Consider the following 119,024-nt stretch of genomic DNA (forward strand, 5'->3'; position numbering starts at 1 on the left):
AAATATTGTCTGCCTCAATATTAAAAAATTAAGAGAATTATTAAATACATCCCCGACATTCATCCTTTTTTTTCTTTTAATAAAAAATATATAAAATTATCAAAATTTCGTCTGATACGGAAAAAAGGAAAAAAATTACCGGGCGTTGATGGCGGCCATGTCCGATTCCACCGTTCTTCACAGATCGCATGAAAAAAAAAAGACAAATTACAACAGAAATTTGAAGCCCAAGGCCTGCAAAATTGCAGATCTAGAAACGCGGATCTCAACTTTGGTACAATCAGAAGGTACAAATCAACCAAAAGAGAATAACAGAAAAAGAAAACGAAGGAAAATTTTTTTCACGGCCAGCATCACCATTTCCTTGATGGATCAAATTTTGGAAGAAATTCAACTGTGAACAAGGAAACCCTCAGATCTCCGGGGGAAGCACTCTCGCCTCCAACTCCCGAGAAGAGGCTCCAACTTGTGAAAATGACGGCTCCCAATATATATATTTATATATATAAAGAAAAAAGATAAGAAAAAATAAATTATAAAATAACAAGAAGAACTCGATTCTATTTTTACTCTTATATCAAAAAAATGGAAACAACTATTTTTATTTTCGTTGTTGCTTCAATAATAAGCATTTTTGTTTTCAAATCAGATAATTTTTTTTATTTCGATTGCGGGAATAAAATAAAAACGTCATTTTGAATAAACTCACAAATTTTTTTTTATATATATATTTCTATTGAAAATACATTTTTTCAACCATTATTTTATCTTAATGGAATTGGAATTAGGGGTTTCTATGGCGTTTAATAGTTGTTTAAAGTAGAGTAGATATTCTCATACGACTTTCCATAGTTTCATTAGCATAAAATTTATATATATTAAAAAAAATTATTTGATTAGAGGGGTGATTGAAAACTTAATTTTGAAAATCTAATTCTAAGTCATTTAACAAAAATACATTCATTTTTTATATTATAAAAATAACTATTTCTTTTAAAATTTACATTTAAATACCTAAAATAATTAAAAACAGTAAGTTACACTTCAAACAAAAAAAATAAAAGATATTAAATTCATAAATATAAAAATTATTTCTTCCCCTCAACCAATTAATTCTTAAAAATAAGAAATCAAGTGTAACAACGTGATCATCATAATCAGGCTTCTTATTCAAAGTATAAAATAGATAACTTCTTATTCAAAGCGCTATTCTTCTTATTCAAACCAGAAAATAGATAATCTCATACAGCAATAGTCCATATGGGCATCATCCATCATCATCATCATCATCATCATCATCATCAAGGAGTGGATGGGGGGCAGCGCCGATGGTCTCCGTTGCCAACGCCGATGTGAGTGCAAGAGGAAGAAGCAGATGGTGGGACAGCCCCCCGTGCCGTTACAGCCGCCACCTTGGAGCTGCTATAAACCCTAGAACCTCCCACCAGAGCCGGGGTGATCAGAATCAGCCAAAGAGAGAATGAGATGGAGATCCATGTCATCACTTTCTTCAACACATTCATGGTGCAAAGTTGGTGCTGAACATAAGGGATAGACCGGTGTCTATATAGACCAAAGAGGCACCTTTTCTTGCATGCAATTTTCGGCAGCAATCTGCCGATGGGGTCAAAAGATTCTATTTGCCTAACAATTCTCAAGTCTCAGATTTTATTATTGGCTATCTTTATCAAATTTTAAGATCACCATTTTATTTCTAGGCCATAATTTCTAAGCTCACCATATTTTTTTTCTACAAGATGAGTATGAGAATAGACCAAACCCTCTGCTCCACCCGCTACAAAATAAATATCTTATTAACTTAAAGAAGAGTGACACTGTTTTTAGAAAATATTTCTAATATAAAAATTATTGAGAGAAAATTTATAAAAGTGCTATTGACAGTGATTTTACGAAGTTTTTCAATCTTTTTAATACTTGTAAAATAAAAAATTTTGAAGTGTTAAAAAGATTTAAAATGTTTATTAGAATCACTACATACCAATTTGATCAAATTTAGAAAAAATAATTTAATTTTTTTTTTTAACAAAATAACTTCTTTTTATTATTTTTATACTTAATTACTTTTTCATGGGAGGCAAGCGATCATTATGTTTTAAATTTGCTGCCTACAACATTTAAGACACATGGATTATACTTGTTAGAAATAATTAGTCGTTAAAAGTAAGTTTGTGTTGTAAAATAAATGTGAAAATTAAAAGAAAAAATAAACAAATATAAAGAGAGGGTAGCTTAATTATTAGGTATCACTCTATTAATTCATTAACCTTTATTCATATGCTAAGGGGATAATACCAACATGGTAATAATATAAATATGATAATAATATTATAATCTATACACAAACTAATATAAATATTCATAACAATTTGGACATTACTAATTTAGAGGAGATGATCAGACCAACCAAAACCTTTATGTTTATAGAAGCTTTGTTCTACACACATGCTTGTTTGAATGCTATGATTGGACCGAAAGAAAAAGAGTGTCTTGCTTGACTCAAAGACTTGAAACTATTTGAACATTAGTAATTTAGAGGAGATGATCACACGAACTCAAGACCAACCAAAACCTTTATTTCTATAGAAGCTTTGTTCTACACACATGCTTGTCTGAATGCTATGATTGGACCGAAAGAAAAGGAGTGTCTTGCTTGTCTCAAGGGCTTGAAACTATTTGAACATTAGTAATTTACAGGAGATGATCACACGAACCCTAGACCAACCAAAACCTTTATGTCTATTGAAGCTTTGTCCTACACACGTGCTTGTCTAAATGCCATGATTGGACCGAAAGAAAAGGAGTGTTTTGCTTGACTCAAAGACTTGAAACTATTTGAACATTAGTAATTTACAGGAGATGATCACACGAACCCAAGACCAACCAAAACCTTTGTGTCTATAGAAGTTTTGTTCTACACACGTGCCTGTCTAAATGCCATGATTGGACCGAAAGAAAAGGAGTGTCTTGCTTGACTCAAAGACTTGAAATTATTTGAATATTAGTAATTTACAAGAGATGATCACACGAATCCAAGACCAACCAAAACCTTTCTGTCTATAGAAGCTTTGTTCTACACACATGCCTGTCTAAATGCTATTATGATTGGACCGAAAGAAAAGGAGTGTCTTGCTTGACTCAAGGACTTGAAATTATTTGAACAATACTTTTCTTAGGGCTCCAAAAAAGGTTGCAATGAATCCAAAGAAAAGAGCATATTATGTCCATGCGTGTCTAAAGATCTTTGCTGTTTCACAAATTAAAGGTTTTATTATTTCTAGGAGATTACTAATTTATTAAATAGTTACTTATTTAAATAAAATGATTTATTTATTGAGATTTTTCGGTGTTAAAATGGAGATTGGAATGGAGAGGTAGATGCTCATGTGTAATGACTTTTTTTGTTGTGTAATGAGTGGTGCAAATGGAGCGAATCTTGGGATTTTTATATATTTGGCGAACTTTTTTTGTCGAATAATTTCTAAAACTAATTATTTAACATTAACGGTCAAAGTTGTTTTCATATTTTTGAGTGCTGTATCAGTATGAAAGCTACCATAATCGACAATAAAGGCAAAGGCCCAAAAGTGAGTGTGTAGGTAGTTTGACTTTTGAGTGACACTTCACTATGATGTTTTCTTGCTTTCTTTCATTTTGGAATTAAAAAAAAAATTATTAACAATTTTATGTGAAAAATGTTTATAAAAAACAAATTTATTATTAATTTATTAAATAATTATATGATTTTTGAAGTTGTTTTTTTAAGAAAATCAATTTCTCACTTTTTTTTAATAGAAAACCTTCTATTCAAGATACTATTTCCCACTTTTTACATTTTTATTTTTATTTTTTGAAAATTCTTACTTTTTTTATATTCTCACTTTTAGATTTTAGTTTTTTTTTTATAACAAAATCGTCTCTTTAAAATATGATTTCTCACCATTTATAATTTTTTATTTTATTTTTTTAACAAAATCGTCTCTTTAAAAAATAATTTCTTATTTTTTTTAAGACACATTTCTCCCTTTATTTTATCAAGAAAATCATTAATCCTTCAAAAAACGATTTTAATCGGACGATTTTTTTGGTATAATTTTTTTTAGATTTGAAATTATTTTTTGTTTTACAATTATTTTTTAAACTACCATACTCTTATAAAAAATCCTTGCTTCTATCCTTCTTTATCCTTGTTTCTAGATGCTAAGAGTATTACTAGAATGCGGATGTAAATTGTTAAGTAATATTGTAATTTTTTATATATATAAACTTGATTTTAATTATTTTATAATTTTTTTTTTTATTTCTTGGTTATCTTGAATATATTTTATTTTATATTTATTAAATGATTATATTAATAGTTAAAATCATATTTACTTTCTCACAGATAAAATAAAATATCATTTAAATTATATCAAATATTTTATGAATCTTAATTTCATTCTTTGCTTTAAAAAAAACAATATCTAAAATGATAATTTAATAATATACTGTCATATCAAAATTAAAATTAAGTTTTATGATAAATTAATAAATTATTTATTTATATTTATTCTTATTAATTCAAATATAATTTCTTTTATTTTAATTTGATATCTTTTATTTTAATTTGATAAGAGTATAAGAGTTAGAAATCACGTCTTAATAGGATTATTATTTTAATTTTTTTAAAAGTTTAGGATATATATATATATTAATACCAAATTTAAAGGTTCTAATATTGAAAAAAATAATGTTCTATGCCAACAATTATCTACAATCTATTACAATAATTTCAAAACAAAACAATAATCATTTTGTTTCCAAACTTTAAAAAATTCCATCAATGAAGTTTCAACACGGCAACCGTTTCATATTGATTGAGAAAAACATCATGGAACCGTTTCATATTGATTGAGTTAAATATTGATTGAGAAAAACATCATCGAAAATTTAAATCTTAATGTAAATTTTAAAATAAAACTTTCCATCAATCTATTCTTTTTCATGTTTTCATGTTTTTTTTATTTGAATACAAACTTTTTTTCTCAAATATCTTAATTGGCAATCAAGAAAATAAAAGAAAATTAGAGTAAAAATTTTAGAAAATTGGAGTAAAAATTCTTATTCTATTTCCATTTCTTTTTTATTTTAATAAAAAGAAATAATAAATAAAATTATCTTTTCCATGCAATATATTTAAAAACAATCCATTTCACTTTTAATTTTCCTCCCATATCCCATGTTGTGACTTGTGAGGTGAATCCAAGCGTGTCACTTACCATCAATTATAGATTGTGGGGCGTCTTTTAAAATTAATTTTCAAGGTTTGGCAAAAGCTTAAATGAGCGTTGAGATAGGGAAGGTTGAAATATAGCAACTTGTAGCCAACCCTCAACCCTAAAAGCTACACTCTTTTATTATTATTAATTATATTTATAAAAGGATAAATCTTATGATAATTATACACCAACCAAATAATATTCATATTTTCATTACAATTTATCTAAGTATATAATTTTCAAATTTCTTAATTTTAATTAAAAAATAATATTTTAAAACCAAGAATATACAAATATATCTCAAAATCTCTCTAAATTTTAATTTTAATTAAAAATATATATATTTATAAGGAAAAAAAATCATCCAAATATTCCATCTTTTCAGACTTACAAAAAAATCACACTTTTATGCTGAAGAGTTGAAAAAGCAAGAAAATTTTCAAAATCAAATTTGAAAGTATGAGAATCAAGCTCAAAACATCTTCCTTAAATATTAAGCATTCATATATTGAATTTGACATTTCCAATCTAAGTTGAATCCAGATTTAAATATACTGAAGACTGAATACCCCAAGTTGGATCAGAACTACAGTTCCTATTTCTCAGTTGGATTTGAATTAACTGCATATACCTCTCAACCTTAAACCATAACCAATTGCTCCATCAATCTAAATTCAATTTGCCTAAACCCATATATTATACTCAATTCTGCCTGCTCTAAAACTAGATTTCTTAATGAACTAAACCTATTTCATCCCGTCAACTTCAACATGAGTTTTAATTTGATTTCAAGGTGTTGATGCTAGAAACTTACCCAACCTATTTCAGTTTGTCTCTGGAACAGCTTTGTCGTTTCAGGCTGATGATATTGCATACCCTAAATCTATTGTTGTAAGTACAGTTTGTTGGGGGCCAACAATGGCATTCTTAAACCTAGGGATGAGTCACACAAATGAAGGTTTGTTATGTTTGACCAACCCTAACACCAATTGGTTTCTAGATAAAATGGTCAAAATCCGATCCAAGAGAATTCAAACCCGAAAAAAAAATCCCAAACTTAAAATTATATACTTCCCAAGAATGAAATTATAGCTCATGTGCATGTCAAACCCTTTCTTGGTCTGCACGTTCGAGTCTCATTTATGTTGAGGCAACATGTTGTCTTTATTCCATTGCCATGCCCCATGTCGTTGTGCACATGGGTTGCATCACACCTTGGCTCCTTGCCCATGGTTGCGTGCTTTGGCAAGGGTCACTACCACCCCTTGCTCGTGTCTGAAGCCCACGCCCAGACCTTCCTATTGTTGCGATGACACCATGCCATGTCTTATCCTCTCTTGGTGCAGCAACAAGTAATGACATTGCACACATGACTCCTCATCCACGCACAAGGCATTGCGCCTTTATATATGCATAGCATCCCACATCATGTCTTGAGTCAATTTTGTTGTTGTTGCATCGTCATACTTCATCCAAGCAACAAACCATGACAGGACTCTTCAAGCTGCCTTGCACAAGGCTTGCCTCATGTCTTGCTCGTGTCGAAGGCTTTGCACTGAGGCCCCTTGGTGTGGTCATGCCTATGCCACCTTGAGTCACCTACTTCCCCCTCCTTCCTTAAAGAGCATTTCAGGCTGTTTTAGAGGTTTCTGAAGAGCTGTTTTAGATGTTTCTGGAGGAGTATCACGTATGCAGGAGGAGGAATAATGAATTTATTAAATAATTAAAAAAAAATCTAGAACTCCTAACCCTCATGTTGCTTGTGTGCGCGGCCCATGCATGCGCACTGCTGTGCGCTGCCTGTGCAAGCAGCTGCTATGTGCGCGCCCTATGCGCACGACTTGTGTGTGGCACCTCACACTTGCCCAAGTGCTATGACACTTCGCCTTTTTGATGCCTCAAACCCTCCATCACCTTGTCTCTTTCCTTATGGCTTCCCCCATAGGCCATAGGTGCAATGTGTTTACCCATGAGGCCTTTAGTAACTTTAGTGTCCGGGTAAGGGTGTGGGTGCTGACAAACCACCTCCACCTAAAGGAGTTGAAGCTCTCGCTGACTTAAGTTACCTTCATATCCTTGGACAACCTCTCATGTTCCCGATTTCCTTCTGATCTGGAACTTCCATTCTAAGCAATGCCTTCCATCTGCTTGGATGTAGCCTTGTGGGTCTCTTGTGCTCCTTGCGCTATGTCAACTTGTTGGTCATTGGGCCTCACATTAGTGGATTTTTGCACCTCTTTCAGAACAACATCAAGAATTCCCTTAAGACAATCTGACTTGCTTTCCATTAATGTGGCAGCATAGGTCCTTAAACCTTTTTTCAATCCCTTCTCCACTTGAATAGTAAGGAGCCTACTCTTTCTGGATGACTTAGCCCTCTTTGGCACCTTACTTAATCATTGCACAAAGCAATGTTGAGTTTCATCCATGGAAAATCAACCCATTCAAGTGTGACAACACCATCACTTTTGCCTTCACAAAGAATCCATTACCCATAATTAAGTCAAAGTCATCTAAAGGGGTATTGAGTAGATTAACCGCATTTTTCCATCTGCCCATCTAAATAGCCATATCTTTAGCTAGGCCTTGTGTTTCTTGTGCTTTGCTCTTCATAGCCTTCAACTTGCTGCTATCCTTGCACAATTTTAGATCTAACCTTATTGCTTCTCTAGGCGAAACAAAATTGTGGGTTACCCCACTATCTACTAAGGTCACCACTTTTTGACCACCCATCTCGATCTCTATATGCATCAATCTCTTATAGGTTTGCTCTGGCCGAATTGCATTCAGCAATTGAAGATGGTTCATTCATAGAGTGACTTTCAACTCACTGTTATCACTTTCCTCTCCTACCACCAAGGCATTTAGCTTTTCCCTTTTGGGACAATCTTTGGCCTAGTATGGACTATTGCAAATGAAACAACCCATTACCTTTGGTTGTTTGCACTATGGTGGACTTCTCTGCCACCTGGGTTGGAACTGTCTTAACCTTATTTCCTTTCTTGCCTCCATTCTTCTTAGAGGCTTTGGATTCCCCTTGTTTGCCTTGTCTATGCTGCTGCTGCTACAACCCCTTCCTTTTCTAACTCATAGAAGACGAAGCATCCAATTGATAATCGACTAGGCAATCTATTGTCGCAATGGCTACAGGCAGATCCTATACTCCTTAGCGCCTCAACTCCATTTGGGCCCATCCTTGCAGCCCGACCATGAAGTCGAACACCTAATCGACTTTTGGCATGTGCTTGATGTGGAGTAAAAAATTTCTTAAATATCAGTGTTTCGCATGCAACATATTTAAAATCAATATATTTTACTTTTAACTTTCCTCCAGTATCTCATGCCAAGGATCTAAACCATAGTTGGGATTGAAATTTTGTTAAATGAATGAATGAACGCAAACTTTATAGGCTCCCTTATTGCTTCCACTCTAAATTTAAATTAACAGTCCTAAATGATGGCTTTAATTCATGTAAAACATATAACATCTCAAATTGAAATTAAGAGTTTGTTTAATCATGTGATTTAAAAATGGTTTTTTATTTTTAAAAACAAAAAATTGTTTTTAAAAATTCCTAACATCATTTTATTGTTATTCTCTTTTGGAAATAGTTTTTAAAAACAAAGTGAAATAAAAAACACTTTTAAGAGAATAGGTAAAAGTTGTTTTCACTATTTTAAAAAATAAAAACATAGAAAATTTTAAAAAATAAATAAAATTGAACATTATATGATTCATTTTCTTTTTCCACGATCTAATCCAAATATCGAAAATTTTTAAATATGATTTTTCCTTAAATCACATGTATTTTTCTGAACTTCTTTTAATTTTTTTTTAATTTTTCATTAAACAAATAAATTTCAAATCAAACTGCATTTAATATATAAAATTTATTGATTTTAAAAAATAAATTTAAACTAGAAAATCAATTTAATTAATATTAAAAAGTCATGGAATTCAAGAACATTAGTAAGTAATAGATCAAAATTTATTTCAAATGTTGAGTTAGTTTCTTTTTCATATATATATTATTCCAAATTAGGTAATACTTAATATATTAGATTTATTAACGAGTCTAGTAATTTTTAAAAATAATTTAAAATCCAAATAATAAACTAATTAATACTAAAAATTTATTGATAAAAATTGATTTAAAACGACTTTATTGTTATTTTTTTATATAGAATTATTATTATTTTTACTAGGGAAATGAACTCTAATTTATACAATACTTAATTCATTTGATTAATTAATGAGTCTAATAATTTTTTAAAATAACTTAAAACTCAAATAATGAATCATTCAATACCAAAAATTCATAGGTAAAAGTTGGACTAAAATGACTATTATTTCTCTTTGATGTAGAATCATTATTTTTTAAGTTTCTAATAAGACTTAATGTGTTAGATTTAATAACAACTTTAATTATTTTTAAATATAATTTGAAACTCAAATAAAATATTCATTAATACAAGAAATCTATGAATAAAAATTTGTTCATAATGACTCTAATATTTTTTTTTTTGCACATAATTATATTTTTATAAACTTTTTTACTATAAAAATGAACTTCAAATTAAGCAATACTTTGCATTAAATTTAGTAATGAGTTTAACAATTTTTAAAAATAATTTGGAACTCAAAAAATAGATCTAATCATTAAAATGTATATAATATGAGTCATAACTTTATTGTTTCTCTTTATTGTTTCTCCTATATGTACAAATATATTTTTAAATAAACTTAATTCACTATTCATTTTAAATAAAATATTATTAAAATTATTATTATTATTATTTTTAAAAATAAGATGTTAATATCCTTATATTTCTAACATATTCTAAAATAGTGTATATATATATATATATATATATATAATTTATCATTTTATTATAATATTATTATTCATATTTTACTAAAAATTATCTATTTATAATTATAAAACTATTTTCATTTTTAATAAGACTTGCATTAAATTTAATTTATATAATAAAAATTAAATTTGTAATATTTTAACAAAGCCCAAAAAAAAATTGTTTTTATAAACAACTTGTTCAAATAAGTTTTTTGTTTTTTATTTTTAAAAATAACTTGTCAAACTTTTTTATTTTTATAAAATATTAAAAAACAGTTTTTTGTTTTGTTTTTTTAATTTAAAAATAATTTTTAAAAACAATTATTAGAAAACATCAACAAACGACTACTAACTTTCTCTACTTCTTCATCCAAAATCGAAACTAGTAACTTATATACGATTGGAGCAAATAGCAATGCACTGTAAACAGGAAAAATTGGGCAGAGCACATGACAAACAAGTAGAGGTGGTTGAGGCATGCACACAAGGTATGGGATTGCTACATCTTTTATATATATATATATATATAGCCTTTGTTTACTGGTAATCTTTTCACATATTTCATCATTTGAAAGGATTCAGACCCCTTCCATACCAGATTACCAGGCGTAGGAAGGAAAAGACAAAGAAAAAGATAAATCTATATGTCAATATTTTTATTTTATTTTTAAAAATTAATAAAAATAATTTTTACTTATTATAAAGAGAATATGAAACGTGTTTTTATGCCACGCGTTGAAATCACTGGCGTGACGGCTTGTAATTTGTCTTTTATTTATTTTTTCATACGATTTGTCAACGCCGAGTGGAAGGAGAAGAAGTACCAAAAAAATATTAAAAGGAGTGATAAAAGGAGCAGATCAGTCCAGAGCAAAACAATAGATAATCTCATAAACTAAACATAGTTTCATTATAAACATATTAAAAGTAGCATATCAAGGGCATGACAGCATCATGTCGTCGTTATTGTCGCCGTTGTCGTCGTCCCCGCCGTTGTCATCGTCGTCGTCGATGAGTGGAAGGGGGACAGCGCTGACGGCTGCCTCCATTGCCAACGCCGATGTGAGTGCAAGAGGAAGGAGCAGATGGTGGGACAGGCCCCCGAGCCGTTATTGGAGCTGCTATAAACCGTAGAACCTCCCACAAGAGCCGCCTCCTTGGAGCCAGAACCTCCCACCAGAGCCGGGGGGCAGCGCCGATGATCTCCGTTGCCAACGCCGATGTGAGTGCAAGAGGAAGGAGCAGATGGTGGGACAGGGCCCCTTGCCGTTACAGCCGGGGTGATCAGAATCAGCCAAAGAGAGAATGAAATGGAGATCCACGTCATCACTTTCTTCAACACATTCATGGTGGAAAAATGGAGCTTAACATTGGGGTTTATAAAGACCAAAGAGGGGTACATCTCCTGCATGCAATTTTCGGCAGCTACTGCCCATGGGTCAAAGGATTCTTTTTCCTACCAATTCTCAAGTATCAACCTCACAAAATGCACTTACCATTGATTTTAAAAAGTGTTTTTAACGATTCTAATACTTGAAATTTTCTATTTTTTAAATATTAAAAACGTTAGAAACACTTTTCAAAATTATTATCAAACATACTCTTAGAACCCATTTTGTAGTAATTCTAAAAAGAGTTTCTAACATTTCTAATACTTAAAATTTTTTATCATTCAAATATTAGAAATGCAAAAAATATTTTTTAAAGTCACTTCCAAATGCATTCTTAATTGAGGTACTTAATTTAAAAGTGTTTTTAAAAAAATTATCTATTAAGTATTTCTTTAAAAAATTTTAAGGTTATATTTGATTTTGAAAATTTAAAAGAAAAATATGAAGGAAAGAAAAAATATAAGAAAAAAAAATAAAAAAAAAATAAAAAATAGATTTAAAGTTAATAAATTATTTATATATATATTTTAAATTTATTTAATTTATTTTCCTAGATTATATAAAAATTAAATAATTTTAAATTGTATTAATATTAATTCTATTTGATTTTCTTTTGAATTTTTAATGGTAAAACTAAACATGACATAACTATTTTTTTCTTAACATTGTTTTCCATTGGTACTTTTCGAAACAAACATAAATCGAAAAAGTGTTTTCTATGCCATATAGAGTATAAAAAAGGTGAAAATTTAAAGTTAATAAGATATTTATTTTGTACCATAACATTAACGGTGGAGGAGAGGGTTTGGTCTGTTCTCGTATTTATGCTTGTAGAAAAAGATATGGTGAGGTTAAAAATTTGAAATGGGATTATGGTTTAGAAAAAAAAAATGACAATCCTAAAATTTGATAAAGAGAGAAAGACAAGTGAGGAGGGAAGGGTTTAAAAAAATTATTAAAAAAAAAAAACAAATAGGAAGAAACCCTAAAAGCCAGACTCTTATTATTAATTATTATTTTAATTATAATTATATTTATAGAAGGATAAATTTCAAGTTTTCAACCAACCCATCTCTCTTAGCTCCGCTGCAGAGAGGTCGTGGCGCACGTTTTACCTTAAGAGTTCTCTTTTAAAAGGTAAAACGACGTAGTTTGAATTTTCCGGCTGTTTTTCCCAAGTGTTTTCTTCTAATTTTTGTATCTATTTTCCCTCTGTCAATCCCACATTCCCAAGAAAAAGATCAAACAATAATCCTCTAATCCTCATTAATTGGGAAGGAAAAAAAAAAAAATCAACCATTGATTTCATAAAGAAAAATCAATACGGTTTAAAGGGTAAAATTAATGTTCCAGCTTTCCACTTCTCTTAGCTGCCACTCTCCCAGCAACCAAACAGAAATCCCAAAAACCCATAACACAAATTGTGAGAAAAAAAGAAGAAGAAGAAAACATTGGCCAAGAAACAATAGCAAGAACGTCATCGATAATTAGGGTACAAATCAGACCAAATCCAGGACGAAACAAACCGTAAAAGTTTAGAAAAATTCTGGGGAAATTTAAGGAACGGGAAAGGGGCAAGCAACCCAGAAAATGAAAGGAATGAACTAAACACAGTAGAAAAAACGAAAAGGATCTCAAAACATAACAAAAGAGGAAAAACAAAATCCTATCAAGAAAATTTTGAATATTATTTTTTAGGTAACCAAATGCAGAACCCAAGAGAGAGAGAGAGCGCTTACGTAGGGTTCCGGGTATTTCAGAGGGTGACGTGGGAGCCGTTGTCGGCGCTAGTGGAAACTAGAGCGGAGAGAACGAAGGTTAGCTCTTATTTTCTTTTTCTTGATCAATTTTTCATTTTTTCTGATATAAAAACAAGGAAAAAAATTACTGGGCGGAGATGGTGGCCATACCCGATTCCACCGTCCTTCACAAATCGTACGAAAAAAAAGAAGACAAATTACAACAGAAGTTCGAAGCCCAAGGCCTGCAAAATTGCAGATCTAGAAACGCCGATCTCAACTTTGGTACAATCAGAAGGTACAAATTAATCAACCAAAAGAGAACACAAAGAAAAGAAAACGTAGGAAAATTGTGTATACCTTTATACAACTAATACAAGTTAAGAGAGGGGAAGGGTGGACGCCGCCTACAATTCACGGCCAGCATCACCATTTCCTTGATGGATCTGCCTTTCCTGCAAAAACTTTTGGAAGACATTCAACTGTGAACAATGAAACCCTCAGGTATCCGGAGGAAGCACTCTCGCCTCCAAATCCACTGCCGAGATTCCGAGAAGAGGCTCTAGCGTGTGAATGTCCATACATAGACATGGACGTGTTTTTATGCCTCGCGTTTCTGTGGCGCGTTGAAATCACTGGCGTAATTGATCAGACCATCAGACAACCAAAAAAATTTGAAGGCAGCCCACAATACTTCCAAGTCTTGAACAAGCAGAAAATAGACAATCTCATAAAACGATCATAGTTTCATTATCATGAAACTCTTACATACATGGGAGTTCAAAGCAAAAATAATAATAATAATAATCGCATAAAGCAAACCATAGTTTCATTATATATATTACAAGTAGCAGATCAAGTGCATGGCAGCAGCATCGTCGTCGTTGTCGTCGTCATCCTTATTCAGAGCAGAAAATAATCCATAGTTTCATTATATATATATATATATATATTGAAAGTAGCCGCAGATCAAGTGCATGGCAGCATCGTCTTCTTCGTCACGTCGTTGTGTTGTCGTCGCCCTTCTTATTCACAGCAGAAAATGGATGATCTCATAAAGCGATAATCCGTAGTTTCATCCATCATCATCGATGAGTGGATGGGGGGCAGGGCCGATTGCCGCTTCCTTTGCCAACGCCGATGTGGGTGCAAGGAGAAGAATCAGATGGTGGAACAGGCCCCCGTGCCATTACAACCGCCCCTTTGGAGCTGCTCAGAACCCTAGAACCTTCCACCGGAGCCAGGGTGATCAGAATCAGCCAGAGATAGAGTGGGATGGAGATCCACTTCATCACTTTCTTTAACGCATTCATGATGGATGCTAAACATACAGAGTACCAGTGGTATATAGAGGTCGAACATTGCAGCACCAGCCCCGTGCTGTTGAAAATATTCTATTTCAGTAGTTCCTATCAATCCCTATCGCCGTATGACTCCGACATTCGGGAACCATGGACCGCAAAGTATACACCTGGATATCCAAGTTGTCCCCGCACGTGAACATCCAAGATCGGAGGTAAGCAATCATTATGTTTGAAATATTTTGCCTATTATTATTATAAAGGTGAATAAGGCCTGTACAAGTCTGTTACAAGTCTTATAAAGTTGAATAAAAATAAATAATAATAATAATAATAATAATCAAATATTAAATTAATAAAAAGTAAATTAAGATAATAGTTGTAACTTAAAAAAAAAAAACTATATAAATATTAAATAAATATGAAAAAATATTTATTTATTATTTTTTAAATTTTCTTTACAGTAATTTTATAATTTCTTGAAGCTTTCCACTCTAATTATATTAACGGTAAGCCCTTCACAGCAATTTTCAGCCCAGCAGCCCTTAACCATAATTTTCGGGATAATATTTCTTCCCGCTGTCTTTGAATTGACCGTTTCTTTGATGACTGTCTTGGATGTTTGTGATTGTCTGTGACTTGAATATTTGACTGTTCACTTTTTCATTTTTATTTGCTCATTCAAGTTTAGGGCATTTCTAGCTTCATCCACACGCAACCATGTGAATTGTAAGCTAATACCGTATTTTTCATATATCTAGATTTGATTTTATTTCATCAAAATTCTAAAAAAAATAATTTTCATTTATTTTATGATTGTGCTTAAATATATTTTATTTTATAATAATTAAAATTATTAAATGGTTATATTTATTTATTTTATTTATTTTTATTAATTTAAATCTAATTTCTTTTATTTTAATTTGATAAGAGTTACAAAATTGATTTGAATAAGATTATTATTTTAATTTTTTAAAAGTTTAAGAAATCCCATTTAGTTTTTTTATTTTTTAAAATTTTAAGAGAAAATCTAATTAAATATATTTTTAAAAAATAAATTTTAATTTCTTTCTCAAATATCTTGGTTGGCAATCAAGAAAATAAAAGAAAATTGGAGTAAAATTTTTTTAAAAACTTGCACAAGAACCCTTATTCTATTTCCATTTATTTTCTATTTTCATAAAAGGAAATAATAAATAAAATTATATTTTCCATGCAATATATTTAAAAACAATCTATTTTACTTTAATTTTCGTCTGATGCAAAATTGAAGTGAAAAGGAGTCAAACCAACTAAAGAAATCAAACTTTGTAGACTGATCGTTGCTTCATAAAAGGCTCAATATTAAAGCACGTGATATGGTTCAGACATGCAGACAAGATAAGTGAGAGCATTCAATTTTTGTTCTCTTATTCTTTTTGAGTGATAGAGACTTCCAGGTGGTTGAGATTCGAGAAAGGCCAGGTTGAAATACCGCAACTTGTAGCCAACCCTAAACGCTAAAAGTTAGACTCTTATTATTAATTACTATTTTTTTATTATATTTATAAAAGGGTAAATTTTATGATTTATCATATATTATAATTTAAATTATGATAATTATAGACCAATCAAATATTATTTATATTTTAATTAAAAATAAATTAAAATTTATCTAAGTATATAATTAAAAAATAATATTTTAAAATCAAGAATATACACATATATCTCAAAATTTCTCTAAATTTTAATTTTAATTAAAAATATATATTTATAAGAAAAAAAATCATCTAAATATTTCATCTTTTAAGACATACAAAAAATCACACTTTCATATTAAGAGTTTAAAAGGCAATAAAAATTTTAAAATCAAAATTAAAAATCTAGGAATCAAGTTCAAAACATCTTTCTTAAGGATTAAGCATTCATATATTTACCAAACATTCCTCCGTGTCCTAAGGGTTTGGTAATAAAAGGTTTAAGCATTCATATACTTACCTAACATTCCTCGGTTTGGGTCCTAAGGAGTTGGGCATGGAAGGTTGATGATTTATAAAAAGAAAAAAAAAATCAATTAAAAGAATGTCACCAAATGTGAAGGTCCAAACCCAAGCTCAAAAATCCAAGTCTAACCTATGTGCGGGCCAAAACTCTGGCCTAGACTATGACATGTGTCACACATCAAAATCCAAATAGCCAGCGTCAAAACCTAAATTAAGTTTATTTTCTAAAGAAATTATATCATATTACTTAAATTTATCAAGTTTAATTTGGTCATTATGTTATTTTTAAGAGAAATTCATGTATAATATCACATATTATTTTTAAAAGAGCTTCATATAAAAGGTGATAAAATACTGTTCATTGTAGAAATCTTATTTCAGCTTATATAAAAAGTTATTTCATATTTAAAGAAACTTTTATAATTTAATAATTAAAGCCAAATTTATTCAAATTCCTTATGTAATCATCTCAAATGCTACCGAAAACTAAGATGATTACTTTTTCTAGAACATCCCAAAGCCCTTAATAGTCCAAATCAAATGATACCAATTGATCCACGATTTTTTTTATTAGATTTTCTTTAAGGATATGCACGAGATGGAGAAAAGGAAGCTTAGTGGAGACTTCTTCACTTGGGTATCTAAAACTTTATATTTTGCTTATTTGGTTTTTTTATTGGGTTGTTGAAGGGTGTTTTTGGTATTTTCACCATTATTAACACAAATGGCGAGGAATCTTTGCACTTTCTTCCCACCTTTCCCCATACTTTGGGTATCTAATACTTTATATTTTGCTTATTTGTTTTTTCTTGGGTTGTTTTCGGTATTTTCACCGTTATTAACACAAATGCCGTGGAATTTTTGCACTTTTGTCGGGTAGAAAATCATTATAAAGGTATAGAATGGATGACCCTTTCTCGGGTCATTTTCACCACAGCCCACACTCTCATTCCCAACTAGGCACAAAATCATTATAAAGGTCTAAAGTAATCCACCTCGACAATTTCAACGTGGGACCGAAAATACCCTTAGTGGCCATCTAGCATCAGCATGCAAAGAAGATAGACAATGACAGATTGCTCCGGCCCCGAGAAATATTGTCTGCCTCAATATTAAAAAATTAAGAGAATTATTAAATACATCCCCGACATTCATCCTTTTTCTTCTTTGAATGTCTGATACGGAAAAAAGGGCAAAAAAAAATACCGGCCGTTGATGGCGGCCATGTCCGATGCCACCGTTCTTCACAAATTTGCTGCCTATAATTGTTAAAAGTAATTAGCCTTTAAAAGTAAGTTTGTGATGTAAAATAAACGGAAAAATTAAAAATAAATAAATAAAGAAATAAAGAAATAAAAAGAGAGCATAGCTTAATTATTAGGTATCATTTTATTAATTCATTAACCTTTGTTTATATACTAAGGGGACGATATCAATATAGGAAGAGTATACATATGATTATAATATTATCACCCATACACAAATAATTATAAAATATTTATAATAATTTGGATATTATTGATTTAAAGGAAATGATCACACGAACCCAAGATTAATCAAAACCTTTATGTCTATAAGAGTTCTGTTTCACATACATATTTATTTGAATGCTGTGATTAGATCAAAAGAAAAAAAATATTTTATTTGACTCACGGATTTGAAACTGTTTAAACATTACTTTTTCTAGGGCTTCGAAAAAGTCGAAGATTTTGGAAAAAAATATTACAAGAAAAAAGAACGTTATGTTTTTGAAGGTTTTATTATTCAAAAGAGATTACTAATTTATTAAATAGTTAGTTATTGAGATTTTACGATAGTGAAATGGAGAGGTAGATGACTCATGAGTAATGACTTTTTGTTGTGAAATGAGTGGTGCAAGTGGAGCAGAATCTTGGGGTTTTTATATGTTTGGCGAACTATTTTTTGTAGAATAATTTCTAAAATAATTATTTAATATTAACGGTCAAAGTTGTTTTCATATTTTTGAGTGCTGTATGAAACTACCATAATCAACGGTACAGCCAAAGGCCCAAAAGTGAGTGCGTAGGAAGATTTGGCTTTTTGAGGGACACTCTCTTTCTTGCTTTGTCCTTTTCTGGATTTGAGTGCGTTGTAAGTTTGCGTAGGTAGATATGACGTTTTGAGTTTTTGGATTTGACTGTGTAGCACGTTTGTTTCTAGAGGCTATTACTAGAATGCGTTTGTGAATTGTTAGGTAATTTTGTAATTTTTTATATATCTAAACTTGATTTTAATTACTTCATAAAAATTAACTTTTTATAATTTTTATTTATTTTGTGGTTATCTTGAACATATTTTATTTTATAATAATTATATTAATAATTAAAATCATATTTACTTTCTCACAAAGAAAATAAAATATCATTTAAATTACATCAAATATTTTATAAATCTTAATTTCATTCGTTACTTTTAAAAGAAATAATATCTAAAATTGTAATTTAATAATATATCACTATATCAAAATTAAAATTATGTTTTATGATAAATTAATAAATTATTTATTCATATTTATTCTTATTAATTTAATATATAATTTCTTTTATTTTAATTTGATAAGAGTTAGAAATCACATCTTAATAAGTTTACTATTTTAATTTTTTTTTAAATTAGGAAATAAAGATTCTAATATTAAAAAAAATAATGTTTTATGCCGACAATTATCTAGAATATATTAGAATAATTTCAAAACAAAACAATAATCATTTACAAATTTTTAAAAATTCCATCAATGAAGTTTCAACACCACCCACCGTTACATATTGATTGAGAAAAACATCATAGAAAATTTAAATATTAATGTAAATTTTAAAAGATAACTTCCCATCAATATATTCTTCTTCATGTTTTTTTTTCCTTTCTTCTCAATACAAAAAAAAAAAAAAATCTCAAATATCTTAATTGGCAATCAAGAAAATAAAAGAAAATTAGAGTAAAAATTTTAGAAAATTGGAGTAAAAATTCTTATTTATTATAAAACAAAGTGAGAGAAAAATAAAACAAGAAAGAAAGAATAGAATGCACAGAAAACTCAATAGAATTTCATTAGGGGTCTTTTTTTTTTTATAGGGAGTTACATAAGATATTTATGGATGATCATCCACAAATTACTATAGTGGTACAAAATCTCATATTTTGTAACACTCCCTCTTGGATTATCATAAAAATATGCCTCATTAAAACCTTATTAGGAAAAACCCTATGAAAAAAACTTTAGTGAATGAAAAAGAGTATAATATTCTTTTGGATTACTACAAATGTCTCGTTAAAAACCTTGCCAGTAAAACCCAATAGAATAAAATCTGGACAAAGGAAAAAAAAAGTGTAGCGTAGTGATATTATTATCAATTAGCTCCCCCTCATGTAGACATGATAATATTTTCTCTAGTAGCACAACATGGAGATCTTTGAGCCCACGTATTCCAATGAGCTTTTTGAGTATTGCAGTTGACAATACCTTTGTATATAGATTTACTAATTGCCACTTGATCTTATTCATCGAATAGAAATTTCATCACTCTTTTGGAGTTAATGAAAGTAAAAGACTTTGGTGATATATGTTTAATTCTATCACCCTTAATGTATCATTCTTTAATATGTGCAATGCATGCAACATTATCTTCAAATAATATCGTTGGGTCACCTTTGATAGAGGAGAATCCACATGATTCTTGAATATGCTGAATCATAGATTTTAGCTATATACATTCACGACTTGCTTCATGAATTGCTAGTATTTCTGAATAATTTGATAAGGTGACTACCATTGTTTGTTTGACAAATCTCCATGAAATAGTAGTACCATTATAATTAAACACATACCCTATTTGTGACTTACCTTTATGTGGATCTGAAAGATATCCTGCATCTGCATATCCAAACAATTGTTGTTTTGATTCCCTTAAGTAAAATAAACCCATATTAGTAGTTTCGCGAAGATAACGCAATATATGTTTGATACTATTTCAATGTCTTCAAGTTGGAGTGAAACTGTATCTTGCTAAGAAATTGACAGAAAAATCAATGTTTGAATGTGTACAATTGGCAAGATACATAAGTGCACCAATAACACTAAGATATTGTACTTTAAGACCAAGTAATTCTTCATTTTTTTTGCAAGGATGAAATGAGTCATTTTTCACATCAAGGATCTGATAACCATTGGAGAACTTAAATGATGCACTTTATCTATATAAAAACGCTTCAAAACTTTTTTAATGTATGTTGATTGATGTACTAAAACTCCATTTGAAAAATGCTTAATCTACAGGCTGAGACAAAATTTTGTTTTTTCAAGATCTTTCATATCAAATTCCATTTTTCAAGTAACTTGTTGTTCTTGTGAACTCTTCAAGAGTTCCAACAAGATTTAAGTTATCAACATACACTACAATAATTGCAAATCCGGTTTCTGATTTCTTAATAAAGATGCATAGGCATATAGGGTTATTCATATACCCTTCTTTTAGCAAGTATTCATTAAGGCAATTGTACCACATGCGTCCAGATTGCTTTAATCCATACAAGGCTCGTTGTAACTTGATTGAGTACATGTTAAGAGGCTTTGTACAATTTGCTTCAGACAATTTAATTTTTTTAGGGATTTTCATGTATATATCATTATCTATGGATCCGTATAAATATGTTGTAATAACATCCATGAGACGCATATCTAGTCTTTATGGGATTGCCAAACTAATTAAGAAACAAAATGTGATTGCGTCCATGACAGGAGAGTATGTTTCATCGTCGTCAATACCAAGTCTCTACAAGAAACCTTAATCGCGCTTTATATCTTATGATCTCATTATTCTCATTGTGTTTTCGTACAAATACTCATTTATACCCAACAAACTTTACATCTTCAGATGTTTGGACTACAGGTCCAAAAACTTTTCATTTTGTTAATGAGTTTAACTTTGCTTGTATAACTTCTTTCCATTTTGGCCAATCATTTATATGTCGACATTCTTCCACATTTCGTGGTTTATGATCTTCATAATTTCTTATGATATCAGAGGCCACTTGGAAAGCGAAAACATTGTTAATAATAATATTATTTCAATCCCATTTTTCTCCCGTGTATACATAACTTACTGAGATCTCACAATTTTTAGGTACCTGTGCCTCATCAAGGGCTTCTCGTTCAATATATGCCTCTTCAAGGGTTTCTTATTCAATATGTGCCTCTTCAGGGTTTTTTTTGTTCAATATGTGACTTTTTAGGGGTTTTCTACATTATTTGTGTCTCTTCTAGGGCTATAAATCTATCAATTTTAAACCGATCAGTCATTTTGATGACCTCTTTTAGAGTGTCAAGTTTTTCTTGGGTTCTCCTATTCCGAGGAGTTATATCATTTGAGCCGATAGGTTTACCACGCTTTAGGTGTATCTTAGATTCATTTGTTGACTGCCTTACAGGGACATCAATCTATGCTAGAGTATTTGCAGCCAGGATATATGACTTTATCACTTTCTTTGTATCAATGAATGCATCTGCTAATTGATTTGCAAGATTTTGCAAATGAATGATCATTTAAACTTCTAGTTCACTTTGATTTGTACGAGGATCAAAATAATTTCACCTCATTTTTCTAGAACTGGCTCTTCTCTTCCCCTAACGGTGAGGAAATTGTCTCATTAAAATGATAATTCGCACAACATGTCATTTTACCTTTTAAGTGTATAGGTAGACTAGTCACCAAATAAAAACTTCTGGTTTTATAATGTACATCCATACGACATTTTACCCCGGGGGACCAAGTTAGGCTTACAAGATTCTTTTGGATCTAGTATCGTATAAAATGTCATTCACATGAAATCAAATACTACTAGTGACATAGTATAAACTTTTTTGGAGCCTTTAATCAAGTTTCTATCACATGATATAATATTAACATTGTTTATCATCAATGTTGTGCAATTAATGAGACAAGAGTTTCATCAAAGTAACAAGTTATAAAACATTATCATAAAGACCTCGTCTTTATAGAATTGAAGAAATATTATCATAGAGAAAGAGTTAAAATCAATGGAAAAATAGTAGTCATTGATGATGACTTAATAAGTTGTATAAAAGCATTGAGAGCATATATAACACAATAAAATATTCAAATTTGTACATAGCTTCAGACTATGAACTATTTTATGTATAACTTCTAGTTACACAATATAATTAAAAGAAATTAAAGAAATTAAAAATTAATATCTTTCATAGCTTCAAGCCATGATTATTTTGTCAGAATAAGAAAATATTTAAATTTGTACATAGCTTCAGGGTATAAACTATTTTTTATATAAATTTATGCATAACTTCAAGTTATGAACTATTCATTTTATAGATTTCGACTATAATATTATTTTGTATAACTTTCAATTATACTGTATAATTAAAAATAAATAATTAGGAATCATATACAGAATTTCTGGTCATGTATTTGTAATTTTGTAATTTTCCCTATAACATTTGGTTATAGGGATTGTTATATTTTTCATAACTTCTAGTTATTAATTTACCTTATAATTTATAATTTATCCCATAACTTCTAGTTATAGGGATTGTACATATTTTTCATAAATTTTGGTTATGAATTTACCCTATAATTTATAATTTATCCCATAACTTCTGGTTATAGGGATTGTACATATTTTCCATAACTTTTGGTTATGAATTTACCTTATAATTTATAATTTATAACATAACTTCTGATTATAGGGATTGTACATATTTTTCATAACTTTTTGTTATGAATTTATCCTATAATTTATAATTTATTCCATAACTTCTGATTATAGGGACTATACATATTTTTGTATTCCAATAAAATAAGGGAAAATAGAGAGTCAAATGGTAATAAAGTAGAAAATCATTATATAAGTTTATCACATACCTTTTTGTGAAAAAGAATAGAGAAAAGTCTTTGTATTTCTCCAAAAAGAACGTTTTTCTATTTCTTTGAATAGAGAAAAATATTTCTATTTATTTTGTAGAGACTATTTGTGCTTATAACGTATTATAAAACAAAGTGAGAGAAAAAGAAAACAAGAAAGAGAAAACAGAATGTACGAGAAAACTCAATAGAATTTCATTAGGAATCTTTCCATTTTATAGGGAGTTACACAAGATATTTATTATGATCATCTACAAGTTACATGGTGGTATAAAATCTTATATTTTATAATATTATTCTATTTTTATTTAATTTTTATTTTAATAAAAGAAAATAATGAATAAAATTTCCATTTATTTTTTATTTTCATAAAAGGGAATAATAAATAAAATTATCTTTTCCATGCAATATATTTAAATGGGAAGGAGTCCAACCAAGAATGAATGCAAACTTGTCCACTTACTTGTTGCTTTATGGATAATATTAAAAACGGATAACTAAGACTTTGATCAGGACCGTCCACTTTATTTAGTTCTCCTCTGATATCCCATGCCAAATTGAAGTGGGAAGGAGTCCGACCAAGAATGAATGCAAACTTTGTCTCGACTTACTTCTTGTTTTATGGGTCAATATTAAAAACGGATAACTAGGACTTTGATCAGGACCGTCCTTTACAAGGAATTTGAAAAGGAAAATTACGGATGGTCTCCACCGAGATATCCAAGTTGGTCCGCATATCAATATCCCAGTCGGTGGAGATATTTAAAAATAAAAAGACAGTTATGAGCTGCGTTTTTTTCTCACTGTTTTAAATAGATAAAACCAGCGTTTCTTCTTACTGGTTTTTTTAAACTCTTCCCTCCGCTTATCTAAATTTAGTTTTCAAAGTCATCATCATCTTTCCATGGATGCTTGGATCAGTTGGATGTAACCTATACCAACCAACCGACGCATTCTAGTAATGGCCTCTAGAAACAAACAAACAAACATACTACATAGTCAAATCCAGAAAAGGAGAAAGCAAGAAAGAGAGAGTGCGACTCAAAACGTCAAATCTTCCTGAGCCATAATCCCATTTCAAATTTTTAGTCTCACCATATTTTTTCTACAAGCATAAATATGAGAACAGACCAAACCCTCTGCCCGACCTGTAATGTTATGATACAAAATAAATATCATATTAACCGAAAATTTTTATGCTTCACGAAGGGCACAGGTCAAACATCAATCCATTCAAGTTATAAACACATGTTTGGTGAACTTTCCGTCGCGAAATGAGTGGTGCAAATGGAGCTTGGCGAACTTTCTTTTGTAGAATAATTTCTAAAATAATTATTTCGGTCAAAGTCGTTTTCATGTTTTTGAGTGCCGTAGGAAACTACCATAAGTGAGTGCGTAGGAAGATTTGACGTTTTGAGTCACACTCTCTCTTCCTTGCTTTCTCCATTTCTGGATTTGACTATGTAGTATGTTTGTTTCTAGAGGCCATTACTCGAATGCGTCGGTTGGTTGGTATTGGTTAAGTGAGTGCGTAGGAAGATTTGACGTTTTGAGTCACACTCTCTCTTCCTCGCTTTCTCCATTTCTGGATTTGACTATGTAGTATGTTTGTTTGTTTGTTTCTAGAGGCCATTACTAGAATGCGTCGGTTGGTTGGTATAGGTTACATCCAAGCATCTAAAAATAATATGGAAAGATGGTGATGACTTTGAAAACTAATTTTAAATAAGGTTTGACAAAAGTCCAAATGAGCTGTATCCAAATAGAAATAGAAATTAACAATAATAAAACTAAGATGCCAAAGTTTGTAAAATAGCAACCTATTAAGATTCATCATAGAAAATTAAAATCTTACTGTAAATATTAAAACAGAAAATAGGCAATCGAGAAAATAAAAATTTTTAGAAAATTGGAGTAAAAATTCTTATTTTATTTCCATTTATTTTTTATTTTAATAAAAGAAAATAATGCATAAAATTTCCATTTATTTTCTATTTTCATAAAAGGAAATAATAAATAAAATTATCTTTTCCATGCAATATATTTAAAAACAATCAATTTTACTTTAATTTTCGAAGTGGAAAGAAGTCAAACCAACTAAAATAAGCTAACTTTGTAGACTTACTTGTTGCCTCACCGCTTTTAATTGAAATTACTCTTCATTATTTCCTATTTCCACAACCATAAGGCTTAATTCATATAAAACATCTAACATCCCAAAATGAACTCTCTTTTGCTTTGTCCAAAATTGCAATAAATTTATGCATAATTGGCGCACAATAAACATGAAAATTAGGTTAATATGAAAGCACATGTTGATTGAGGCATGCACATAAGTTATGCAATTGCCATAAAAATTAATACTAATTTTTTACCAAATTTAAATATTCCAAAATTAAATAATAATAATAATAATAATAATGTTATATGCAAACATATAATATAGTCGTCATCTATAATATATTATACTAATTTCATGGCAATATGTAAATATCTTGTCATATTATCAACTTTTAGAAAAATTCCAGCAATGAAATTTTGCCAATATCAGCCGATTGTTCCAGACATCTAAAATAATGATCATGTTGTTACTTGTGAGGTGAATCCAAGCGTGTCACCTACCATCAATTATAGATTGTGGGGCGTCTTTTAAAATTAATTTTCAAGGTTTGGCAAAAGCTTAAATGAGCGTCGAGATAGGGAAGGTTGAAATATAGCAACTTGTAGCCAACCCTCAACCCTAAAAGCTACACTCTTTTATTATTATTAATTATATTTATAAAAGGATAAATCTTATGATAATTATACACCAATCAAATAATATTCATATTTTCATTACAATTTATCTAAGTATATAATTTTCAAATTTCTTAATTTTAATTAAAAAATAATATTTTAAAACCAAGAATATACAAATATATCTCAAAATCTCTCTAAATTTTAATTTTAATTAAAAATATATATTTATAAGGAAAAAAAATCATCCAAATATTCCATCTTTTCAGACTTACAAAAAAATCACACTTTCATGTTGAAGAGTTGAAAAAGCAAGAAAATTTTCAAAATCAAATTTGAAAGTATGAGAATCAAGTTCAAAACATCTTCCTTAAATATTAAGCATTCATATACTGAATTTGACATTTCCAATCTAAGCTGAATCCAGATTTAAATATACTGAAGACTGAATACCCCAAGTTGGATCAGAACTACAGTTCCTATTTCTCAGTTGGATTTGAATTAACTGCATATACCTCTCAGCCTTAAACCATAACCAATTGCTCCATCAATCTAAATTCAATTTGCCTGAACCCATATATTATACTCAATTCTACCTGCTCTAAAACTAGATTTCTTAATGAACTAAACTTATTTCATCCCGTTAACTTCAACATGAGTTTTAATTTGATTTTAGGGTGTTGATGCTAGAAACTTACCCAACCTATTTCAGTCTGTCTCTGGAACAGCTTTGTCGTTTCAGACTGATGATATTGCATACACTAAATCTATTGTTGTAAGTACAGTTTGTTGGGGGCCAACAATGGCATTCTTAAACCTAGGGATGAGTCACACAAATGAAGGTTTGTTATGTTTGACCAGCCCTAACACCAATTGGTTTCTAGATAAAATGGTCACAATCCGATCCAAGAGAATTTGGACCTGAAAAAAATTCCCAAACTTAAAATTTATATACTTCCCAAAATGAAATTATAGCTCATGTGCATGTTAAACCCTTTCTTGGTCTGCACGTTCGAGTCTCATTTATGTTGAGGCAACATGTTGTCTTTATTCCATGCCCATGCCCCATGTCGTTGTGCACATGGGTTGCATCACACCTTGGCTCCTTGCCCATGGTTGCGTGCTTTGGCAAGGGTCACTACCACCCCTTGCTTGTGTCTGAAGCCCACGCCCCAGACCTTCCTATTGTTGCAATGACACCATGCTATGTCTTATCCTCTCTTGGTGCAACAACAAGTAATGACATTGCACACATGACTCCTCATCCATGCACAAGGCATTGCGCCTTTGTGCATAGCATCCCACATCATGTCTTGAGTTAATTTTGTTGTTGTTGCATCGTCATACTACATCCAAGCAACAAACCATGACATGACTCTTCAAGCTGCCTTGCACAAGGCTTGCCTCATGTGTCTTGCTTATGTCGAAGGCTTTGCACTGAGGCCCCTTGGTGTGGTCATGCCTATGCCACCTTGAGTCACCTACTCCCCCCTCCTTCCTTAAAGAGCATTTCAGGCTGTTTTAAAGGTTTCTGAAGAGCTATTTTAGATGTTTCTGGAGGAGTATCACGTATGCAGGAGGAGGAATAATGAATTTATTAAATAATTAAAAAAAAATCTAGAACTCCTAACCCTCATGTTGCTTGTGTGCGCGGCCCATGCATGCGCACTGCTATGCGCTGCTTGTGTAAGCAGCTGCTGTGTGCAAGCAGCTGCTGTGTGCAAGCAGCTGCTGTGTGCACGCCCTATGCGCACGACTTGTGTGTGGCACCTCACACTTGCCCAAGTGCTATGACACTTCGCCTTTTTGATGCCTCAAACCCTCAATCACCTTGTCTCTTTCCTTAAGGCTTCCCTGATGAGCCAAGAAGATCGCAACGTATTCCTAAGAAAAACCCAAGGTTCATAACATGATAAACATGCAGAGCAAGTAGGATGATCGTGCAAGGAGCTGTTAGAGATTAATTGCTGGCATAGTTCTATTAGAAGACTTGGTCTGATGTCTGTTAGCTATTATTATGCTATTTGAATAAGTATTAGCTATTTATTTGCTAATAATGGTTGAGTCCTTATTTTCAGTAGTTATGGTCGTGAGAGTAGGAGAATGTGGGTTTTTCCTTGTATATTTAAACTATTTCAATATGCAGCAATAAAGGGGAGTTAATTCAAAATCCAAATATTGTGGCTCGTTCTTGCCCTAAGAAGAATTCTGTTTACTGATTACATTAGCTTTGATTGGGACCTATCATTGGTATCAGAGCTCGGTTACACTGATGGCAACTAACAAGGAAAGAATAGAACAATTGGAGGCTGGGCTAGGAGGACTTCAAGACGGAATGAGTCGAATGGAACTTGGTCTGACTGACAAGTTGCATCAAATGGAGGAAACCATCCACAGGCTATCAGAAGCTTTGCTTTCCAACAAAGAAAGATCCAGTAGCAACACCAACGATCGTAATGGTCGTGTCCACAACAATAGAGACAACTCTAAGGGACAAATGGAAGGGGGACAACAAATGTTCTTATCCAAGTTGGCAAAACTTGAATTTCCAAAGTACTCTGGCAACGATCCAACTGAATGGTTCAACAAAGTGGACCAATTCTTTGAATATCAAGGCATCCCAACAGCGCAAAAGGTGTCATTGACGTCATTTCATCTTGAGGGTGAAGCTAATCAGTGGTGGCAGTGGTTACGCCGCTCCTACAGTGAAGAAGGGAAAGAAGTGGCGTGGGCAGATTTTGAAGAGGAACTCTGGGCTCGTTTTGGACCTACAGAGTGTGAAGATTTTGATGAGGCTTTGTCAAGGGTGAAACAAATGAGCTCACTACGAGACTATCAAAGGGAGTTTGAAAAGCTAGGAAATCGGGTGCAAGGATGGACACAAAAGGCGCTGGTTGGAACGTTTATGGGTGGTCTTAAGTCGGAAATTGCCGACGACATTCGGATGTTCAAACCCAAATCATTGAAAGAAGCAATCAACCTGGCACGAATAAGAGACGACCAGCTAACTCGCCAACGAAGATTCACACGACCTTTGCAACCCAATTGGCCGCAGCCTGACTTTTCTACTCAAATGAAATCCAAACCAACACCAACCATGAAACGTCTCACTTGGGAAGAAATGCAGAAAAGGCGAGCACAAGGCCTCTGTTTCAATTGTGATGACAAATTCACTGTGGGTCATAAGTGCCGAGGACCGCAACTCTTGTTGTTGGAAGGGAACTCCAGTCCAAATAAGGAAGATGATATAGATGAGGAGATCGAAGAACCCGCTATCAATGAACAAACTGAACCCGAAATTTCCTTCCATGCTCTAACTGGATGGTCAACCCCCAAAACCATGCGGATTACAACTAAGATTGGGCAGCATGAGGTGGTTGTCCTCATTGATAGTGGTTCCACACACAACTTTATTAGTGAGAAAGTAGTTGACATGTTGCACTTACCTATGGTTCCAACCGATCCATTCACTGTCAAGGTGGCAAACGGAACACCATTGAAGTGCCAAGGGAGGTTTGAGCACGTGCATGTGATACTTCAGGGTATTCCTTTCTCTCTTACTCTCTACTCTTTACCACTAACCGGGTTGGACTTGGTGCTAGGCGTACAATGGTTAGAACAATTGGGAACAATTGTATGCAATTGGAAGAAACTGACAATGGAGTTTCAATGGGAAAATCAAACACATAAGCTACAAGGGACAAATACACAAACCATTCAAGTTGCATCCTTGAAAGCTGTTTCAAAAGAATTACGACAAGGACGTTCTATGTTCGCAATCTGCCTGCAATCAACATCAAATGAAATACAACAAGCTATCCATCTAGACATGCAACAATTGATTAAAGCATTCGAGGACATTTTTCAAGAGCCAAATCAACTACCTCCAGCAAGAGAGATTCACCACAGAATTACTTTGAAAGAAGGAACCGAGCCCGTCAACGTGAAACCCTACAGGTATGCCTATTTTCAAAAAGCTGAATTGAAAAACAAGTTCGTGACATGTTAAAATTGGGGCTTATAAGAGCAAGCACTAGTCCTTTTTCATCTCCTGTTTTATTGGTTAAAAAGAAATATGGAACGTGGCGTTTTTGTACTGACTATAGAGCACTTGATGCTGTAGCCATCAAAGATCGATTTCCAATTCCTACAGTTGATGATATGCTAGATGAGCTCCATGGGGCAACTTACTTTACTAAACTCGATCTCAGAGCTGGCTACCATCAGGTACGGGTACATCCTCCAGATATTCCAAAAACTGCTTTCCGTACTCATAATGGTCATTACGAATATTTGGTCATGCCTTTTGGTCTTTCTAATGCACTATCTACCTTTCAAGCAATTATGAATTCTATATTCCGACCATATCTCCGCAAATTTGTGTTAGTATTTTTTGATGACATTTTGATTTATAGCCCCAATTGGAACATGCATCTTGAACATGTTAAACAAGCTTTTGAAATATTAAGGCAACACCAATTCTTTGTTAAAATCTGCAAGTGTGCATTCGGCCAGCAAGAGTTGGAGTATTTAGGTCATATTGTGACTCCGCAAGGCGTACAAGTAGATCAAGGAAAAATTAAAGCAATGCTAAATTAGCCAAGGCCTACTAATATTTCTGAATTGCGTGGGTTCTTAGGCCTAACAGGTTACTATAGGAAGTTTGTTCGTAACTACGGCATCATTGCTCGGGCTCTTACCAATTTATTGAAGAAAGGAAAATTCGCGTGGACAAAGGATGCTGAAACAGCCTTCCAAGCACTCAAACAGGCTATGACTTCAACCCCTACACTTGCTAGGCCTAATTTTAATGAACCTTTTGTCATTGAATCTGATGCTTCAAGAGATGGGATTGGTGTCGTTCTAACCCAGCAAGGAAAACCAATAGCCTTCATGAGCCGCGCCTTAGGAGTGTCCAAACGATCATGGTCCATCTATGCTCAAGAAATGTTGGCCATTGTTCACGCCATCCAAACTTGGCGACCATATTTGTTAGGACGAAAGTTCTATATGCAAACAGATCAAAGAAGCCTCAAATACTTGCTAGAGCAACGAATAACAACACCGGAGCAGCAAGAATGGGTGGCAAAATTGCTGGGATATGACTATGAAATCACTTATAAACCAGGACGGGAGAACTCAGCAGCAGATGCACTATCAAGAGTGGTAAGTAGTCCTAGTCTTAATGCTTTATTTGTTCCACAAGCTCCTTTATGGGATGAAATCAAAGCAGAGGCTATCAAACATCCATACATGGACAAAATTGGCAAATTGGCAACGGACAGTCCAGGTGCTCCTTACACATGGTGAAATGGGCTAGTGTGCTATAAAAATCGAGTGGTGATACCCCCAAACTCTCAAATAATCAAGCAATTATTGCGAGAATTCCATGATTCTCCAATCAGGGGCCATTCAGGGGTGTTACGGACATACAAAAGGCTTGCACAACAATTCTATTGGCCATCAATGTTTCAAATAGTGCAGGACTATGTCTCTTCTTGTGATATATGCCAACGAGTTAAATCTAAAACTCTTGCGCCAGCGGGACTCTTACAACCATTGCCCATTCCATGTTTAGTATGGGATGACATTACAATGGATTTTATAAAGGGGTTGCCAACTTCCAACGGCAAGAATACAATCCTTGTGGTGGTAGATCGCTTGAGTAAATCAGCACATTTTTTTGCCTTAGCCCATCATTTCACCGCAAAAATGGTAGTTGAAAAATTCGTTAAGGGAGTAGTCAAACTTCACGGCATGCCCAAATCCATCATTAGTGATCGGGATCCAGTGTTTATGAGCCAATTTTGGCAAGAGTTATTCAAGTTATCAGGCACACAATTGAAAATGAGTTCTTCCTACCACCCGCAAACAGATGGGCAGTCCGAAGTCGTCAACCGATGTGTCGAACAATATCTTCGCTGCTATGCCCATCACCACCCACGGAAATGGAGCTTCTTTCTTCCATGGGCAGAATTTTGGTACAACACAACTTACCACGCATCAACAGGAATGACACCATTTCAAGCTTTGTATGGGCGTCTACCCCCAACCATTCCACACTATCTGATGGGCACAACTCCAATTCATGCAGTCGACCAAAATCTCGCCTCCAGAAATGCAATATTACGCCAACTCAAGACCAATTTACATGCTGCTACCAATCGCATGAAACAGGTGGCTGACTCCAAACGGCGAAATATTGAGTATCAAGTAGGCGACATGGTCTTCCTTAAGCTACAACCGTATCGGCAGCAATCGGTATTTTGTAAAGCTTCTCAGAAATTGGCAAGTCGATTCTATGGTCCTTATCAAATAGAACAACGAATTGGCAAGGTAGCATATAAATTAAACCTCCCAGAAGGATCCAAAATTCATCCCATTTTCCATGTTTCACTGCTTAAAAAGAAATTGGGTGAGCCCAACAATACTACGGTTGAATTGCCTCTTACTGATGATGAAGGAGAAATTGTCCTAGAACCTGAAGGAATCTTGGATACACGCTGGGTTAAGAAAGGATCACGTATTTTTGAAGAAAGTCTGGTTAAATGGAAACGACTACCACTAGACGATGCTACGTGGGAGGATACTAAAATGTTGCGAGATCGATTCATTAATGTGAACCTTGAGGACAAGGTTCTAGTGCAAGACAGGGGTATTGATGAGCCAAGAAGATCGCAACGTGTTCCTAAGAAAAACCCAAGGTTCATAACATGATAAACATGCATAGCAAGTAGGATGATCGTGCAAGGAGCTGTTAGAGATTAATTGCTGGCATAGTTCTGTTAGAAGACTTGGTCTGATGTCTGTTAGCTATTATTATGCTATTTGAATAAGTATTAGCTATTTATTTGTTAATAATGGTTGAGTCCTTATTTTCAGTAGTTATGGTCGTGAGAGTAGGAGAAGATGGGTTTTTCCTTGTATATTTAAACTATTTCAGTATACAGCAATAAAGGGGAGTTCATTCAAAATCCAAATATTGTGGCTCGTTCTTGCCCTAAGAAGAATTTTGTTTACTGATTACATTAGCTTTGATTGGGACCTATCATTCCCCCATAGGTGCAATGTGTTTACCCATGAGGCCCTTAGTAACTTTAGTGTCCGGGTAAGGGTGTGGGTGTTGACAAACCACCTCCACCTAAAGGAGTTGAAGCTCTCGCTGACTTAAGTTACCTTCATATCCTTGGACAACCTCTCATGTTCCCGATTTCCTTCTGATCTGGAACTTCCATTCTAAGCAATGCCTTCCATCTGCTTGGATGTAGCCTTGTGGGTCTCTTGTGCTCCTTGCGCTATGTCAACTTGTTGGTCATTGGGCCTCACATTAGTGGATTTTTGCACCTCTTTCAGAACAACATCAAGAATTCCCTTAACACAATCTGACTTGCTTTCCATTAATGTGGCAGCATAGGTCCTTAAACCTTTTTTCAATCCCTTCTCCACTTGAATAGTAAGGAGCCTACTCTTTCTGGATGACTTAGCCCTCTTTGGCACCTTACTTAATCATTGCACAAAGCAATGTTGAGTTTCATCCATGGAAAATCAACCCATTCAAGTGTGATAACACCATCACTTTTGCCTTCACAAAGAATCCATTACCCATAATTAAGTCAAAGTCATCTAAAGGGGTATTGAGTAGATTAACCGCATCTTTCCATCTGCCCATCTAAATAGCCATATCTTTAGCCAGGCCTTGTGTTTCTTGTGCTTTGCTCTTCATAGCCTTCAACTTGCTGCTATCCTTGCACAATTTTAGATCTAACCTTATTGCTTCTCTAGGCGAAACAAAATTGTGGGTTACCCCACTATCCACTAAGGTCACCACTTTTTGACCACCCATCTCGATCTCCATATGCATCAATCTCTTATAGGTTTGCTCTGGCCGAATTGCATTCAGCAATTGAAGATGGTTCATTCATAGAGTGACTTTCAACTCACTGTTGTCACTTCCCTCTCCTACCACCAGGGCATTTAGCTTTTCCCTTTTGGGACAATCTTTGGCCTAGTATGGACTATTGCAAATGAAACAACCCACCACCTTTGGTTGTTTGCACTATGGTGGACTTCTCTGCCACCTGGGCTGGAACCGTCTTAACCTTATTTCCCTTCTTGCCTTCATTCTTCTTAGAGGCTTTGGATTCCCCTTGTTTGCCTTGTCTATGCTGCTGCTGCTACAACCCGTTCCTTTTCTAACTCATAGAAGACGAAGCATCCAATTGATAATCGACTAGGCAATCTATTGTCGCAATGGCTACAGGCAGATCCTATACTCCTTAGCGCCTCAACTCCATTTGGGCCCATCCTTGCAGCCCGACCATGAAGTCGAACACCTAATCGACTTTTGGCATGTGCTTGATGTCGAGTAAAAAATTTCTTAAATATCAGTGTTTCGCATGCAACATATTTAAAATCAATATATTTTACTTTAACTTTCCTCCAATATCTCATGCCAAGGATCTAAACCATAGTTGGGATTGAAACTTTGTTAAATGAATGAATGAACGCAAACTTTATAGGCTCACTTATTGCTTCCACTCTAAATTTAAATTAACAGTCCTAAATGATGGGTTTAATCCATGTAAAACATATAACATCTCAAATTGAAATTAAGAGTTTGTTTAATCATGTGATTTAAAAATGGTTTTTTATTTTTAAAAACAAAAAATTGTTTTTAAAAATTCCTAACATCATTTTATTGTTATTCTCTTTTGGAAATAGTTTTTAAAAACAAAGTGAAATAAAAAACACTTTTAAGAGAATATGTAAAAGTTGTTTTCACTATTTAAAAAAATAAAAACATAGAAAATTTTAAAAAATAAATAAAATTAAACATTATATGATTCATTTTCTTTTTCCTCGATCTAATGCAAATATCGAAAATTTTTAAATATGATTTTTCCTTAAATCACATGTATTTTTCTGAACTTCTTTTAATTTTTTTTAAAATTTTTCATTAAGCAAATAAATTTCAAATCAAACTGTATTTAATATATAAAATTTATTGATTTTAAAAAATAATTTTAAACTAGAAAATCAATTTAATTAATATTAAAAAGTCATGGAATTCAAGAACATTAGTAAGTAATAGATCAAAATTTATTTCAAATGTTGAGCTAGTTTCTTTTTCATATATATATATATATATGTATATTATTCCAAATTAGATAATACTTAATATATTAAATTTATTAATGAGTCTAGTAATTTTTAAAAATAATTTAAAACCCAAATAATAAACTAATTAATACTAAAAGTTTATTGATAAAAATTGGTTTAAAACGACTTTATTATTACTTATTTTATATAGAATTATTATTATTTTTACTAGGAAAATGAACTCTAATTTATACAATACTTAATTCATTTGATTCATTAATGAGTCTAATAATTTTTTAAAATAACTTAAAACTCAAATAATGAATCATTCAATACCAAAAATTCATAGGTAAAAATTGGTTTAAAATGACTATTATTTCTCTTCTATGTAGAATAATTATTTTTTAAGTTTTTGAATAAGACTTAATTAATGTGTTAGATTTATTAACAAGTTTAGTAATTTTTAAATATAATTTGAAACTCAAATAAAATATTCATTACTACAAGAAATATATGAGTAAAATTTGTTCATAATGGCTTTAATATTTCTTTTTCGCACATAATTATATTTTTATAAACTTTTTTGCTACAAAAATGAACTTCAAATTAAACAATACTTTGTATTAAATTTATTAATGAGTTTAACAATTTTTAAAAATAATTTAGAACTCAAAAAATAGATCTAATCGTTAAAAAAAAAATCAAAACTAATATAGTATGAGTCATAAATTTAATGTTTCTCCTATATGTACAAATATATTTTTAAATAAACTTAATTCACTATTCATTTTAAATAAAATATTATTAAAAATTATTATTTATTTTTAACAAAAAAAATTAAGAAGATGTTAATATCCTTATGTTTCTAACATATACTAAAATAGTAATTTTTTAAAATATATATAATTTATTATTTTATTATAATATTATTATTCATATTTTACTAAAAATTATCTATTTATTTTTAATATATTTATAATTACAAAACTATTTTCATTTTTAATAAAACTTGAATCAAATTTAATTTATATTATAAAAATTAAATTTGTTATATTTTTACAAAGCCAAAAAAAAATGTTTTCACAAATAACTTGTTCAAATAAGTTTTTAATTTTTTATTTTTAAAAATGACTTGTCAAACTTTTTTATTTTTATAAAATATTAAAAAACAGTTTTTTGTTTTGTTTTTTTAATTTAAAAATAATTTTTAAAAACAATTATTAGAAAACATCAACAAACGACTACTACTAACTTTCTCTACTTCATCCAAAATCGAAACTAGTAACTTATATACGATTGGAGCAAATAGCAATGCACTGTAAACAGGAAAAAATGGGCAGAGCACGTGATAAAGGGGTGGATATGAGAGCACATGATAAACAAGTAGAGTTGGTTGATTGCTACATCTTTTATATATATATACTTGGCCCTTCTACATCAAGAATTTGAATTCCAATATACCAGATTACCAGGCGTAGGAAAAGACAAAGAAAAAGAAAAATCTATACATCTTGACCATTAAAAGAAGGTGTAAAGTAATCGATCTCGACAATTTCAATACGGGACCCAAAATACCATGAATGACCCATCTAGACAAGATCGATAATGACAGTCTAGATTTGCTCCGGGCCAGTCATTAAATAAATCCACGACCACCGTTCTCCACAAATCGTATGAAAAAATAAATAAAAGACAAATTACAAGCCCCAAAATTGCAGATCTAGAAACGCCGATCTTAACTTTGGTACAATCAGAAGGTGCAAATCAACATAACAGAGAAAAGAAAACGAAGGAAAATTTTGTATACATGTATACATGCTACCTTTCCTGCAGAAATTTTTGGAAGAAATTAACTGTGAACAAGGAAACCTCAGATCTCCGGAGGAAGCACTCTCGTCTCCAACTCCAGCTGCGAGAAAAGGCTCCAACGTGTGGAAATGACTGCACCTTGATCAGACCATCAGACAACCAACAAAAAATTGAAACCAGCCCACAATACTGGAACAAGCAGAAAATAGACAATCTCATAAAACGTGTTTTTATGCCACGCGTCATGACAGCATCATGTCGTCGTTATTGTCGCCGTTGCCGCCACCGCCGTTGTCATCGTCGACGTCGCCGTTGTCGTCGTCGTCGTCGCCGCCGCCGCCGCCGTTGTCATCGTCGACGTCGCCGTTGTCAACGTCGTCGTCTCCGTTGTCATCGTCGTCGCCGCCCTTGTCAACGTCGTCGTCGTCCTTGTCGTCTTTGCTGTCATCCTCCTCTTCGTCGTCGTCGATGAGTGGAAGGGGGACAGCGCTGACGGCTGCCTCCATTGCCAACGCCGATGTGAGTGCAAGAGGAAGGAGCAGATGGTGGGACAGGTCCCCAAGCCGTTACAGCCGCCACCTTGGAGCTGCTATAAACCGTAGAACCTCCCACAAGAGTCGCCTCCTTGGAGCTAGAACCTCCCACCAGAGCCGGGGGACAGCGCCGATGATCTCCGTTGCCAACGCCGATGTGAGTGCAAGAGGAAGGAGCAGATGGTGGGACAGGGCCCCATGCCGTTACAGCCGGGGTGATCAGAATCAGCCAAAGAGAGAATGAAATGGAGATCCACGCCATCACTTTCTTCAACACATTCATGGTGGAAAAATGGAGCTTAACATTGGGGTTTATAAAGACCAAAGAGGGGTACATCTCCTGCATGCAATTTTCGGCAGCTACCGCCAATGGGTCAAAAGATTCTTTTGCCTACCAATTCTCAAGTATCAATCCCACAAACTGTTGACTTTCACGACCTCCTTTCACAAAATATTGCCACCTCAATATTTGGCCGAGATATTTTAAAAATAAAATAAAATAAAAACGCAGTTGCTTGACTGCGAAGAAAGTTTGTTTGTTTGTTTCTAGATTCTATTACTAGAATGCGTCTGTGAAATTGTTAGGTAATATTGTAATTTTTTATATATCTAAACTTGATTTTAATTATTTCATAAAAATTAACTTTTTATAATTTTTATTTATTTTATGGTTATATTGAATATATTTTATTTTATAATAATTATATTTATTAAATAATTATATTAATGGTTAAAATCATATTTACTTTCACAAAGAAAATAAAATAAATATCATTTAAATTACATTAAATATTTTATAAATCTTAATTAATTCAACTATCATTTGAAAAAGCAAGACAATTTTTAAAATCAAATTTGAAAGTCTGAGAACATCTTTCCTTAAAGATTAAGCATTCATACACTCACCAACCGTAAAGGTCCAAGCCTAAAAGCTCAAAAATCCAAGTTCAACCCCATGCCAGAGTCAAAGCTCTGGCCTAGACCTAGGACACGTGCCACACATCAAAGTCCAAATAAAATAATATTCAATCTTTGAGAATTGTTATTTATGTTATATTAGTAATCAATGATATATTTTATAACTTTGAAACATATTTAATTTCTTTTATCTCTTATTCTATAGTATTGTTATATATATATTTTATGGCTTAGAAATTCTCACTATGACATCAAATCAAATTAGGTTTGAATCAAGTTGGATATTTTAACAGATGAATTTGACTTTGATTAACCCTTTCCTTCCATCCATCCAAATTATATATATATTATTTTTATATTTTTTTATAAATAAACTCCTGAAAGAAAAACCGACCTATCAACAAGTTATATATTATATATATTATACTACTTTGTAAGGAAGACGAGTTTAGTTTTTATTTTTTGTAGTCAACTTATTGTTGTTGGGTACAGATGTATCTAAAAGGAGAGAGAACGGACTGGATTCGTCCTGAATTTGACATTTCCAATCTAAGCTGAATCCAAATTTATATACTGAAGACTGAATACCCCAAGTTGGCTCAGAACTACAGTTCCTAATTCTCCGTTGGATTTGAATTAACAGTTATAACCAACCCAATATGCCTCTCAAGGAGAGCCCTAAACCATAACCAATTGCACCAACAATCTAAATTCAATTTGCCTGAACCCATGTATTATACTCAATTCTGCCTGCTCTAAAACTAGATTTCTTGATGAACTAAACCTATTTCATCCCGACAACTTCAACATGAGTTTTAATTTGATTTCAGGGTGTTGATGCTAGAAACTTTACCCAACCTATTTCAGTGTATCTCTGGACAGCTTTGCCGTTTCAGGCTGATGATATTGCAGACCCTAAATCTATTATTGTAAGTACAGTTTGTTGGGGGCAACAATGGCATTCTTTTCACATAAACTCAAGATTGACTTTAGATAACTGATAACAAGTAATGGGTATTGAGACAGTGTTCAAATATCAACAGGTTCAGAAGTTGCATCTTGAACATCACCTTCGTGTAATAGTCTAAACCTCAAAATCTTCTGGAGGCTAGCAATCGGTTTAACTTCCTTGGCTGGAGCTTGATTAGGATCTATTATGAATGTGCCTGAAAAAAGATTTGCTTCAGATGGTCCCGTCTCTTCATGAACCACAGGGGTGGCCTCTGCAAAGAGTATAACATGATAAACTTTTAGTAACAGATCTATTAAATAAATGACATCAAAAGAACTTAAAATTGACAGCACTTGGATGATCAAATATACATTTTCTTGGGTAAGGAACCACACTTACGGCCTTCTGAGAAAACCAAGCATGTACCAATTGTTTCTTCATATTCCCCAATCTGTGAAAAGACAAGCATTAATGGAAAGTGCCTATGCTCAGAAATCGTAAGGTTAATCTTCATAACTTACCATGCAACAAGAAAACTTAGCAAATGAATACATAACTATATATAACTAATTGTAAGTTAATTCCAGCTGGCGTGAAGTCTATGGATTCTATTCAGAGTTTAAAAAACCATAACTTTGGATTCTATTCAAAGTTATCTGTGGATCTCTCAGATTGTTTATTAAATAAATAAATAGAAGATTACAACCTTATGAGAAGTCAAAACTTATTTTTAAGATCAGTAAGAGTTTCTATACCCATTCGGATAATTTTGTTAAAAGAGCTCCATGCAGAAGGTGGTAAAATGTTGCTTTTTGTAGAAACTTTATTTTGGCTTATGTAGGAAGCTATTTCATGTTTAATGGAACTTCTATAGCTTCTAGTTAAAGCCAAACTGATTTATTTTCGTATTTACTCATCTCAAATGCTACTGAAAACAACATTAAGAGGATTAGTTTTCCTAGAACAGCCTAAAGCCCTTAATAGTTCAAAGACTAATGAACATACAACCATTGCTCTGATAGCACTTAGACAGCAACATGTTTAGACCAGAGGCAAACATGAAAAACCTCTAACAAGGAGAAGAAAAATACTGAAATGATATACAGCCATGATACAATGGAGAAAAATAGAATGTTTTTGGTCATAGCAATTCTATGAACCTCAAATTTTTGCAAGCTATTAACTCACCAGCTTCAAGCTGTCGCCTATAACCAATATTGGGTTTGGCGTGTCTAGACCCTGCAATTTTTATTTCAAAAAGAACAAAGTGACATTATAAACAAAGAAAAAATGATCAAATGTATGCATAATGTAAGATAAAAACAAAAATAAAGATAAAAAGAACTAGTCTTTTTTTTTTTGGCATCTTTTCGAAATTTCAGTTGCAAGAGTGCTCACATATTTGAAAAAGCAATATTTTGCAGTTTCCTAACAGTGACCCATGTTGAGGAATTTCTTTTCCTTAAAGACAAACTTCAAAAAAATGTGCTGCCAAACATGTTTTGAATAATTTTTTTTCCACTTTCAGAAAGAGAAAATATTTTCTTTTCCTTGCTATTCGTATAACAACCGAACACCAAAAATTGATAGTCCTTCAAATTTGTTTCAGTTCCTTTCGCTTGTTCCAACCTTCAACCCAATCAACAAAACCAGAAAATCATCACATTCCAAAATTATTGCATATTCACATCTTTCCCAACCCCCCCTCAAAAAAAATCCAGTAATATATCAATAATAGAAACAAAAAGACTTCAAATTCAACCAATAATTCATAAAAATCAAGAACATACAAATCACTTTTTTTTTAAAAGTGAAAATTACAAGTTCAGAAGCATACGGATAGAACATATGGGGCATTTGGTGGGATATCAACTTGGCCTCTAACCTCATCCAGATTCAGCAATACATACTCTTCTTCTTCCTCCTCCACACTCTCGTTGTGCACCAAATTTTCCTCCATCATTATCTATACACACAATTAAACAACTCACAACTCATCAATCACAATAAGTAGCAAATCTCTTCAATCTATTAAAAACTTTAAAAAAAAAAAAAAAACAAAAAAAATAAGGCAACATTTTCTTTCCTGGGCACCCAACAACCCTAATTATAAAACAATTCTACCCCTAAAGCCTCAAATTTTTTCCTATAAATCAATAATTTCAACGAATATCACTATAATATCGGGATTTCAGATGGTTCCGAAACGAAACACCAGATTTTCAGTCAATATTGCCTGTGTGTTGGCATTGCAAAATTTCAGTAGATTTTTCATAGATTGCTGAATCTGGAAAGATTCCTAGAATTATTGGGCAGTGTATCAGGCACAAACATGGAAGATACAGAGAAACTTACCGATTCAAATGATATCAGGGAGGTTTATTTCCGACATACAAAAAAAGGGCTATGGCTACAGTGTGATGTATGATAGATGTGATGGGATACTCATAAAATAAATAAATATATATATATATTTATAACTGAGGAACCTTCCATGGCGAAGCCCTTAGGCCTCTCCATAGAGACCCCAAACCTCGGGATACTCATAAAATAAATATAATTATGTACCAACAAAGAAGAGAGTTATTTTCATTAAATTATATATTTATTTATTTATTAGGAGTCAGGAAATTCCTATTCTCCAATTCCACCATACAAAATTACCTAACTAATTTAAAATTCTGTTACATTAATTTTATGAAAATAAATTACAGAATCTCAATTTAGTTTATGAAATTTTTTATTTTTTTTAAGAATATTAATTCTAAGCTTTACTCGAACGTTTATTAGGATTTTTTTATATATACTAGAATCTCTCTCCCTAAAATTTACTTCCCATGATAATCAAACATCCCGAGTTTCCTTCATTGGCATTTGGGATAAATGGAGCCCTACGGGTGGATTCCCCATTGCTGGATTAAAAGAAATGATAAACAAACACATATACATTCTTCAACTCCTATATCGTATCCGTCATCTATCAATGCTCACCTTTCCTGCTTCCACAACCACTCACAACACGTTTTAGTACAGAACACCACAACTGTAATCCTAAAATGGAAAGCTTGATGACAGGGTTTAATCGTTTTCCTCATATGATTGTGAAATTCAATGGAAATTTTAGCCCTAAATCCCAAATCCAAATTCAAAAAAAATCCCCACTAAACCCTAACTCCAAAACCCAAATTCTAAATCAAATCTGAACCCCAACGGACACAAGAAATAAATTCCCAACAAAAATGAACAAACAGAATGATTGCAAGTTACAATTCAACGAGCATCCGAATTCAAATGACTCAGAATTAGCCAAAAAAAAACCCTTAAAATTTGCATATCTGGATCAAAATTTCAACACCAAACAGTATTAGGGTGAGAAATAGAGGGAAAATTTCTATACCTGTGAATGAGCCTTGAGAGTCTGAGACTCAATGCCAAGTCCTTAGCAGTGAAGGGTCGAGTGTACTGACAGACCGGGTAAACGGTTTGGAAGGATACATATATAATTTAATTTCAGGTTGCTAATACGGCGTCGTTTTATGGACAACGAAATTTTGCCATTTAAGAGTGTTACTAAATAATAAATAAATAAAAAATTAGGAACATATTTTACTTTCAACAAAGAGTTTGACAACTTAAAAATTTGAAATTCGAAATGATTTATTTTACAATTTTATTCTTTTATTTGTTTGACCAATAATCCTTCTACATGTATGATGTATTGAAAAATCTTTTGCATTTTTTATTTTTCAATAAAGTTATATCATATTATTTTGTACACATAAATAATATAACTATGTAAGCACATAAATTTTTTGATAAGGTTTATATTACATATTTTTTTTCATATTTTATCAATAATATATATATATATATATATATATATATATCAATTATAATTAAAATGAGTTAAAAATTTATGTATTTTTAAATTATCTAATTTATGTATTTTTAAATTATCTAATTTAAAATAGAAATTAAATAAATAAATGAAAAATATTTAAAGAAGTGTGTGAAAATAATTTAAATAAGTCATTATTAATAAGATCTAATTTAGGTGTTAATAAGTCTTTATTTTCTTTCATTAAAACCTTTTAAACTCATTTATATATAACTTCTTATTTATCGACCAATTTTACTTTTTTTTTATTATCAAAATATAGGTTTAATTAAAATATTTTTCAAAAAAATCATAAAGTTATTTAAGTAAATTTGATGTTATATTTATAATTTTTAAAGAATGAAGGTTATTAAGTGGTATTTGTTTTTTTATTGAATAGAAAAAATTAAAATATTTGACTTTATTTATTTAGTTAAAAATAACATGTTAATATGGATCAACATAACTAAAATGTAAATTCATTGTAATTATGTTGGTTGATATCAAATAAATTATTTTTAACTTAATAGAAAAAACTAAATATTTTTGTTTTTTTATTCAGCTAAAAAACAAAGACAACAATTTATTTTATTCAATTGGTACAAATATTTTATTCAGAATAATTATTTAATTAAAGGAGATAAAATGATCTAAATTTTATAAATCTAACATCTATGTATTTCAACTTGAAAAATAGCACATAAAATGTCATTCAATATTTTAATCATGTTTTATGTAAAATTGATAAACAAAAAAAAATTATTTTTACAAGGAAAAAGTAAAGGTATTTTTTTGTTGATTTTAAAGAGTTAAATTTACAAATTCAAGATTATTTTATTGGTTTTAATTAAATAACCCTATTTGAAACTTATTTTATGGATATTTGTTTTTTTTTAAATAAAGTAATCCCTTAACCAACAAAATAACTTTCAATTTAAAAAAAAAAAAATGAAATGTATAATTTTTCCCAAAGGAATATGGCTTTCCATGAATCTTCCGATAGGTCTCTTGTGCATGTTGAGGTTTGGTACAAAAATCTTCATTCAATCATTTGATCTCCTTCCTTCTTGTTTCTCAGTTGTATAATAATTATTGGATTTGGGAATTGCAAGAGCATGTACATAGGCAGATGCTTCTTTCATTGAGGGAAAAGGTTCTTTTCCTAGAACTTGAACCCTTGATCTAGTTCAGGATTTAAACCAGCCAGGAAGGCAAAATTCTTGTCTTCTTCAATCAACTTCTGCAGTTGAACAGCAACAGATTCCATTATGAATTGTTGATAGTGGTCCAGTTCTAGTCATAAGCCTTCTAGCATATCATAATACTCTGTCACAGATAACAACCATTGCTTCATAGAATGAATTTAATTCTTTAAGTCATGAACTTGAGCCTTTATCTCCACCTTTGAATATGAATGACATAACTTCCCAAATCTCCTTAGCTGTTGTAAGGAAGAGAAGTGATTTGCTGATTTCTTGTTGCATAGAATGAACCAACCAAGGCATGATCATGGAATTTTCAGCTTCCCATGTCTCAAACTTAGGATCATCATCCTTGGGAACGGGAACTTTCTCTAACAAATCGCCCATCTTCTTTTTGCTTTTGATGAATAACTTGGCAGATTGTGACCATCCAAGACAAGTGTGGCCATTGAGTTTGCAGGTTGTGATTTGGGAATCAGGATTTTCAGTAGGAAAAGTAAGGGTATATAGTGACTGACTGTGGTTTGGGAAGAAGATAAATTGATCATGACTTTGGATAAGGTGATAAAGGACAGCAAGGGCTACAGAAAAGGATGTTTAAATATTAATGCCATAGGTTGTAGGAAAAAATTTCTGGGTAACAAAAACCAGAAATCTGAGAGAGATACTAGGCAGTTGAGGCCAAGTTCTTCAAAGGGAAGATCTAGATAACGCTAATCAAATATAAGAAAAGAAAGTCGTCACAATGAAGGCAGAGTAAGAGGGCGATGAAGGCCACCAGATTCTACCACAGAATAGCAACACGCTCAGAGCATTTTCACTACCTGAAAGAGCTTTTTAAAAGACTGGAGTTTGCAATCAATTCTCATTGACTGAGCTGATTGGAGTTCAATTCAGAAGGACAAAATTTTGAAACTACCCCTACCTCCCTATTTGGTTTTGGACGAAACCATGGACTATAAATTTCTAAAACTTGAGCTGTCCATTATTTTGGGATCAAAAAGTAAATTAAAAGTTCAGCTCTGTTAATCCAACCAGATCTATTTTATTTGCTCACATGACCAAGGATTTTTAACTCCTCATGTCCCAAAGAATGCGAAAACTTGAAATTTGAATTCCTTATCCTAATTCTTCTCAGCAATCAAACAGAATATAATTTACAGAAAACAAACAAGAACAAATCCAAGACATTTCTATTCCTTTCCTGCATTTTCCTAGAAACTAAGAAGTGCACATTGACAAGAAAAGAACAAATAAGAATACAGACAACAATTATAATTTAGAAGACAGCAAACACTAGAGATTCAAGAAAGTCCTTTTCTTTTCCTACATGTCCATAATAACCAAACAAAACATGATTAAAAATACAACATATAACAACAAAGAAAATCTTCCTACATTTTCTCTGCAAGGAAATGAAGTCAGAAATACAACACAACCAATATTTCAGTTTATTTTTCCCCATTTTCCTGCTGATAATATACAGCATAACTAAAATATACCGCATTATAAATGACACTAGGATTCAGAATTAAATTATTTCCCATTTCCTACATTTTCTCAGCGACCAAGCAGCTGATGGCTAAACATGTAAAACAAGTGACTTCCAAATTGAACAGATTTGCTCTTTCTTTTCTCACACGTCCTCAGAAACCAATCACCAATAACATAGATAGACATATTCCATACATATAACACTACAACATTCAAAACGACCAAAAATAGATAATCTCATAAAGCAATAGTCCATAGTATGGCATCATCCATCATTATCACCATGGATGAGTGGATGGGGGGGGGGGGGGGGGGGGGCAGGGCCGATCGTTTCCATTGCCAATGCCGATGTGAGTGCAAGGAGAAGAAGAAGATGATGGAACAGGCCCCCGTGCCATTACTACCGCCTCTTTAGAGCGGCCATAGACCCCAGAACCTCCCACAAGAGCCGCTTCCTTCGAGCAGCTATGAATCCTAGAACCTCCCACCAGAGCCGGGGTGATCATAATCAACCAGAGAGAGAGTGAAATAGCCATCATTTTCTTCAACGCATTCATGGTGAAAAGTGAAAACCAGTGCTCAACAACCTTCTGGAAGAGTGCCCACGTAATATCAATCATGACGAGGCCTTTGTTGAGTCACCGATCCAAATTGGAGTTCTTGGAGTTCTAACCATTGTCTTTTCTCATTTGACATAATTACCCTTTTTTTTTTGTCTTGGAGTTCTAACTATTACTACCGCCTCTTTAGAGCTGCCATAAACCCCAGAACCTCCCACAAGAGCTTTGGGCACAAAGAAGTGGTGTGTAAGTGGGAAAGGGGTTGGAACCTCCCACAAGACCCGCAGGGAGAGAGGAATTGCCTTTTTTTTTTCTTTCTTTCTTTTCCTTTTTTTTCTTACCCTCCCGTGAATGAGCTGTTTTTTGGCGGCCGGATAGGACGAAAAGCAAGGCTGCAATTTTCAGAGGATGACGGGCTAAAACAGGGGGTAGCTTTTCGAAGGGGGATATCCGAGGGCTTGAAAAAAAAAAAAAGATATCTGGGCGGGAAAAAGAGGAGAGAGTGAAGTAGCTGTTTTGGGAGAAGAAGAAAAAAGCAGGAATTTTCAGGGTGAGCTGCAGGAGAGTGAGCTTTCGGGGGGACAGTAGAGAGTAGAGGTTAGCAGAGATTTCGATAGAGGAAATTCTTCATTTTAGAGAGTGAGGGCGGTGGAACCTTGTGCAAGAAAAGTTTTATAGAAAAACAGAAAGTGGAGAGAGAGAGAGTGAGAAGAAGAAGAAGAAGAAATTGAAACCCTAATTTTCAGGGTTTACTAACAGTCACGAGGCTCACAGAAGTCCGAAGAGGCCCCCGAAATTATCAGGGTTTGTTTGGCTTCCTTTTTTTCAGGAAAGAACACCCTAAATTTTGAAGCTTTGTTTGAAATCTGACTTGGGTTTTGTATCCTCGTTCTTCACCTCAAAACTCATTTGTAATTCCAACTTCTTTTCCGTTTCTTAGCAGCCAAACTGGGTTCCTTTAATTTTTATCTTTTTTGTTCCCCTATTCTGTCTGGTTGCTGAGAAAATGGAGGAAAACTTTAGAAAGGAAATGGGGTTTTGCATTTGATTGTTCGAAATTTCGGATCTTGGCGAATATCGGTCATTTTGCACCCGAAAAAGCTAGAATCCTCCACTCAACTGAGTTTATTATGGCTATGTGTGTGTGAGATTTGATGATCTGTTTGCATTTGATGTTTAGTTGTCGATGAAGTTCGATCAATATGATTCTATTGGTGTTGGAAAGTATTAAATTCATACTTCTAGGAAACAAATTTGAAAGCTGCAAATTTTATGGGGGAAATGGTTAAGGAGCAGAAGGATGGCATGAATCAAGTGATTTATTATTTTCGTTATTATTATTATTATTTTATTTATTTGTTTTTAAATAATTCTTCAAAATTTCGATTTTTAAATTTAATTCTTAATTTTTAAATTTTTAATTTTCATATTTATTTATTATTATTATTATTTTATTTATTTTTTTTTAAATTTTATCTTTAAATTTTGTGGCATCTTACTCTTTATATTTCACACTCAAAATTCAAGATTTTATCCTTTAAACTTGTTAAACACAGGAGATTGAGAGTTAAAGTCTCCAACATAAAAAAATAAAATAAAATAAATTGAAAGATAAAGTGTATTTAATTTATAAATTTAATATGGATTTAAATTATTAATCAGATCATGTATTAATAATACATGCAAAAACTTAAATGGGATTGCTAAAGATGTCTCAAATTCTCTCCATTAATGATTATTTTCATAATTTGTTGGAATACAATAACAAACATTTTGTTTTTCTTTTTTAAAACCAAATTATTATAATTTTTTTGCCTTTTAAATTTAGGCTCCTTTATGTTTATTAGGTTTTTAAGTGTGCTTCCAAGTTTTTAATTTTTTTTAAAATTTAAAAATCTTTTAAAATAATTGATGAAATCCAGGAATAATTGCAAGGCGCGAGTACTGGACTTCATGTACCCGCGCGAGTCCAAGCACCAGTGCACTGTGACGAAGCAGGATTCTCAAGTTTCGCCGACGTGGCACCATGGAAGTCTCCACGTGTCCAAAGAGAGATGACAATAGTAAAAATAAAAAAATCACTAGCGTTGAAACCTGAGAGAAAAAAAAAAAACTCGCGAAAATCTCGGGAGATAGCATTTTTCCGCCAAAATTATCACAATCTCTCTCTACGGTACGGCCGCTACAAAGTCTAGAGAGAGAAAGTATGGTGATTCGGAGGAAATGTCGCCATAAAGATAGCTCAAAACCCTAGCTTTCTCTTTTATTCTCTCTATCTCTGTCCCCAAGTGGAAGCTTTGTCACGAAGCTATTTCCTTTTTCAATTTTTTTAATCAATTGTTTCTCTTCGTTTTTTTCCTCCATGTTTTTTCTAATTTTCGGAGTAAAAGTCTGAGATCGCCATCGAAAAGCTTCACAAGTTTCTGCTTTTTTGTTTTTTTGGTAAGATTCCACTGGCAATTGCTTTTCCATATCAGATTGATTGAATCAGTTCCGAATTTTGATCTGAAATCCTACATTTTGTTTATTTTCGTTCTCGATCGATTTCTAGGTTTTGTGGTATGAATGTATGAATTTAATTATCCAGTTTTGGTGATTAATCTGTTTTTTGGTTGCTCAATTTGGTTTCGGTTTGCAGGTGAGATCAGTGTTTGTTGAATTTGACGACTTTTCCAGCGCGATTCGTCCCTTCTGATGTTTTATTTCGATTCGCTGCATCAATTGCCTGTGAATTTTTCATTCATAGCCCCTTTTGTGTACTCAATTTCCTATATTTTTATTCCCTCTGATGCTTTCTTTATATGTTTCTTCAACTGTATGCGTTTTCGCCTGAAAATTTGATTGTGCCAGTGAAATCTGTGGTTCATCCGTGTCTCTAAATTGTTGGGTACCTTAATCGAGGCTTTTTACAGTGAAAACCTCAAAAGGGAAATTTTGGGGAATAAGGGTTTTGTGTATTTTTTTTCTCCCTGTGGAGGTGGAAGAGTAAAGAATTTGTGAAATGGCAAACCGTTATTGGTCTGTTTCTTTTGAGGAATTGCCCTCACATTTGATTCTAGAGATCTTGAGCTCAGGGCGGTTGAGTGCAGTGGATCTTGTTTGTTTAGAGCTGACATCACGGACTTTTGGTGCAAGTCATGGGTTGTACCCACACAAGTTTAGGTCTCTGGTGGATTTTGCGGCGTTTCAGCTATGTGGTTCTCATCCCATTTATGCAGCATTGAGTTTGAATGCGCAGAAAGATCTCTTTGATCGGTGTGGGGAAAATTGGAAGCGGGTTTTGAGATTCTTGCAATCTGTGGAGCAGTCATCATATATAAGCGAGACATCAGCAGGCAATGTACTATTTCTTTTAGTATTTGCAATTGCTTTTCTTCTTGCATATAATGTTAGTGGGGCAGGGTTAAGGCAAACCAATACAAACTTTCGTATCCACAAAACAATCTGGACTTTATTGATATGGTAGTGTTAACATGCATGACATGTTGATTACATCATTGAATTTTAGCAGTCCTTGTTAGCTAGATTACATAAACCTTTTTCAATGAAGTTTTAAGTAAATTCAACCCCAAGCAGCCACAAAGAGCAAAATCTTACCTGCATTTCTATGGTGTTGGATTCTTGTTTCTATTGTATTTTTAGGTTATAAAATGTCTTATCATTACATTTGACTACATCTAGTGTTCTTTTCAGTTTTAATGTAGATGCTGACAAAATGGTCAATTTGTTCATATTTGATTTCTCCTATTATGATACAAAAGGGTAATGAATAATTAAAATTGTCTTTAGTTTGAGTAGTTATTTGATTGCAACCTGGAACATGACCACAAGGGAAAATGAAAAGGAAAAAAATCATTTGATTCTTTTCTTTTACATATTTAATTGCTTGGCAGACTAACCTGACCTGTGGATTGATGCTGATGATTTGTTATTTTTAGTAGTACTGTTTTTCTTTCGAAACTTTTGCTGTTGGCCAGATAAAGAGCTGCAGTTATTTATTAGAAATTTTTTTCTGCAGATGCAGATTACAACTGGACGATATCACACATTGCTGATCAAGGATTCATCAGTGTACTCTTGTGGTTCAAGTTTGTGTGGTGTTCTTGGTCATGGTCCTGAAACAACACAATGTGTGGCATTTAGCAGGATTAATTTCCCACCTTTGGCACATGTGGCCCAAGTCTCAGCCTCCCACAATCATGCAGCCTTTGTCATGCAGTCTGGAGAGGTTTGTAACCCTTCTTAATTCAAATCGTTTATTTTGGAAACGGTTATTAGCCACTTACTTAGCATGCTCTAAGGTGACTTAGTTATGAGGGGACTACATTATGCTTTGCATTTTATTTTGATGTTGTGGGTGCAAATATTTGAGATGCAATAAAGATATTTTTAATCTAAGAGTTTATCTGCTTTTCATACCATATTTATTTCTGCAACCTGTGTCAAACAGTGATGTAGGACAACCCTAGGATGGTTGCGTACAATCAAATAGGTGGACTAGGGTTTAAGGAGAAGAACAAGGGATAAAGTTTATGACAACAAAATAAAATAAAATAGAGAGAAAGAAATAAGAAAAAGAAAAGATAGAAACTTTAGAGTCTCACTTAAGTCTTCTAGAAGTCTCACCTAGAAGAAAAATAATGGAGTCTCACCATGAAATTTGCAAAATGTGCAAAATAACATAATATTATTAATCATTAATTAAATACTATTACAATTAATATTAATTCTAATTTAATTCCAACTAATATTAATCTTACTTAAAGTTTATGTATGTCTTTCCTTTTTCTTACTTGAATATAATTTCAAAGGCTGTCCCCCATCAAACTGTCAATTTGCTGTGTGCATAAGTTGACTTTATTGACATAAATCTAAAAGTATGTTATGGTTGTGCAGGCCATGCCTCACCCACTTGTTGTTAATGTCTCAAGTCTTTGACTATGGTCCATAGCTTCTTGTTGTTAATGTCAAGAGATGCTTTAATTTTGTAGTTTTTTTGGTCTATAATCTCCTAGATCATCTTATTGTAATGAGATTCTCATGCATATTCCCTTTGTTGCATATACCAGGGATGCACATGAATGATGAATCATGATATACAACTTCTAAAAGAAAAAAAATGCATAATACATAATATTGATTTTCATGAAGTGGCATCAATAGTGTGGTGTTGCCAATTTTGTGCAGGTTTTCACCTGTGGAGATAATTCATCCTTTTGCTGTGGGCATGGAGATACGGTTCGTCCCATATTCCGGCCCAGACTTGTTGAAGCACTGAAGGGAGTTCCTTGCAAGCAGGTGGCCTTTTGTTGTTATTGGTTTTTTCTTTTTGCCTTTCTTTCTTTTTATTTAATTTTTTCTTTGTAGGAAATAGAGCTTCATTAATAGATAATAAAGGCACAAGGAAGGGTGAGGTGCCCTTAAAACTGAACTAAAAACCCTCAAAACTACAGCCAGAAAATCTAAAACAACCTTGACAGTAACTCCCTGAGGTGAAGCATCTCCCACAACTATTGGAGGAATGAAAAACTGGTGTATGGGTTCATAAATTACGGAAATTTTATAGTTTATTTTGTGTTGGATATCCATGAGTTAGTTCGTGTGAGTTGAATTGAAGCCTGTGATCCTTGGTTGCAATAAGAAAGAGAAAATTTGTGTATGGGTTCAGAAATGAATGGAAATTTAATATTTATTTTGTGTTTGATATATATGAATTAGTTCATGTGGGTTGAATTAAGTACCATGATCCTTGGTAACAATAAGAAAGGAAATTTATATATTCACTGTGTTCATGGGTTGTGCACCCTTTGTCTTAGGTGCTTTTAGTAACACATATGTTTCTATTTTACTTATTGATAAATAAATAAATCTTGCACTCTCCTTGTTCAATTGCTGACATTGCTTCTCTGGATACTTTTATTGTTGGCTTGTTTATCTTTAATTGTCCTTTACACTTATTTTGGTTTATGCTGATCATATATCTTAGGGTTGAAGTGCCAAACATTTGTGTGTCCTTAGTCCAAAATTGAGATATCAACTTTCCCATGCTGTGTCTTCAAGCATGGGAATTGTCCACATGTTAATGATAGTCATGTCAGATGCTGTGGATATCCAGGATCTTTTATCAATGACATTCTAGGAGCGAACAGATAGTTGACCTACATAAATTGCTTGTGACAAGGATGGTCGAATGATGATTCTGGGTACTGTTATGGTTTCAATCCATAAGTTGGGAGAGATATTCCAGATTTCCTCATTTTGGAAATGAGTGCTAAGATTCATAATTAGTGCAGTTTGTGGTTAAATGTGGATCATGGATTTACCTTCAATGTCATAGTAAGTGATGAGAACTTATTATTCATGTAGTTTGTTAGCATATCTTGGACATAGATGCAAAAGACCTATATTCTACATTGCCCTTTTGCAGCTTGCTATTCACTTTAAAGGTTTATTTTAAGGAACCTTATTAAAATTTATTACCAAATTTGTTGCTGTAAGTTAATGGCCTACGAGACCTTGGATTTTGTGAAGGATTGAAGAATAAGCATTTAAAATGCTGTGTTCTTGTTAATTTTTTCAACAATATGTCCCCGTGTGCATCCTGAAGGCTTAAACTGTAACTTTAAGAAGGGCAAGAACTTTCCTTGATTTATTTAGGATTTGACAAGTCTTTCCTTTCTAAAGCAATTATATGCTTTTAAATTAAGTTTCTGCTGTGGAATTATTTGGCTAATCTTAGATGTTTGTTGAATATGTTATATTTTATAAATTGCATTTATTTTCTCCAACAATATCATTTCATTAATTTAAATTTTTTCTTCTTGTTCAGGTTGCTGCTGGGCTTAGTTTTACTGTGTTTCTCACAATGAAAGGCCATGTCTATACATGTGGAACGAACACACATGGCCAGCTTGGTCATGGTGATACTGTTGACAGACGGACCCCCAAAATTGTTGAACTACTTGAAGGTGTTGGTCCTGTGGTTCAGATTGCTGCAGGTCCAAGTTATGCCATGGCCGTAACTGATGATGGGACTGTCCACTCTTTCGGGTCTGGGTCCAATTTCTGTCTTGGCCATGGTGAGCAGCATAATGAGCTCCGACCACGTGCAATCCAATCATTTAGAAGAAAGACTATTCATGTGGTTCGCATCTCTGCTGGTGATGAGCATGTGGTGGCACTTGATTCCAGTGGATTTGTTAGTCCTAACTTAAAAGAACTTATCCATTTTTATGAATATGCATGACTTTGGCATTCTCAACTCACAACTCAATATTTTCATATGATTCTTGCAGGTATATACCTGGGGCAAAGGTTATTGTGGTGCATTGGGCCATGGTGATGAGATTGATAAGACTACTCCTGAAATCTTAAGCAGCCTTAAGAGCCACCTTGCTGTGCAGGTTTGTTTCATTTCACACAGTTCCATTACAATCCCAATTTTAATTATTTCTGATGAAGATCCTCATATCTATAGATTGAGTAGATAGGCAGATTGTCTTGTCTTAGGTTAAAAATGCATGTCCCAGCCATTTTCTTTTAGTGCCTTTATTCCATAATATTTTTGTCATAGAAAAGTTACTCAAAATTCCTACGATCAAATATTGACTTGTCATACACGCAGTTTTTATTTATATTAGCCCATGAGAAATTCAAATTTCAAATATTGACTTACTCATGCACACACATATGGATAGATATAGTTTGGTTCTGTGTCATTATCATGTTCAGAATTCTTTCTGTAGTTATAGTGATAATAGCCTGCTAGAAGCTGAGAATCCTGAGATATTTTGTTTATTTTTTCACCAGTCTTGTTTACAGGACCAAATTGTGCAATGTTCCTTTGTTGATTGACCACCCAACTTTTTGACAAACATGCATTTATGGTTGAGAAATCATTATTCCATAGAATCATCAAACAAAATAAGAAGTGTGAAAAACAAATGTAAAAACTTGATTTCAGACTGCATTTAGTAAACAGAAAAGCAGATCAAAGAAAATATTCTTTAATTGACCACAACAGTTTTGTTTAGAGCAGAAGAAAGTGGATACTTTGAAAAATATTTTTATTTTCTGTTCCAACGCTTAGAAAAACAGCCTTATTTTTTGCCTGAGGTTGTTTTTGGAAGAGCAGGACTGATGTCTTTTCATATGGGATATCCATAAATTTGCCTTAAAATACCTTGTCCAGCTTTTCCTTGCGCTTCTCTTTATTTGTTTCTTTTCATGTTAGATTGTCTAGCTTCACTTACAATGCTTATGATTTCTTGTAGGTTTGTGCACGGAAGAGGAAAACCTTCGTCTTGGTGGATACCGGTTCTGTATATGGCTTTGGATGGATGGGTTTTGGTAGTCTTGGGTTTCCAGACAGGGGAGCTTCTGATAAAGTCATGAGGCCTTGGATCCTTGATAGCTTAAGAGGCCACTACATTTCTCAAATAAGCACAGGTCTGTACCACACCGTTGCAGTCAATAATAAGGGGCAAATCTTTGGGTTTGGTGACAATGAAAGAGCACAACTTGGGCATGACACCTTGAGAGGATGCCCTGTACCTACTGAAATTTTTGTTCAAGAAGCAACTGATGATGCAGGCCGCGTCTCGGAAAGTAGGTGATTCTCTTGAATCTGCCATATACTTTGGAGAGGTGTTTTATGATTTTTATTGTAAGTGAACATCAGTGGGTATATATATATATTTTTTCGGCAAATGCTACCAGGCTGTGGATGCAGGTAGATCTTTGTTGTATTAGAAAACCAAACTGTGTTCTCGAGGTATTAAGTAGAAAGCTTAATTGCTTAAAAAGTTTCGAGTATTGTTGTATTGTCATCTTCTCTGATGCAGACCAATATTTGTGTTTTGAAAGTTGTTTATTTCTATAATATCTAGGGCCTGTTTGGAAATCCAGCTGAACTAGTTCTTCTACATTGGGGTGCATGATTCTAATTTTATATTGCAGGTTGCATAGAAGAGGACCACTCATTTGAACAACTTCAGGTACCTCGTTTTTACTGAATGTTCAAATTATATATATAATTTTGTATTTAAAAAAGTAAAAAAAAAAAAAAAAACATTAAAATTGTAAAATTTTAAAAACTAATAGGGAAGTCGGGATTCTTGGTGGGGGGTGAGGAATTTTTGGGATTTTTGGTTTTCATCTCGTCTAGTCTACAATGGGGATTCGAGCGGGAATGGTGTTTACATCCCTAAACGAATTGATAAACCGTTTCAAGCGATCCTTAGAAACGTGAGAAACCCCAAGTAGTCCATAAATTTCAGTGGAAAGGAGAGAAGAACCCTGTTCTCAGAAAGCAGACAAGCTTTTTCAAAGACTGAAGCACTGCTTTGTCGTCTTCTCTCTCTGAGTTCAGTCATAGCACAGCACACTGAGTAGTGGTCCCACTGCACTATGATAGGACTTGGAGCTCTGAGTTTTCACTCTTCATCAAGAGAAGAAAATGATGGTTTTCTGAATTTTTTGTTTCAGTGTTTCACTGAGTAGCAAACTAGCAGTATAGGAGAAAAAAAAGAAAAAGAAAAGGAAAGTGTTTCTATAAGTAGCATTTCATATCATGTGTTGTTTGTCCGTTTAAAATGCAGTTTTCTCAGAGTTTTAATCGAAGTCATTTTTATATTCTTCAAAATTGGGTTCTAGAGTTTTCCAAATTGCCAGCTCTCCTATAATTATTTCTTTGGGTTTCTCTGGCATCATGCTGCGTACTCCATGTGGGTGAGCAACCCAAGTTTTCCTTCAAACAGCAGAGGTAAAATACTCATCATCCTGCGTGTTGGGAGGGGGTCTCTGGTCGACTGGCCCTCACCCTCCCACAATTACCAACTTTGAAAAGACACTGGTCAGTTAAAATCATAAATCTAGTTTTGACTCTTTTCTGTTATGTTTGTGAGGAGAAGTACTGATAGTTTTCAATTCTAATCTCTTTAGTATGTTCAGTTACCCGTCCTTCTCCAATTGTTCCAGATTTGCTGAGCTGTTGTCCTACTTTTGCCTAGCCTTTTCTTCCCTATATTAGGTATCTCTTTGGCTTTTGTGGATTTAGGTGATGTGGAGAACAGAATGAAATGACTCCATTTCCATTTAGCATCCTAAAGAAATGAGGGAGCCTAATTGTGATTAGTTTGGAGAGACTCTTGACAATGATTTATATGGGCCTTCATGGTTTTATTTTGTAAAGTAATCAGAATAGTGAAACTGTGATAGGTTATGTAATCACGTTCTATCTACTTTTGCCGGGCCTTTTGCTCCCACTAGAAAGAAAGGGAAGTCTGAAGGGGACCCAGCCTTCTCCCCTTCTGTGCGTGCCTAAGCCTAAATGATGCTTTTTCTCTTTTAGGAACTTTTGCATCCGACATTGGCATAGATTACTTTCATGGAGAATGAGCAGAGAAAACCATTTTCTACATTAGCGTTTTCAAATTTAAAAAATATGTTTGACTTAAAACAGTTTTGAAATTGAAAACTTTTATATTGTCCGTAAATATATAGTATTTTTATGAAAAATAACTAGAAAATTTTCGATTTTCTTATACTTAAAAGTTGTCAAACAGAATTTTATTTCTCAAAATAATTGAGAAGTATTTTAAACAACAATGCCAAAGTTTATATAATTGAGCTGTTTTCAAGGCATACTTGATGATGCCAAAAACAATATCTGATATTCCAAAAGCAAAGTTACTAGGTTTGGCGATTCCGCACCAAGCAGCAGAGATGTTCCGCTTAGAGCATGAATCCTCGAATGAGAAAAGAGCAAAAGAGAATCAATAGGGTCCTACTAGAGATCTTTTTGGCCTTAATGGCCAAAAAGTCTTCTAGGGATATGTGTGTGGGAGTCTTGGTTTGTCCAATCCTTTTTCAGTTGAATCCTCTACGGAGAGCAATTTCGAAAATAGTTTTTAAGAATGGCATTTTACAATTATTGTTTGATGTTTTATATAAAAAATATCACCCGAAAATATTTTTGTTCTGTATTTTATAGTTTTAAAAATAAATTTTATATGTAGTATTTTATTTTTAATTATTTTAAAAACATCATAAACTTGTATTCTTGTTTTTTATGTTTTAAAAAATAAAATATTATTTTCAAAATCGCTATCAAAGGTTCCTAGGTTTTTCTTTGGAAATGGTTTTTAAAAATAATTCTTTAACAACTTTTATTCTAAAAGTTGTTTTAGGACTTAAAATGTTTTTAATTTATTTTTAAAAAATATCCTATACTGTTCTTAAAAAATACTCAGTTTTTACTTGACAACAATGGTTTTTCTTTCCATTATTAACTTGCAATTTGAATTAGACCACATCATGAACTGCCAAAAAATGGGTGCACGGCCCAACAAGTCCTTCATATTTTAATCATCATACTTGCCATTAGCTGTAATAGGATGACTTTGAATCATTACCTTGGGTTCTACACTACCATGGGCTGGCCAGCACCAAAGCACAAAGTCAAGCAAGCACGCTTTGGAAACCAAGGAGACACAACAGCATCAAACCTGTCTATGCTTAATTTGGTGGCTTTTTATTATGATAAACATAAACATATCCTGGAAGGCAAAAGTTCAAGCAAAAGTGCATACATATCATAACAGGCAAAGACCCATTTCCTCTTGGAAATGATTAAGACCTCCCCCATCCCCCCCAAAAAACAAAACCAATAAATAAAGGTCTCAATATTCACACCATTACAACCCTTTAGTTTTCCATATAAATCTCAGCATGTTAGGGAAGCAAGCCCCACAAGACAGTGACTGGACCCCCTAACTCTATGCCATGGATTGTAAATGTTCCCGGAAAATTTTCAGCATGGAAGAAAATGTGACAATACCAGCCAAACAACAATCATCTTCTATCACCCAAACATAATTCACCCGATGGGCAATGGCCTGAATCATCACTGCCACCAGCGAGCTCCCTGGATGGCAGACAATGGCCTCAGCCCTTCTCACCATCCGGGCTGAGTAGCTGCTGGACCTACTGTACTTCCCCGGACGGTACAATGCAGTCTTGGGGGAGGGCGAGGACTCCTCATCCGAAGAAGAGGCTGACAGAGATGAAGTTGAAGATGAATCGAGGGCGAATTCCTCCAACATTCCCTCCAGGTTCCTCTGCTTCAGCCTGGTTTTCACCGTCTTGACTATCTCCTCCGGCGGGCCTCCGCAGTCTATGTAGGACATGAGGTCCCCGGAGGAGAGGGTGGTGATGGCGGCCGCCACAGTTTCATCGCAGCAGGCGAGGGTGAAGGGCGATATCTCGCCTATCAGAGCTCCATTTTCGTCGACGACTGCAACCGAAGTTTGGTCCCTGAGGGAGCGCAGGATTGCAGGGAGCGATGAGGAGGCTGGAGAGTGGTAGTTGATGGCTAATACGTCAGTGTCGATGATCCTGAGCGTGTCGATGGGAAGGGCGGCGATGGGGGATAAAAGGCCGATTGAGCTGAGGAGGTATCGGACCACATCTTCTTGAGTTAGCCAGCAGTATTCACAGCCCTTATGCATGGTGGTCGGACTGGTTTGGGGCTTTTGATACAGTTTCCTCCTTGAACTGTTGCTGATGCTGCTCCGAATCGGAACCACCAAGTTCTGGGCACCTTGGAGAATCAGGTCGATTGCTTCCAATAAGCTGAAAAACCAAGAATCAATCAAGATTTGTCACGAATTAGGGGCACAACCCCATATCCCAAACACCAAAATTGAACAATTTGAGCAAAGCAACAAAATTTTGGCTATTTTTTAAGATCCAAAAGCTGATGCAAGGGTCTAAATTTGAAATGGAAGCAATTAAACAGTGAAAAGAACCCCTCCGGAGGGATGAAATTGAAGAACAGAGACCATTGAAAAGGCCAAATCTTTACCTCGAGTGTGGCTCCACATGCATCACCAGGCCTGGAATGTTAGGCAAGAGGTCAGAGACGGGTGACTTCAATGCAGAAGATGGGGACAACAGGTTGTCATCTTTACAGAGATAGCACACAACATCTACCATGCAAATCTTTCCAACACACCGACACTCGTCCTGGATATTAGCAGAGTGGTCACAGCTCCATACACTGATAAAGCTGTCCTCCGACGTCTTGAGAGCCGACAAGGCCTCGCCGACGGTGGCAGAAATGGAGAGAGACCTCAGAGCAGGCTTCCCCAGGCAGAGGTCAGACACCACATGTGCTAGCAAGCTAAAGGCCATGCAAAAATGACAGAAATCTGAGAATATGCGGTTGGACCGAGAAAGATGGAGGCTTCAGAACTCAGGAGGAGGAGGAGGGTGGCAGTCGTGGTGCTGCTGCTGCTGCCGCCTTGGTGATGGTGATATGTGAATGGGGAGGAGGAGTAGTAATAAGGGTCTTCTTTATAAAGAGGCAACTTTACACGGAGGAGGTACGGTAAAGTGTCTTGGTGGGCAAACGTAGGGTATGGGGGGGCATGACACCAAAAAAGGTGGGGTCATCTCCTTGTTCTTATGCTACAGTTCTATGCCCCTTCGCTTACTGCTGGTGGGTTTCATTTTCCACACAGAAAATTGTTTCATCACCCATTGCTCTTTTTCAATTTTTGCGGTGGTAGGACACTAGGACACACCTAAAATATTCATAGGAATGAGCTATTTGAGAAATGCGATATTTTCATATACTTATGAAGGGACTTATCTAATGTGGGTAAATGTATCTATTAATCATATGAACAAAATTGGATCCCATATGAACAAATTTAAAAGTTCCAAAGTGGGTTCAAAAACTAATAATAACCCATATGGGGTTATAGCCATTAGAGCCAATTGGTATTTACTACTTCTTAAGCGTCTGCAAGGATTTGTCAGGGTGCCACCAAATTGACCAGATGGTTAGTACCAAAAGCCAAAAGTGGGTAAAAAGCCTGACAAAAACCAGAGAACACATCTCTCCACAGGCCTCTTGTTTTAACCTTTTCTTCTTTTTGGTATTAACATTATTGATTTTATTCAATGGTCTTTGTCATTGCCCTTCTGCAACCCCTTGCGACTCCTTCACCTGCAAGTTTCAAAATTTTAATTAAGATTATTCAACTCACCAGATTCTCATTTTCCCAAACATTAAAGATCATTAGTCATTACTACCATTACTGAAGCCTTAAAATATGGATAATCATGTTCATAATTCTTGAACAAGTGTAATTAAGAAGTATAAATAGACTGACCAATCAATGGTCCACAGGAGGATTCTTGTTGATATCATATAACTTTCTTGGCAAATTAATAGTTACACTTACTAAAATAATCATATTATGAGCAATGTGCCTACCGCTGTTGAGTAAATTAATTATAATGCTTCACCTTTCACGGACAGTTTACGAGGGCCTATCTTCTTGCTTTTGCAAGCCACGTGCCATCTGCTTTGGAGCACATGTCCTCCCTCATTTACTCTAATTATATCCAAAAATACAAAATTGTCGTATCACACTACCCATAAAAGAAAATAGTAAAAAGTAAGGCCTTGAATTAATAACCATTAAAAAATAAAATTAATCACAATATGTGTCATATCTTGTATCGATTAGAGGAAAAAGTTTCTAACGTTTTATAAGCATTGACTCATCTTAATTATATAAATATGTTTTAAAGTTATGATAATTTATTTGAATTTAGAACGAACAATATATATAAATGGTTGGAAGTTGATAGTGATTATAATATCTCGCATCGAATAGTAGGTCACAACAAGGACATTGTATTTGCATGAAGGAGTGATTGTGAGATTTATCGTACATCAGATTGACACTATATAAGTATAACATCTTTTTAATCTAAGTAGATACGATTTAAAATCGTGAAGGTCTTTTTAGATTCAAAGCAAATAATATTTATCCAATTTGGTGCCGATCGTTATAATATGTGATATATAATTTTATCTCATTATTTTATATTTTATTTATGTCACATTATTTCATATTTTGATCCTACTTATTTATACTGTGGTAATAAAATTTGATATGATTCACTAATATGGATCGAACTCAAAACATTTTTTTTGTAGATTTAGGTTGAATGTAATTGGGTTTGAATTAAATTCGTATCGTCTTGCATAACTCGTTTAATAAATAGGTAATTTTTAGGTCAACTTATATAATATGAACTTGACCCAATCAACTTATTTAATAATTATGATGATTAGCTTAATTATAATGTTAAAATTAACCTATATTTAACTCATTTCAAATTTGTTTTTAAATAAATAAGTAAATTAAATCATCAACATATTTAATTAAAATATTAATCATATAGACTTATGAAAGAACTTAATCTTATTACTAAATAGGAGGATCTAATTATTAGACAAATTATACAATATATTATCTATTTAATGATTAGATAATACTTGATTTATATTTTTAACACTCTTATAATTGAAGGCTGATTTCGCCTTGTAATTTTCCACACAATTGTGAAGAATACAATAGAATAGAAAAGGTGGTACCTTTACATGTGAAATATCCATGAGACCCTGGTATATGTAAATGCTTGCTTCTCTTTGATGTGCTTTGCCCAAGCATTTCATTCATGATCTCTCTTTGGCACTCACAGACCCATGTGCCCTTATGCTGCAGGCCTGTGGTAAAGGAAAAGAAAAAAATTTCTACTAGAGGAAAGGAGATGATGTGTGCAGATCCACTTCCCAATTTGGTGTACGGTTTTTTTATGGCATTGAAGAATAATAATAACTATGCCTTTTTTTTTTTTTTACTTTTTTTTTTAAATCTTTATCTTTTGTCCAGACTCCAGACTCCAAACAGATGGCGATAATGTTTTTTTTTTTTTTTTTTTTTATTATTATTATTCTCCTGATTGCTTTAGTTACTTTTACTGGTCGGATTGGACCACTACAAGTCTATAATCTTGGAGGAATATCCTTATACCAAGACATGCAGGCGTAAATTTGGTAAGATTTTTTTAAAACAAAAAATTGAATATGGCCATGGTGGTCCACCCACATTTATCAGTACACTATTTAATTAATTATCTAAAATCCAAGCCACGGAATAAGTTGAGGGGGCAAGACATGAGAATTTATTTCATGAGGACCCCTACCATTAAATTTTTTTTTCCACATCTACAAAGCATCTTTAATTTTTCAAAATTGTCGTTACTTTTGTAATTGCTTTTTGTCCCATATTTACTGCACCATTTGTGATGTGTGTCTAAGGCTCGGATATTCAAAGTGCTTTTGACAGTATTTTTATCTGACGTATTTTTTTTAATAAGTGTTTTTGAGATAATCACCAATAAAATATTTTATAAAAAATAAAACACTATAAATATTTTTTCAACACAATAAGTAATTTTTCATATATTTAAAAGTATTTTCTAAATTTTTTCAAATAAATCTTTCAAACATATAAGAACTTGTTTGATAGTGATTATAAAAGACATTTCTAGTCTTTTTAACATTTGAAAATAATTTTTGTTTATAAAAAAAATTTTATATTAGAAAACTTAAAAACACCTCTTAAAATCATTGTTAATTGAATTTTATTTTATTTAAAAAAAATTTAAAATCACTACTAAATAGATTTTAAGTCATTTAAATAATTGGTATTATATGTGTCATCATCCTTTTTATCGATTAGAAAATGATCCATATGTATTAAAAGGATTGTTTTTTTTTTTGGCCTATAGTTAATGATTGATAGTTATGGTAAAAAAAAAAAAAGAGTAAAAATAATAGGATGAATGACAATTTTGTATTAGGGAAAAATAAAATATGTTTTGTGGTCACAGTTGGTGTGCATAGGCTCTGAAATTATTGAGCTGGATGGTGTGAAAATGGGAATGGATGGAGTGATGGGGTCCGCCATGTGGGATGCTTGAGAATGACATTACAGGGAGGAGGGTCCACCCTCCGTAACACGGCTAGGGTACCTATGCCCATGCACATTTGCACCTGTATCTATCATCCCATGTCTAGGACCTTTGAATTTCTCTCTCCTCAGCGTCACAAAAATTTTTATTTCTTTTTTACATTTTATGGTTTTTAATAAAATATTTAATATATATATATATAAATTTGAAATGCAAATTTGAGGAATTTAGTAAAATCATATTTTATGGCATATATAAAATTACGTAGAGGTGATTTAAACTCATAATTTTTCATCCATTAAAGTTTTGATACCAATTGAATTATTAATTTTCTTATAAAATTAATGTATTAAATGAATTACTAATTTTCTCAAAGCTCGATATATTGGACTTGTGAGGTAAATATTTATAGAAGATAATATCTCCTTGAAAGGAAATGAATAATTTAATTTTGTATAATATCATAGTATTTATTTATTATTCATTATATTAATTTAAAAGATAGATTAAATTAAGAGATTGTTGAAAGTGATAATAAAGCGAGCAAAACACCCTTTAGTCTCTTTAGTGTTTGTTCTATTGAGTTGGTTTTTCCTTGTCATGAAAAGCCGGTTTTTAAATTTGTGTTTTAGGCTTTAATGTAAATTAAAGTCTTGTTTGATAACTATTTTTTAAAATTATTATTTTTTTCTAAAAAGAAAAATAAGAAAACATATTTATCAACAAAAAATTATTATTTAATATTTGAATTTGTTTTTTTATTAGAACATGAATGAAAATTAATTTATATTCTCGTCCCTATCAAGCTTAACTTCATCATTTAAACTTTTAAAGATGGCAATGTAGGCAAGATAGCTATTGACCATCTTAAATTAATCCCACGATCAAAATTTTATAGTGAGACAACACATTAAACTAGAAGTGTGCACATGTGTGGTTTGTTTTTTTTTTTTTTAATAAATGTTATGATAAGTAATTTAGACGGATTGATGTCTATCCACATTTCATATTATATATTGCTTCTTGTCACATTTTTGGCTTTGATTTGAGATTTTTTTTCGCTCATTTTAAGTTACCAACCGTATATTTGCACCAATTGACTTAAATAAGGTTGAGTTGATGAGCCGGTAATATATATCATTTATTTATATTTGAGAGTAAGATTTGAACCCATCATACCACGTTAATTAATTGATTAACTTATAATTTAATACTCTAATTAGTAGCGGATAAAAATGTACTATATTAATACTAGCAATAATGGAAGTTTGGTAGCCACTTTCATTATGAAAAATCGATGGCCGACTTGTTTCTTTAAAAATATATAAATTCTTTATCAATTTTTATTTTTTTTTTTCACATTTCTTAGTATATAATAAACATAGGAAATTATTATTTTTAAATAAATTTTTATTTATTTATAATACTTTTTTAAAACCAAAACATAACTTTACAATTTACAATAAAATATGAGAAGAAAATAGAAAGAAAAAGGAGTAAAATAAAAAAAAATTAAAATTAATAAATTATTTTTATACAATTATCCATACTCATTTTTCTTATTTTTTTTATTATATAAACTAAAAATATATAAATCTTTAACCACCTTTAATTATGTTTGATTTTCTTTTACATTTTTCAAAATAAAACCAAACATGGGTAAATAATTTTTCTTAATATATATATATATATATATATATATATATATATATTGTCAGTATTTTTCCGGAACCAAATATAATATAAGTTATTAAGTAAAAATTCCAACAAACAATTATCAAAGATTTTTGACAAATAATAACTGATGTTAAGGAACATGATATATAGATCGAATACAAGTCTTGTAAATTTAAACTTTTAAGAAAATTGTTGGTTCAACATGATATTAAAGTTTTATTTTATGAAAGCCCTCGTATTTCACTATACTCTCAATTTGCATTTCCTTTATTTGTTGGTTAGATTTAAATCCAAATTCCTGAAAAAAGAAAAAACTTCTCCTCCTAATGATGATCAAATCTAATTACGAGAATTAAATTGATTTTTACACCCATTTAATTATTATTAATTTTTTTTAAGAAAACCATTATTTTATTAATTTAGAAATATTTTTAGTTCTGATGATAGATTATTAGTGTCATTGGAAGAAAGTGGTGTCAACCCCAAGCGTTGCTGGCTTTACAGCTCAAACTAATTAGAATGTGTTGGAAAAAAATTATTGTTAACTTGGTATAAGATATTATATATGTATAACCTAAGTTTCTGAGTAAAAATAAAAAAATAAATGAAGGAGATAGAAGGCATGAATATTCCTAGTAGTGCTTTTAATAACATTAAAAATAAAATTTTAAAAATAAATATAAAAATTCATAGGCCATGTTCCAAACACGTCATTGGAGTCGAACATTGGAACGGCGGTATAAAATAGGGTTGATTATCACATGGGCAGATTTGTAATCATGTTGCTAAGGACTTAAGGCTATGTTTGGGAACCATTATCAACAATTTTTATTTATTTATTTATTTTTAATTTCTGAGAGAAAAATATATTTTGTATGTTTGGTTATTTATTGGTTTCAAAACATGATGTTTTTAAAAATATATTTATTTATTTTTAATTATTAATTATACATATATAAAAACGATTAAATGAGACCTTAAAGATAAAAGTTTTTTTTAAAAAAAATTTAAAAATATAAAAAATAAGTTGAGAAGCTTTCAAGTTTTGAAACATACTTTTGTTTTAAAAAAATGATAAAATTATTTTTAAAGACTATTTAAAAAAATAAAATAGACTTTTATTTTAGAAAAATATCACAAAACTGTTTTTAAAAATTATTTTAAAAAACATTCTCAAACAAATCCTAAGATATTATTTAATCGAGATTTTTATCTGTTTGGTTTTGAGAAAATATGAAAATATAATGTTATTTTTTTAAAATATTGGTTTATCATGAAAAATAATTAAAAATTTATTTATTTTAAAATTATTTAATATTGTATGATAATAACTAGGTGAAAGGAGTTTGAATTTTTATTTTCCTTTTTTTTTCTCCATAATTTTTCAAGAAACTGATAAATACCAAATATTTGTATCCCAATCATTAGGACTTGATATTGAGAAATGGATAGGGAATTTAAAAGAAAACATTTAAAAAAAAATTATAAGATATTATTATAAAAAAAATTAAAAATATTTTTAAAATCATCCTTTCAAAAAAGAATTTTACATATCCAAATAATATTTTTAAAAGAACAGGAAGGCACCACTTTTGAGATCATCATGCACATCACCCCCCACATTATTATAGTGATTTAATATTTATTTATTTTTATAAAATATGAGGATCCAAATATCTAAGTTTTATGACTATAAAATGCAAGTAGCTTATCATTGATCACTACAAACCCAACCTAACAAAGATCCTTTGCAACATATTTTCAACTGGGACAGGTCATAAGACAGACACACCCCTAAAGATTCCCTTCAAGAAAATTTCCAAGCACTTTCCATAGTCAAATGCCAGTTCACCATATTTTGTTTTTCTTATTACATTTCAAGTAGAGCTATGGTTATGGTTGGTAATATCATATTTCACCTTCTTCTTTATTTTTATTTTTCTTTATATACTTCCAATGTTTTAGTAAATCATTTATTATTTTTAGATATTTTATTGAAATACAATAAATAAAAAATTAAGTTTTTATTTAAAATTTAAATTATGAGTATATAATTTGACACGATTTATTTCATAACACATTTAATCAATAAGTTGTTTTTGGATCAGTATACGTAATACAAATTTGATTGATTATAGTTTCGACTTATTTAGTCCACATTAGATCGGTTTAAAATTTAATTTTAAATAAATAAATAAATTAAATCATAAACATATCAGATTAAGAGAATAATCATTGCGCGTAGCACATAATCCATCAATATGTGCTGTCACCGCCAAATTTAAGTGACTAAAAAATTCACACATATTTAAATGATTAAACTTTGACATTAAAAAACAAATACAACCTAATATCAATGAGATATTAAGCAAGTGGACATTGGAAGAAACTTTTGGGTCGTCTAGCTAGCCTATGATTCAAAAGCTGAGTTAGGGTTGAAAATGACTAATTGGAACATGCATTTCCAAGGGACAGGAACATCAGCCCACTTGTTTTGACCACAAGACTCAAAGCATCAATCAAGGATCCTAGATGTGAACTTGGAATTAAACTATTGGGAATAGAAGATGGTCTTTTCTAGTGTCCACATGTTTTGCCTACCTTCATGTTGATTTGAATCTTTTGGAGCCTTGTGATCAATCCACTTCCATCTTTGACATAAAATGTAATTCCTTTGTTGCCTTTTGATCTCCATACTTATCTTAAAAAATTAGAGTCTGGCGACTTCAACCCGAACTTGATTCGATGTTTACATTGACATGTATAAAGTTTGAATAAATTATACAATAATATTATACCAATTTAAAAATATTAGAATTAATAGAGATGGAAAGAAAGCACAAAAATTATACATGACTCATGGGATTTCTTTGGCAATGGAAATCTAAAATTTTCAAAAATTGTTTTCATGTCTAGAAATTAAAATACACAAAAAGAAGGAAGCCCAATGTAGAGAGAAAATCCTGATTAGAAGAGGGAAAAAAAGGTGTGGATGAGAGGGAAAGGGGGTGGAGGGACGTGAGAGTGCGGATGGAATGAGCTGTAAACAGTTCCGTACGTTTCACATGGGCAGATAAGGAGAGGAGGGGAGGGTGGCTCAGTCTTATCCTCCGTTTCCCTAAACGACAACGTTTGTTGAAATGCTCACTAGCTTATCTTCTCTCTCCTCTGCCTTTCTCACATGTCCCTTTCAGTGCTTTCACATGATCTACTCTCTTTCTCTCTCTCATCTCATCTACCAGCTTTCTGCGGCTCATTTGTAATCATTCCTTTCATAATAGCATAGTTGGTTGGAGTTCATTTCATTTTCTTTTAGTACAAGGTTTGAATTTTTTTTTTCTACTCCGGACAAAAACCAAGCTTGTTTTGTAATGATTTTTTAAAATCACGTGTTTTTGAAAAAGATTTTTTTTTTTTTTTTTTTTTATAGATTTTCCCATCAACCAAATAAACTCCAAACCAAACCAAGCTGAGCTGCAATTAAACAAGCAAGACTTTATATATATATATATATATATATATATATATATATATATTTTTTTTTTTTTCATTTTCTTTCCTTCATCTTTTCTTCTATATTTTCTTTTTCTTACATTTTTCATCAAAATTTTCTAAAATCAAATATAAAAAAATAATTTTCACATATTTGATTATCCTATAAAAAGTATCAAAAAAATTTAAATACATTTAAAATTAATTAAAAACTTATATATTTTTAAATTATTTAATCTTAATATTAAAAAGTTAAAATAAGTGAGACAAATTTAAAATATCACATAATTAATTTTTTTTTTTTATGTTTTTTGGTTTTCCTTTTACTTTTCCTCCTCTCCGTCTTCTTTTCCTACCATTTTCCCTCAAATGATACATTGTTGAGAAGAAGTCTGCTCAAGAGTCAAGACCCTGCTTCAACATGGTACTTGCCAGCCCTCACCATTGCCCTAAGCCATCTCACAGCAGATTCCCTTGGAACACCATTTTCCTTGGACACAATTTCCTCAAAGCTGGAAAATACATCAGAGGGCATCTTAGTTGAAGAACCAGCAACATAGATGGAAGCCCCCTCACACAGCAAATTCTAGATCCTCTGGCTCTTCTCTCGCATCTTATGCTGCACATAGACCTTTTGTTGTTGCTCCCTTGAGAAGGCCACGTAAAATCCTCCGCCCTTCTCTTCCGAAAGCACCCTGAACCCGCCATTTCGTGAATGAGACAACCAGAAATCTCTGTATAAGAAGTCATCATCCTCATTCCAGCAACCAAAGAAGAAAAGAACTGGACCAGTCGAACAAGATCTACTTTGTACGGCCCTTTCCTCCACAAATCCACGAAAGGGCGCACAACCAGTCCCAGGGCCAATGAGAATGAGAGGAAGTGATGGTGGCGGGGCGGGAAGGGAACCTTTAACAAACCATGCATATGAATAATCACCCCTGTTCGTGAGAGAATGCAGAGTTAAGCACCCCAGAAAGGAACTATTTATTTAGTTGCTGCATTGTGTAAATTTTACGAGTTTTATGTGTTATGATGAATCCATACCTTGTTGAGGATCAAGTCCAGTTAGCCACTTTGAACATAGACCCATTCATTTCCTCTTAAAAAGTGTTGTCCATGGTGTCACGTTCACGGTTAGGTGCACTTGATTGGGGTGAGCTAATGGAGAAGAAGAAATGGAGTAGGAACCAGCTGCAACAGCCACTCGAATGGCATTTGCACTGAAGGGAAATCCTCTAATACCTATAACATGCCATACAGACGATCGGTTAATTAAAAGAAAAGAGCATTACTCACTGGGTGGATGTAGAAGGAAAAAGGAACATGCATTTTCAGATCATTCGTATATTTAATTCAGATGTGGCAAGTTAGTTCATGTGTGAGGGATTTCCTTTTTCAGAACCATAAAAAAAAGGGGGGGTTTACTAAAACACTAATAAATTGCACAAGATTTCTCATTCATTAATAAAATTATTCATGTAGCAGTTAAATATGCAAATAAAGCACCAGCTGCCTGCTAAGAGGGGGAAGAAAGAAAAAGCAAAGTACCAATCATTCACTATCTACATGGGACTGTTGTTCTGGTCCATTAGTTTCCTTCCCCCAAAAGCCATCATTAAATCCCTTTTTTTGGACCTAAAAATATTATGTTGGAATGAGAAAAAAAAGGCTTCATACTTATACAAAGTTTGAACCAGTTCTTTTGTCAGTATGTTTTCATGAAATAATGCAGAGTGTAGCACAGAGACTGTTAAAGAATGGAATTGAAAGATGCTCATTAAATAAAACACAAAGCAGAAATGTATCAGTCATTCAAAAAATTTAACCTCCAGAACAGTTATTCGTTCCTTCTGGTTGTACTGGTATAGATCATCTCTTCCTTTGGGTGAGGCAAAATATTGAAGCCTTTCCTTTTCATGTTCAGCAGTTGCAAAAAAACTCATGACCTGAAAGGATGAAATATATCAGGATAGCTAGTCACTAAAGTGAACTGGCATCTTGCAGTCTGAAGTAGAAGGACAAGTGTAAGAAATCAGATTGCATTATACATTTTGGAAACAAATTTACAATATATTTAATTTCTACCTTCAATTATTTCAACAAATTACTACACGTTGGGAAATTAGCAAGCATCAACTTAAACACAACTGATCTATAAACTAACAGCGCATGCACAGCATACGTAACTTAAGGCAGTTACAATCCACTCCCGTGGTTAAATTTAATAGACTTGTGCCCATAAATAGACAACTGATCTATAAACCAAGAACACATGCAAAGCATGAACAATTTGATGCAGATATAATCCACTGACATTGCTAAATTTAATAGAGTTGTGCCTTCTCTTTTCCAAATACACAATTGATATATAAACTAAGAATGCAGGCAGAGGATACACAACTTGAGGCAGTTATAATCCACTCACATGGTTAAATTTAACATAACTTGTACTTTCTCTTTCTGTCACATATATTCCTGCTGAAACATTGTATATATCATGCTTTCTAAGAGTTCCCTCATGTGCGGCCTCATACTCCACACATGGAGACTCAAATAGATCCATAGACAAACAAACCACGGACGACCTCCTATAAGTTTGCATGTGGGCTCACTACATTGGGGGAAATAATCATGTGGTAAGGTTCAAACTCATACTTCCTCCTAAACAAGGCTCTGATACAGTCAATTTTTTTTTATCAATAAGTATATAATTGTATTGCAAAGAGGCGCTAAAATAGCGACCCACCGAAATACAGTATAAAGGGACTTACCCCCTTACAAAAGGCTCTGATACAGTCATATAGACCCACAGACAAACAAATCACAGACAACCTCCTTTATGTTTGCATGTGGGCTCACTAAATTAGGGGAAATAATCATGTGGTAAGTACAAACTCATATTATCCCCTAAACAAGACTCTAATACCATGTTGGACAATCAATTTCATAAAAGTTTAAACTGTTAGAATTTGGATTTATAATATATACCATGCTTTGTAATAATACTTTTTCTTATAAAACCACTGTTTCTTCAGAATTATTACTAATAAAGACACAAAATAAACAGTTGTTTCTGGCTAAGAAGAAGAACAGCAAATTTTACATTTATTGATTAGCCTATAAATACACAACTGATCTATAAACTAAGAATGCATTCAGAGGATATAGGACTCAAGGAAGTTATAATCCACCCACATGGTTAAATGAACAGAATTGTACTTTCTCTTTCTATCAAATATACACCTATTCTTATTCTTCTTTAGAACAGTTATTTCTTCAGAATTACTATTAATGAATATCAAAATAAACAGTTGTTTCTGGCATAAAAAGAAATCATTTTGTCAAAGACCATATTTCATTATCATCTTGTTGCTGAAAAGAAAGAGGTCGTTACCCAACTCAGGTCCAGTTTGAGTTATGGGAGGTTCAGATAGGAAATGGTATCATTTTTACATAAAGATTGAAGAGCAAGAAAGAGGAAGCAAAATTAAGACACATGGCAAAGCTAGAAGGCTAGTTACAACATTCAACCCATAGAAGAAAAAATAAGTAAATAATACAGAGCTAACCATACAGGATTCCTGCCTCAAAGAAATAGCGCCAGGGAGAAGCGGAAGTAAACATCCATTGTCAATTCTACAAAAGTTTTTAATTTGATGGGGATCTTTGAAGCATTTTTATTAGCATTGGGAAGGTAATTCTCCATCTCTCCAGGATGAACCTGAAATCAAACATTTTTCTTTATTATAAGAATAAAAATAAAAAAATAAAAAAAATGAAATTAAAGTAAATCTCCAACCAATTGGATATAATACTCATTTAAGTTCACTATAAACAATAATCTAAGATTAGAATCTGGATGTATCAATGAAATCGAAACAAGCTCAACAAACCCTTAATCCCAACTGTTTGAGGTTGGAATCCTTTTTGATATGCAAAGGAAAAGTTTACTAGCAGGTGTCAAATAAAAAGAGCCATAACCTAAGTACACAGAATGTATACAAAGAGAGCCAAAGGCAAGAAAGGATAAAACAACACCTCATCCTCTTCCTAAACAATAAACTCAAGATGGAGCTAAAAGTAACAATCCAAAACAACATTAGACCAAAAGTACAAAGAGTTAATGAAGAAATTTTCCAACATCAATTCTGAACTCTCTCCAAATGGACCACATCAGGCAAAGAGGAACAATCCTCCAAAACCTCCTTCACTCCTCCCCACAAACTCCCTGACAAAGAGAACACTTCAGTCCAATCCCTCTCCATATATAGATATAAGAAAATAGAAGATTATAGATGGTAGCGCCTAATGAAAAAGGGCCTTTCCCATGTCCTACGCTTTTAACTTAAACCATGACAAACCAATCTTATTGGTGCTGTTGGAAAATGGCTCAAATTCCCAATTGGTATATGTTCTTTTTTGTAAAAAGCATTATACAAAATATTTTTTGCATTGGTTGTTATTATAATATTACATTTCCATATAGAATAAGAAAATTTACTTAAGAATATATTCATAAATATTCTAGGTCATGAGGGAAAAAGGTTATGAGATAGAGATGGGCTTGTAAAGATTAAATGTGGTAGATAGAAATGTGAGGAAGAATGGGAGATTACTTGGTGTAGAGACTCAAGGTTCAAGGTATAAATACAAAGAGCAAAGAAACACGAGATGTTTCAAGGCTCAATAGTGGTATCTATTTTTCTATCCTCCATAACATTCTTTATAATTTAGCGTAATGATCTTTTTCATTCGTGGATGTAGGCATGGCCGCTCAAACCACGTTAAAACCTAGTGTACTTCTATGTGTGGTTGATTTCATCTTTGTGTTCTTGCACTAACATGTTACATTGAAGCTTCCACATACATAACAAATTGGTATCAAACCTTAGAATGATAGACTTGGAATGGCAACAAAGTTTGAGGTTGAGAAATTTGATGGAAGAAACATTTTCAGTTTATGGCACATTAATGTGCGTGCCTTATTGGTTCAACAGGGATTAGCCAAAGCATTGAACGGTGTAGAAACTCTATCAACAACGAAGTCTAATGAAGGGAAGGATAAACTTATAGAGAAGGCACCAAGTGTTATCTTGTTGTGCTTAGGTCATGAGGTATTTCATGAGGTTGCAGGAGAGGATGTTGTTGCTAAGTTATAGTTGGAGCTAGCAAGTTTGTATCTAACGAAATTTCTTATAGATCACTTGTATTTGAAGAAGTGATTATTCACTCTCCAAATGAAAGAAGGTACATGAATTAAAGACCACCTTAATGGATTGCATAAAACTATTATAGATTTGAGAAATATTGATGTTAAGATTAATGATGAAAACCAAGCCATAATTTTTATGTGTTCCTTACTGAATTCCTATGAGCACTTTGTGGACACTATGATGTATGGTAGAGATATATTCTCCATAGAGGATGTTAGGGTAGCCTTGAACTCATAGCGGTTGAAGAAAAGGGTTGGGAGTAGAGAATAAAGCTTAGGGGAAGGTTTGAGGGAAATAATGGCAAAACAGGTTAATCCAAATTCAAATCAAAGTCCAAGGGAAACATCAAGCACTTCAATTGCAACAAAGAAGGGCATTGTATGAAAAATTGTCCAAAACATAAAGGAAAAGAAAAAGAGAAAGTTTCTAATTCTGGTGATGTAGTTATTGTTATTAACTCAAGTGATAAGTAGATCCTTGATTTAGGGTGTTCCTATCATATCCTAATAGGAATTGGTTTTTTGCTCCCTTAAAATACCAACCCCACCCAAGCTAAATGGAAGCACCACAAGGAACCTCAACCTCCATGACAGGTAGACATCACCACCGGAAAAGAAACATGAAAATATCCAAATTTTATTCACAAGAAGGCTAATAAAATCACAATCCCCAAATTCAAATGCTATAATTCTGCTCTGACAACCGAAAAGGGGATAAAATCTTGTCAAGGAAGCTTTGCCAAAGAAGCACAAAAGAAGGCTATAAATATTAAATATCAGGGCAAGAAGAAAGGAAAGGGAGGCAAGTCTCCACTACTAAATCCCTCTCTGTATCCACCAAACAGATGAATAAAAATTCAGTTATTCATTGAAGAATTTTAGAATCTTCGGTATTATATGGACACTAAGACATAATTGTACCCTGAAGGGTGCTGATCATCGCCCAGACCTCTTTCAACAATAGCCACTGACCTCTTTCAACAATAGCCACTGCTCCAAGATCTAAAAGTCTTTTGTCAAGCTTCTCTGCCACAAACTGCAATCCCTGACAGAAAATCAGTTTCTTTTGAATTAAAACAAAGTGAAGTCCATTTCATTATCATCAAAACATTCCACAGTTACTCACTCTGTATCATTGTATGAAAAAAGCAATATCATTTCACAATTTGTGTGAAACAACCAGAAATTTTAACAGAAAAATGGAGCAATCAATTTAACAAAACAGCTGAACAAGGCATCATTTTTCTGGATTAATAAAGAAAACTGAAAAGGACATGTAATTCTTGTGAGAATTTATGAACTATTTATAGATGCAATAAGTATAAACTTAACAGGCCCAAAAGTTAAAATTAGAAATATACTTCTAAGTTCTATCAAAATGGTATGAAGATTGATCGCTCCATAATGAGGTCTTGAAGTGTCATATTTGATAAATAGTATACCAAATAAAATAATTTTTATTTTTTTATTTTTTGCTCTTAGGACAAGAAACATGAACTATCTTGAAATGAAAAAAGAGGAAATACAATGAAAGGATGAAAGGTCCCTGCCCCTTAGAAGAATGCAAGACCACTAGGGAAATCTATAAACAAAGGGACAAAATGGAAGAAAAGAAAACAAGCACACAAAATAAGAAATATCTTTGATAAAATGCTCATGTTAATCTAAGAAATTCCAATAAATGTTTAAATTTCTTTGATATATATATATATATATATATATATTTTAACCCATAGCAAACAATCGAATTTCCACACTACTTGCATGACCTTGAACTGTGATATCAATTTATATCTTTAATCCTCTATTTAATATCCATCAAAATAAAACTAATGAAATATGATATATAACTTATAGATGTCAACAGTTTTTTTCTAGAATAGAAAGAAATTATTACATTATATTTCTGGTAACCAGAATCACCCAACCCAAACACAGCATAATGAACTCCTTCTAGCCACCACTGATTAAGATTTCTCTGCAAAAGAAACTTCCAAAATGCCTACAACATAAATGGGAAATTAGGACAAGCAAAATATATTACTAAACATCGACATCTGGGCTCCTCCAATTTTTTTATATTCACAACAGAATCTCAAGAAACCTTCATGGAATCTGGTGTATCCCCTTGGCCTGTGGTGGAAACAACGAATATCACATTGTCCTCATGAGGTAAAGAACCCTGAAACAGTAAACAAGAAAGATGCTGAAAAATATTGGATTCAAGCCACTGTAAAAATTGACATGTGAATGTAATAACAGTATGTACAGATTTGCATACTTAGAAAATTATTGGAAGTCACATTGTCCTGTAAAAACAGTTCTACGCGAATCAAAAAAGTAAACATCCATAGCCACTCTTATATTACTCTTAACCTCACCCTTTTGTCAATTATTAGGAAAAGTAATAAACTTTTTATACTTGTTTGAATCCAATATTTGCTTCACAAATCAACATGCCCTATAATTCATAACACTTAGCAAGGAGCTTCAAACACAACAACAAAACCCAGACAAGGTCCATAATACTCCGTATCTTATGGTCATTTCTCAAAGGTCTCCTGATCATTAATCACCCAAGAAAAACCCGATGCCTCTATAATTCTCTTGTTGAAGACAGAGCGCTCTAACTATGGTAACTATCGAAAAGGATTATCTGAGGCAAAATTCCAGATCTTCAGAAACCAAAACCACGTAAAAACAGAAAATCAAGGGGAATTAGCAAGGAAGAAAGATTGGACATACAGCATTGAAGCAGTCGATGGAGAGAAGTGCTACAGGGCAGCCTCTCCGCCGCATCCAATGCATTTCCAGTTTGGGATGCGTATGGTATCAGTAGCTTCTGCTTCTGCTTCTGCTTCCCTTTCGTATCTGCTATCTGCTCACTGTTCACATTGACACACACAGACTGGGATATGGCATTTCTAGGTCTATTGGTGGGTTGGGCTGGAGAATGTGGGCTAAGGCCTCATATATCTGGGGAAAAATGATCCTGTCTAGGATTTTATGAGGCCTTATCCCATTGAAGCCCAGTCTTGAAATCAATTTATACTACAGTCCTCAACTTCATGTGATATATTTGTATAGAAAAATAGAACCATAAGAAATCAGTACCTTTTTTTTATAAGAAATTAAAGATTGTATTAAAAATAAGCTTTTAATTTTTTAAACAATAGTCTTTATATTTTTTCCCTTATTTTAATAATTTAAAAAGAAACTTTGGTTACTAAATAAATAATATACTTCTCATCTAACAAATTACATTTAAAAATGAATTTTTATTTTTATTTGAAGATTAGTATTTCTTTTATTGTCAAGTCCTTAAGAGTGTTCATGGGGATCCAAACTCCCTCCAATGACCAACACGGGGTAAATTCAATATGTCATCAGTGACAAGATTCAAATTCAAGACCATGTGTTATTTACTAAGATCACACTTTTTAATACTTACTTTCATCAATTGGGTCAGTTATTTTTCCTCATATTTCACATATTTATTATTTAATAATATAATCATAAAATTATACCCATTTTGCACTTTAAAGGTTCTTCCTTTTCGATATTTAAAATAAAAGTTTGTACTTTTTCTTGTTGCTTTTCCTTTTCTTCCAAAAGGCTTCGATTTTGGCAACATAATAGGTAAAATTTATGTTTCTCAAGCCAAATCTATTTTTGAATATAATTGGTAGAATCAATTATATCCCATTACTAGTTCAAACGAAAGGATAAAGCATATAGAGCATACACATTCAAGGCAAAATAAATTAATTACCAAAATGAATATTTTGTAAAATTTGATACTCATATAGCTTAGATATTGCTTGGATGTTCAAAAGAAGTTCAATATAGTTTACAACTATTTTCGAAAACTTGTTACCAGACCTAAATATAACAACAGTTTTTTATTTTCTAAAAAAACACAAATTTTAAGAACTGATTTTTAGAATTGTTTTTCAAAAAGGTACCAAATAAGGTCTTAAGTACTAATTTGAATATATTTTTAATTTTTAAAAATAAAGAAATAACAGTAATTTCTGTATTTATATTTATATAAATTCTTATATAAAAATTCTAAATATACCAACATCTTTAAAGTTACTTTTAAAATGTTTAAAATCTCAGTATTATCTCTAATATTTAAATAATTTTTAAAATTATTATGTTTTTAAGGTAACTCACAAAAAAAATTAATATTTTATATGGAAATTAATATTTTTTATTTTAAAATTTAAAAACAAAAAATATATCAGGAGCTAAAAAATTTTACCATGAAGGAAAAATTTACTAGCAAAAGGCTTTTTATTCATATTTAATCTTCGAAACGACGTCGTCTAGACAGTTTTGTCGTTTTCCTCCGTTCGGTGAGAGAGGCACGTGCCGATGTCCTGGCAAAAGAATATTAGTACGAGGTGCCACGTCAACACCAACGCATGCTGAAGGCGGCGAAGGCCATCCCACAGAGTAGTGAAAAAAAAAATCCTAGGGGCACTGCAGACGACGCAGGCTGAGGTCAATTTTCGCCAGTTTTGGATAAGCCTTGGCACTAAACCCAATCCAAACGTTTCCAAGATACTACTACTGCCCCTCCTAGTTTTACTACTTCCGCTGCACAAAGGACATCTACTTTTCCCAAAATAGAATACAATCATGCGTGGAAATAACAACTTTCTATTATTTTTTTATTTAAAATAAAATACATTTTTAATTAACAGCAATGAGGGTGCGACACGTGACTAAATAGATTTGAACTAGGGAGATGTAGCCTCCCCTGAATCACACGCAGGTCCAACCTCTGAATAAACCATGTTCGGGAAACGAACGAAAGAGACTTAAAGTGAAGCTGAGTGACGTCATTGATACACGAGAAACCTTATCCAGTACCATCCATGAATGCTTTGTCTGAAGTAAGATAAAACTGCCAGATACATCCACCGCATCATCATCTTCATCTACCCCTTATAAATATTGCCCCTTCTCTCTTGAGTTCATCTCCTTATTTTCGCTTTACAAACTAATACCCACAATTCATCTAAAGCTTTGAGCGATGTTGGCCATTTTTCACAAGGCGTTTGCACATCCGCCGGAGGAGCTCAACAGTCCGGCGTCTCGGGATGGTTCAAGGAAGCCCAAGCTGCCGGAGGAGACCCTCAGGGAATTTTTATCTGCTCATCCTGCCAACACTTTCTCTATGAGCTTTGGCACTGCCGCAGCGCTAGCTTACGTTTCTCCGGACAGGTCCTACCCAACCCACCAAAGGTATGTATGCTGGCTGCAGAAACTTACATATGTCAAATATTTTTTTTATCTGAGTATTAATTGAGGAATTGGGTTTGGTTTTTTCAGGCTGTTCGGTGGATTTGACGACATATACTGTCTATTCATGGGGAGTTTGAACAACCTGTGCACACTGAATAGGCAATATGGGCTGTCGAAGGGGAGCAATGAAGCCATGCTCGTGATTGAAGCGTATAGGACCCTGAGGGACAGGGGCCCATACCCAGCTGATCAGGTGGTGAAGGATCTTGAAGGAAGCTTTGCCTTTGTCGTCTATGACAGCAAAGCTGGGACTGTATTTACTGCTCTGGTAAACATCATCTCTTTCATTAATTCCCCTTCCCCATCTTAAACTACTTGATGCCATTGATAAGTAATCTGTGTGTTTGTGAAATGGTTGGCACTTGGCAGGGCTCTGATGGAGGAGTGAAGCTGTTCTGGGGGGTTGCAGCTGACGGATCTGTTGTGATCTCCGATGACTTGGGGGTCATAAAAGCAGGCTGTGCCAAATCTTTTGCTCCTTTCCCAACAGGTGAGTCTAAATATAGCTGAATGAATGCTTGAACATATCTTGCAATATTAAAGGAGTAATTAATATTAAAGGCTGATGGGTGTTGATGTTGGGGGGTGGTTTTTGGTTAGGGTGCATGTTCCACAGCGATGGAGGGTTGATGAGCTTCGAGCATCCAATGAACAAGATGAAGGCAATGCCCAGAATAGACAGTGAAGGGGTGATGTGTGGAGCCAACTTCAAGGTTGATGTCTACTCCAGGATCAACTCCATGCCTCGTGTTGGAAGTGAAGTCAATTGGTCTAATTGGGAGGATTACCATTAAACCCGCCTGCTCTTTCCTGCTCATGGTCTGATCTTCATCAACAACATCCATCCCAACCAGCTTCCTAGCTTTCTTTCTTTTTATGATTTGATATCCTGAATGTTCCTCCTTTCCTAGTTGGGATTTCATAGAATAAATGTCGCAAGAGTAATGATATTTCACTACTCTTTGAACTAATGAATCCAAAGTTGGGGGAGAGGGAAGAGAGATCATTATTATCCCAAACACAAGGAAAAGGGATCAGGGGTATGCACTTGATACGATTGAGCCTTGAAAAGACAAATCCTGCTCTCTCTGAACAAACCAAACTTGGTTGTTTTAGCTTTGGAATATGTCAATGTCATTTGAATATTCATCCTAAACATATTAGGATGGGCAATATTTTAGTAGTTTTCGGAATTCCTCCTCGTTTCCTCCATCTAGTTCAATAAAATGAATGTGAATACGATTTGAAGAGGGGATATGTCATTGTTGTTATTACATTTATTTTTATCATGGGGTCATTTCACATATTTCAAGATTTAAAAAAATTAGTGTGATTATCTTATGTTTTTAAAAATTATTTACAATTTAAAAAAATGACCTTTTTTAATTTTTTAAAATAAGTTTTAATTTTTTATTTTATATTTTGTCATATCCTATACATATTTATTATATAAAGTATATATATATATATATATATATATATATATATATTAAAAATTTGATGAATAAAATTATAAGATTAACGTTTGTAGGAGAGGTGTTGTCTTAAGTTTAGGAAAAAGATATATTCAAACCTTATGGCGCTTTTAATTTGTCAATAAATTTTTTTAAACGACATTTTTGGGGTTTAAATCTTGATTTTGATTCTAATATTACTTATTGATTAAATATTTATCTGAATTAAAATTATAAAATCTATTATAAGGATTTTTTTTAAAAAAAAATTAATTGGATGTGAGCAACTAATAAATTGTAAGGTTAATTTGTAGGGAATTAAACTGAATTCCCTGTGAGAAACAAAAAATAGAGAAAACACACGTCAAAGAAAAATAATCACACATACAAGATAATATTTACATGGTTCGGTAATTTGCCTACATTCACGGAGTTGCAAGGATATCATTATTATCAGGGAATAATACAAAGTACAACCCCTGCAACTCCGTGGGAATTTTCACTGAAGGTGGAGTCGATTGCTCTTTCGTGGTGATATGATACAAAAAAGTTTGTGTCATGGAGAGATTGAAGATTAACTTCATGGAATTTGGTCCAAGGTGGAGATTGTTAGGAAGTGTCCCAAATTCCTAATTAGTATAGATTATTTTTTTGTAAAAAATATTATATAGAATATTTGTAGGTTGATATATTATTGCAATATTAGACTTCCTTATAGAATAAGGAAGGTTGTTGGAAATATCTCTATAAATATTCCAGGTCATGAGGGGAAAAAATCATGAGATGGAGATGACCCTGTATAGACTATACGAGGTGGATAGAGATGTGAGGAAGAACAGGAGGTATCCGGTGGAACGAGAGAGGGCTCGTAATAAGGTATGAATACAAGGAGTGGGGAAACATGAGGATGTTTCGGGAACCCAATAGTTGTATTTAGCTCTTTCCTCTATAATATTCTCTATTGTATAGTGGAATCGTTCTTTCTCATCTGTGGATGTAGGCATGGTTGGCCGAATCACTTTAAAACCTCGTGTACCATATGTGTGATTGTTTTATCTTTTTGTGTTCTTAAACTAACATTATTGACATTAAAGCTTTCGTTGGTGCAACAACAGATAAAACAATCACACATATGGTACACGAGGTTTTAATGTAGTTCAGTCAACTATGCCTACGTTCACAGATGAGAGAAAACGATTTCACTATACAATAGAGAATATTATAGAGGACAGAACCAGATACAACTATTGGGTTCCCGAAACATCCCATGTTTCCCCACTTCTTGTATCCATATCTTACTACGAGCCCTCTCCACCAGGTACCTCCCATTCTTCCTCACATCTCTATCCACCTCGTATAGTCTTTACAGGCTCATCTCCATCTCATGACTTTTTCTCCTCATGACCTGGAATATTTATAGAGATATTTCCAACAAACTTCCTTATTCTATAAGGAAGTATAATATTACAATAATATATCAACCTAGAAATACTTTATATAATATTCTTTACAAAAAAGGAATTTATACTAATTAGGAATTTGGGACACTTCCTAACATAATTTTGCTTATTTTTCCTATAGTTTGGATTAAATATACTTAAGGCAAAAATTTCCTTGAAGGGAAGGAGAATGAAATTAATCAATGAGAAGTATAAAGAAGGTTTTTGATAAGATTTTATATTAATGGAGGTGAGATGAATTTAATCCAAATTTCATAAATGAGGTAAATGAAATTAATTATAAAGACGCGTTTGTCTAGCTCCAAATTCGAACCCAAACTAGAATGGGGTTAATGATGTCCTCAACCCAATTATTCAAATCCTATCCATGGATAAAGTCGCCCAAATCCACTCAAGGATAGCGTCGAACCGACTCAATCTGGCGCACTGCAGCTGCTAGCCTGCTCTTCTGTCTTCACCCACGACTGACTACCCACCAAAATTTGGAGTGCTCAGAGGGATGGCAGACAGATTCTTCCCAAACGAAATGCCGGAGACGGCAGTGGAAGCGGAGGAAACAAGCGCTCAAAACAGTGGAGACTCTCTGATAAAGCTCCTCTCTTTTCCATACGAAACTCTCTCCCAACAATTCGAGCGAGCTGCTTTGGATGTCAAAGACGCTGTACACGCCTCTTTCTGAACTTTTTGATCTGGGTCTTGGGTATTTTTGGGGATGGATTGGGACACAATAGAAGTGAATGTATTTTGTGTTGTGGTGGCTGGTGGTCATGTTTCAGGTTGTCAGGGAGACATGGGCGCTTGCTGGAAAACGCGTACAGGACTATGCTTTGTATACTGGGGCTCTTGGGACTGCGTTTTTGCTCTTCAAGGCCTATCAGATTACTAACAACAGGGATGATCTTAATGTTTGTTCCGAGATTGTCAAGGCTTGTGATTCTGCTTCCGCCACCTCTGGGTACCTCTTCTTTTTTCCCCTCTTTTCCCTATGTGTGTGTCTGTGTTTCTGCTCCTTAAATCGGTTGGAATTTTACACTGGATTAGTAGTTTACTCATTCCTTTCTATCTGTTTCTGCGGATTTCTCCTTGCCCCATCCATACTGTATTGGATACTAAGAATTTCCTGGGAGCAAAGGAGCTGGTGTGGAAAGGACGATCCTGGAGGGATATTCCTAAGACACCTACTTGTATTGATCAAACTCTGGCACATTGATTTAAAGGGAGAAGATAGAAAGACTGGCTCAATTGGGGTGGGTTATAGTATTGGGAATTTGTCAAAGTGGATTTTGTTTTGTACCCATTTTTTGGGTTTCATCCAGGTATTCCATCAATGAAAAAGAAAAAATTAGCTCCACCACTTTGGCGTTAAGACCTGCATGATCAATTAAATTGGTTGAAATTCTGCTGTTAATCGTGGAACCAACCTACCTTGCCCACCATGGAAAATATGAATGTATTCAACTACTGTTCGTAATTCATATGGGAGATTGTTTAAAAAAAATGGTTGGGATCATGCACCCACTATCAGGTTCTATCCTGGTTTGCCTGAAAGTGGATATTTAGCAACTTAGCTTAACTTAATTTGCATTTTTAATGTATGGGGTTGCAGGCGTGTGACATTCATATGTGGGCAAGCTGGTGTTTATGCTATTGGTGCTGTTGCGGCTAAGCATGCTGGGGATGAAAGATTGCTTGGTCGCTACTTAACTCAATTTAAAGAGGTACTTTGATTGTATGTTTTTACAACTATGACGATGATTCCAATAATCCTAACCTGCTATAATACTCCAAAATTAAAAAGATAAAATTTAATTTTTATGTTTGTTGGCATTGATTATTTTTATCTGTCCATTAATCAATTCTTTTTCTTTTTGAGCGCAGATTAAGCTTCCTAAGGATTTGCCAAATGAGTTACTATATGGGCGAGGAGGGTTCTTATGGGCATGCTCATTCTTAAATAAGCATATTGGTAAAGACACAATATCTTCTGCTCGCATGGTAAGATCTACCATTCTTTCATTTCATTTTGCCTCAATCCTTCTCGAATAAGAGGGTTAAATGAATTCTTGTTGGGTTGACATTAAATACAGAGAGCTTCTGTGAAGGAAATTATCAAGTCGGGTAGAGAAATGGCAAAAAGGGAAAGATGCCCATTGATGTATGAATGGCACGGGAAGAAGTATTGGGGTGCTGCCCATGGGTTAGCGGGGGTTATGCATGTTTTGATGCACATGGAACTGAAACCAGACGAGGTGGAGGATGTCAAGGGTACCTTGCGTTATATGATCAAGAACCGTTTCCCCAGTGGGAATTATCCTTCAAGTGAAGGAAGTGAATCTGACCGCCTTGTGCATTGGTGTCATGGTGCTCCTGGTGTTGCTCTTACCCTTTTGAAAGCAGCTGAGGTACTCTTTCTCAGGGATACTTCTCCTACAAACTAGTTTAGACAACTTAAGGAAATAAAGGTTAACAGTATTATTTTCATTTGTGCACAAGGATTGACATTCTAATTTGGTATAGTAGAATATCGGACAAAAGATCCACAAGTGATTCTAGAAATTTCCAGTAACTCCTGTTTGGAGCCCAAGAAAGGAACTATTATTTTGGTGTAAGTACTACTAAAGCATTGCACAGTATCATGTGAATAGGAAATTCATAGCCATTAGCCAGCCTATGATCTTGTTGTGTCAAGTGGACACCCAGGAAAGTGTAACTTCTCTGCAACTGTGTTCTAATCTTATTCTGCTCAAAGACCAAGCATGAAATTTGTGGGGTTCTCTGATTCTGTTTCCTGATGCATATGCTATTCTTTAATACCAAAATATGTCAATAATCTACTCTTATTATATAGAAGGATGATTATTCTTAAGGTTTTGCAAGTCTGTCACAACTATCTTAAGAACATTAATGATCAGGTTTTTGGAGACAAGGAGTTTCTGCAAGCAGCTGTGGATGCAGGGGAGGTGGTATGGAACAGAGGCCTGCTTAAGCGAGTTGGGATTTGTCATGGCATCAGTGGGAATACCTATGTGTTTCTTTCACTCTACAGACTGACTGGTAATGTGGAGTTCTTGTACAGGGCCAAAGCATTTGCTTGTTTTTTACTCGACAGGGCCCAAAGGCTTATATCAGAGGGGAAGATGCATGGAGGTGATCGCCCTTATTCACTATTTGAAGGCATTGGAGGAATGACTTATCTGTTTCTGGACATGATCGAACCATCTGAGGCCAGGTTCCCAGGTTATGAACTTTAGGTTGCTTTCTACAGGACAAATAGGGGAGACCACGGGTATGATTATCACTTCTGTATGTTGAGTCTCAGAGCTTCTGTAAATAATATATGAAGTCTTAAAACTTTTGCAAATATATGAACTGAACATATTTCAGTTTTGTCTCGAGTTCTTGTGCATTGGTGGAGAAACATGATCTACTCTTCATTTGACAAGTATATCTCAAACCCTTCTTTTATTGAAAAATGGTAGCTTTGTGCTTAATGATGTGCACCCTCTTGAAAAGACGATGAGGGTTGGTTGCATGAAGCTCTTATATATGAATGCACTCGATCATCTTCTTGTCTCTGTTGTAAAAAATGGAGATGAAAGAATCAAAATCGTTTTCAATTATTGGTTTCTCTTATTGCAGTGATGTGATATGTTTCCATGTAGTCTCCATCCTTGTCGACTACATCATACTTTCTCTGCTGTTTTGAGTTTTTATTGGTTCATTTATAGTTGATGGTTGCAAGTGTGCCATCATGACAACTTGTGGATTTGATGAGTTGAGGGGAAAGTGGGCACTGGCATAGAAATGTGTTTTATGGGAACTAATGAGGGACAATTATTGAGGACAATGGGACCAAAGCCACAATGGATGGAGCAAATGAAGGGGGCGACTATCAAAAATACACTTTGGAGCACTAGTGCGGTGGATCCTTCCACAGACTCTGTTATGTTGAAACATTCTACTCTTGCTAAATCAGAATTTTTGTGTTTATTTATTTTCTTGTTCTTCAATTTATTGAGTCCACGTATCAAAGAAGACCGCAGATCAGCTGGAAGTCGGGTATTACTCAACTTCAGGTACATGTTGACTTGTCCAACTCTTCAAATTGATAAATGGTAGTTTTTTTCATTTATACTTTCATTCGTTCATGTACAAAGTATATATAGAGGGTAATTACCATTCTAAGAATGGGAAAGAATGATACAAGGAAATAATGATATAAGAAAATAACAACTAATATCCTAATATCTCAACTTTCCTAATATCTCAATATTCATAATATCTCAACTTTCTTAATATCTAAACATTCCTAATATCTCAACACTAAATGATATAAGGAAAGAATGATATAAGGAAAACATTCCTAATATCTCAACACTCCCCCTCAAGTTGGTGCATATATGTCACACATGCCCAACTTGTCTAAAAATTTTGAGAACACTTGACTTGAGACAGCTTTGGTAAGAATATCGGCCAATTGATCTTCTGATCGAATCTTAGGCAATTCCACAATCTTATCATCCAACTTTTCCTTAATGAAGAATCTATCCACCTCGACATGCTTTGTACGATCATGATGTACTGGATTATGAGCAATGTCACATGCGGCTTTATTGTCACAAAACAATCGGATTGATTGCCTAGATAGGTAACCTAAATCCTGTAAGAGGAGTCTTAGCCATAATGCCTCACAAAGTCCTAGAGTCATACCTCTAAATTCCGCTTCTGCACTTGAACGAGCGACGACATTCTGCTTCTTACTTTTCCATGTCACAAGATTACCACCTACAAAGGTAAAGTAACCAGATGTAGATCGCCTATCATCCACTGCACCGGCCCAATGAGCATCAATATATACTTCTATACTCTGATGATCAACATTTTTAGCGAACAAAATTCCCTTCCCAGGAGCATTCTTCAAATACCTCAAAATACGCATGACTGCATTCATATGTTGCTCTCCAGGATTATGCATGTATTGACTCACTACACTCAATGCATAAGCAAGATCTGGTCTTGTATGAGCTAAGTACATTAATCTCCCCACAAGTCTCTGGTATCTTCCCTTATCAGTTGATACTTGATTAGGCTCAACACACAATTTCAGACCTTCTTCTATTGGTGTATTAACAGGTTGACATCCCGACATTCCAGTCTCCTGTAAAAGATCTAAGGCATACTTTCTTTGAGACAGAAAAATTCCTTCACTTGATCGAGAAACTTCAATCCCAAGAAAGTATTTTAGAGAACCTAGATCTTTCATTTCGAATTCTTTACATAGATAATTTTGCAGAGCTTTTCTTTTTTCAGGATCATTTCCTGTAACTACCATGTCATCCACATATACGATAAGTGTCGTAATCTTACCATGTTGCTTTTTTAGGAATAAAGTGTGATCTGAATTACTTTGACGATAGCCAAAAGCTCTCATTGACTTTGTGAACCTTCCAAACCATGCTCTCGGGGATTGCTTCAACCCATACAATGACTTCTTCAATTTGCATACCTTCTGACATTGCTTTTTTGACATTGCTTTTCTAACACCATGCATCCTGGTGGAAGATCCATATATACTTCTTCAGATAACTCGCCATGCAGAAAGACATTTTTCACATCGAATTGTTGTAATGGCCAATCTAGGTTTGCAGTTAAAGACAATAATACTCGAATTGTGTTGATCTTAACTACAGTTGCAAATGTCTCTATGTAGTCAATTCCATAAGTTTGAGTGTACCCTTTTGCTACTAGTCTTGCTTTAAATCGTTCAATACTACCATCTGCCTTGTACTTCACAGTATAGATACAACGACACCCAACTGGCTTCTTTCCTGGTGGACATTCTACGAGTTCCCATGTTTCATTCTTCTGCAATGATTTCATCTCTTCATTCATGGCTGCTTTCCACCTTGGATCAGCTAAGGCTTCCTGCACACTGTTAGGAATAGATACAGTAGATAATTGATTTACAAATGACTTATTTGATTCAGACAAACAATGGGTAGACACATAGTTGCTCATGGGATATTTGACTTTAGTAGACAATTCAGGTTCATATGTGGGTTTAGGAATACCTCTATTATGACGATGTGGTAACCGTTTCATGAATGGATCAGGTTCCAAATTAAGAACACCCTCAACAGACGACGATTGGTTTGGTATTTCAGTGAAGACATCTTCGGACCCAAATTGTTGACCACTCATATCCAACTCACCCACTTCCTGGTTCACTAGTTCAGATTGTCCAGATTCATCTTCCTCGGAGATATGATAATCATAATCGAGAGTCTGAATTTCCTTATGGTACTCTCCCTGAAGTTCAGACTCAGATGAAAAATACATTGAATCTTCATGAAACACCACATCCATTGTAATATACATTTGTCGAATTGGAGGATGGTAACATCGATATCCCTTTTTGTGCAATGCATATCCAACAAACACACATTGCAATGCATGAGAAGTTAACTTGGTGCGTTGGTGTTTGTGTAGATGCACAAATGCCACGCAACCAAAAACACGAGGAGGTAGATTTGGGACGGTTGGGGCAACTATGACATTAGTAAGAGCTTGGAGAGGTGTTTGAAAGTTAATTGAGCTAGAAGGTACCCGATTGATCAAGTATGCGGCAGATGTGATTGCTTCTCCCCAATAAGATATCGGTGTTTTTGCTGCTATCAAGGAAGCACGAACAACCTCTAACAAGTGTCGATTTTTTCGTTCAGCGACTCCATTTTGTTGGGGTGTATTGGAACAAGTAGTCTGATGAATGATGTCATGTCCTTCCAAATACTTTTGAAGATCAGAACTTTGATATTCTCCACCATTATCACTACGCAGAACCCGAACCTTTGCATTGTATTGAGTTTCAATCATTTTATGAAAATTTTGAAACAACAAGTTCACTTTATCTTTGGTCTTCATTAAGCATAACCATGTCATTCTGGTACAATCATCAATAAAAGTAACAAACCAACGTGAGCCACTCAAAGTTGAGACTTTGGATGGGCCCCAAACATCAGAATGTATAACCATAAAAGGAAACGGACTTTTATTCAAAATTAACGGAAACGAAGCACAATGACTTTTAGCCAATTCACAAATATCACAACGGAAACCAGAAATATCACTCTTTGCAAACAAACTAGGAAACGATTTTTTTAAATAACTAAAGAAAGCATGTCCCAAACGTCGATGCCACAACCAAATTTCAAACTTTTTCTTCTCCTCCTCAAATCCATCTGCCATCAAGGCTTGTTGCAACTTATTTGAATCCTTTGATTGCAAGTCCAAGTAATAGAGTTTTCCCCGTTTAATACCACAACCAATCGTCTGTCTTGTTTGGATGTCCTTAATCACACAAAATTTAGGCAAAAAAATGACAATACAAGATAAGGCTGTAGTGATTTGAGAAACTGACAAAAGATTGTAATCTAAAGATGGAACAACTAAAACAGAATCCAAATTCAAAGTATCAGTAAGAGTTAAGGATCATTCCCCAATGACTGGGGTTGTGTTACCATTGGCTGTGGAAACAATTTTTTGTGAGGAAGGTCTAAGGGGTGAAACCTGTCTAGAATCAAAAGTCATATGATCTGTAGCACCAGAATCAATTATTCATGCACTATTAATAACAGGTGTAAAAGTATTTAAAAACTTACCACCATGATCAGTAGCGGCTACCAATGCAGGGGCTTTCTCAGCAACATTAGCCTCTGTTTTTATTTCGGCAATAGTTGCAGTCGAGGTTTTCTTGGGATCCTTCTTCCGTTGATCACGATTATTATAATTAATAACAAAGTGTTGATAGCCTAAACATTATCTAAAGGTCCATCGTTCAAACCCTCGGTTCCTTATTGTTTTCCTGGTCATACCAAGAGTTGTTGCTTTGAAATTGTGGGATATTCAGACTGGTGGAACCAGTCTTATTGAAGTGAGTGCATTTGAAGGTTGACTTATCAATATTAGGGCTTGTCTTAGGATGGTTGATCGCTGTCGGACTACCATAGCGACAAAATATCCAGGATTTCAGTTCCATGGCTCTGATACCATCTTCAAATTGATAAATGGTAGTTTTTTTCATTCATACTTTCATTCGTTCATGTACAGAGTATATATAGAGGGTAATCACCATTCTAAGAATGGGAAAGAATGATACAAGGAAATAATGATATAAGGAAATAACAATTAATATCCTAATATCTCAACTTTCCTAATATCTCAATATTCCTAATATCTCAATATTCCTAATATTTCAATATTCCTAATATCTCAATATTCGTAATATCTCAACTTTCCTAATATCTAAACATTCCTAATATCTCAACACTAAATGATATAAGGAAAGAATGATATAAGGAAAACATTCCTAATATCTCAACACAACCTCCTATGATGTTAAGATTTTGAGCCGAGAGATGGTTTAATAAGTTCTTAGAAGAGAGAGCGACTTGTCAACAAGAACCCATAATCTGGATGCCCAGTTCATGTCCTCCTTCATGCTTACTGGGCTGTTCTCTTATCATTTTGCTTCCTTCTGCTAAATCACCCTCTCTAAGAACCTTTTACATTGAGAGGAATTTCAAACTATAGGTTTTGTTGGTAATCAAATTGGGGTATGTTGGGGAGTTCAGACAATGGACATGATTAAATCGACAAATCCCTAGAGAATGACTGGTCAAGCGTCTTTATCATTTTTACAGGTGAGAGCTTGTGTATTCTCTTGGGTATAATGGGGATCTTCTGATATGCTTCCAAGAGAAGCATACAATGATACTGCTTTTGTTTCATGTAATAAGATTGTTTAGATGTTCAACTGACCATTCCATTTTTTGAGTTGATTGATTCTGCATTTTTCTCATCATCGTCTATTTTTACCCACATACTCAAAACTGCAAAAGGGTTGATCGATTTTATTTATGGTTGTTAACTCAGAAGTCCTCTACTTTTACAAAAGGAATTTGCTCACAACATTCACAACATCTGAACCTAAACTCCACATTTGCAAATGGACCCAGGTCATTATCAGTGATATCCTCCTCTCCCATGGCAAAAGATTTAGTCAAAGAGAAGAACCTCATCTTTAAGGCGTTCGTTTAAGCCAATCTGACAAGTTTCTCGCTAAGTTCCCAAACCTTACGAGCCTTGTCTGCATCACTAGCTTCCTGAGACAACTGGTTCTCAAATGAAGCTGAGTTCTTGTTCCAGCTCCAGTACACACCTGACTTTGTCAAGCTTGGCTCACTGACAACCTATATCATAAACCAACAATCAAATTTATGCCCCCTTCCCTCGATCAATTATTAACAAAGGGTAAGTCCTTTTTCTCTTACCTGTGCAAGTCTTTTTCCAGATTCTTCCTCGGAGACATAGCCCTTGGTAATGAACTTCTGGAATGGAGGGAAAAGAAGCCTGAACAAGGGAATATGCTCCCTAAACAAGCCAGTTGTAGCAATGCAACCTGGGTAGAGGGAGGCGAAGGTGATGCCAGTGTCCTCGTGGTATCGGCGGTGGAACTCTTGCATGGTGAGCATGTTGCATACCTTGCTGTCCTTGTATGCCTTGGCACCGTCAAAAGCTCCACCATCAATCATGGCTGAGCTGTTCAGCCCATTTAGACCTCCTGCCATTCCCCTCAAGTCCCCAAGGTTGGCCTTTGGAGGCACATTTCCAGCCAAGGTATTTGTGTTCCCTGATTCATTTTATAGAAGGAATAGCATACTTAGTACATTTATATGACAAATTTGTATTGAACTCATCATGAAATTCAGTGGTACTTCTATTTTACATGAATCATATTTGTCCTGATTAATTGCAGTACCTGTAATTGAACCAACGATAATGAGACGCTTTGATGGGTAATCAGATTGCTTCAAATCATCAAGCAGCAACCGGGCGAGAAGGAAGTGCCCAAGATGGTTAGTTCCAACGCTAAGCTCAAACCCATCAGCAGTGAATGTAGGCTCCTTAGCAGTTGGAAGGTAGACAGCAGCATTGCAGACCAGAACATCAAGGGGCCGTTCTGATCGCTTGAAGTTATCAACAAATTGCCGGACACTGTCAAGTGAGGCAAGGTCTAGGTGCATTACGGTATAGTTTTCCTTAGAAAGGCCGGCTGACCTTGCAGCTCTTTCGGCTTTTAGGAAGTCCCTGCAGGCCATAATGATGTGCCATTTCCCTGTTTCAGCCAGAGCCTTGGTTGTGGCTAGACCCAGTCCAGATGAGGCTCCGGTGATCACAACAGTTCCCTTTCTTAGAGTTTTTTTCCCTTCTGGTGTAGCCCGGGTGATGGCCGGAGTTGTAGCTGCGGTCTGGGCTCTGATAGCTCCAACGGATGGTTTTCTCTGTTTCGATTCCATCTCCAATTAATACCATAGGTCCAATCTTCAATGTTCAATTACACAAACAAGCATAAAAGAAAGAACAATCATAGAACAAAGAACCATCGAAATTCTTTAAACTTCACTCCCCTCTACAAAATTCCCCTGTTTCAAGTAGTAAGATAGCTAATTTCAATTCAATTCCTTTCTTTTCTCCCCCAAATTCCTCTCTTCCAAACACAATGTTAAGGCTTCCTGAGTTGGGTGTTCTAGAGACTAATGTTCCTCACTTAATGTAAGCAATTTCAGACATCCATCTTAGCTTTAAAACACTAAATTCCCATGTAGAATTACTGTTAGTTCTGAATTTTTGTAAATAAGCAACAAAATTTTCTGCCATGGAAGAAATCAAAATTGACTAAGCCATTACCTTGTTCCTCAATGCAGAAGAGCTGAAGTCAGCCTTGACATGGTCTGAAAGTGAAACTCCAAAAAGACCAGATTCCTTGAAAGATGCACTGCCCTTCCCCTGCAAAAACCCACAAGCAATTCCCAAAAGAGAATCAACCCGACGTGCACATTTGATGAGAAAAACAAGAAAAAGCAAGAAAAAGAAAGAAAGAAACTCCAAATGAGAGAAGAAAGCAGAAGAGACCTCCTTGGGGATGGAGAAAGCGGAGGGAACCAAAGCAGCAGCTTGCATAGCCATGTCCACCAAACTGAAGAGCCCCTCAAACAATTTCCAACTGGAGTGTTACAAACTTGCAAGTATTTGGAGAGATGGAAAGTGGCAGTTGGCAGTGGAGAAGTGATGGAGATTTTTATTGTGTACGTATATAAGGAGATGGTGGCGGTGACACAATTGGATAAGATAAAATTATCAGCAGATTGAATCTGCCACCTCAATTGCAAACCACCAATGGGGGCTTGAGGTTTGGATTTCCCATGATATTTGCAGCTGTCTTTTATATTTATTTGGTAGGATGCTAAAATGAATAATCCACGAGGTTGAATAGGGATATTTTGGTTGGGTTGTCGAGGCACTCCACACCCAGTTATGGGCTGGGTCATACAGAATGAGAAGGATGGGGAGTGGGCTCGTTCCAATGGATTAGGCTGTGCAGACTGCAGAGCTGAGCCAGGTTTTGAGTTCATCTGTTCCATACATTATCATATTGATAATTGGCCCCACCTTCAATGGGCCACGTCCTACAAAATTGTCACCCAGCATTCCAACTTTTAATAAAATTTTAGTATTATTCGGGTGACATTATTGTTATTATTACCAAATCAATAATATCATCACGTCACCTATGAATTCTTAAAAAAAAAAAAATCAACCATCCATTGAAAAGCATACAAAAAGGGTTTTTTTTTTTTTATGTAGTTTGTAATATAATTATTAAATTTGCTAAAATTTTAATTTGTAAAGTCGAGAAATAAACTAAATCTAATAAATATGTTTATTAAAATTAGAGCATAATGATGGCCGAAATAGAGCTTGGGAGATGGTATGCTGCTAACCATAACGGTTTGTAGTTCTTCCTCTTACAAAAAGACTATAAAGAAGAATATAATTAAGAAAATAGAAGTTAAGGTCATGTTTTTAAAAACTATTTTTTGATATTTTGTAAAGTAAAAATTTGTTTAAAAATCTAAAATATTTTTAAAATAATTTTTATATGTAGCATTTTATTTTTAATCTCACTATATATTTGTTATAATTATTTTTTAAAACAATCATTCGAAAACAAGTGAAACAACTAAAAAAACTGTTTTTAACAGAAAACAAAAAACAGTTTTCTAGAAACATGTTTTCTTGTTTTTTTAATTTTGAAAAAAAGAAAAAGAAAATTATTATCGATTGTCAAATATTGACATACCACATCTGGGCCAGAAAGTGGCTTTGGGTCTGACCTGGGGCTAACGTACAACAGGCCTGCTCCTGCCTAGAGCATACCCTAAAATCTCGCGGAATCAGAAAGCAATGGGCTGGGTCAGATGGAAGGAGGCCGTGGTTTCTGTAGTTTCTTCATGGCCAATTACCATTACAGAAGAGAGGTTTAGGCCCAGTTTGAAATATTGCCAACACTCGAAAATACAAACTTTCATGCGGATCGATTTTGATATTGCTTTTTAAGAACTACTCAAAACATTCAGATACAGGCCCTTCGTTAATGTGTTATCTCGCTGCGTGGGCAAACATGGATTCCAGAATGACCTGATTTGCCATAATGATAAGCCTAAAACACAAACGAGGGAATTTACAGGTTTGTGAACCCCAGTAATCTTCTTATAGCAACGAACAGTGCAAATGAATTGTAAAAGAATTCCATTTAAATTTAATAAGCTTTTTCCCATGCTCATAACTCTACAATTCCCGATTACATAAATCCATCGGTCCCCTAAATTCAAGGTGTAGTGTTTTTTTTTTGTTTTTTTTTTTTCTTCCTCTTCTTTTTGACAAATCTATTTTTTTTCCAATGCCAAGTCGGACCGGCTCTCCATTCTATTCCCCACATCCGACAAGCACAAAGCAAATGGAAGCAAGAAAAAGGAACTCGCTAATATTACAAATCTCACCACATATTCTCTGTACACATTTTGCCAAGTAGAGGGGGGGTAAAATCAAGTATCACCGATTTTCCCATCGTTGTTGAGGATCTGGTTGATTTTCTTCATCAGCCCCCTCATATCCGTACTGGCAATCCAAAATTCTGGAAAGTTCTAATTTCGCCTCTGAGGCCAGCAGTTACAATGACCATACCCCAGGCGGACCCATTGGCAAAGTCCACACTGGCATGAGGGCTTGTGTTCTTTGTAGCCAAAAGCAGTTTTTCCTCAGGCCACGTTGCGGATATTCTATCAAAGAAGTAACCGTTGGTTGCACTAGAAATGGTTCCATTAAGGGGGCTGCTGGTACATACAGATACTGATGGTGAACCCTCATCACCATTAATATACTCTACAGGTGTAGGGGGGTGATTGGCAGTAGAGACCTCATCAAGATGGCTGCCAAGACCGATTTGCTCTCCTGAGAAACTATCTTGCAGTTCCCATGTGTCGCCCATGCCAGGCCAAGGGATGGCCACTGAAACATCTTGCGAGTGGAAATGTTCATATGAGCGAGTCACAGCAATGCCTTTGCTTCTGCCTGGTCGGGTATCATGTTTCCACACGTACACATAAGAATCCTCACTTGCACAGACCACATATTTTCCATTTTCTGTGACAGAGGCGGATATTTGCCTGTTTGTGTTGCGAAACCCTGTCAAAGAATCAACATCAACTTACAAGGTTATTAGCATTTTGTATCACAGTATTTAAAGCTCAATTTCACCCTGGTTAACTCCTAATTGAGGTTTCAATCAAAATCCCTGAACTGGAGGTCCATGATGAATAGGGAGAAAATCCAAACTGTAGTTTTAGTTTAACCCCATCAAAAGCTCTAATACAAAAAAAGAATCAGCTGTTAAAGAGCAAAAACTAAATCATATCTCTAGTAGACTTGACAGGGAAGTTTGTGTAATCATGTTTCCAAAAAGCTTCTGTACCATTGTACACAAGTGCCCAAAGACAGCTATGGTACATAAAGGATAGTAACCATCAATTTTTTGTAGTCATATCAAGTTAGCAACAGAGTAGAAAGTTTCTGTATCATGCATTTAACACCCGCCCTGTAGCTAGTACCTACTATAAGAAATGAAGAAATTATTATACTGTCTACATTTCTTTATCTTTGTGAGTGGTTATACCTTTGAACTTGTGAATCAGATCAACACCATCAATGACCCGAATTCGTGAATCTGCAGATGTAATAAGCACTTCTGATGAACTTCCTGGTGCAAACTGTTTAGTAAAACTAATCAGCAACTAAAAAGCCATGGAATGCAAAAAGTACACAGCAGTAGTGCCAGTTTATTACCTGGAAACCAGTGATTTTCTTGTGATGAGGTTTCTTTTTCTTATTCTGCAGATTTATTTGACCTTTTGGCTGCAACTTATTTTCTGGGGAAAAAAATAAGAAATGAATCAGGAAACATCAATAGGATGGAGTTGGGGGGGAGGGAAGAGAAATCAACTTGTACCAGATGTGTTGTATAATCTACAGCTCCCTTTGTATGACCCAACTAATGCACCCTTCATGGGAAAAAGGAAAAAAAATTTGAGCCAATAAAACTTTTGCATATCATGGAACAACTAGCCAAATTAAATACGCCCAACCTGACCATCTGGAGTATAGCAGGCAGCAGTGACCATCTCATGCAGATCATTCCAATCAACAACTTGACGATCGGGTATGCTCCAAATGCGAACCTTAGCATCAAGGGATCCGCTAATGAAGTATCTATCATCAACAGGATTAAACTGGATGCAAGTTACTGTATCAAGGAAAATCCAAAAGATAAGAATGTATTTAACTAACAAATAAAATACACAATAGAGGAAAAAAAAAATCTATGGCTGCTGGTTTGGCTGGCTCCTATCTTTGATGCCTTAATTACAGAAAAATCACACAAATTGATAATCTAGCTGTAATTTCTAGTATGCAGTAAAGGAGAAAGGCATATCTTGAACTTCTTAGTTTTCCTTTTTCATAACAAGCTCTTTTTAAAAAAGCTTTTTTAATGCTCTATGAGAGGATATCCCTTCATAGGCAAAAAGGTTATCCAAATCAGTGGTATTTTTGAAAAGTAGATAGTGGACTTAGAAATTGAAGAAAGAAACAAAAAAAGAAAAAGTTGCAGCTCACATGTACTTACCATAATCACTGTGTGAGAATATTTTCAAGCAGGACTTGCTAGACAAGTGCCACAACCGAACTGTTTTGTCCATTGAAGATGAGAGCAGTTGCTGAAAATAAAAGTTCTGACAATAAGATGTCTTGATACAAATTATCATTATCTAGAAGCTTCATCTGTGATTCTAGGACATGTTTAATTAAATAATATAGGTGAACATATCCAGTTTCACAAATTATATTCAATTAATATTTAGGGATAGATTTAAAGAGACCTTTCTTAAGGCCTCTGAAAATATCAATGTGTCCCTTGAGGTTTGAGTCATCCGATATGAACATCATTTACATCTCCTGTTCAGAATTTTACTTTGCTTAAGCAAAAATTTTATTGGGGAAAACAGGAAAGGACAGACCAAGGCAAAGAGCAGTGTACATGGGTGATAAAAAAACAAAGCAAGACTGAAAAGGATAAAAGAAATAGGCACCACAAAGAAAGAGATCTATGAGACTAAACAAGACCTATAAATTCCAATTTTATTTACACAAGCCAAAAGTTAAATAAGATTTTGCCAGCACCAACTTCATACTCCTTAAAAATTGACCTATTTCTTTTCTTCTAGATACAGAAAATATACAAATGAGAGGCAATATAAACAAATTGAGAAACTCTAAAGTAAAATAGTGGAAAGAACTTTGCCAGCACCAACTTCATACACTTTAAAAATTGACCTATTTCTTTTCTTCTAGATGCAGAAAATATACAAATGAGAGGCAATATGAACAAATTGAGAAACTCTAAAGTAAAATAGTGGAAAGAAAAGCTTGCAACACTTGAAAACAGGAATCGTAAAATTTATTTTAAGGAAAAAATGATATTAATAGACTTCCATTAGGAAAGCTAGCAATCCCCTTTCTTTTTCTTCATTGTTAAGCTACCAATGATCTAAAAGCTTATGCTATTAAGTAGAGGACCCACAATGTAAACCCAGCTAATACCCTTTACACATGTGGTCCAATATTTGTATGTAGAGAGGCAAATAACAGATTATGGATAATTAATGGGGAATGAACAATAGGCAACCTCTAGTTAACCACAACTTTGATATCATGTTAAGTTATCAATTGACTTAAAAACTTCATCTATAAGATAGTAGACCTACAATATATGCTAGAACCCAAATTAACATAAAAACTAACTGAACTACAACATATACCACCCTAACAAACTCTCTCATGTGTGGCCCCATACTTGCATGTGGAGAGAAATCATTGATTACATACATATGAATGGAAAATAAACAATAGAAGAGACTTGAACTCGAGACCGCTATTTAACCAGGGCTCTAATATCATGTTAATCCACCAAAGATCCTAAACTTATGAGTGATATCTAGTGATTTAACAAAGTTGACAAAAACCAAATTCTAAACTAACCTCTACCAACCCAAGATTCCCTCACTCTTTTTCAAAATTGCAACCACTTTTCAACTTTGGACCTTGCACCATCATTTATTAGCAAGTAGACAAGTTCAATGAAAACATCAATGTTTTAAAAATTGAACCGATCATTGAATTGAAAAAGCTACCGGTTCACGGTTTAGCGATTGGACCAGTGGTTGAACCGTGGTCAAACCAGTGACGTCATAAATATATAATTTATATTTTATTAAATTTTAAAATAATTTTTAAAAATTAAAAATATATATAAAATTAAAAATCAATGATATTTATTTTATTTCTTCATCTTTTATATAAATGTACTAATATTTTAAATTTCATTAAATAAAACATGTGTAATATTTAAATACGAAAATATATTGAAAATGGAAGAAAAATCTTACATATATATATATATATATATATATATATATATATATATTATTTATATTATTTTTTTTAAATAACATATGCAATTTATTTGTTTTTTTTTATTAATTTTAATAGGAAAGGGGGCGTAGTAGAGTGGTGCCGCTAGCTTTACTTTAACTTGGGGTCTGGGGTTCAAGCTCTCCTCATGTAGTTATAAATGTAATTTTTCTTTAAAATATTCATTCCAGTTATCCCACATCGAAAACAGAGGGAGATAAAAAGGGCTTTAAAAGCCTCATTCATTTACGAGGAGGCAACTAGCTGGTGGGTCATGAGGTTGGGCCTACACAATGGGCCTTAAAAGCAATTTGGGCCACCTTTTGCCAAAAAGAAAAGGGTAGCAAATGGGGTGGGCTTTGAACCGTTCGGTTCTTACAGAACCGCCCGACTCAGTAGCCGGTTCAGGCGGTTCACGAACGGTTTGATGGGTGTTCGACTCAAAAGAGAGGAACAGATCGAAAAGGTCGTCAGTCGACGGTTGGACCGATCAAATTGGTTGGTCCAATTCGAATTTTAAAACCATGGAAAACATTTTCATACACATTGCTTTGTCTTACGATAATATTGACACTTCTATACTTTGTAAAGTTCCAAGTATTTTTCTTAATTAAATCTAAATAGGTATAAAAGGCCATAATGAAACATTTTCACTAATATGATGTGGTAGCATATCACAAAAAGACCATGACAGTCATCACTAAGATGGCTATTAATCACTTCAACTAGCAACTTTCCTATATGACCAGGAATGTGCTCACATAAAAGAGGAATCATGAAAGGACAATTGGGACACCAGAGTGGCACTTATAAAATCATCACAAGATAGAGCATGCACAAGGGAGAGAAATTTTTAAGCAGTTAAGTCACAAGGATTAAGGAAAGACAAAAAAAAAAGTGAAGTTCATCAATTATCTAAAGGAGGTGATCCTTTCAATAAGTCTATCATATGTATAGCTTTCTAAATTATTATTATTATTTTTTAGATAAAGAATCAAATTGTATTAGAAGAGTCGTCAAAAGAGCAATCCAAGGTATACAAGAAACAAACCTCCCTCCATCACCAAGGCTCAAACAAGAAAAATATAGCTTTCTAAATTATATATGTGTGTGTGTGTGTGTGTGTGTATGCGTGCATGTGTACAGATTGCTTATCAAATTTGAGTTGATTTGAGTTGGTAGGGTCTGATACTAATATTCATAGGCGATGCTTAACAAATTTCCAACTAGCAATGCCCGACTGAGACCAAGATTTTTAATCTTCAATCTTACCCGCAGTGGAACTAAATAATGCTAAAAACAACTTTAATTCTAGCCACAAAGGTTTATCCCACATACTTCCAGCCTTGTGCATGATCATGCTCTGCCATCCGGCTTGTAAATTACTCTTTTGGCAAACATGTCTTTTGGCAAGGCCCTCATCCACTTGATTTTGGCCTTTTTAGAACATAAATCAATTCACTCACTCAGAATTCAAAATCTGGCATAATAGAGAACTTTTCAATCAACTTTTTCACAAGTAATACCTCATCATCATTCATTATTTTATCAACCTTTCGAATTCCCTCATTTTTTCAGGGAAAAATGTGTTTCTTAAGTCCCTGATTTTTCTTGAACCAGTCCCGCAGTTTCTCTTATATAGTCCCAGGACTTTCCTTCTCAAATAGCTTTAGATTTTAATGAGAGATTGTTTCAAGGGGATGTTTTCCTGCTTTGCTAAAGTCATCTGTCAGAAATCCCATAGAGTGAAGCCAATAAAAGTTAAGAGGGAAAAATAGAGTAAAAAACTAAACTACTACTATTTAAGCAGCCAAGGATAATGGATTTCATCATTCAAACACCATTGAAAGCAGAATGAACAATTGATTATGGGTCACACTTGGTTGGAACTAAAAACATACACAAGAAAACATAGAGGTGTGATAATACATCTGTTTAATAGGCACCTTATTTATCGGCATGACCAATGGCTTACAAATGATTGATTGGTATAAAAGGTAATTTCAATTCCATATCAGCCATCATTCACTATGACTGCATTATACACCTATAAAAAAAAATCACCATGACCGCATTGTACTGTTTACCCAACTCTTTTTTGCTTTCCTCCTAAAGAATATCAACCAAGTCTACTGTCCTTTTATAATCAATACATTACTCTCTCCCTACAAACCTAAAGAAAATGCTTAACCAAGTTCAAGGTGCAAATGAGGAATCACCTAGATAAAAAGATTTAAAACAAGAAATCTATGTTCTTTCAATATCTTTCCATCAAAAGTTTGGTATTATTATGTTTAATCCATCATCAATATGATGTATAAATAACTAATATGATTAAACAACGCTGCATATGAAAGGATAAGTACACACCAAATAATATCTTTGGAATTCAAAAGTCAAATTAATGAGCATTACTGGAAAACTCAAACTAATCATCCTATAACACTCTTACTTTGCAAAAGATATAGGCATCATGCAAGAGAATTGACAAGTAGTCAAATATTAACTAACCTGAGACTTGGAGGACCATGAAAGGTCAAGCACATCATCACCATGTCCTTGGAATGAACAAAAAGGCTTTTCTGAAAGCCCAAACACAGTCTCTGGCACCTTAATGTGGTCCAAACTCACTGATTTCCGGCTTACAGATGACCTCCCCCTCCTCTTTTTTTCTGATGAATTGTTGTCCACATTTGGTGACATTGAAGTTGGTTCTGGGGATCCACTGGCCACAAACAAAAGATTCAAATTCCCATCTTCTGGTTTCTCTGTCAATAGATCCCCTTTCCTCTCAGTTTCAACAACCTGCCACACATGAATAACACAATCCTCACCTGCACTTGCAAGATACCTGCCATCCAAACTAAACTTAATACTCCAAATTGACCCATTATGGGCTTGTATCTCCTGGCTCTTATAAAGTGCAGTAAGCTCTTTGCATGACTTCCCATACTGCCGAACCCTAATTCTCTCTGGACCATGGAATGAAACCTCCTGGCTATCATCTGTGGCAGAACTCGACCTCCGCCCACCCTTCTCAGACGATGTATCCCGCTCATCACTACTCCGTCTCTCTCTATGCCCAGTCACCGAACTAGCAACACTCCTGATGCTCTTGAACCAACCCCCTTTCTTTTTCAACTTCGATCCACCCCCAACACCCCCATTAACATTTATATCCAAATTATCCTTATTACCCTCCTCCACGTTTTGCCTCCTCATCAATTCTTGAACAATAGGTGAATGCCCAACGCACATTTCAAACTCCTCCATAGTCAATTGCCTGTCTGTCCCCACTTCCTTAAGCTTGTTCCACATACCATCTTCCCTAAGCTCATTCACAACAAACTCCTTCCCATTATCAAGATTCTTAATTGTGCATACTTGGTCATGAGGGACTGTCCTCGCAACCACATTACAATCCGAATCCTCATCACACTCTCCACCAGTCCCATTCCCAGAACCAGAAAAAGAATTGCGACCAAAACTAGGCTCCGATTTTGTGGAATCACCCCTAGTTTCATCCACCCGCCTACACATTTTTCCGGTGGGAGGCTTATTGGGCGAAGCAGAAGCAGCATTGGCAATCGGAGATCCATTACTTCCACTACTTCGCGAATTAACAAGTTTGCTATTATTTACAACCGAACAAATAGAAAGAATTGGAGGAGAACAAACTGACGAATTACACTGATCCTTTGCACCGTCCGATTTCGATCGACAAATGACCACACCAGCCTCTCCTTGACCGGCCAATCGATCGGACGAAACCGATCGGCCAATATCGCCGTTGCTTCGATCAGCGGTGGGTTTCACCCGGGACAGAGACGGGTCGTTGCTAAGGCCCATTTCGCGAAGAAGACGCGAACGGCGCTCTTCAATGGAGGAAGGCTCGGAGATCCAGATATCGTATTTGGAAGCACCAATGGGGAATTTGGGGATGGGAAAGGGGTGCTCGGAAGCATAATTGGGCGAGGCATTCGGATCCGCATCATCATCGGAGTTGGAGGAGGAACAGGAGCAGGAGGACGAGAGGACCCGATCGAGAGACTCGTAGAAACACTCGTCGTCGTCGTCTTCGTCGCCGGCTTTGCTCATCGTTTGGGCATTCCCATCTGTGTGCGAATGCCCCAAACGAGTGCGATCCGATCAAGCGTCCCGTTCGAGTTCGATCCGGTGTTTGGCAGGCGAGAAAGCGGGAGAAACCGAGAGAAAAATCCCGAAGATCGACGCTGCTGTTTGTCTCACTCCCCCAAACCCTTAGATCCGACGATGTCTAGAGTCTGGAGAGAGAAAGAGAGGGAACGAAGCCCTATGCGGTGGCTCTGATGAAGAGAAAGAGCGAGACGAAACGGTGTCGTGTGATGTAGCGTTGTGTTGTGTCGTGTATGTCTTTGTGTGAGTGTGAGAGCCACCCGGTCTCATGTGTTTTCCTCTCCCATTCAAATCAAACTCAAACACAAATTTCCCTTTCAACCTTGTTTGTTTGGCTTCCAAGAAAATAAAATAATATTATTATTACACCATCCTTGTAACCCTGTGTCTCGAGTGAAAACTGCCGTTTTGTTGGTTAGTAAAATCTAAAATGTGCGCTCCCTCCTCTAAAAAAACAAACAAACCCTAAACATAAGTTAAGTTGATGACCCACTCCCTCAATTCAATGCCTTCCATCTTTTACCCCTCCCCACCCGCTTTTTTACTTCCACGTATATTTCAAATAAGGAAAACGTTAGGCTTATGCCATGCAAGAAAAAAATATTATTTTTATATGCTAAATTTATAAATATACGATAAAATATAGATTATTGGACAATGATACAAAGGATTAACATCGCGTACATATTAAGGTAAAAAAAACGAAATATAAAAGACTTCAAATAATATGAGTAGAATTCTAAATAAGGTCTGTTTGATCAACTTTTGAGTAAAACATGAATCGAACCAATATAGTTGATTTTGTATGTGATAGAAATCGAATCAACCAAATTTAAAATGAAAAACATAATCAAACAAAGCCTTTTAACATTGATTTGATTTGATTTTCATAGGTTGATTTCGATCCAACTTAATGACCTTTTATAGTCTTCAGTCCTTATAAATTTGTGTTTTTTAGCTTAAAAGGCAATTAATTTTAATTTATATTAGGTTTTAAGTTTAATTTATTTTTAAAATTAATTAAAATCAACTTGGATTTGATATTAAAAATATATTGAATATATTTAAATTAATTTTATCACAATATAAAAACAATAAATTACTTTAATAGAATCTAATATAAAAAAATTGTCAAATCTGAAATAATCATATATAAGCTTTAAAATATCGGTTTGATTTAAATTTTATTAGATGAGAAAATTGAAAACCAAATGGACAAGGCCGGTTTTCAAAAATTTAACTAATATGATTGATTTTAATTGATTTGAATAAGTTTGGAACCAAAATAGCATCTATAATAAAACAAAATTCATCTCTAGTCATCATCTAAAACTTATATTCAAACTAGTCTTTTTACTATCATAATCACCTCTCTAGCTTGAAAACATCTTAAAAATATGATTTTATATATTGTATTGATGAGTCCGAATTTATTTGATAAATCATTAAAAATGTCAAAATAAATCTTCACTTGAATATCAACCGATACCAAAGGTGGGGTTACGCGGGAAGGGAGGTCCAATTACAATGCTTACGTATTTGACCAACTTGTACCAAAAAAAAAAAAAAAAACATTATATTATTTTTCTAAGTAATACAATTATCTTAGTCGGTGCCTAAAAATAGGCCAAACAAACCCTCCCATTTTGTAGTTTAATTAAAGTCAAATTGCAAGTGGGCTGTGGGTGATATTTGAGTGCGCACGTGTCATTTTAATTTTTGTGAAAGTTGATGTCTTTTTATTTTATTTTATTTTATTTTTGTGTGTTGACATGTTGGCATAATAATAGATTAATTATAGGAGTTTGTGTAAAATGTCCTCCTTTATTTTAGATCATTATTTATTTTTGTGGATATATTATGGTTCTTCCTCCTTGTGAATTTCCATTCTTGTCCATTAATTTTGTCAAACACTGGGCAAGAGCCATAATAAGTCAAATATCAATTTATTATCTTACATGGAAAATATAAATTTAAAAAATATATATAATATTATGTTCAGTATTTGGAGCCCACAAGTTAAATTTTCTTTTAATTAAGATGATGTTTGGTAACGATTTTAAAAATCATTTTAGTGAAAATTTGTTTTTTTAAAAGTGTTTTTAAGAAAATTATCTATCAATTGTTTTTAGTGATTTTTCAATATTATAAGTAATTTTTTAGGTTTTTAAAAATATTTTTTAGGTGTTTAAAAATATTTTTTAAAATTTGTGGAAGTCTATTTAAAAAAAAAAAAAAACTTCTGAGGTTAAAAATGTTTTCTAAAATCACTGTCAAATATGCTTTAAGTTAAAGTTGAAATGTGTTTTTTATAAAGTTACTAAATAGACCCTAGTAAAATAAATTTAGTATAAAACTTATTTGATTTTTTGGATTTTTTCTTTTTGTTAATCTTTAGATGTTATATTAATTAAAATTTTGAATCCTTTATATGTGTATGATTAAATATGAAATATTGAATGAACGACTATAGAAATAGACGAGACAAAAGGTACAAATAAATACGATGATTTATTGAGATATAAAGAAAAAATGGATCATATCGTCACTTCATTATTTTTTATTGGTTATCATTTGTTATAATAATAACAAAAATAACTTTTTGATATAACAGAAAACCTTAATTTTATAAATAAATTTTTAAAGTACTTTTTTCTAGTACATACATAATGACAATAATTACGAGTTCCATCAAAAAAATGAAAGTATTTTCATGTATTTATTCTAACCACCAATTATAAAATTTAATAATACTATGTACAAGAAATCGTAGATGCTTTCGATGTCTAAGAATTCTCAATAATAATATCTTAATATGTTACAAAATTTTATCTAAAACTTATATCATTTGACGATAGTTTATGAATTGCTAAAAATATGTAAAACGTATCATTGATGAGAAATTTCACCGAAAAATTGAAGCAAATTTTAACGAGACAAATGAGATTTCACAAGGAGATTGAAACATGCTTTAATGAGACAAATATTTAGTTCGGATCTATTATATGCACCAGTACAATATTAAACAATTCCACTCAATTATTTAAAAAAAAAAAAAAAAAAAAAGAGAAAAAAAAACATACCATGAGTTAGTGGGCTTGGGCTTGAGTTAAGAAGGCCATACAAAAACACCTTAATATGGGCACAACTCAACCACCTCCACATGGAGCAGCCCGTAACTAGAAAGTGAAGGTGACCGCTAGAGGATTAGTTCAACTGCTTTTGGGACCATCTTATTAATTTTATTCACTTTCACCTCCCAACCTTTCTAGGGTTGTTTTTCTTCCCCATAAGTCACAACCTTACACCCTCCGCTAGTCTAGATGGTCATCATCAACGCGGCACAGATCCCAACAAAATTGTACGGCTAGGATATTGGTTGTTAAATACAACTCAAAATAAAAAAAACAAAATAAATAAATGAAATTACTAAAAGCACCCGCTGACTTTACTTCAATAGTAAAAGGCCACCACAAATTTTGACTTCTACTGTTGGTGGTTGGGGCTCAAAAAGTGGGCGCACCCTATTCTAAGACATAGGGCTAGGTTGGATTACCAAAAATGACTAAAAAAAAGAAAGAGAAGTCAAAGTGAAGACAATAAGATCAAAAGAAGGTTTTTATTTATTTATTTATTTATTTATATATATATATATATATATTTTGAAAAACTCTTTTATTTAATAACTAAATATTTGATTTCATCTCGATCTTTATTTCTACATTTATTTTCATTAATTTACATTCTGATTTTTTACAATCATGGACATGAAAGGGAGAAATGTAATAAGGTCAGATTTGTCATTTAATAAAAAAAAAAAAAAATTGAACTCCGGAAACTGACATCCTCTACGTCCCAAGCTTTACAAACCAATAGTATGGTCTCTTTCATGAAAATTAAGGGGAGTTGGATAGGTATTATTTTTCTTCCTAGGTTACATCACATGTAGATTGTAGATGGGGGTTGAGCCAAAAAGGACTTTTTGTCGCGGTGCCATTATAAAACGGGGACCCATTCTTATGGGTGAAGTTTAAGAATTGAATAGAAGGGAGAGGGACGGTGGAGGCGGTGGGTAGGGAGGCCAAAGTGTGGTTTGGTTGCGTTGTATTTAGATGATTGTGAGGCAAGAGACTTAAGGGCATAAAGCCAAGTGCCTTAATTTTCTGATCCACACAGAAATTTGGCCTCTTATTTTGGTATGTTTGTGTGTGTCTTTGGTAAGAGGCAGGGCACGGCCTCATGTTTGTATATGAGAATGTTCAACTAGTCAAAGGGGTATTCAACATTATGATTCCCACGGAGAGAAAATACAAATGAGAGAAAATAAAGAAATAAATAAAATAAAAAATAAATTTAAACTCAATATAATAAATATATATATATATATGAAAAATTGAAAATTGGAATGATCTTGTATAAAAAAAGAGAGATGAATAATAAATGAAGGTTTTCATATTATTAAAGTTTATGGGATAAAATAGGAAAAAGAAAAAGTAAATAGTGAGATAAAGATGGGTGGTTAAGTATTAAGTTACTTGTCTTTTTAAAGCTTATGAGATAAAAAAAATTATTTAAAAAAGTAAATAATAAAATAAATGTGGATGATGTGTATTTTGTTTACTTAATTTTAAATAGAACTTAAAACTAAATAATACTTAATAAGGTTAAGTGTTACGTTGTTTGTTTTTTTAAATATTTTATCTTAATTAAGTGTTAAAGAAAAAAGAAAGATTTTAATTTTTCTTATTTGATAAAAAATTTTAAGAAATGAGTAATAACATAATAACAAGTAAAAATCAAGATATTTGAAATCTGAAAGTAAATTACTTCATATAAAAAGTTCAAAAAATAAGAAAAATAAATATATTATGTATGCAATATATATTTAAAATTAATAGACAATTAGAAATGTAAATAGTGGTAATGTCACCCTCTACCATTTTTCCAAGTTTGATATTCTTTAGAGGTGTTTGTTCTTAGCATATTGGAGTCTATTCGACTTTTCAAAACAAAGAGTGTAATGGTTTAATATTTAGCATAAATATGGAATTATAACCAATAAAAATAGTTAAAAATGGTACTTTTTAACATTTAACATAAATAGGAAAAAGTTAGTATTACCGTTTAACTATTTAACATTTAGCAAAAATGGTAATTAAATTTGTTACAATTAAATTAAATAATTAAAAGATAAATTTAACATTAGTACTACAATATTCAACATGAATGGAAAAAGTAGAAAAAGTAAATAAGAAAGAAATAACCAAACCATAAATTGAATATCGTTTAATGAATGTATTGGTCTAAGTGAACATGGACCGTCCTTGATATTTGATCACTATCATTTTGTTAACTCATCTCTAAGCTTAAAAACGGTATTGTTATATCTTAACAATTTCTTCTTTAATATGATGCTTCAGTACTTCAATATTAATTATTGAATCAAACTTTAACTATCTTATATAAATACCAATTGATATTAAAAAAGAATACAATAAGCCTTTTATGACATTTGACTATCATCATTCAAGTGACTTATTTTTAGGTTTAAAAGCAACATAGTTGCATCCTAGTAGTTTTGTTTGGATTGATGAGAAGTTTAAACTTTTCTTTTTAAGCTCAATAACAATTTCTACTTTTGTTTCATTAATTTCATTTAAATAATTTATAAATTAAAAAATAGATTAATATCAAAGTTAAGAAAATGTTATTTCTTATATATAAAAATTAAAATTTGATTTATATAAAAAGCCTTTTCATATTTAATAAACTTTTATAATACTAATATTTTTATTTAAAAATTATGATTTTAACTATAAATTTAGCTTCCAATTAAAATAACAAGATTATTCTAAATAAGACTATTAGGCTTTGTTTGATAATTATTTTAAAAAATAATTCTAAAAAATAGATTTTAAGAATAATTTTAAAAAATTAATTTTAAAATTTTTGTAAATATATGAGATTCTGAAATATTTTTAATTTTTTAAATATAAAATATATTTTAAAATAAATTTTATATGTAATGTTTTATTTTTAATTATTATTCGTATTTGTATAATTAATATTTTTTAAAACATTGATAAAAAAACAAGTGAAAATAACTAAAAAAATATTCTTCAAAGACATTATTTTCTTTTTTTATTTTTTAAAATAAAAAACTATTTTCGGTTTTGCAATTACAAAACAGGTTTTCCTTTATTTTTTTTTTCTTATGAAGAAAAAAAAAATAGTTTTTATTATTTTTAAAAATGGTATTGGATATTAGAAACCCTCCATTCAACCAATGAACAATCACATGGTGTAATTTTGTGATTGATTTCACCATATTGACCCAAAGATTAGAGGCACCCACTGCACACAGAGTAAGTACTATCCTAAAAGGCTAAGTCATGCTTGAAGAAGAGGCAGTAACAGAGAGAAAAGGGCAATGGCAGTCCTCCAAAGTCCAAACCAGTCGCAAAGTATCCTCCATTATGAAGATGGGTTTCATCATTTATGGGGCTGTTGAGGTGAATTGCAACTCGGGCAATGATCTGGTCAAATAAAAAGTCCCATGGTTGACTCCATACCCCATGCAATATAATAATAATAATTAATAATAATAGTTCTGTTCTTCTAACTAACTATCAGACAAGACTTATACGTAAAGCCAGACATAGATGGTCTTGTCAAGAAAAGGAAAATGAAAGAAAATTTTGAAGGGCCAAGGGGAAAGGCAAAATATAAAGCAAAAATTATGACCCCCCATGCACACAGAGAGAGAGAGAGAGAGAGAGTCTCATCAGACCCGCAGGCCTCTCTCTCTTTGATTAAACCATGGGATTCTGAAGCTGCAGGTTCTGGTATTAAAGGCTCTCCTTTAATTCTTGGCCCTTGGGAGGCACATTCATAGAGGGGTGGTGGGTGGGTGGATGGGTGGGTGAGTGAGTGAGAGAGAGAGATGGGGGTGTAAAGGACAGATGAAGCAGTGGCCTACCATGGCCCCTTCAACCTTAATTATATAATTTATATCTGTTGAATGGGGTTTGCTAACAACCCTACGCTTGGCCTACTTGAATGACATTTGATTTATGCCCTTTTATGGGCCATGCCACCCTTCAAATCTTCACTAGGTTGTCTTCATACTTTTTCAAACTCAAAGTCTTAAATTTTTTTTCCATTTGTTTTAGATTTTTTTCTTTGTATTGTTTGTTTTTAAAATTAAGCATTGTATTCTTTCTTCTTCTTATTTTTTTTTACTACAAGTAAAACTAGAAATAACGTTTTTTTTTTTTTTGTGTGTGTGTTAAGAAAGGTAAAAAAAATACAAATTAAGTTAAAATAAAATTTGTGAAATTACCAATTTTAACACTTATAGGAATATTATCTTTAATTAATTTTAGTAATGATGTAGGTAGAACAGTCATCTTAAATTCATTTTTAAGAATGACCCTAGTAGAAGTGTCGTCTTTTAACATTTTATATTTTAAAATAGTATTTGTATCTTATTATTATAGTTATGGATTTACTATAATAAAATAAAAATTAAAAAACAATTATATCCTATGAAGTTAAATTAAACCGTATTAATTAAAATATCTTTAAAAATTGGTACATGATAACTTAGTTAGAACCATTAATGTAGCCGTATATATACCATTATCATATCCATATTTATTAATTATATCAAAACATTCCAATAAGAATTTTTAATTCCTCTAACATAAAATCAAACATTAAGTGAATTTATTAAAAAGGCAATATGGATTTTGTTCCAATGGCAAGATAAAGACATAGGAATAGAAGGAAGAGATGAAGAAAACCAAAAACATTATATGTTCCTTAAGATGCCATGTGAGGTCTTACGGGATGATCTTTATCGAACTTATTCATATTATAATAAATATTATTAAGACGTTCAAGGGGTGAATCAATCCTATGAGTGGGTTGAGAGAGTTGTTGTCTTTAAACTATAATTCAAGAATTGGTAATCAACCATAGTATGATAGGGGTAGTTTGACTATTTCTTATTTTGTTTACATCAAATTTAAGTATAATTTTTTTAATGATATATTACTAGTATAATACATTATAATTCACCTTTTGAAAAGTTATTACTTTGATCACAATTTTAAAAGTTAGTATTCATCGTTAGTCAAGAAGATTAGCGCAAAAACCAACTATTAGAATATTGGTATCAAAAAAATTTATCAAATATAAAAAAAACCTTTTACATAAGTTATAAAGCTTATACGATAAACAAAATATTTTTAGTTTTAATATTAATCAATTTTTTGAACCATAAACTTTTTAAACAAAACTAATCGAAGAGATATAAATGCTCCTATTGAGTTTTAAAAAAAGTTTTTTTTTTTCCAAAAATTGATCCAAATAAGGTCTAAAATAAAAGTACATTATTTTTAAATTAAAATTTTTTTCACCTTGATCATTAATTCAAACATATATTCATGACAAGTTTTAGATACAAATCACGATAAATTCTTATTCTTTTTACATATCATTATCACCATTGAATGAAAAAATCTACTATACATGTACCTCAAATGGAGAATTGAGGGTGGACAATATGATTCATCCTTGAAACCAAATGATGATTTTTTGAATGATAATTAATATATATGTCCTAAGTTTGGAAGATACAAATTTCTTAGTTCAAAGTATGAATTGACAAACAATGAACCCATGTCTCAACTATTTTCAATTCACATTTTCTTAAGCACATGACCAACTTCACATAGTGGAAGCAATGATATGACAAATGACATTAGGCTCTAGGACAAAGCTAGCCATGTTTCCAAATTTATTCCCACAATATTTATATAACTATATATTCTCTTTTTCAAAGCTTAGTGAATTGGAAAAATAAAACCAAAATCTATAGAGTCAAGGTTGATTGATATTCTACAACTCTATATTGCTGTTCTCTTCTCATCATTGTACATGATAATGATAATTGTCATTGCAATGATCATCATATTTTTAATTCAATTGTTGTTTAGGCATTGGAATTTTTTTATTAATTAATTATTTAAATGGTGGATGCTTTCAAAATTTATGTCACATCCCTAGGCTGTTTACAAATCACAAACTCATTTATAGTGAAAAGAAAAAGAACCCATAATTGGATGGTGGAAGTGGGTGCTTAATTGTATGTATCAAAGTTGTAAATTAGTCATGCCTTCATCCCCATTTATTATTCATGTTTCATCATGGTTTATTTTCGAAAGTATTTGGAATGTTTCAATTAAAAAAATTGACATTACACCTAAAAAATATTTGTGAGATTTCATATTTCTTAGAAGAGAAGTTTTCAGCAATTAGACTTAATTTGAAATGACTTTTTTTTTTTCTTATTTGAAAGCTTAAATTAAAGCCAAAATTATAATTTTTAAGAAATAATATTATAGTAAAATTTTTATTAAATATGAAAAAACTCTCGTAAAAATTAAAATAAGGATTTTATAAAAAATAATATTTTCTTGACTATTATATTAAATTATTTGATATGTTATATACCATTTAAATAAAATTAATAAATAAGACATAAAAGTTCTTATTTAACTTAAAAAATAGTTTTTAACTTAACAGAAATCAATTTAACTAAGGTTTTATAAGATACTCCACGCCGTTAGGTTTGATGAAATTTGACCTAATCAAAATCAAGGCTAGACTTGGTCATGGCCATGGTTGAAGCAAAAATCAAATGTACAAACATGATGAAATTGCAGACTCCCACAATGCCCCCACTACCATTAATTTAGATAAATTTTTCAGACCAATGGAGATTACATTCAGGAAAAAGGAACCCTCCTGCCCATTACCTCAGCCCCCTCATTAATTATTTTCGTCTATTATAATGTCTCCAACATTATGAATTAATCAACAGCACAACAATATGAAAACCCACCCACATAAGCTACTCTTAATATTATTTAAGACAGAGGGACCATGTGGGTCGATTCCCAACAGCCTGTTTAACACCCAAAGAGACCATTAATCTCACTTTAAAAACCCAAAAAAAAGAAAGAAAGAAAAATTAATCAAATTCAAGTTGTATTAGTGTGGTTCATATTCATGTTTCGTCCCTTTAACTTTAGACTAAATGGATGGATTTGAACTCAATCATAGTGGGTGGTAGGATAATTAATAATAATAAAAATAAAAATAAAAATAATAATTGTGAATAACCAAGTGGGTATTGGGTTAGTAGTTTAATAATGTTGAGTCCATGTGAATAAGGGGTGGTGGTAGTAGATGAATGAGAGTGTCCTTATTGTTTGGACTTTTGGAGTTGAGATTGAATATAAAAAGAAAGATATTGAAGAGGGGTGGGGCTAAGTGAATTCCTTGGATGCTCTCATATGCTATAATTGAGTTAGAGATAGTGCAATGATTTGGTCTCATACATGGTCTGTCTTTAATGTACATGATTTTCTACCTTCCTCTGCTTTTGCTTCTTTGTACTGAGACATGAAAGCCCATCTCTCTCTCACTCTCCCAAAAAAAAAAAAATAAATAAATAAATTCTACTTGGATCATATGGCTGCACACTTGAGATTAAAAATGGCCAAATTGGAGCCTTTACTTTGTCCTATCTTAATCTTGTAATGCATGTTTTTCACTATTTTATGGTAGATTTTCTTGTTTTTGGTTAGCAATATTGAAGTCGTATATAAGTCACTTAACATCGTTTGTGATAATTTCTTATTTTTATCTTTAATCGAAAAATGAAGTTGAAGTTAAAATCATAATTTTAAAAGGGTAATATCAGTATTGTATTATAAGTTCCATTAAATGAATTTTTTACATAAGTCACAATAAAATTTTTCTAAAAAATAATATTTTCTTGGCTTTCATATTATTATTATTTTTTTACAATCATAAGTTTTTTTTAATAAAATTAGTCACAAACTGAAGCTCTTGTTAAACAAAAAAAAAAAAAAAAACACTTTTAATTTCTCAAAATTCAAATCAAATTGGGTTTTTGAAAAGAAGAAAAAAATTATAAAAACTCGATTTCTAACAATCACAACTTACCCTAACTAATCGATTATCATATCATCTATAAAATTAATTAAAAAGGATGTGAAATTTTCTTATATTTATTTATTAAATATGAAAAACCTTCAAAATATCTCATGATTGCGTTCAAATGGTCAAAAAAATAAAAAATGCACAAAAGAATCAATCTCAATGTCCTTTTTGGACTAGCACCAATAGAAATGATACGTCATTGAACGGTTAGGAAATATGTTCCCTTGTACTATTAGAGTTCAATGATCCAAGATTTTTTATTATTATGACATAAATTTATTTTATACCATCCTTCTCATGTAAGGTTGTTTTGGAAGAGATTTGGAGTCTAATAAATTGGAAAAACAAATTAATTTCTTTTGAAATTTGATAAAATCATAACACCATCTATGCCATGTTGGTCATAATTGTTAAAAATTTATTAATATTATAAAATTTTTATCAAATATGAAATAGTTTTCTACATAAACCCGAAAAGACTTTTATATTTAGTATTGTTTTCTAATTTTTGTATTAAATTATTTTTAAATCATAATTTTTTAAATAAAATTAATCAAATAAATAAATAAAAATTTTAAAAATGTTTTTGACTCCTCAAAAGTTAATTCAAATGGGTTTTCAAAGACTTTTTAGCTGTGGAAATGCATGTATTTGGCAATAAAGAAAGGCAAAATTTGTGTTAAATGAGGGCATATGACAGCAATAATCAAGCTAATATTAATATTAAGGTACATGTCACTGCAACATATTTGTAGGTGGTTTAAAGCCTCCATGTGCTTTTGTACTACTTTAAATTATATTAAAGGGAAAAACAGATTGGCCAAGGAATAATGTGGAGGTTGGCCTTTTGAGATTGTGGAGGAATCACCAAATCTCCTTTTCTTTCCTCAGTGCCAAAATGCCCTTGTTTGACATCAATCATGTTTCAACACATTTTTACAAAGTACAATGCTATAATTACCTGGATTGCTGTGGATCAATCAAGCATCTCTCCATCTCAATTCATTTTTTGGGGAAAAAAAAATGGAAAATTTGAAATTAAAATTGTGAAGCTTTTTTGGGTCAAAATTGAAAATACATCTAGTGTATGATAATAAATGAATTCTTGCTTATAAGTATTAGGAAGTATTTTTTGTAATTAAAGGTCATTAAACTATGTTTTTATTTATTTATTTTTATTTTTTTGTTGGGTAGTGGAGGAGATTGTTGGCAGATTGGAGGTTGATTACGTCCTATCAACTCTTCTTGAATACGAATGTCGTGGGTTCTTGAATGAATATACTATAAGGATATAATATGTGTATTTCCTAACAACAATTGCTTTTAGGAAAGTTGGTAGTACTTGAGATCTTACAAGTGGTATTAGAGCCGAGGTCACAGGTCACAGGTCACATATTCAAACCCCAAACCCCAAGGGTGTCGTTGGGGGAGAGTTATAAATGTCTTCTCAAATAATGGATAACATTCATTAACACTTGAAATTTTGTAAAATTTATAGCATATGTTAACATGAAAATATCTATAGAAGATGATAATAAAATCAAGATTTCAAAAAAGTTTTAACTTTAAAGAACAAACAAAATATAAGGACATGGTGGACTCGTACTAAGAAGACATTAGAAATCCATGAGTCAAGAATTCTGATCATTATTCATAGAAGGGAACATTTTCTTGGTCTTTTGATAAGAGGGAAAAATGCTTTAAAAAATTTTGATATGTCAATTTGTAATATTACTTGCTGGGCCATCGAAGTCATTTAATGGAACCGATACATAGTAAAAGATTGAAAATAAGTCATTTCAAGAAGAAAAGTGTTAGCACAAGGGTTCTCCTAATCTTGTTTAGATGATAACAAACCATGATTAAGTTACTAATTGGTTTGAATTATAAATAATTTTAGGTATTAATTTGAAAATTCATCAAAGGACCTAATGGATGTAAGATCAAGATTTTTGAAAGACTTTTTAATCATAGGAAACATATGTAAGATGAATGCATGAGTGTGCTTAGGATTTTCATATCATTTTATGTATATTTGAAAACTTGGTTTATGCATTAAAGTTACATTTTCATCAAAATCCAAGTTTTGTCAAATGAACCTTAGGCAAAATGTTTTAAAATTGACATATTAGTTTACCTAAAGACCTTGCCTAAGTGATAGAAACAAAAAGACCAGAAACAGATAGGTTTTTGGGTAAAAAATAATGAATCGGTCGAGGCACTGGCCAATCGGCTCAACCAACTAGGGTACTGGTTGACCGATTACTCCTTCCCGATCGAGGTTCGATCGAGAGATACAAAAAACATTCTCTCTCTTCTAATAGTCTTTCTTTCTCGGTCGAGGGTAACGACCACCTGCCAAACATTTAATGTTCCAACGGTTAGTGAACCGGTCGACCCCCAACTCGACTGGTCGAGATTGTTTTTTGGTTTTTTGGTTCCCAAGGTTAGAAACCTATAAATTAAGAGCTCCACTTCATTTATAAGTAAGAGAACACCTGTATTTATTTGTTCTTGCCATAAAAGCTCTCATTCTTTTCTTGGTGCATTAAATCTTCATTTGTATATTCTTTAGTGCACCCTTGTGATTCATTCTAGCCTTGAGTTGTATTTGAGCAATTGTTGAGTTAGGTTGAGAGATTCGAATTTGTTAATTGAGTGTTAAAACCTTTAAGTGAGTAAAGACTTGAAGAGATTGTATAAGAGCCCATTAAAACCGAAATCCAAATGTAAAAAATGATTAGATGCTTGGTTGAAGTTTTAAGTATAAGTGGAACATTCACTCAGTTAAGAGCTTGAGGAGAGTGGATGTAGGCAAGGAAGTGTTGAACCACTATAAATCTGAGTTTGCTTTCTATAACCTTATCTCTTTATATTTGTGCTTCTTGTGTTTAATTTTATTGTGTTTAAAAAGAATTTTTTTTTTTTTTTAAACTCCAATCCACCCCTTCTCTTGGATGTTTCTATCTATTTAGATTAACCCTTTATTTTATCAAAAAATAGTGATGTAAATAAGATGAGACATAGTCAAGGAGGGTTCATTCATCTTCATCGCTACTTGTAAATTTATTTTATCTCCATCATATTCTCCATTTTAGATAATTCTATTCCTTGTTTTAGACTAAACAGGATGGGGAATCCTTGTAAGGGAAATAATTTCCCTTTCTCAAAAGGGAACCCATGTTAATTTCAATTTTAAAATATTAAATTATATATGGTATCATATTTTTAAAAATTTAATAAATATAAAATTACATAATATAATAATAATAATAATAATAATAACAACAATGATAATAATAATGATAATTTCGGACTAGGATGGGACGGGGAATAAGGCCCCGCCTGGTCCGGATTCGGGTTTTTACAAATTTTCCCATACCCGTCCCCACCTCATTAGGATAATTTCGGGTTTTTTTGCCATCCCTACGGCAACATTCTGGAGAGTGTTCATATAATGAACTCATTTCAAATGCCTGCAAATTCACAGAGAATTGTTTCAGTCCAACCTCATTGCTTTCTTCCTCCCTTCAATTACTGATAAGATACCTGCTGAAGAGATTTTGCAGACAGCCCCCAATGTCAGAATTGAGTTTCAACAAAGTAGTATGATCTTTTATTTATCTACCCATGGTAGCTGAAAAATTTGCAGCTTTATATGTTTAGCCTTAGGAGACGCCACAGACCTTTCACAAACTTAACTTGTACATCATATATCACCATTACTGCATCAATGAATTATCATCGACAATTCAGGTAAATATTGTACTTCTCTTTGGTACATATTTTTTAAGAGTCGCAACTGTCAAAAGAGTGGGCTTACTACCTCGATCCATCGGCATTAAACTCCGAGATATCACTGCAATATCATCTTAATACAAAGAACACAAACAAATGTAGATGATGGTGGAGAGCCAAGATTGTGGTTCAAGTGTTTCCATTCTTTTCTCCGGAGAGAGAGAGCCATAGAAAAGGTTGTATAGCTGAAATATGACATCTTCTCTTGCTAAGAGATGAAGCAAAAGGCCCTCACACGTCCTAGAATTTATTGCAGTCACATCAAGGTGTTTTGTTGTTAAGTGTGAAGAGATCCACTGAGCCTGAATTTGAAGACTTGGGTGTAGAAATGGGCTTTGAGGTGGTTGGGTTGGGCTGATGGCTCACATGCTGAAACTTTCTGGGCTGGCCTAGGTTGATGACAAGTAGAGAGCCTGTTGTGAGTTGAGGCTCTTTCTGCAATGTTTATGGGCCATTCTTGGTTGATAATTCACATACAAGCTTGAACTAAGGTCTAAAATAAAGATAATGATTGGGTTCTTTCTGGAAATGAAGGGTTTGTTTAGAGAGACTATTTGTGAAAACCAAAAACAATTTTCTAAGTTAGAAAACATGTTTGCTAAACTTTGATTAGAAAAAAAAAAAAACAGTTTTTAAGATTTTATTCTGAAAACATGCTGCTTTTTTGGGAAAAAATTAAGGTGTTTTTAGTTGTTTCTTATATTATGTTTTGAGTAACAATTGAAAGTACGAAGAATACTTTTTAGAAATAAAGGGACATTTGGAAAACAGAAAATAAGTTTTTTAACAAGTAAACTTTTGAGAGATGACAATTTTTGAGAATTTGTTTTGAAAACAGATTCTTTTCTCGAACAAATTGGAGAAGTTCTTAATTGTTTTTAGTAACAATTAAAATTATGGAAAATATTTTGGAAACCTTTGTATTCTATACATGGAGAACAAGTCAATAAAACTGTTTTCAATATTTTAGTTCTCAAACGTTGTTCCCAAAAACAATCGAACAAAAAGCAATTGAGAACGGT

The 119,024-nt window shown here is 33.2% G+C and overlaps 7 protein-coding genes and 2 pseudogenes across 11 annotated transcripts; 3 read left to right on the forward strand and 6 right to left on the reverse strand.

Annotated features, from left to right (window-relative positions):
• Positions 1-39,515: 39,515 nt before the first annotated feature.
• LOC100257155 (uncharacterized) lies at positions 39,516-42,986 on the reverse strand. 3 transcript variants are annotated; one of them, XM_010645906.3, is made up of 5 exons: positions 42,901-42,986; positions 41,341-41,469; positions 40,692-40,742; positions 39,903-39,954; positions 39,516-39,774 (listed from the first exon to the last, which is right to left on the reverse strand). In XM_010645906.3, the coding sequence occupies exons 2-5, from the start codon at positions 41,464-41,466 to the stop codon at positions 39,581-39,583; spliced, it is 423 nt and encodes a 140-aa protein (XP_010644208.1). In that variant the 5' UTR covers positions 41,467-41,469; positions 42,901-42,986; the 3' UTR covers positions 39,516-39,580. The 3 variants fall into 3 exon arrangements, with proteins under 3 accessions (XP_010644208.1, XP_003634683.1, XP_010644209.1); XM_003634635.4 differs by having other exon boundaries at positions 39,875-39,954; positions 42,901-42,973; XM_010645907.3 differs by having other exon boundaries at positions 41,389-41,469; positions 42,901-42,972.
• Positions 42,987-48,563: 5,577 nt separating this feature from the next.
• Positions 48,564-55,542, forward strand: LOC100262257 (ultraviolet-B receptor UVR8). Of its 3 annotated transcripts, none has more exons than XM_002284773.5 (7): positions 48,564-49,078; positions 49,275-49,976; positions 50,655-50,864; positions 51,824-51,934; positions 53,466-53,834; positions 53,932-54,039; positions 54,910-55,542. In XM_002284773.5, exons 2-7 carry the CDS (start codon positions 49,638-49,640, stop codon positions 55,249-55,251), a joined length of 1,479 nt encoding a protein of 492 aa, XP_002284809.1. In that variant the 5' UTR covers positions 48,564-49,078; positions 49,275-49,637; the 3' UTR covers positions 55,252-55,542. The 3 variants fall into 3 exon arrangements, with proteins under 3 accessions (XP_002284809.1, XP_010644215.1, XP_010644214.1); XM_010645913.3 differs by having other exon boundaries at positions 48,776-49,078; positions 50,661-50,864; XM_010645912.3 differs by lacking the exon at positions 48,564-49,078 and adding an exon at positions 49,106-49,195.
• Positions 55,543-58,148: 2,606 nt separating this feature from the next.
• LOC100267418 (CBS domain-containing protein CBSX5) lies at positions 58,149-60,044 on the reverse strand. The gene is made up of 2 exons (XM_002284764.4): positions 59,502-60,044; positions 58,149-59,269 (listed from the first exon to the last, which is right to left on the reverse strand). The coding sequence occupies exons 1-2, from the start codon at positions 59,828-59,830 to the stop codon at positions 58,414-58,416; spliced, it is 1,185 nt and encodes a 394-aa protein (XP_002284800.1). The 5' UTR covers positions 59,831-60,044; the 3' UTR covers positions 58,149-58,413.
• Positions 60,045-68,906: 8,862 nt separating this feature from the next.
• On the reverse strand, positions 68,907-70,260 carry LOC132252581 (NADPH-dependent diflavin oxidoreductase 1-like; annotated as a pseudogene).
• Positions 68,907-77,274, reverse strand: LOC100253869 (NADPH-dependent diflavin oxidoreductase 1-like; annotated as a pseudogene).
• A 1,371-nt stretch (positions 77,275-78,645) lies between these two features.
• Positions 78,646-80,146, forward strand: LOC100245111 (stem-specific protein TSJT1). Its single transcript, XM_002284741.3, has 4 exons — positions 78,646-79,115; positions 79,203-79,443; positions 79,545-79,665; positions 79,776-80,146. The coding sequence occupies exons 1-4, from the start codon at positions 78,904-78,906 to the stop codon at positions 79,967-79,969; spliced, it is 768 nt and encodes a 255-aa protein (XP_002284777.1). The 5' UTR covers positions 78,646-78,903; the 3' UTR covers positions 79,970-80,146.
• Positions 80,147-82,362: 2,216 nt separating this feature from the next.
• LOC100250470 (lanC-like protein GCR2) lies at positions 82,363-85,484 on the forward strand. The gene is made up of 6 exons (XM_002284745.5): positions 82,363-82,750; positions 82,866-83,044; positions 83,696-83,807; positions 83,968-84,084; positions 84,177-84,491; positions 85,002-85,484. The coding sequence occupies exons 1-6, from the start codon at positions 82,589-82,591 to the stop codon at positions 85,338-85,340; spliced, it is 1,224 nt and encodes a 407-aa protein (XP_002284781.1). The 5' UTR covers positions 82,363-82,588; the 3' UTR covers positions 85,341-85,484.
• A 5,487-nt stretch (positions 85,485-90,971) lies between these two features.
• On the reverse strand, positions 90,972-93,343 carry LOC100255647 (protochlorophyllide reductase, chloroplastic). Its single transcript, XM_002284733.5, has 5 exons — positions 93,061-93,343; positions 92,836-92,934; positions 91,907-92,429; positions 91,419-91,777; positions 90,972-91,337 (listed from the first exon to the last, which is right to left on the reverse strand). The coding sequence occupies exons 1-5, from the start codon at positions 93,112-93,114 to the stop codon at positions 91,182-91,184; spliced, it is 1,191 nt and encodes a 396-aa protein (XP_002284769.2). The 5' UTR covers positions 93,115-93,343; the 3' UTR covers positions 90,972-91,181.
• A 1,377-nt stretch (positions 93,344-94,720) lies between these two features.
• LOC100264190 (uncharacterized) lies at positions 94,721-103,612 on the reverse strand. The gene is made up of 7 exons (XM_002282016.4): positions 101,524-103,612; positions 97,169-97,259; positions 96,630-96,787; positions 96,494-96,545; positions 96,331-96,413; positions 96,161-96,254; positions 94,721-95,673 (listed from the first exon to the last, which is right to left on the reverse strand). Exons 1-7 carry the CDS (start codon positions 103,108-103,110, stop codon positions 95,096-95,098), a joined length of 2,643 nt encoding a protein of 880 aa, XP_002282052.1. The 5' UTR covers positions 103,111-103,612; the 3' UTR covers positions 94,721-95,095.
• Between the last annotated feature and the right edge of the window lie 15,412 nt (positions 103,613-119,024).

This window comes from Vitis vinifera, chromosome 19 (assembly GCF_030704535.1).
Source record: "Vitis vinifera cultivar Pinot Noir 40024 chromosome 19, ASM3070453v1".
Lineage (NCBI taxonomy): Eukaryota > Viridiplantae > Streptophyta > Magnoliopsida > Vitales > Vitaceae > Vitis > Vitis vinifera.

What these genes read in the sequence shown, in the direction of transcription:
- LOC100257155 (XM_010645906.3), bottom strand. Translation starts at nt 41,466, where the DNA reads ATGATGGAGGAAAATTTGGTGCACAACGAGAGTGTGGAGGAGGAAGAA. An exon ending in ATGCCCCATATGTTCTATCC is followed by an intron (nt 40,743 to 41,340) that starts GTATGCTTCTGA and finishes TAAAAATTGCAG; the next exon opens with GGTCTAGACACGCCAAACCC. An exon ending in TAGGCGACAGCTTGAAGCTG is followed by an intron (nt 39,955 to 40,691) that starts GTGAGTTAATAG and finishes GTCTTTTCACAG; the next exon opens with ATTGGGGAATATGAAGAAAC.
- LOC100262257 (XM_002284773.5), top strand. Translation starts at nt 49,638, where the DNA reads ATGGCAAACCGTTATTGGTCTGTTTCTTTTGAGGAATTGCCCTCACAT. An exon ending in TTGTCATGCAGTCTGGAGAG is followed by an intron (nt 50,865 to 51,823) that starts GTTTGTAACCCT and finishes AATTTTGTGCAG; the next exon opens with GTTTTCACCTGTGGAGATAA. An exon ending in CACTTGATTCCAGTGGATTT is followed by an intron (nt 53,835 to 53,931) that starts GTTAGTCCTAAC and finishes TGATTCTTGCAG; the next exon opens with GTATATACCTGGGGCAAAGG.
- LOC100267418 (XM_002284764.4), bottom strand. Translation starts at nt 59,830, where the DNA reads ATGGCCTTTAGCTTGCTAGCACATGTGGTGTCTGACCTCTGCCTGGGG. An exon ending in CATGTGGAGCCACACTCGAG is followed by an intron (nt 59,270 to 59,501) that starts GTAAAGATTTGG and finishes TTGGTTTTTCAG; the next exon opens with CTTATTGGAAGCAATCGACC.
- LOC100245111 (XM_002284741.3), top strand. Translation starts at nt 78,904, where the DNA reads ATGTTGGCCATTTTTCACAAGGCGTTTGCACATCCGCCGGAGGAGCTC. An exon ending in TCCTACCCAACCCACCAAAG is followed by an intron (nt 79,116 to 79,202) that starts GTATGTATGCTG and finishes TGGTTTTTTCAG; the next exon opens with GCTGTTCGGTGGATTTGACG. An exon ending in GGACTGTATTTACTGCTCTG is followed by an intron (nt 79,444 to 79,544) that starts GTAAACATCATC and finishes GGCACTTGGCAG; the next exon opens with GGCTCTGATGGAGGAGTGAA.
- LOC100250470 (XM_002284745.5), top strand. Translation starts at nt 82,589, where the DNA reads ATGGCAGACAGATTCTTCCCAAACGAAATGCCGGAGACGGCAGTGGAA. An exon ending in TCTGCTTCCGCCACCTCTGG is followed by an intron (nt 83,045 to 83,695) that starts GTACCTCTTCTT and finishes ATGGGGTTGCAG; the next exon opens with GCGTGTGACATTCATATGTG. An exon ending in CCCTTTTGAAAGCAGCTGAG is followed by an intron (nt 84,492 to 85,001) that starts GTACTCTTTCTC and finishes ATTAATGATCAG; the next exon opens with GTTTTTGGAGACAAGGAGTT.
- LOC100255647 (XM_002284733.5), bottom strand. Translation starts at nt 93,114, where the DNA reads ATGGCTATGCAAGCTGCTGCTTTGGTTCCCTCCGCTTTCTCCATCCCC. An exon ending in TATCGTTGGTTCAATTACAG is followed by an intron (nt 91,778 to 91,906) that starts GTACTGCAATTA and finishes AAAATGAATCAG; the next exon opens with GGAACACAAATACCTTGGCT. An exon ending in CTGGAAAAAGACTTGCACAG is followed by an intron (nt 91,338 to 91,418) that starts GTAAGAGAAAAA and finishes TTTATGATATAG; the next exon opens with GTTGTCAGTGAGCCAAGCTT.
- LOC100264190 (XM_002282016.4), bottom strand. Translation starts at nt 103,110, where the DNA reads ATGAGCAAAGCCGGCGACGAAGACGACGACGACGAGTGTTTCTACGAG. An exon ending in TAGATTATACAACACATCTG is followed by an intron (nt 96,414 to 96,493) that starts GTACAAGTTGAT and finishes TTTTTTCCCCAG; the next exon opens with AAAATAAGTTGCAGCCAAAA. An exon ending in AGAAAATCACTGGTTTCCAG is followed by an intron (nt 96,255 to 96,330) that starts GTAATAAACTGG and finishes TTTACTAAACAG; the next exon opens with TTTGCACCAGGAAGTTCATC.